Raw genomic sequence first — 119,254 nt, 5'->3', positions numbered from 1 at the left:
AAAGCAAAATGAAGTGATTTTTTATACATATATTGCATATGCATTATATACAGTACTTCATAAAAGCAGGTTAAAATACAGCTCTATTTCTTGTATTTTTATAATGCTATACTGAATCTTTTTTGATCCAGGTTAGTTTTTTAAAATATTTATCTTTGTAATTTTAGATTACCTTATAAGACAGACATAAGCTTGGGACATAAATATGGCTTGCATAAATAAATAAAGTAGAATTATGAAATAAAATTCCCCTGAAATAAACAAAAGCTGTCCTTTTAATAACGCTTTTTGAAATAAAAGCCTATTTATTTATTGAACTATATTGGCTGTTTTATACTTATATTTACATATATTTATAGTCTCATTTCAGAATTTATTTCATGGCCATATTTATTTAAATGTCATTCTGTACTTATTTGCTTATATAGACTTAATGATTTGGTCCAGTGAAAGCTTGAAATAGTCTAGTAATTTCTGGAAAGTTGTGGAAAAGCACAGAAACACAATACCTTAATACACAGACAACATTATAACATTCAGTAGATTAGAGCGTGTAAGTAAGTAACTATATAGCTAAATATAATAAGTATATATGTGTAAATATAAGTCCTAATATGTTTATGTTCCGTGTTGAATTCCTTATTCGATAAAAAGCCCTCAGTATCTCTCTGTTCTGCTGCGGTCACAGTATTTCAGTTTTTGTATTGATTCTTCGACATATTGAACTGAGGCGAGTTTGATAAGCTGAAACAAACAGCACCAGGGAAGATTTTTAACAACGCTCAAAATGTTATATTTTAAAAATAATTTAACTTTTTTTTTTCCAGCAGAAGAAGAAGAAAAAACTTGCGGCCTTGACGGGCCCTCGCACGTGTGGTTCTGCAACCCAACAAAACAGTCACATGTCATATATTCATCAAATGTTCAAAGGCGATGTGCATGTTGCAAATGCCATGACTGCTTGATGGATGAGAGATAGACAGACAAAGACTGTGTGTGTGTGTGTTTCTGTGGTGTGAAAATGTACATTTATATACTGTATGTACAAAACTATACTTGTGTTTCTTCCTTATCTCTATCTTGCGCTGTAATCTTAAGTCATCTTAGCTTTCCTGTGTCTGCAGTGTGTGTGTGTACATGCAGAGTTTTCATATGTCTGCAACAAAATGCACAATGATGGCAGGTCACTACTATTGTGTGTGTGTGTGTGTCTGTTGCTAGGACAACTATCATGATTCATGTCATTTTTGTACTGATCTAAGGGTTCTGAGTAAGATTTTAGCCATAAGTTAGATATATAGTTATATGTTTTTGCATATAGATCACTGTATGCAAAAACAACCAGACACAAGAACGGTTTCTTCCCTCAGGCTGTCTCTGTGATGAACAGCTAAAAGGCAAGGCAAGGCAAGTTTATTTATATAGCACATTTCATACACAATGGCAGTTCAATGTGCTTTACAGAAGTAAAAACAAAAACAGTAAACAATAGAGAAATAAAATTACATAAAATAATTTTATTTTTATTCTAAAACAATTAATTAAAAGAATTAAAAGAAATAATAAGAATTAAACAATAGTAGAAATAAAATAATAAAATGAAGTAGAAGTTCAAATAGGAGGAGAAAAAAAAAGAAACCAGCAGAATAGAATAAAGAATAAAATAGAATAAAGTTAAAATTAAAGTAAATTTAAAACATGCAGAGAAAGTAAAGATTATAAAAAATGTAAAGAAGACAATATTAATTATTTAACAGAAAGCATCTGAAAACAGCTTGGTCTTTAACCTAGATTTGAAGCTGCCAACAGCAGGAGCATTTTTAATGTCCTCTGGCAGTTGGTTCCATAGCTGTACTGCATAGTAGCTAAAAGCTGCTTCACCATACTTTGTTTTAACAACTGGTTTTAATAGTAAATTTTTCTGTTTTGATCTGGTAGATCTGATTGGGTTAGGCCGCTGCAACATATCAGAGAGGTAATTGGGCCCTGTACCATTTAGAGATTTGTATACCAGCAGCAATACTTTAAAGTCAATTCTGTAGCTTACTGGAAGCCAGTAACAGTACTGGAACAGCTAAAATCCAGATTCATATATCAGTATTATCACTTGTAAAATATCTGCACACTCATACTGTCATTCTGTGCTCACTGTTACTTATATTATCTCATCTCATTATCTGTAGCCGCTTTATCCTGTTCACAGGGTCGCAGGCAAGCTGGAGCCTATCCCAGCTGACTACAGGCGAAAGGCGGGGTACACCCTGGACAAGTCGCCAGGTCATCACAGGGCTGACACACAGACACAGACAACCATTCACACTCACATTCACACCTACGGTCAATTTAGAGTCACCAGTTAACCTAACCTCCATGTCTTTGGACTGTGGGGGAAACCGGAGCACCCGGAGGAAACCCATGCGGACACGGGGAGAACATGCAAACTCCACACAGAAAGGCCCTCACTGGCCACGGGGCTCGAACCCAGAACCTTCTTGCTGTGTGATGCATTAAGATGTTTATTTAAACATACTCTATTGTCTTTCATATGCAGTAAACCTGCCAAACATTTCATGGAACAGCTAAGCAGCTGAATAACCTAACTAATTTTGTTATGTATTTGATTCAAGTTTTCTATTATGCAACCTCAACTCTCACGATTCACGAACTTAGCTGGTTAGTTATGACTGATTAGCACATAGCCTGCCCTACAACCTTAATCTTACCTCTCTCACCCTCCTCCTCATCTGTCACTGTTTCCCTGCCCCTGTCTCTGCTTCGTGAGAAGAATTGTCTGATATCCATCTGGAAAAGTAATTTAATATCGTTTAATTCGATGTAGTTTAATGGGTTTGTTAGAATATGGTTTGCTTAGTTTTGTTGCAAAAACTTCGCACTACCTTAACTCATCCAGAGCCCGTTCTCTGACTCATCCAAAGAGTAGACTCATCTCTCCAGTAGGCGAAATGGACTCATGGCACGCCGCACGCACGCTGTGTTGACAGTGAGAATCTCCCAGATCAATCAGAAAATTAGTTAGAAAGAAGAGGCGATAGAAGTTTGAAACACACTGTCCTACAACCAGAGCATTTTTTAACATAGTTATTAGTCGCCAGATTTGGTATCCTAGTCAATGCCAAACCAGCTGGGAGACCAAATTTTAAACCAAGTTATGTATTATCATAGGGCGGCACGGTGGTGTAGTGGTTAGCGCTGTCGCCTCACAGCAAGAAGGTCCTGGGTTCGAGCCCCGGGGCCGGCGAGGGCCTTTCTGTGCGGAGTTTGCATGTTCTCCCCGTGTCCGCGTGGGTTTCCTCCGGGTGCTCCGGTTTCCCCCACAGTCCAAAGACATGCAGGTTAGGTTAACTGGTGACTCTAAATTGACCGTAGGTGTGAATGTGAGTGTGAATGGTTGTCTGTGTCTATGTGTCAGCCCTGTGATGACCTGGCGACTTGTCCAGGGTGTACCCCGCCTTTCGCCCATAGTCAGCTGGGATAGGCTCCAGCTTGCCTGCGACCCTGTAGAAGGATAAAGCGGCTAGAGATAATGAGATGAGATGAGATGTATTATCATTTGGTTCAATCAGTTGCAATTAATGAACCAAGTACCATGTAAGTATACATTTAACAAGGAAAACTTGGCACTGCATTAACTATGTTGATGATATGCTGGCTGAAACGAGGATTCGTAATGCGGCAATTTGCATCACAGAATATGCCGCAGCGGTCCAGCCGCATGGACTCTGGGGCCTGTGATTGTATTGCCCAGACCAGTTGGTCTCCTAGTGCAGGGCTTTTCAAAGTGTGGGGTGCGTCTCCCCTAGGGGGTGCCAGAGTTCTTCCGGGGGGGGCAACGTGAGGAAAAATAAACCAGAATAAGTTACTATTGCGGACATTTAGCGAACTTCAGCTAGCCTTTGCCAGAGACAAAATGGATCGATTTTTAGTACCTAAAGCTACAGTGAGTTAGGAGACAGTCTGGGTCAAGCAAAAAAAGAAGGAAGTATGACCACGATTATTTAAAGTTTGGATTTTCATGGACTGGATCTGAAGATGCTCCACTGCCACAGTGTGTTGTCTGCCAAGAGGTGCTAGCTAACGATGCTGTGAGATGTTTAAAATGTGTAAAACAAGATGTTTAAAAAAAAAAGCACAGATGTTTAAAATGTGTTTAAAAAAAAAGATGTTTTAAAAAAGCACAGATGTTTAAAATGTGTAAAACAAGATCTTTTAAAAAAGCACAGATGTTTAAAATGTGTAAAACAAGATTTTTTTAAAAAGCACAGATGTTTAAAATGTGTAAAACAAGATGTTTTTTAAAAAAGCACAGATGTTTAAAATGTGTAAAACAAATGGATGTTTTTAAAAAAGCACAGATGTTTAAAATGTGTAAAACAAGATGTTTTAAAAAAGCACAGATGTTTAAAATGTGTAAAAGAAAAAAAATTAAAAAATTGTTTCGTATTTTTTTAAATACGAATGGAACATTAAGTATAGCAACAACAAAAATTGTAAGGGGGGGCGCTGTTGTTTATTTGCTCTCTGAGGGGGGGGCTGACTCTCCCACACTTGGAAAACCCCTGTCCTAGTGGAAAATTCTTAAAAAATGCTCTGCCTACAACTTACAGTAGGTAAATGATCTGCCAAAGAAACTAATTTGTTACGAAAATCTTTCAACATTTTCTTACTGGGGCACAGCTGATTTTTACTGGGGCCCGTGCCCCAGTAGTTCTGATTCTGAAGTTCTGAAGAGTTTTGTATCAATTAGGGGGCGCTATGAAGTCCCTGGGCCATGCCCGGGGCCAAACGTCTGTGGCTGACAAGCGGTTACAATGACTGATGTGTGTATCAAATTTCATGAGTGTTCGTGCATGGGAAAAGCCTCAAAACAGCCCAAACGCGGCAGAATAATAAGAAGAAGGATAAGCGAAGAAGAATCCTTCGAAAAAAAAACCGTCTTCGCACCGAACGGTGCTCGAGCTCTAAAAAGCATTCCGAATGCCCAATCAGCGCGCTTCTACCGAATCAGTGGGCGGAGTCATGACGTTTGGTGAGTGTGCTGACGTGCTGTGTCAATAGTAACCGTCCCTGTGGGGTTGTAGCGGCCATTATCATCCAGTGTGTACAAGCGTACGCTTTTATACCGCTGAGAAAGAAAGAGGCGTGAGAAGAGGATATACGTTTTCGAGGTTTTTATCGTTGAGTTTGCGCTGTGGTGTGTTTAACTGCTCTGAAGAGTCGGCTATATTTTAGCTCTTCAGCGTTCGTCTCGTCTCGTGCACTCCAGCCCCTGGGAGGAGGAGGAGGAGGAGAAGCAGGTTTCATCAGCCACCTTTAACCGTCTGTCTGTCTGCTTAAACTAAGAGGCGTTGTTTAAATTTAGAGTCTTGTTCCCATTTAGATGGCAAGCTTTCCAGATTTTGTCAACGAAAGTGAAATTGGTGAGTATACAAAAGTGATTATTTGCTGTAAAAAAATACTGTTTTGTTTTGATTTTAGCTGTGGTCAGTGATCCAGAGGGGGAAGGGACCGGATACTAACTCCTCACCAGGGAGGGAACGTTATTAACCTGTTTATTTTTGTACATTTTATGTTTTTATATACATACACATGTTCTATTATGTCATTCTTTATTTTTTTTAACAGCGACATGTTCATTTATTTTCAGTATAGTTGAGTTTCTGGTGCTGATTCGACTGAATGTAAAGCTAAATTCGTTTTAAGCTTTTTTTTTTTTTTTACCATATTTTAAAATTGAACAGTTTTTGAAGTCCTGTCCTGTGTGGGGTGTTGGAGCAGGATGACTCACACCAGAAACCGCGTGATAATGATTAACCAACACATCTCATAGGTTTATTATGTCATATCTGATGAACTATCACTTTTACATCAGTTTACTTTTTTTTTTTCCCCTGAAACATAATTAACCAGTCTTCCCATATCCAGCTTTGAATGCTTACAACCCAGAAACTTCATTACATTTACTGGTTGTAAAGGGAAGCACAGTTTAGTTTTTATGTACATAGTTCATGTGGAGGAAGGAAAGGGTGCCCTGTTTTTGTTTAAAACCCTCCTCCTTTCTTGTATTGTCTTCATGCTTTAATCAGAATAATAAAGGAAGGGAGGGTGGTGTAGTGGTTAGCGCTGTCGCCTTGCAGCAAGAAGGTCTGGGTTCGAGCCCCGTGGCCGGCGAGGGCCTTTCTGTGTGGAGTTTGCATGTTCTCCGTGTCCGCATGGGTTTCATCCGGGTGCTCCGGTTTCCCCCACAGTCCAAAGACATGCAGGTTAGGTTAACTGGTGACTCTAAATTGACCGTAGGTGTGAATGTGAGTGTGAATGGTTGTCTGTGTCTGTCAGCCCTGTGATGACCTGGCGACTTGTCCAGGGTGTACCCCGCCTTTCGCCCGTAGTCAGCTGGGATAGGCTCCAGCTTGCCTGCGACCCTGTAGAACAGGATAAAGCGGCTAGAGATAATGAGATGAGAATAAAGGAAGGGGGAAAAATCTAATTCAAAATGCTCAGTTGTACTCTGGGAGATGTGATTAAACAATGCAGGATTTTCACGTTGATGTTGCTATGTCTGTCTTTCTAGCTAAAGCCAAGTTCATCGGAGAGCTTTTAGCTCCTGTTGCTCCTTTTGACCAGAAGTCTGGACGGGAGACGTGGACTGTGGCTTTTGCTCCTGATGGTTCTTATTTTGCTTGGTCTCAAGGACACCGCATTGTACGGCTCATACCATGGTCAAAATGCATGAGCAGCTTGTGAGTATATTCGTGCTATTTTTTTTCTCTTTTCCCCTCCTGTATGTTGAGGAATGATCAATGTTTTTGTCCTACCATTATACTGGGGGGGTACACACACACACACTCTTTAAGGTCCAAAAAAAAAACAAGAGTTCAGTTCTATTGTAAAAATTGTTCTAATAAATGTGAAGACATAAATATGACTCCATTAACTGTTTGTTCAGGTCCAAATGCTCTGTAATAGGGGCTGTGGGGAGGGGTCCTGCAGGTGACCATCCTCATCCAGCAACCTCCCACCCCCCCAGGAAACACTGGCGCATGGACTTGAAAGCAGCCATACACAAAGAAAGACAGGGTGGTGTTTGTGTCTGTAGTGTTTCTTGCTCTGTCACACTTTGGCACTTGCATCAAAGCAATAGTTGTTTTAGACTACCTCAGATTTACCTATCATAAGGTACCCATTATTATGGCCTGTGTCTCTGGGTATTCTCAGAGCAAACAGTGTAAAACCTATGCCTTCCTGAATCTTCTCCTAAATCTTCCTTCATTTGAGAATGAGGAGCACTAGATATTGTATCTGTCAGCTGTTTTTATCTTTGTTTTGGCTCCATAAACTGCATGTCCTATCTTGAATAGAATGTGGTTATTGTTTGGAGTTCACGGAGATGTTTCACATCTCAATCGAGCCAATGGCATGCTTATTCAGTAAGCGAGTGAAAAAGTCGTGCCATTTCGCAACATAACTCCTAACAGTTATTCAGCCTCCTGAGGATTATTCTGGTGTGCTGAGTTTTACTAAGAGCAGTGTTAACAACTGATTAATTTTAGTACATTTTATCAAGCAGTAAAATGGAGTAACTTATGTACAAAGTGAAATAATCTGTTTGTGCCATAAGTTATCTTTAATATGTTAATGTACTACAAGGGGGTTATGTCCAGTGTATAATCATACTCTAAGTTGGTCATTAGACTACATTCTTATGCCGCTTTTCCACTACAAACGCGGCTGAGCCGTGCCGAGTCGAGCTGAGTCGGGCTGAGCGGGGCTGTTGGAGTTGCATTTCGACTACAACCGCGCTGAACCGTGCTGGCTGGAAGTGGGTGGACACATTGGGTGGAGTTAGCGAAAGTGGGTGGACGTCACGTGATGTCGTTAAGCAGCGCAAACAGTGACATCAGTGACAGTGGCGGAACAAGTCAGAGCCGGGCCGGGGGCGGGGCAAATGACCGGGCCCTTTATTAAAGCTTATCATAACATCATTTTAGGCTACAAAATGTCCGCAACTGCGGTGTTTACCAATTTCAACACTACCGGGTGCAACTATGTTATTTAGTACATCAAATCCTTCAAACGAACATGTAACTCAGAAACAAAAAACATTAGGATACTGTACATGGCTCATAATAAAACATCAATAGCCTATACTGCGCGCATTATTTGAAGGGCATACGAATGAGCGCTCAGAGGTTGCAACGCTGACAGGAAGAGTCAGAAATAAAAGGAAGGCGGTGCAAACCTCACTGAATGCACTGTGTTTACCAATTTCAACACTACCGGGTGCAACTATGTTATTTTGTACATTAAGTCCTTCAAACGAACATGTAACTCAGAAACAAAAAAACAGGTGACATACTGTACACGGCTCATAATAAAACATCAATAGCCTACTGCGCGCATTATTTGAAGGGCATACGACGAGCCTTGCGCTCCGCGAACTCGTCCACGATGCTCTGTATGTCACTGATTCAGTGAGCTTTTAAGCGGTAGTCTCACGACCCGAATAGTAAACAATAAACATGGAGGACATGGAGTCGTTAGTGTTGCTGGTCTTGGTGCTGTGGCTTGTTGTCACCGACAACGCCAACAGATACTGGCAAGAGCGTATAGATGAGGCGAGGCGCATAAGGCTTCAGAAATTCTCGTAATTCGTAATTCTTCTCCTTCCGGGTTTGCGGTGTTTACAGATCCCAGCGCGCTCGCGGGGCGTGTGTGGGTATGTGAGGACACTCCTCCTCACCAATCAGTGCACGGGGGAGTGTCTGCTCACGCCCCCAACCTCACTCGGCACGGCTTGGCTCGCTTCAGCCCCACTCCAAAACGGTGCGAGTTTTAGGGGCTAAGCAGGGCTGAAACGAGCTGAGTCGTGCTGGTTTTTGGTAGTCGAAACGCGAGCCGTGTCGGGCTGAAGTGAGCTGAAAAAGGGTAGTGGAAAAGGGCCATTAGTCTTCTAAGGTGGATCTGTACTGTTCCCTGTGTAATGACTTGTCCAGGGAGTAGCCTTGGGTTTTGACGTTTTGTGGTATCTGGAAAGGTCTCCAGACCTCATTTAAGATAATTTTAATGAATCTCCAGACTTATTTGTTACTGTTACACTTATCTGGCCTGAACTTGCATATTTTCAGTGAAGAGGGAAAGAAGCTGTTGTTTTGCAACTGGCTGCCAGACACATAGTATATTATCACTGTTTTTTTCTGTACTCCCTGCCCTTTCTCAGCACAATAGTGCCTTGTGGTATCTGTGAATTCTGGGCTGTTTGTGAACTAATCAGAGGAGGAGAAAGAGTTTCTTGTTCAGTCTGTGATATTTGAAAGTTTATTAGCGCATTTAAAAAAAAAAAAGCTCACTCATGATGAATCTGCATGTCTGATGCAACTCCTGATCAGTTTCTTTATTCTAAAGCTAAAGAATGCAAGCAAAATACCCAGCCAGCAAAAATACATTGAATGCAGGAAGTTTAGGACAACTCTCCAATCAGTCAGTCACTTTCTATAAGAAAAATACTATAATTGGGTCTCTTATTAAACTTGATGAATTATTTTTGCTGTGTTTTTAAATACACTAATGCATATTCATCAACTATTGAGTTTACCTAAAAAGAATCTTATCTGGCATTTGTTACCTTTAACCTCCTCCCACCCCCCACCCACACACTTGGTGGAGTATTAGGTCACATGATGATCACATTTGATCAACTGAAGCATATGACGACATCCTTATCATACAAATCAGTAAATTTTTTTTTTTCTTATTCCTTGTTTTATTCTCTTAGCTCTGTGAGGAAGGAGGAGTGGATAAATGGCGCAGGACCCAGACGTTTGTCTCGGCAGAGTAGCGACAGTGCCCTAGTGCCTGGTGAGCCTCGAGAGCACACCATCGACTGTGGTGACATCGTGTGGGGGCTGGCGTTTGGTTCCTCCGTTCCTGAAAAACAGAGCCGCTGTGTGAACATTGAGTGGCACCGATTTAAATTCGGACAAGACCAGTTGCTGCTGGCTACTGGTCTCAACAATGGCCGCATCAAGATCTGGGAAGTGTATACAGGTGAGAATTTTCCACTCATAAACTGAGTAATTGTAGGTGGAACTCAGAAGTAAGAGCCTGTCTTTAAAAGGCCATTTCCTCCCATAGCACATGCTATACTAAAATAATTCTGCTCTAACTCCAGACCTGTTTAGTAGATGTGAAGTAAGGTCATTATAATTTCTGACTGCTCCACAGTTACTGCATGTATCTTTCCTGTTTTCCAGTGGAAAACAAATGGACCGCAATGCAATCAGCAGGAGCTTAGTTTTTTTACCTCCGCCAAGGAGGTTATGTTTTCGGTATTGTTGGTTTGTCTGCTAGCAACATTACGGAAAAAGTAATGAACAGATTGCTCTGAAATTATTTCCAGAGGTGTGACTGGGCACAAGTAACAATCCATTAAATTTTGGCGGTGATCCGGATCACTTTCTGGATCCTGGATTTTTTTTTTTTTTTTTAAAGGATTCTTGGCGGAGGTCTGCGCTCTCCGAGTGCTTTTCTAGTTAATTCTGTAACCACTTGGTGACAACTAGTTGAATTTTTGCACAAATGCAAATAAAATGCTGAATAAGCGCACAAAATCGTCAAGCTTAAAAATTGCACATTAATTAGTCTGAAATTGGAAATATGTCTTTTCTATATATTTCTTATGCTTTGTAGACACCATATACAAGGATTTTGTGTGATATATAAAATATGTAATCTTCTACATGCAAATGTAGTATTAATCATTCTGTCTGAATTCCTGTGGATGATTATATACAGTGGAAACTTGATATAATGAGAATCAGATATAACGAAATTACTTAATAAACCCCCCCCTCCCTTTTTTTTTTTTTGCATTGTTTATCAACTACTGATCTAACAAACAACATTTTCTGGTCCCCATACATGAAAATCCCTCACCTTTTGGCAAAATTCACCGTTTTGAAACCAAAATGGGTGACCTACGTGAATCGTGTAGATCCGATGAGAAAAAAAATGGGGGGGTGTTGATATTGACCCAAAGGGCAAGGAGGTCGCTTTGCATCCATAGACAGTTCGTGACGGTTTGCGCCTCCTCCTTCTGCTCTGATATTGACGCGATAGCAACGAGTACATCTCGCTGCGAAGGGCAAGCAGCATCATTTTGTGCCTCTTCTCCTGCTGGCCAGAGCGTGCACACATCAGTCAGAGTGCAGACCAGACCACCAGAAGCTGGAAGCTGGATTGAGTCATCGGACTGAATTTCCTACTTTTTTTCAAACTTTCCTGATTGCTATCAAAACGAACAAAACTTCCGGCTTGATTACGTCAGCATTCGAAAGAGGGCGCACGCGTCTTTTGTCAATCCCTGTGTCCGAAATTGCTCGCTACTCACTATATAGGGCACTGTATAGTGGAGACTCCATTTTGTAGTGCTGTCCATGCTGAAAGAAATCAAATTAAAAGTCTCAAATTTAATTTAATAAAAGACAGCAGCAAAGAAGAAAGTATTCAGCCTTGATTTAAAAAGAACTGAAAGCTGCAGGTACTTCCATATCTTGGCAGGCTGAGTGGTATGCTGGGGCACCTTTTGCCAGCAGACCAGGATATCCAGAGGGAACTTGTGCGGTTCAGTGTTGACCTGACCCAGCTTCAAGGAGGGAGAGAGCATCGTGGAGTGGTGGGGTCATGTCTTTGACAAACAAGACAAGTGCCCCTCCTTGGGTGCACTGGTTAAGTGTTGCCTCTCCATCTTTCATGGACCTAGAGTTGAGTCCTCATTTAGTCTGATGAATGATGTAATTGATCAAAGGAGTGGCAACATGAATGTGGAAACATTTAATGCAATACAGCCGGTCAAGTACACGCTGATGTCCAGGGGGAAGACAGCTATGCAGCTCTTTAGAAGGGAGGATGTGAAGTTTGGGGAAGTGGACAGAACATTGTGCAAGAACATTAACTCTGCAGCAGCCACATACAAACACCAGCAGAGGGTGAACAAGGAGGAAAAGCAGCAGAGCAAGTATGGCTCTCAAGCAACTTGCAGTGCTCAGCAGGCCAAGAAACAGACTGCTGAAGGAGAGAAGCGGGCAAGGCTGAAACATGTGGCAACTCGGTGAAAGCAGGCCATGGAGACACTGGTGGTCCAGGCAAATAAAAGGAAAAAATGATCACTATTCCTTGTGTGTTCTCCACTTTCTACGTTCTATTATTTGCATTTTTTCCAGGGCATAATTTCACTATAACTACATGTATTTGTACTGTATGTCAATACAGTATACTTAGTAAGGAGGCTATAATATTTATTCTGGGGGAGGACCCCCCAAACAAAATAAAACAACACCAGAGGCCACGTCACCACTCGCGCACCGTTCTCACCTTTTTCACCCCGACCCGTTTTCATGCCTGGGTCCCAATGACCTCGTTATAAAGTGTTTCCACTGTATTTATTGATCATAATGGTCATGTTTCACTTAAGCACAAGTTGTGGTATTTGCTGCCATTGTTGGAAAATACCTTCCAGAGACGCTCTTCATCATGACACACATTTATTTCAGAACAATGTGTGATTTCTTCAAGATAATACAGTATGTAATACATACAGAAGCTTAAACAAGATCCTGCTGGACTACCTATGGGAATGAGGGTTTGTTTGGTCCCCCCCCCCCCCCCCCCCCCCCCCATTGAAATGTTATCATGGTTGCAAATACAAGAAATAGAACTTTGGGACTGAGAAAACAAGGATAATATTGTGGTTGAAAATGGGAAAACATCAAATTACACTTGCTTTTGTGACATACATGTTTGAAAGCTGTTTGGGTTTTTGATTATAAAAAGTAGATAATCAGATTAAAGTATGAAAAGTCTCATCTCGTTATCTGTAGCCGCTTTATCCTTCTACAGGGTCGCAGGCAAGCTGGAGCCTATCCCAGCTGACTACGGGCGAAAGGCGGGGTACACCCTGGACAAGTCGCCAGGTCATCACAGGGCTGACACATAGACACAGACAACCATTCACACTCACATTCACACCTACGGTCAATTTAGAGTCACCAGTTAACCTAACCTGCATGTCTTTGGACTGTGGGGGAAACCGGAGCACCCGGAGGAAACCCACGCGGACACGGGGAGAACATGCAAACTCCACACAGAAAGGCCCTCGCCGGCCCCGGGGCTCGAACCCGGACCTTCTTGCTGTGAGGCGACAGCGCTAACCACTACACCACCGTGCTGCCCAGTATGAAAAATGCTATGAATAAAAAAAAAAAAAACACTGGTATCTTATTTTTCTTTCTAATGAGTCAGGTGCACAGTCTTTATCTATAGTATGTCATCTTCAAAATAAAATGAGCAAACGCATGGTTATGCAAACAAGACGCATGTTGGCATGCCCTGTACTAAAAGCTGTTTAGTTTACATTTCTTCTGTGAACATCAGTGGATTCTTAAAGACCTAAATCTCATCTTCAATATCTGACTCTTCTCCAGACATGTCTATCATATTCTGCAGAAGCTGCATTTCTGCAATCAGTGCTCTGTCCAGCTTCTGCATCTCGTCTTGTACACGCACCACTATTCCAGTCTTTCTTCCAAGTTTCTCCACAGTGCGGCACATTCTTTGAATTTTTTTGAAACTCTTTTCACTAAAAGGAAGAACTTTACCATGTGAATTTGTCATGTGCATGTAACAAAATGCAGAAAATTTTCCTTCAGGAACACCTGATGACACAGACGACGTTGTTGTGCTGTGCTGGGGGCAGGGTGAACCATAAGGAGACACATGATTGGCTCTAGAAAGCAGCACAGTAGGGAATCACGATTAAAATATGTTTTGATTTGGATATTTCTCATGGAATTAATTTTCATCCACTTTTTTTTCAATTCTTTGTACAAGTTTCACGTGATTACAAAATATACTTTTATACAGTATATTAATTTTTTTTTTTTCAGTTGCCAAACAGTGGTCACAAAAAAAAAAGCACAATTTTCAGGTTCAGTGCATAGTCTAAAGAACATTATAATATGTTCTGGCAAGTCCTTACTATACATTTCAGAATATCCCCCCCGAGCTTCTATTATACATGGCGTTCTTATGCATTTGCTCAGCAGGATCCACTATGCTCTGATAGTGACTTTCTTTTCCCTCAACTTCACGCGAAGCTGCAGTCCTCCATTGACTGTGGTGCCACGTGTATGTGTACGTGCACAAGCAAATGGAGGGGATGGCTCCCAGAAATGGAATGTTTTCCAAGGTAGTTATTAATTGCCTGCCAGTTGAACAGTGTTTTCACTGGTAGATGAAAAGTGTCTGTTGAGGAGGTGGGCCCCACACCTATGCTGCTATTGGTTGGTTTGGCTGTATCTGAGTGGCTGCCAGTTATTGCTGTTACAGACTCCACCTCCTCCGTTCTTGTGCCAGAGAGGCACTACCCTAAAGATCCACTGCTTATACTCTCTTATCCCAGGCTCTCCTTCTCTTTGAATATACCATGTTTTCATTGTACATTGACTTATTGTAACACGTTTCAGAAACCCGATCCTGTTTAACCTCATTTGGTGCCAATACGTTTTGTGGTTGACAAAAAGTGAATAGCTTTTATTACTGGAATTAATGTGGATTATTTTGACATGATTGATGTACTGTTTAAATATCCCTTGAAAAAGAGACTTGGGTGTGTTGAGCAGCATTCTCCAGCTAATGAGTTGTACAGTCTGTTGAGAGGAGGGTTTATGCCAATAATCTCCAGTACTGATACTTTTTCCCTTTTTGTTGGTCTTGAAGCAGGTTTCTGTGACATTCCTCAAATTCTTTGCTGAAAGTGTTTATTTAAAGGCTTTCTCTGTAAGAATTCAATTGATGTGGACTTTTATACTGTAAGCAATGCTTGACTAAGTGTCAAGTTGTTACTCATGTCTTTTCACCTTATTTTCTTTCTAATGGCCACATTCCTCCCCCCCCCCTCTGTGCAGGAAAACTTTTGTTGAATCTGATGGATCACACAGACATTGTGCGGGACCTAACCTTTGCTCCAGATGGCAGTCTTGTGCTGGTGTCTGCTTCCAGAGACAAGACATTGCGTGTCTGGGACCTCAAGGATGATGGTGAGAAAACATCATATTAATCTAAAACTGTGGGATCCAGGCAATATTCTTGGAACACTGCCCATTTTCAACATTTGGACAGGCAGTTAACCGTCTCCAAAGCAGCATCCCCCACCCCCCAATATTTTGATTTCATCTCATCTCATTATCTCTAGCCACTTTATCCTGTTCTACAGGGTCGCGGGCAAGCTGGAGCCTATCCCAGCTGACTATGGGCGAAAGGCGGGGTACACCCTGGACAAGTCGCCAGGTCATTACAGGGCTGACACATAGACACAGCCAACCATTCACATTCACACCTACGGTCAATTTAGAGTCACCAGTTAACCTAACCTGCATGTCTTTGGACTGTGGGGGAAACCGGAGCACCCGGAGGAAACCCACGCGGACACGGGGAGAACATGCAAACTCCACACAGAAAGGCCCTCGCCGGCCACGGGGCTCGAACCCAGACCTTCTTGCTGTGAGGCGACAGCGCTAACCACTACACCACCGTGCCGCCCATATTTTGATTTAAACAGTGAATCATCAGTTATATATTGACTAAGCGCACAACAATTGCCTCTCGTGGATTTTTTTTTTCTTTTTTTAAATGTTAACAGGCTCCTTTTCTTGCAGAAACTCATCCACACACACATAATGTGCACCATATTTCATAAGCTATTTTCCATCTCCTTTGGAAGAACATGGAACAACGTTAAACTTGCCAAACGGCTCTAACTCAAGGCAGTAGGGCATTCACTGTTCCTATAAACATTTTAATTGGCATATTAAACTTATCCTGAGAATCCACTTGCTATGTAAATAGAGGGAGGCCATAAATGCACAGACTACGCTGACAGTTTTCAAGTACAGTATATGCCTAATGCAGTGCCATGTTGGGTCACAGCTCCTGATGTATTTTTGTGCTTTGCCTCGTAGGTAACATGATGAAAGTGCTTCGTGGGCATCAAAACTGGGTGTACTGCAGTGCCTTCTCCCCAGACTCCTCAGTGCTGTGCTCTGTGGGTGTCGGCAAAGCGGTATGTACTTCAGAATCCATTCTACCTTTCTGACTGGATGTACTGTGTGTTTTGACGATTACTGCTTGTAACTAATTGAATGACAAATCAATGAGATTTTAAATTGAACCTGCACAAAATGCTCGGTGTCATGATATGCTCTTATAGCCATGCCTGTAGTTTGACATTTGATGCTGTTTTTTCTTTTTGTTGTGTGGCTGATATTGTGCATATTGAACATGCTGAATGCAGAAATGCCATGGCATCGTAATGGCTTAAGTTTCTATCTTTCTAGAAACCATCCCTACAGATATCAGGGTGGGATTTTTTTTTCCTCTTTTTTTTTTTTTTTTTTTTAAAGAAATACTTTTGTCTATGGAAGGATTATTCTCCTTTCCTATAAAGCTAAATAGTATGCTAGTCAATTGCTTTCTCTTCATCCAGTAATTTACTACTTTTTGACTGCACTAATGGGCCTAGCCTCCTGAGCCTTTATGGCATTGATTATCCTTAAATAGGTGCCAACTGAACACCTCAAAGGCTTGTGACCTTTGAGCGAAAGGCTAGCTCACCTCCCTTGAGCAGACTGCAGTCGTTGTACCATGCAGTTGTGTGTGTCTATAAGTGTCTTGCTTTCCCTGTCCCAGGTGGAGGCAGAGCTCTGTGTGTGAATGGTATTGAGGGGAAGTATGCGGGGCACGGCTGCCATCGCGCCCCCTGCTGGACGCTCATGTGCCCGTGCCCACGCCCCAGGGGCCTCCGTGCTCCTGGCTGCAGGGGCTTCCTGTACGTAGGTCTTGCTCCATGTCTGTCTACATCTGCTGTTGCAGTTAATGCTCCCTTTATTGTATTCTTCAGTATATCCAGTAAGGGTTGGTCTATATGGTAGAAACCCCCTTCCCTCAAACGCTATATCTTCTGCCACGTTTTACTTTTTATTCATTCATAGTATCCCCGTTACCTTCACGTGTCCCTTCTCTTTTAATTCCTTCTCTGTCAGCCTGAGCAGATGCTCATGTCCCTTGCTAAATGTGTAGGATTCTGGACAGTAGAAATTAAATCATCATTAACAGCCACACATTAGTGCTGTATCTCCTGCACTTGCAGATTTGTGGGCCACTGCAGTCTTCTGCTGGTGCACTTTGGGAAATTCAGATCCTTTTAATATTAGTTAGTTTTGCAGGGTACAATGTATTGTCTGCATCTGTGAAGAATGAAAGGGCTCTTGGTGCCTTGATAGGCTGTCTGCTGTTTGGTGATCTCTGCCCTTGTGGGATTTATTTAACATTAAACCTAAATATGGACGATCAACTCAATGAAAAATAATTTCAGTTGCCTCTAAATGGTCCAGTGGTGGCTGTTCAGGGCCACAACAATGCTTGTTGTTTTTAGTAATGCTTTGAAAACTGCTTGCAAATCTGTCATTAAGATTAAAAACATTCAAAGCTTCAACAGCCTGGAGTCTTTTATATTAATTTCTTTGTCTTGATGCCACCCTCAGCATACTCAAGCCATGCAGGCAGCAAATGTAAAAGTGCTGGAGGCTTTTTGGAGAACTGTACTACTTTATAACATGCTTGGTGCCAGAAACTCCTTTGCTGCCTGATGGGCCCTGCTACTAAAACTTAACAGTTCTGGCTCTTCCAGCTGCAAATGTCAGGCTCTGCCTAAAGTTAAAAAGCAGGCTGGGATCTTGGACACTGGAGCCCTTTCATCTCATGGTTCTATGTTAGAGGGGGTGGAAAACTTGGGGAGTGAAAATGTATGTACTGTTCGAGTAACCCATACTAACTCAGTATTTTCTCAGTTATAGTCTGGACACTGGCTATTGTAATGCAAATGTATGTGTTTGCTCAAGAACAATGTCTTCAAAACTAAATCTTAATGCCGGTAATATTGTCTCTTCACCAAAAATCTCACTTCTAATATGAACTGGAACATTGTTCTGGAGCAAAGCTATCTGTAGAGAAGCACATGGCAAATTTTGATGTAACGAGATTGAAATGATGATGATGTATGCTGCTGTATGTTGTTTGCCAAAAGCGTCAACCTTTTGGCCATCAAATGTTCTCTTCTCTTGCAGTATCTGTCTCTCCTCGTAGGCCTCCGCCGGCGCGGTGCAAGCCTATTGTAAACTCAAGTGAACTAAAACTCTGAAAGGGGATACCAGTGGAGTAACATTATGTTACCTTAAGTTACTACTTGTTTGTATATTTTTTTCACCACTTTCTTTAGTCATTTGACTTTTGTTTTTTGTTTTTTAATTTTTTTTTTTTGTATTGTAATTCAACTGAAAAATATTGTGTAACTATTAGTGTTACTCTTCAAGATGAAAGTAGATATGCATTTTAATTTGAATTTAGAAATTTTGGTAATATAAATTTTACATGAGTTAAGTCATATTATACACAACTTCTAACAGTTATAATTGTAGAGAGTTATCACTGTCCAGTGAGTTTTAACAATGCCTTGCTGTTTGAATGGCATGTGCTAACTACTTTTTGTTTACTGTACTGTGTAATGTTAAATGACACTGAGCATACTTGTCTTAATTTGACCTTAATTGTGTTATTGTTTGAAACCTGGGTTGTGAAAATGCTGTGTTTGGCAATGCAGGGACACTGGGCTATAACCAAATTCTGTCTTACCTTACAGGTGTTCCTGTGGGATATGGATAAGTACACTCTTATTCGTAAGCTGGAGGGCCACCATAATGATGTGGTGTCCTGCGAGTTCTCTCCCGATGGAGCCTTACTGGCCACAGCCTCCTATGACACCCGTGTCATAGTGTGGGATCCTCACACAGCCACTGTATTGCTTGAGTTGGGGTAAGGCTTATTATTAAATACTGATCTTTTTCTCCTGTCTTCACTTTATTCTCCTCCTCTGCCTATAATGGCTTCATATTTCTCCTTGTTTTCTATTGCAGGCACCTCTTCCCTCCTCCTTCTCCCATATTCGCAGGGGGAGCGAATGACCGCTGGGTTCGCTCTGTGGCCTTTTGTCATGATGGCCGCCATATTGCCAGTATCACTGATGACAGGTAAATATATCGTAAAGTTTGTGTTTGTTATACACAGATTTATTACCCAACCTTAAATTTGAAATCACCAAAAGCCGTGAACTAAAATGTTAGCTGTAAGAGTAGGGTGTGGGTTGGTGTATTGGATCTCTCCTTGCAGCGATCATATGCTCCTCACATGACTGCTATTAATCGTTGCGAGGTGTCCAGTTTCCACTCGGCTTATTGGCTGGCTGCAGGGGAGGGGTTGCTGAGGTGGTGGATGTGGTTCCGTTCTGACTGTGATGATTGGAGTGTTCGTTACAAAATGTTTCTGTAAAATGCTCTTTACAGCATGGCTCTCTGGACAGAAATCTGCAGTATACAGAGCAATGCTGTTACAGTGATACTGATAGAATTTTTATATTCCTTTTTTTGTGACAAATGTGCATGCAGATGAAGAAAAATAAGCAGAAGTAAATAGGATCACACCATAGTAAGGCATAAAGCTTGTCCTAAAATGGGGGTGGGCATCTTTTCTTTGTGAAAGCAAGTTTAGTTTTCTCCCTCAGTACTATAATTTCTGCTCAGGGATAAGTCACTGATACTGGAGTGAACGGAGTGCTTAAATATGTAGATGTTATTCAAACTCTCACCATGGCCTGCTGTATTCTTTGGTCAGGTTGGTGCGGTTTTGGAGCATCGATGAGAAATCTCCCCAGGCCATCACCTCACTCACTAATGGCCTCTGCTGTGCCTTCTCCACAGATGGAAGTGTTTTAGCTGCTGGGTGAGTTTTTACACTGCAAAATATTGTGGAATGGGTGCTTATTGCCTTTTTTTTTTTAATGGGAATTATTTTATATTGTTTTTGCCTTGATGTTAGCTAATATCGAAACTTGATATGCAAGTGTTATTCACACATTGGGTGTGTGTGTGTGTCCCCTGTTCGAGCATGCCAACTGCATATAAATCTTGAAGTTCTTAAGTAAATCAATAAATGGGGCTGGTGGACTGGTTTTGTGGCCTACATTTGGATGGAGTTTCTTTACACAAGCTGGGTAGGCTTCATCTGCAGGCTCATTCCAGAAGCAGTAGTGTGTGAAATCTTCTGCCTGAGTTTTTCTATTCAATGTCTAGTCTGTTGAAATACAGAATAATTTTTTTTTTGTAATGTTAAACAATGAAACCTATAGTATTGGTATCGGTGAGTAGTGGACCCAATTGGTCTAAAACAAGGGCTGTTAACTGTAACTAAAATATTTACATAAAGGCAGATTTCCTAAATATGTACACAGTCAATGATCAAACTGTCCATCTTTGTCTGTCTTAGTTCACGTGACGGCAGTGTTCATTTCTGGGCATGTCCACACAGCATTCCCAGTCTGCAGCACTTGTGTCGCATGGCACTGCGACGAGTACTGTCCACGCAGCAAGTCTACACGCTGTCCATCCCTCAGTGCATTCAAGAATACCTGGCCTACAGGAGCTTCTAGCCTGGGAAGCACAGCACAGCACATGGTCAAGTCAATAAGACAGCCTTTATAAGAAAATGGAGGGGGTTGCAAAAAAAACAACAACACATACACAGATGTAGTGAGCATCTTCTGTTAATGGGCCTGAGGCTGTACTTAATGACTTCAGTGTTTCAAAGTAATTTTTGTAAGTGGTATAAAGCTCCTTGCACATTGTCAGTACTTTCTTTTGGTGAGGGGGTTTTTAAATCTATAAGCCTTCTCATTTGCTCTCTCACCCATATCAGCTAGTGGCCTTTAGACAGCCTTATCAACATCACTTTCCTCCCTTTTTTTTTTTTTTTCTTTCTCCTGGCACAACTTGTTCAAAAAGCTATGGTGCAACTTTCAAGAATGAGCCAGCTGTAATGTCCTCTTTCTGTTAGATATGAATGAATGTTGGCTGACTTGAACTGGTGTTTTCTCAAAAGTATCAGCATTAAGTTGGGGAAGGAGATAGAGAAGTGTGTTAGAATGAAACAACGACATACTTTTTCTACATGTACAGTGGTGTGTTTGTGCGAGATGTATATTCAAGACGAGTTTAACAGATCAGGGATCTAGGCAGTGCCTCGATAGCATCAGAAATTCCTAGGGCTGTATGTCCATACCCAGATGCTGCCTCAGTACCATAGCATCCGAAATTCCTAGGGCTGTATGTCCATACCCAGATGCTGCCTCAGTAACATCAGCCTTTTTATCAACCTCCATGTCCCTGACAATGTAGTGGAATTAATTTCCTTTTTTTTTTTTTTAATTTTTATTTTTAATATGTACAGACATTTTGTAAAGAAACATTTTTGTGTGCATGTGTAAATGTATGTGTATATAAAGGGGTTTTTTTCCCCCCCTCCTCTGCTGAATCGAAGAATGTAAGATGCTTCTGTTGCATTATGTGCATGTATAATATTATACATTTCATGCTCCTACTGTGAAACGCCAGAGACAGGCTTGATTCTGAGCTGGTTGTAAAACAGAAGAAGTTTTTTGGATCTTCATCAACAAAAACAATAATATTCCCTCTCCTCCAGATAGATGCTTATTTAAAGGTTGGTAGGCAATCTCTCTCTCTCGAATATAAAAATGTGGTGCTTGTTTGCTATCAAACAGCACACTTAAAATGTCATCCTATGTTTAAGCCTCTGCTATCAGAGATCTACCTCCTAGATTAGCTTGAATCTGGTGAAGGCTCAGTATTTACATGCAGTTTAACAGCTCTTGGTGTAACTTTATTGGTAGTAATGTTTAATTCTGTCTGTTCTAGCTGATTTGAGGAGAAGCAATGAGGGGCTATGTGCTCAGCATATGGTTGTGTTTTCTATCAATGTGCCGGCAAAGAATCTTAGCAATAAACTATTCATTGTAACCGTTTGAGCCAATGCCAAAGATCTTTTATTGTATTTTTGGCACTCAGTATTTTTTTTCCTCTCTCATCTATTTATGGCAAAAACTTGAAAAATCCTGTAAACAGTTGCCTTTTTTTTTTAAATTTATTTTATTTGTGCTTAAGCCTTCTGTTGAGTGAGTTTCTTGTCAAATGCATATGGGAGAACTGCTTCAGAACACTGACATCTGCAGTGTCAACTGTGACTGCATGAGCTAGCACACTTTTTTTTTTTTTTTAATAATATAACGTTTTCTGTTCTGCATTGCAAGCGTTTCCAACATATTGTATACAACAAAAGCAACTGGAGTAGTCTATAGAATAAGTTTTTGGTTTTGTATATTTGTGTGTGGTTTTTGTAGTTGAAATAAAGGCTTGTTTCACATAAAACCGTAAACTTGTATACATGCTGTGGTTCTCAAAGTGTGACTTTTGTTTGTGATGGGTGTGGAGATCATTAACTATTGAATTTAAATTTCTTATTTATTATAGAAGCTGAAATAATTGGTCAGTTGATTTGGGTTTAATGCCTGTCACTAGTCTAAAGCTCAATAACTTGTAAAATTGAATCTACAAGGAAAAGTGATGCGTATTAAGTAAGTAAAACAAAATGTTTTGGTAAGATTCCGTGGGTTGCAAATTCTGAGATTTGTTCAGAGAACTTAATGAAGATATGAAGTTTGTCTTCAAGTGGTGAATGTATATAAAGCAAACCAGTGAAATATTTTTCAACAGGAGAAGATATCTTCATTCTACCATGGGATGTTCTTTATATTATCTGGACATGTACACAAATTATATGCAAGTTAATCAAAGGAATTTTAATTTTTAACTGGTTTACCATTTTGACACTACACGTGGGAAAACACTGGGAGTGATGTTATCGGACTGAGATATCAAGAAATATGTCCCTCAGATCCAGGATGTATTTTTATGAAAAATGTGAGTTCAACATGAGAAGATAAACTTCACATCTTCAAGCCAACATGTGATTTTGTGGATGTCTATATAATTAAAGTACCCAAATTTATCAAAACAATTCATTGATTTCCTCATGAGTGACGTATAGAGATTTGTCACAGTTTTGGTTCTACAGGTCCCAGATGTAGCACGTATGAAAAATACGAGTGGCATTTTTCCCAGTAAAACACTTGTGTATATAATTTAATGCTATTACAGTACTGTGTAAAAGTCTTGGACATATGAAAAGAAATGCTGTAGAACAAATATGCTATCAAAAATAATGAAGTGCTACAGTCATATATTAAAATGAACAGTAAAAAAAAAGCAAGATTTGGTGTGATGACTGCTTTAAAAATGGTATACAATTAGTGCAGTTTTATAAGGAAATGAGCTGGCAAGTTTTACTGTACTTTGCAGAACTAGTCCCAGTTCATCTGTGGACTGACTTGCATTTATTTCTTATTTTTGCAGCATTTATTTATTTATGACTGAAAAGTGGTCTCTTACAGTGGTGCTTGAAAGTTTGAGAACCCTTTAGAATTTTCTATATTTCTGCATAAATATGACCTAAAATATCATCAGATTTTCACACAAGTCCTAAAAGTAAAGATAATCCAGTTTAAAAATTAGACAAAAATGCTTGGTCATTTATTTAAAAATGATCCAATATTACATATCTGTGAGTGGCAAAAATATGTGAACCTCTAGGATTAGCAGTTAATTTGAAGGTGAAATTAGAGTCAGGTGTTTTCAATCAATGGGATGACAATCAGGTGTGAGTGGGCACCCTGTTTTATTTCAAGAACAGGGCTCTATCAGTCTGATCTTCAGAACACATGGTTGTGGAAGTGTATCATGGCACAAACAAAGGAGATTTCTAAGGACTTCAGAAAAAGCATTGTTGATGCTCATCAGGCTGGAAAAGGTTACAAAACCATCTCTAAAGAGTTTGGACTCCACCAATCCACAGTCAGACAGATTGTGTACAAATGGAGGAAATTCAAGACCATTGTTACCCTCCCCAGGAGTGGGCGACCAACAAAGATCACTCCAAGAGCAAGGCGTGTAATAGTAGGCAACTTCTAAGCAACTGAAGGCCTCTCTCACATTAGCTAATGTTCATAAGTCCACCATCAGGAGAACACTGAACAACAATGGTGTGCATGGCAGGGTTGCAAGTAGAAAGCCACTGCTCTCCAAAAAGAACATTGCTGCTCGTCTGCAGTTTGCTAAAGATCACATGGATAAGCCAGAAGGCTATTGGGAAAATGTTTTGTGGACAGATGAGACCAAAATAGAACTTTTTGGTTTAAATGAGAAGCATTATGTTTGGAGAAAGGAAAACGCTGCATTCCAGCATAAGAACCTTATCCCATCTGTGAAACATGGTGGTGGTAGTATCATGATTTGGGCCTGTTTTGCTGCATCTGGGCCAGGATGGCTTGCCATCATTGATGGAACAATTAATTCTGAATTATACCAGCGAATTCTAAAGGAAAACATCAGGACATCTGTCCATGAACTGAATCTCAAGAAAAGATGGGTCATGCAACAAGACAACGACCCTAAGTACACAAGTTGTTCTATTAAAGAATGGTTAAAGAAGAATAAAGTTAATGTTTTGGAATGGCCAAGTCAACGTCCTGACCTTAATCCAACTGAAATGTTGTGGAAGGACCTGAAGCGAGCAGTTCATGTGAGGAACCCCACCAACATCCCAGAGCTGAAGCTGTTCTGTACAGAGGAATGGGCTAAAACTCCTCCAAGCCGGTGTGCAGGACTGATCAACAGTTACCGGAAACGTTTAGTTGCAGTTATTGCTGCACAAGGGGGTCACACCAGATACTGAAAGCAAAGGCTTACATACTTTTGCCACTCACAGATATGTAATATCGGCTCATTTTCCTCAATAAATAAATGACCAAGTATAATATTTTTGTCTCATTTGTTTAACTGAGTTCTCTTTATCTACTTTTAGGATTTGTGTGAAAATCTGATGATGTTTTAGGTCATATTTATGCAGAAATATAGAAAATTCTAAAGGGTTCACAAACTTTCAAGCACCACTGTATGTAATATGCTCTTTACTGACAAACATTTTTCTGTAACATTTAGTTTTGTGCTGAAAAAACTAATGTTTGGAAATCTAAAATGTTTTTGTACTGAATTGATAATGTAGACATTACAAAATAAAAATCTATAACAAAGTTTGTTCTCAAGAAAATAGGGTGCCTAAGACTTTTGCACAGTGTGTTTCTAATGGTTGGATTCTATTTATAAAATGAGTCATAAGGGGCTTTTCTTTTACATCTAAATGTCACTGTGGAAGTTTGAGCACTGCTGATTTGCACTGGGGAACAAATTCCACTGACGCAGTATTTTGGCAGCTCTTCCCATGCACTGGGACTCTAATCCAATTTTACATGTGTGTGCATGAGAAGCACTGAGCGATTCCACAGCTGAGCTGCTTTCCAGAGAGGCCCAGATGAGGATCTCAGATACACAAACCTCAACAGGAGGGTCTACTCTTTTGTAAAGCTACAGAGTTCAAGTTTTCTTTATGTCCAAATTTCATTCCAGCAGTGAAAATTTACTGAGTTTCCTGTCATGTGATACCATCTGGTTCATTATTGACCTGCCTCTAATGCTGTTAGGTTAAAGATTAAAAAAAAAATCCTGCAGTGGACATTGCTCATGTTCTGGAAAGAGTGACATAAATCCAGTACAGTATCACAACAGGGTGGAAACTTTAGTGTGATGTTGTTAAACCTGTTTTCTTCCTTTTGTCACACAACATTTCAACTTTCTTCATGATATTTCTAATGTAGGCCTCCTGCAATATTGTTTTTGACATGTTAATAAAGAACATTGTTACATACCTACATAACTCACCTACAGTACCTGACTATTTTGGTGAGCTTTAATGGGGCCTTTGCGTTCTTAGTCACATTCAGGTATTTAATTGTGTTCAGGCACCAGAGATCATATACCAAACAAGTACAGATTATCATCAGTAATACAGTCATATCTTCACACTTATATACCTGGGTTTTCATGTCAGTAAAGATCTGCTTTTCCTTTTCATTTGCTTTTAGTTTCTTTAAACATTGTGTAATTTCTTCATCGAAAACACTGAAACCTCCAACACCAAAAAAAAAAAATCATCAAATAACACATCATTATTATCATTGTGTCAGAAGTAGTTAGAAAGTGATCAGCTAATATATAGTTGTATTACATAACTATATAAGCTATAAGTTGTACTTTGAATCGCTTCTTATCAGCTGGGAGATTGTAATAGCCCACAAGGGTAGATGATCTAAGATCAGGTGACACTGAAGAAGAATGTTCCAGAACGTTTGACTGAGAAAGTTACAACACAGTGACAGGTTATGAAAGATTAATAACCAATCTGCTTGCTGTCATATAAGTTTAAAGCATGAGATAAACTCTGACAGTTTTGAATGTGTTCATGCAGTGAGAACCTAAAGTAAAGTCCTTTGGCACAGTTTTCTCCAAAATTATATTTATATGATACATTCTGTCATGCAGATATGGAAAACAAAAATCACCAATTCTTGGTTTTCCTTGGATTTCCTGCAATTGTTCACAATTCCTGTTTTCTAGCTGTTGATACTGTGGACTCCAGAGACTCCATTTCCTGTACTGGCAATCCACTCTCCCACCTCTCTTTTCAAATATATTTTTATATTAATATTATTTCAAGTATATTTTCTAAATTGTATACATTTTTACACAAATAGACACTATTATTGTATTTTTTTTTAAAATATCCACAAGCTCATAAAATATATAATGAAGAACATGATCATAATAATTTTGTGCAGTCTTCCTTGCTGGTGTCATTACAAATAGGGATGTCAATCAAAATATACCCAATCCTCATCTCATTATCTCTAGCCGCTTTATCCTTCTACAGGGTCACAGGCAAGCTGGAGCCTATCCCAGCTGACTATGGGCGAAAGGCGGGGTACACCCTGAACAAGTCGCCAGGTCATCACAGGGCTGACACATAGACACAGACAACCATTCACACCTACGGTCAATTTAGAGTCACCAGTTAACCTAACCTGCATGTCTTTGGACTGTGGGGGAAACCGGAGCACCCGGAGGAAACCCACGCAGACACGGGGAGAACATGCAAACTCCACACAGAAAGGCCCTCGCCGGCCCCGGGGCTTGAACCCAGGACCTTCTTGCTGTGAGGCGACAGCGCTAACCACTACACCACCGTGCCGCCCTATACCCAAGCCTCTTTCCCTAAATTATAATTTTTTTTTTAATTAATAAAGAAAAAACATTGAGTTAGAAGGTGTGTCCAAATTTTTGACTGGTACTGTGTATATTTTGCTATTATACAATGTAATTTTAAAGTAGGACATGCATTTAATTCTACAATTTAGTTTTTAATTTCCCAAAATTTCATTCGTTTTGTATCTTTGAATCAATATAAATATTTTGTTATTCGGTATGACACTCCAAAATCTTTTGAGATTAAAAGACACTTATTTGTGCAAAATCTGAAAAATGCTGGGAGAGAAAAAAAAAAAGTGTCCATGACATGACAAGCCATAGCTTCCAACTTGGAATAGAAGTAACTAATGCAACGTTTGAAGGGTTTAATTTTAATCCTCACAATAGTTTTGAGCCCTTAAATGTTCTCTTTGTACCACTGTTTCTACTGTACAGACTGCCACATACTTATATATCCAATGTACACTGAACAAAAATATAAACGCAGCGGTCCATATTTTATGAATTACAAATGTTCAGATAGAAATTCATTTTCATTTTTATTTTCTATGTGGAGGCGGCACGGTGGTGTAGTGGTTAGCGCTGTCGCCTCACAGCAAGAAGGTCCTGGGTTCGAGCCCCGGGGCCGGCGAGGGCCTTTCTGTGTGGAGTTTGCATGTTGTCCGCGTGGGTTTCCTCCGGGTGCTCCGGTTTCCCCCACAGTCCAAAGACATGCAGGTTAGGTTAACTGGTGACCGTAGGTGTGAACTGGTGAATGTGAGTGTGAATGGTTGTCTGTGTCTATGTGTCAGCCCTGTGATGACCTGGCGACTTGTCCAGGGTGTACCCCGCCTCTCGCCCGTAGTCAGCTGGGATAGGCTCCAGCTTGCCTGCGACCCTGTAGAAGGATAAAGCGGCTACAGATAATGAGATGAGATTTTCTATGTGCCCGAGCCCAGTCCAGACGAGAACGTCGTCGCCCAGCAGTCAGGTCCAATCCTCGATGAGGTCTACGTGCATGGAGGCCAGCTTCTCTGAGTCGGTTTCTCACAGTTTGACTGCTGACCCTGCGATTGTGTCTCCCCATGGTCTCATCTGCGGTCCGTGTTGCAGTCCGGCACCGATCACGCAGGTGGGTCAGACGGATATGCCGGTCTTGTGCTGGAGTGGTGACACGTGGCCTGCGTGCATGTGGCATGTTGTCTGTGGTGCCATGCTGCTGAAATCGTCGTCGGAGGCGGACTATCGTGGAATGCACCCCCAATTGACGCCCTACAGCTCTGATGGACATTCCAGCCTGCAGCATGCCAATGGCTCGTTCCCGGTTGATTCTGGTCATCTGTGGCATCTTGACATTTGAACATTTTTGTCATTTTAGGGTGGCCTTTTATTGGCCCCACATAAAGGATGGTCATGACATGCATTACTCAGTGAAATTTTTGTCTGCAAGGCAGCTGGGCCATAGAAGGTTCACGCTGCACACTGCATGCTGCACGCTTCACGCTACACGCGTGTAAAGAAAAGTGGACAAACGTAGCATGACTTGCTCTGGGCCATAGAACGGCGTTCACGTTGCACGCTGCACACTTCACGCGTGAAGCGTGAAATGAACATGCACACTTTTTTCTAGGCGTGAAGATGGAAATTCCAGTCAATGCATGCGGTCACCGCCGCGCCAGCCAATCAGAATGGGTCTAGGGAGATAACTCTATGCTTTCAGGGGAAAACTTCAGAAAAAATATAATTGAATGGTATAATTGAAAAATAGTTCTTCATCGGGATTGTCAAGCAGATTATAGAATGTTCGGTGAAATTCACCACGGGTTTCTCTCAGAAGGAAGTGTTCTCGGCTCCAAATTCTGTTCCTTTTTCTCTTCTTCTGTCTCAGTAAAAGCAGAATGAGGCAATCGTCGTCATCCGAAGAGTCCATATTGTTGGTTACTCGGTCAAAGTAGAACAGACGCAACACGTGAACATCCAAGCATGAAGTTTAATGGCCCAGGGTCCGGTTCTTCACGTGAACGTGTAGCGTGTAGCGTGCAGCATGCAGCGTGCAGCGTGAACCTTCTATGGCCCAGCTGCCCAATGGTCACACCCGACTGGATCATGGATTATCTCAAGTCTGGGCACTGCTCAGAACTTGAGTAGAGGGACATTTTTTTTTTTTTTTCAAAAAATGTTTACTAGTATGCTATACTATCATTTGATGTGGGCAGAAAAAAAATCAGTATCGGATGTACAAAATAAATAAAATCTTTAGGTGCTGCGTTTATATTTTTGTTCAGTGTACATTTCATGTGTGTGTGTATATATATGTGTGTGTGTGTGTGTGTGTGTGTGTACTCTGATGTCCAGCAGGTGGCGCCACTTTCACACTTAATAAACAACCAGCTGTCAGCTATTTGCTCTCAAAGTGCAAAGTTTGTGTAGTATTTATTTATTCATTCATTATTGACATTACAATAGATTATTCAAGAAAAACTATCATTGAGACATTGACATTGACATTGACAATTTTCTCCATAGCATTTCTATATTTTCTTTTGAGCAAATAGGAATGATACAAAAGTTGCTCTGATATAAACACTTCCCTGAGATAAGAGATATAATTCGAGATAAAATCCACATGTTGCCACCTATTGCAAGAATTATCATTAAAGATCCCTGACCCAACTTGGAGTGCTGCAGATAAAACACAAACGATTTAAACATATCATTGTTTTAATGTCTCATTGTCTCTGTGTTGAAACTGAAGGAACAGTCCAATCCGAAATACATTAAAGATGTTTCTGTAGAAATATTTGTGATGTTCTTAGTGAGTCTGGTGTTAACTTGGTGGTTGGTATTGCATTATTTGCACAATTCCTGTGAGAGGTTAGCAGTTGTGTGCTGTGCTGACACCACAAGAGCTTCTGTTCTTGTTCACCATTTTTCAGTGATGTTTAATGTTATAATAGCCAGAAATACAACATAGAAGAAGTGGAGAGAGCAAATGCTGGACTCCAGATTGTAGAATACAATTCAGGTACAGTACAGCAGTGCTTGAAAGTTTGTGAACCCTTTAGAATTTTCTATATTTCTGCATAAATATGACCTAAAACATCATCAGATTTTCACACAAGTCCTAAAAGTAGATAAAGAGAACCCAGTTAAACAAATAAGACAAACATATTATACTTGGTCATTTATTTATTGAGGAAAATGATCCAATATTACATATCTGTGAGTGGCAAAAGTATGTGAACCTTTGCTTTCAGTATCTGGTGTGACCCCCTTGTGCAGCAATAACTGCAACTAAACATTTCCGGTAACTGTTGATCAGTCCTGCACACCGGCTTGGAGGAATTTTAGCCCATTCCTCCGTACAGAACAGCTTCAACTCTGGGATGTTGGTGGGTTTCCTCACATGAACTGCTCACTTCAGGTCCTTCCACAACATTTCCATTGGATTAAGGTCAGGACTTTGACTTGGCCATTCCAAAACATTATCTTTATTCTTCTTGAACTATTCTTTGATAGAACGACTTGTGTGCTTCGGGTCTTGCTGCATGACCCACCTTCTCTTGAGATTTAGTTCATGGACAGATGTCCTGACATTTTCCTTTAAAATTCGCTGGTATAATTCAGAATTCATTGTTCCATCAATGATGGCAAGCCGTCCTGGCCCAGATGCAGTAAAACAGGCCCAAACCATGATACTATTCTAAATTCTAAAGGGTTCACAAACTTTCAAGCACCACTGTATATGGATTAATTTATATTGAGTCACGGCAGAGACCTGGTTCAGTCTGTTTGTGATCTACAAGATAACAAGTATGACAGTGTTAATGGTGATATTAGCATGAAACCTGAAGCTCTGGAACCTGATCTGATCTGAACAGAGTGTACAGATAAGGAGGTGAGACAGCTGGACAGACTAAAGGACTAAAGTGTTGCTGCATCAGTCACTTGCCACAATCAGCCAGAGGTCAAATGGAATTGTGGGTAATAAGGGAAAGTGCAAACAGACTTGCTGATGACAGTTAAAAAGTGAACACAAAATTTAATTCAAGAAAACCGTTTTTGAACAATCGAAGAATATAAAAATTGATATGAAAGATATTCAGGGTGGATTTTTCCTTTAAGATGGGATTGGACATGGTTTTACGTCTCTCATTAACCTTGGCATCTGATGTGCCACAGGGCACCGTCATGGTCCTGTCAGGCTGGCTTGGGTGTGTGTAAGTATTTTGCTTAAGGCAGTCAAGCTGAGAATCACTGCCATTGTGCCACACATTTCTTTTTTACACTGCAATCGTGACAGCTGTAGGAATGACTGTAGTTTATTTTGGTTCGATCAAATCACATGCCGGGGAAAAAAACCCTCTGCTTATTTTTACTGTCTCTATAGCAGCCTGTATATAAACCTGTCCTTTGCTCTGCTCTTGGCAAGCTGCTTAAGCAAGGATGATGCTCCTGTGGGAAAGCTGGTAAGCCTGCTACAGCAAGCCTCACTCTCATGCAAGAGCTCGACTATGTCATCATGCTCCTCTCTACCCCAACATATTTCTGCAAACTGTTCATTATAACCTACTATCATGTAATACTCTCCCACCAACTTGGATTTTATTCTGGCTCATATAATAAAATAAATGCTGAAATCATGGGGTCATTTCAACAAAATACAGTACTTATCATGAACAGCCAGCACATCAGGGGTATGGAACATATGAAACACTTGCTCTTCTGTCTAGGACTGAGCAAAAAGCAACACTTGTAAACATATATTCTCTCTCTCTCTCTCTCTCTCTCTCTCTCTCTCTCTCTCTCACACACACACACACACACACACACACACACACACACACACACACACACACACAGACAGTAATGAGTATACTTGCCCCCTTGATGCTTGTATAGCAGTGCTGATGACATCATAGGAAAAGTATGCGTCAACAAGGAAGAGCGAGAGAGAGAGAGAGAGATTCAAAACTGCCAGTAAGATATGAAAGATATTCTAGAATTGACACCAAACTGACACAACGGATGTTCATAAACCACAATCGCAGAAATGCAAGATGTTTTATTTGTCAGGTTTCGGAGTTTAAAATCAGTCCTCACATTATGGTTCTTCAGGGATTTCAGAAATCTTGACATTTACTTAAAATTGTACATATGAAGCTCAATATTTCCAATAATTTTGAATTTAAAATGAAAACAGGTCATATAGTTTGCTTTCTTTCCTTACTCATGATTAATATCTTCTGCACGCTTAGAAACAAGAGTTCCTTAATACTTCTTTGGAGAACATCCTAAAGGGGTTCTACTGGGAACCCTCTCTGGTAGATTAATACTATGTTCTAGGGTTCTGGGGTTCTTCCAGGGAGGCACCTTTAGGGATAACAACGGATTAACAACCCCTTTAGAGTTCTAGACTGAACCTTTCTAGGCTACACTAGGGGTGCATTAGGGATTACTTTAAAAATACTGTGCTTTGTAGAATCTTTCAAACAATACAGTTTCATATTGCATGCTTTAAACATTTTATTTTTATTTGCACTGCACTCTACCTCACTTCAGCAACCCACACCAAAACAGCATCCGCAGGGGCAATTGGCAGTTGTAAAACCCAAAATGTTTGCTTTGAACTCCTAAATTGATGTTGTTGTTGTGTGTGTGTGCGTGTGTGTGTATGTGTGGTGAGCTTGCTTGTTGCATCAACCATTTAAATTGTACACACTCTTTAATGGCTCTGCCTTTTTGGCAGCCTTTTGGTTTTCTTGGTATTACTTTGCTCTTTAGTATGGATGTTTTAGCTGAAAACATATAATATTTAAAAACACTTTTAAAAATGTAAGAACCACTGATGCACTTTGGAACCACATGCACCTTCTTAGGTAAAATACTTGAATTTATTTAAAAATGAATTAGTTTACGTGCAGCACTATGATGCAGTGGTTCACACTGTCATCTCACAGCAAAAAGGCTCTGGGTCTGAACCTGCCAGCCGACAGGGGCCTTTCTGTGTGGAGTCTGCATGTTTTCCTCGTGCCTGAGTGAGTTTCCTCCAGGTGCTCTGGTTTCTTCACACAGTCCAAAGACCTGCAGATTCGGTCAACTGGCTAAAATTGCCCATAAGTGTGACTGTGAGTGTGAATAGCTGTCTGTCTCTTTGTGTTAGCTTTGTGGTAGATTGGTGACCTGTCCAGGGTGTACCCCGCATCTTGCAGAATGTCAGCTGGGATTGGCTCCAGCTCAACTGTGACCCACAATGGATAAGCAGCATAGATAATGAATGAATGAATGAATGAATGAATGAATGAATGTCCATGCTCCTCCCCCACTCATAATCAAAACATTCAAGGGACATTCCACTGAATGGGTGCCATTTGCTTGTTGTACCACTCCCAAATTAAACTTAATTTGTTATATCTTTTCAACACTGATTATAATAACACACATATTTAACTATTCAAAATGTGTATTGGTCAACCTCAGGCTACGTTATTTATTTTTTTTAACAAGGTTTGGAAGTCAAAGATGGCTGCATACTCTTTATATGAGTAACAGGACTGAAAGTAACAGGACTGAGTTTTTAGCCTAGGATTAGCTAATACATGGAATTAAGCCACATGGCGTCATCGCTAATAGCATGACCACACTTAGCACATTCTAGTGATTTACCAAAAATCTGTATTTTTAAAATAAACAAATACCATCTAAGAAATAATTTAAGTAACAGGACAGTATGTTGACATTGACCTTATCAGTCAAAGTTAAAAAATCATCAAATATACAGAAAAGTAAATGAGAGAACTAACTTTTGGTCTTCCCATGGCCTTCAGAAGACACAACTGATGTAACTTCCTGTTGAGCATGTGATTTATGGAATGTTCCAAATTTATCAGATGGGGTAATATGTTTGGGTAACAGGACTGAGTGAAAACCCAGGGACACGACTAAAATGTGTATTTTAACTAAGATATTGTGGATTTCTTATGAAAAAAAAATATTTAAACCATGGATAGGATATGGAGTCACACAACAGTGCAAAAGAAATACTGTTTCTGAAGGATTTGAATCATAATATTTCATAGTTAAATATAAAGTTAGAGTGCGGGGACAGGTAACACATGCTATTTTTCAGTGTTTTAGGTAGTTTTTATTAATCCTTACAATTATATATCTTAAATTTGAAATCAGATCAATGTGCAGGACATTCTGCATAATAGGGACATGTATTTTAAAGTACATTTTTATGTGCATTTATACATATAATTTTCTAGGGACGGAAATGGCACCGATTCGGTGGAATGGCTCTCATAAAGCAAGCAAGGGCAGTGTGATTCCTGCCTCCAGTGGACCGCTTTAACTGCTTGCAGTTCCTAGTTTTGACCACTAGGTGCAATAATAAGTCTCATCTCATCTCATTATCTCTAGCCGCTTTATCCTTCTACAGGGTCGCAGGCAAGCTGGAGCCTATCCCAGCTGACTACGGGCGAAAGGCGGGGTACACCCTGGACAAGTCGCCAGGTCATCACAGGGCTGACACATAGACACAGACAACCATTCACACTCACACCTACGGTCAATTTAGAGTCACCAGTTAACCTAACCTGCATGCCTTTGGACTGTGGGGGAAACCGGAGCACCCGGAGGAAACCCACGCGGACACGGGGAGAACATGCAAACTCCACACAGAAAGGCCCTCGCCGGCCCCGGGGCTCAAACCCAGGACGTTCTTGCTGTGAGGCGACAGCGCTAACCACTACACCACCGTGCCGCCCGCAATAATAAGTCTATGGAAAAAATAAAGAAAAACTATTGAATTAGAAGGTCCAAATTTTTGACTGGTAGCATACTGGTACTGTACTATGTGTATTTAAAACCACAGTGCCAAACATGTAAAATCTGTAAAAGGTTGTTAACTCCAGTTTTAAGCTCATTTTGTAAAACATTTATAAACATTTTATTAAACTACAGTAACAACGTTCCAAGCAAGTGATCATTTAAGCAATATCACACCTGAGGTCGTGCTGCTGTACTTGAATATCAGCACAGCTGTGACTCGGTGGTGGATAACTGACTGTAGCTAATCACAGCTGTGCTGATGTTAGGTACAACAACACAACCCTAAGTGTGACATAGCTTTTAGACAACAGTTTTATAAACAAGAAATTAATATCAAGTAAGTGTCATTTTGGACACAATATGGCCAAATTTTCCATTTATATCTGCTCTGCAAGCGGACACAGATCTCGAAGAAGTCACACTCATTTTATAGCACATCAGCTAGCTGGCTAGCTAGCTTACATTGATTTGTACTACATTCCCGGTAAAGGTTCTTCTGGCAAAACTGCTGTCCTTTCTTCCTTTTCATCTTCATCTGAAGAGCTTTCATAGTTTAAGTCAAAAGTTATATTCATGAAAAGTATCATTTGCCACATCCACTAATGATTTCGTGTACATGACTATAGTAATTGGTTAGAACTAGGAAGTGGAGTTTTATGTGACAAGCGGAGTGATAAACACAGTGAAACATCTCAGTGCTGTTATCACTGCTCGAGCAAGCAAATTAGTGGAACAGAAAGAATTGTTGTGTAATAAATATTAACTTTCAATGGCAACAATTTTCTTAAGGGCCTACTGCTTTTTTTTACATAATACAGTAAAGACTTTTGCGATTAATTTTACAAAAAACCCAATGAATGTGTTTTTGTGAGCAGACAGTCAGTATTTGAAACAGTATAAACATTTTTAAGGCAGAATGCTTGCCCGTTCATCAATACACCTCTTTGAGGATTAAATGCTGCCATTGTATAAAAGACTAAGCCAGTTCTCAGGGTAGTACAACAGATTTTGGACCGCAACTAAATACATGTGAAACATCTGTGACTCCTTCAAAACCCGGGTCTCCTTGGAGATAACAGCCAACGCGAAGGAAAGTGATGGAAAAAAAATAAATTACACAATGTAGTTGATGATTACATGAATAAGCAAAAATTTAATCATGCTTTTCCACCCCATGACGCATATGAAATGCCCTCTCTAGCTGAGCAGATTTGTCAAATGAAACTTTATCACTCTTTTCCACTGCTGTGCTAAAACTAAAGGGTAGGATGGCCACATTATGCTGATAAATATGACTAGCATTAGCTACATGTAGTAATATAGCATGTTCTATCAACTGCATTAGCAGGTATAGCCGAAACTCTGTATACAAGTCCACTGTTGGTCATATCACAATTAAGAATATGCCTAAATTCATTGCTTTAGTAAAGTTTATTTGTAAATGAAATAATACTCATCTTGTAATGTCTAAATTGTATTATATTTGTTCAACCTAAACGTTCTCTAACACACAGTCTTAATTGTCTGAATTTGTCCAGGCATGTTATGTGGGAAGAAGAGAGAACTTGAAATCTTGAACTCAAGCTGGAGAAAAATTATCAAGCCAATTTCATTACATTCCTACAACTTGAATTTTGTTTTAAACCAATTAACTGAGTTTAAATGACACACAATATTATGGTGATATAAGTAGTATTATTATTATGTCAGCACAATTCATCAAAATAATGCTTCCAACTTAAAAAGTTTATGTAAATCAGTAAGATAGAATTTTTATGTTGCAACGATGTCTTTAATTATGTAGTGATACTAGGTCCCCTGAATGACTGTTTAGAGTGCTCCAGCATGAAGCCACTTTCCTACCAGCTCAGGGTTCAGCCCAGCTACTCTTGCTGCTGAAGGAGCTTCTGGTTTCTTAATACTGAGGTCGGAATTCTGTATCAAAAAATCTTGAAACCAGTCATACTCAGCAGTGCCTTTTGCTTCAGACAAACCCTTGATATTATTGGCCTTTACATAATTAAATGCAATTCCCTGGACATCTCTTTTGGTGGTGGTGGTGGTGGTGGGGACCTCTTCTGGAGAGGAGCTTGATAAAGCTGACCAGTTATTTCTCAGATTTCTGGGGTAGGTATTGCTTCCTCACAAATGCATAACCTGAACGAGCAACTTTGCCAGTAATACGCCTTTGCAATGTGATCCTCTTAATGTTCCAAGCCTTTACTAAAAAGTGAACATTTGGTGTTTGCCCTCTCTGAAATTTCTCTTGGGACTCATCAATTGCACCCCTCATTCTGTCCTTTCTCCAATGGCTGTACTGACATCTTCCTTCCTGTCTTTTTCCCTTCTCTGCCTGTCCTCCTGCCATACTGTCTGCAACACATCATTAAAACAAAACAGATTGTTAAGATTTTCCATGGATAGATATCTAGCCCTATGAATCTGTTTTGCAACCTTAATTTCTGCACAGCTTCTGTGTGTGTGTGTGTGTGTGTGTGTGTGTGTGTGTCCCATTATAACTAGCTGGTTAAGCTAAAATGGGCCAGTACCTAAAATGATTTTTGTTTTTTTTTTCATAAAAATCAAAGTTTATTTTTAAATTCAAACTTTTTTTTTATTTGAAAGAGCATATCAAAACATTGCACATGAACATTTTAGCTTTGTTAGTAAGCTTACTTATAATTGCTTTACCAACCTTATGAGTGATGAGTAAAATGTACTATTTACTATACTAATTTATTTTTTTCTTTCTTCTTTTCCCCATATCTTATTATTTTTTATATTTGTATATGTAAATACTTAATTTAATTTATCTATAAGTTTTCTCTATTTTCTATTCTCTGTTTATCCTGTAATGATGCTGCTGGAATTTTAATTTCCCTGAGGGAACCCTCCCAAAGGGATCAATAAAGTTCTAATCTAATCTAATCTAATCTAATCTAATCTAATCTAATCTAATCTAATCTAATCTATATCTGCTCACTTACGACACGATTTCTCTGACATACGTCATCTAACACACTGCCCCGCCCACCCTAGCAACCTCAGACCAATCACAACTATTGTTACATGGCAACTAGTGTTGTAGCAACAGTGTAAGAGTAGTTATTGTAATTGGCTGGAAGAATTTAAAGGGCCACGACACTCCAACCTTCTCTGGCCCATTTTACCCGACCATTAATAAATTCTACTGGGTTTTACTACAAAATTAAGAAGCAAGTGTGAGAGTCAGAGTGTCCAGAAGATCTGTAGCTGGTTCTGTAAGATACTCAGTCAAACCTACAGCTCATCTCCTTATAAAACTCCACTAACTGTACCTGAGACTACTATACTGTTAAAAAAAAGTTAAACCAAATATTGACTTTGTTTCATTTATTACAGCTTTGTGCTCCTTATAGTATTTTTTACATCTAAAAACGTGTAATTTCATTATTTTAAGGCATCTTTGCTCTACAGTATTTCTTTGCATGTGCCTCAGACCTTTGCGCTGTTACTCAGAAGTGGACAAAGTACCCAACTTCATTACTTAAGTCAAAGTACAGATCCCACTGGTCAGATGTTACTTCGATACAAGTGAAAGTTGTCCAGTCAAATTTTTACTTAAGTTAAAGTACTGAAGTACTTGCTTTTAAAAATACTTAAGTATTAAAAGTACATTTTCTGTCAACGCATTGTTGTATAATTGCCACAATGCTTACAAAACCTAATGCCATTACCAAAGACAGAAATGTGAATTCACAAAATGAATGCATGCTGTGCATCATGGTGGTTTAACATTAAGGTAGCTAGTCAGTGAAACTCCACCTGACATGCTAACAAACTCTTTTCAAACTCGAAATCATATCGGGTAGCTAACGCTACTAGAAAAGAAAGATTTCTACATTGTTTATTTGGCAAGATTATGCTAAGACATATTTCTGAAAGGACTTCAGATGTTATTCATGTTAGCATAACTCTGTTTTTACATGCTAACTAACAGTGTCCAAGTTAACTAGCTATGTGTCAATGTTAGCCGTGGACAAGGCGATGGCAACTTGGCAGGCAAATCCATAGAAAGTCATTTGACTAACCAGACTGCATAGCTATTGCAATGTTATCGCTAGCTCTAAAAGCACAGACAACTTCACTGCAAGCTTTCTCTTGGAATAAAACGTTTATATCCCTCAATATGCTTCTGCAGGTTGGACGGCGAGTTTTTGTAGGCCGTGACGTGGTTTGTTTTTGGCAAACATTTAAAATGAAACGAATCATTAATCCTTTCAGAAAAAAGAAACATGGGTTCTAGGTAAAGTCATGGGCGTGCGTGCATTCTCCAGAAAAACCACTTCCTTCCATTCTGCCATCAACTGATCGTGTTCATATAATGCTGATGAGAAACTGAACTTGATTTTATCCAGTCTATGGACGTGACGTGACCCTAGTGATTACTGATCCACTGTCTCAGTGTCACCTGTGAAAAAAAACAATCACATTTTAGAAAAAAAATAAAAGAATAAAAACCCATCCACTTTCAAAGCTGCTTCATAGTAGGTGCTCTGGTTTCCCCCACAGTCCAAAGACATGCGGTTAGGTTAACTGGTGACTCTAAATTGACCGTAGGTGTGAATGTGAGAGTGAGGTGTGAGTGTGAGGTGTGAGTGTTGGGCTGAGGTGGCCTTGAGCGAGGCACCTAGCTTCCAACTGCTCCCCGGGCACTGTTAGCATGGCTGCCCACTGCTCTGGGTATGTATGTGTGCTCATTGCTCACGTGTGTGTTCACTGCTTCAGATGGGTTAAATGCAGAGAGGAAAACTTTATTCATCACAAGTGTGTGATGAATAAAGTTGCACTTTTTTCTTTCTTTTCTCTTTAGTAATGAGTAACGAGGACCTTGACAGAAATGTAGTGGAGTAAAAAGTACGATATTTGCCTTTCAAATGTAGTGAAGTTAAAGTCATAAGTTCCCAAAAAAATCCTCAAGTAAAGTACAGATACTCAAAAAGTGTGCTTAAGTACAGTACTCAAGTGAATGTACTTTGTTACTGTCCACCTCTGCTGTTACTGTCCTGAAAGTGTCTTTCTTACATGGCTAGAGAGAAATATTTTTGTTTTAACTACTAAAATTATTCATCAGATGCATTGTACGGGTGAAAATTTTCGTGAAATCTGCTAGACACGGTTTGTGTAACATGCACCCTGATCTTAGCTAATGTAATTTGAAGAACTTCATTTCCCATAATGCACCGCGCCTTACGGATACTACCACTGTCTGACAGGAGAGGAAAAAAAAAACCTCAGTGAGCGTCTCGGCAGAGTCGGAGAGGGCTCTTCATGCGTGAACAGACTGACAGTCCGACTTGTTAAAACAGCGGAGTTTATGTGAGTCTCATGGCCGTTTGCTGACCCCGCACGCCGGCTGTTTAATCCTGTGGGACGCTTCGCTCCAGGTTGTTTAGTTTCCTGCCCCGTGGTACCACTGAAGGTGTTTACAGCATGTGCTTACGGTAACATCAGGGTCGGCGGGACAGAAAAGGCTGCAGCCTTCCAGTCAGAGTGCCAATGCTGAGGAATGGATGGTGAAGAAGGGAACATGGTGGTGGGCACCAGGGATGAACAGGTGGAGAGGAACAGCACAGACTCATCATCATCATCATCATCATCAGCCCTTCAGCAGTGCCAACTTCTCCAGAACATCATCGACATCACCATCTCCAACTTACAGGGACTCCGGACCAAGTGCGCTGCGTCTAACGACCTGACCCAACACGAGATCCGCACCCTGGAGGTAACCACACACACACACACACACACACACACACACACGAACAGCAACTCACACATCATTGTGACATGTTCCACAGCTCTGATGTTCACACACTGAGGTTAAGCGATGTGACAAAAAATATCACATCGCGATACTATTTATAAACTAGATTTGCACTTCTTGAAGGAACTACTGATACTGGTGGTGAAAGAGAGAGGGGTGATACATAGTTTACACGCAAAGAAATTAAGAAAGAGTAGGGGAAGTTGATGAAGACAGACAGACATACATACATACAGACAGATAGACAGACATACAGATAGACATACAGACAGACATACAGATAGATAGATAGACAGGCATACATACAGACAGACAGACGACAGACATACAGATAGACATACAGACAGACATACAGATAGATAGATAGATAGACAGACAGACAACAGACATACAGATAGATAGACAGACAGATAGATAGATAGATAGATAGACAGACATACATACAGACAGACGACAGACATACAGATAGACAGACATACAGATAGACAGACATACAGATAGACAGACATACAGACAGACATACAGATAGATAGATAGATAGACAGACATACATACAGACAGATAGACAGACATGCAGATAGACATACAGACAGACATACAGATAGGTAGACAGACGACAGACATACAGATAGACAGATAGACAGACGTACATACAGACAGACATACAGATAGATAGACAGACAGACGACAGACATACATATAGACAGACAGACGACAGACATACATATAGACAGACATACAGATAGATAGACAGACATGCATACAGACAGACAGACAGACAGACAGAAAGTGACAGTTGACTGTTGACAGTTATAGAATATTAAAGTCACAAAGAGTCATCATTCATTTCAATGGGAAATTGTTAGTAGGTTTTCTTTAACATCTTAAAAAAGTATAAAGTAGTGAAAAATGAAAATGATGAAGCTTAAGTATCATTTACAAGACCTATGGATAAAGTTTCTACATTAAACAGTTCTTGGGGAATTATTCACAGAAATCGGTTAGAAGAATAAAGGTAATAATAATAATAATAATAATAATAGGAAAAACAACATAGTGCTTTGCTTTGGAAAAATATGCTTCAACAAGTCCTGTAAAGAGGGACAATGCAAGCTAAACAATACAAGCGTGGTGTCCATGTAGCATTCAGTTCAGCGGTTTTGTTTTGAGGTGGATAGTTTTTCCATTGATCCATAGTCAATTATTTCATTTTCCCTGAGAGTGACACTGATCCCATTCTTTGATTCCTAATTCCACAGTTGTCTTGGTGATCATGATACTAGATATAGAATAAGGATATAATATAATGTTCACCATTCATAATATTCACAATACTCAACAGACAACATTTAAAATGCCTCCTAATATACAACATTAGCTTTGTCTTTATCCTTAGATTGCAGCATGCCCTTGGCCATGTAATGCATAATTAATCAATATTAGTTGCTTAGAATTATCATTTTTATCATAATCTTCATTGCAGAAGTTTAACATTTTGATTATTTCACAAAACATGCCCAGGCAGGAAAATATATCAGTTTATTTGTCAAGCCAGTCAAATTCCAAATCCATACACAGGCTACATTATTTCATGAACAAATATTCTGTTTCACTTCTGTTTCAGTCAGAAATACATCATTATGATTTCCATTTTACACTGTCTTTAACATCACAAACATCCATCCATCCATTATCTGTAGCTGCTTATCCTGTCCTACAGGGTCGCAGGCAAGCTGGAGCCTATTCCAGCTGACTGTGAGTGAAAGGCGGGGTACACCCTGGACAAGTCGCAGGGCTGACACATAGACACAGGCAACCATTCACACTCACACCTACGGTCAATTTAGAGCCACCAATTAGCCTAACCTGCATGTCTTTGGACTGTGGGGGAAACCGGAGCACCCAGAGGAAACCCACACGGACACGGGGAGAACATGCAAACTCCACACAGAAAGGCCCTTGCCAGCCGTTGGGCTCGAACCCAGGACCTTCTTGCTGTGAGGCGAAAGCGCTAACCACTACACCACCGTGCTGCCCACAAACAAACATTTATTATAAAATTATGAAAAATTAGTGCAACTTAAACAATTTGGTACCAAAATATGTGTAGCAATGGAGTTTCACCTTTGATAGTGACACAGTCGTGCACAGGGTTTCCAACAGAGTGACATTTCTGTTTAACGAATGCATGAAGATGCAATTCATCACTATTACGATGTCTTCATTGTCACTCAACCCTAATTGATCTGAAAGCAGTTTTCATGCTTACGTCAGTCTGTTAGGCTCCACAGGTACTCGGCACACACACACACACACACACACACACACACACACACACACACATATATACAGTTGTGTTCAAAATAATAGCAGTGTGTTTAAAAACGTGAGTAAAGCTCAAAATCCTTATAATAGTTTTTATTTCCATGCATTGGGAACACTGCACATTATATTCTACATCAAAACATAAAGAAAAATGTATCTATATTTTAATTACTTTACAGAAAATGAAGAAAAATGAACATTGGGCTGTTCAAAAAAATAGCAGTGTCTGCATTTTTCATTACAAACTCCAAATATTTACTGTATAAACTGAAAAAATCTTAAGGATTTAGTATTCCTGTGAATCACTAAACTTGTATAACCACGGTTTCTGAGAACTTCTGGCACCTGTGAACAGGTATTCCAGCCCAGGATGATTTGACAACATTCCACAATTCCTCTGCATTTCTTGGTTTTGCCTCAGAAACAGCATTTTTGATGTCACCCCACAAGTTTTCTATCGGATTAAGGTCCGGGGATTGGGCTGGCCACTCCATAACTTTCATTTTGTTGGTCTTGAACCCTGATGCTGCTCGCTTACTGGTGTGTTTGGGGTCGTTGTCTTGTTGAAACACCCATTTCAAGGGCATTTCCTCTTCAGCATAAGGCAACATGACCTCTTCAAGTATTTTGATATATGCAAACTGATCCATGATCCCTGGTATGCGATAAATGGGCCCAACACCATAGTAAGAGAAACATTCCCATATCATGATGCTTGCACCACCATGCTTCACTGTCTTCAGAGTGTACTGTGGCTTGAATTCAGTGTTTGGGGGTCGTCTGAAAAACTGTCTGCGGCTCTTGGACCCAAAAAGAGCAATTTTACTTTCATCAGTCCACAAAATGTTTTTCCATTTCTCTTTAGGCCAGTCGATGTGTTCTTTGGCAAATTGTATCCTCTTCAGCACGTCTTTTTTTTAACAGTGGAACTTTGCGGGAGCTTCTTGCCGATAGATTAACTTCACACAGGCATCTTCTAATTGTCACAGTACTCACAGGTAATTTCAGACCGTCTCTGATCACCCTGGAGCTGATCATTGGCTGAGTCTTTGCCATTCTGGCTATTCTTCGATCCATTCGAATGGTAGTCTTCTGTTTTCTTCCACGTCTCTCTGGTTTTGCTGTCCATTTTAAAGCACTGGAGATCATTTTAGTCAAGCAGCCCATCATTTTCTGCACTTCTTTACAGTATGCGTTTTCCCCTCTCCAACCAACGTTTTAATCAAAGCACGCTGTTCTTCTGAACAATGTCTGGAACGACTCATGTTTCTCATGTTTTCAGAGAGAAATGGATGTACAATATGTGCTGGCTTCATCCTTAAATTAGGGCCACCTGATTGACATCTGTTTTTTCACAGAATGAATGACCTCACTAATTGAACTCCACACTGCTATTATTTTGAACACGTCCCTTTCACTTAATTATTCGATTACACAAACTCAGGAGCATGCATATCATGAATGTTGGGTCTGTTGGTTTTCTATGACTCTACTACACCTACTGGTAAATTATTTGCCATGTAGTAATATAATTTCCACCAAAAACAGTGATTGATCTGGTTAGTCGTGTTGGATTGCTATTATTTTGAACACAAGTGTGTGTGTGTCTATATATATATAATATATATATATATATATATAAAATTATATTTGTTAAAGTTGCATAAACCTGCCTTGGTCTTGGTTTGGTTTTATCATTCTGGCTTGACTCTTTATATTAACTTCCCTGCATTGATTTCATGAGAAAAAAGTATTTTTTCCTGACTGGACTCCTTCCTGTTTTCTGTTCTCAGATGTTTTATCTACCAATCCACTGTTTTTAAATGTGTATTTATGTACCTGCTTCAAAGCATACAGCCAAACGAGAGCCAAAAACTTGTAAAACTGGAGGATCCTGTAATGTAATCAGACTATCTGCAAATTTAGAGATGCATTTCATGAAACTGCCACGTTAAAGTTTGTTCATGTAAATGATTCTACTAATATGCAAAACTTTTTCTTGTTATTTATAACCACTGGTTGTAATTCAGAACTTCGATGTACTATATGGTGCAGCACAGGACCTGTACTTAATTACCTTTTTAAACAAGAGAGGCCGGTGTTAGTTGAGACTGTGTACTGTTTATAATGAGACACAGGTAGATGGTGACACTGCGTGAACGCTACCTGAACATGAAAGCAGTGCCAAAAGCTGCAGGTTCTCAGCACTGCATGTTCAAAAACAGCACTTACATAGTTATAGTCACACTTTTAGTTTACATATCTGCTTTCTATAATGAGAAAAAAGGACAGTCGATCTGCCTAACATATTTTAAGGTCTTATGAAAGGGAACAGGATCACCTTCATGTGCTTGGGGGATATTTTTTAGGAGAGAAAGATTATAAATGTTCCTCTTGTGATTTGTATATGTTGACTTTTTACTCTCACTGGAGCTCCTTTCAGATTCTTTCAAGGCTGGTTACAAAACTGCTAATTCCAGCTGCACTATCCCAGCAGAGTACCTGTGGGGTGCATCATATATTTATGTTTTCGAAAGTGGAACAGTCCATAGTGAGGGTGTGAGGGGTCACTGATGATGTTTCTGGCTCGGGACATGCAGCGCCTAGGTGCGATTATTATTATTATTATTATTATTATTATTATTGGTTGATTTATTCCTTTTGGGGCGGCACGGTGGTGTAGTGATTAGCATTGTCGCCTCACAGCAAGAAGGTCCTAGGTTCGAGCCCAGTGGCCGGCGAGGGCCTTTCTATGTGGAGTTTGCATGTTCTCCCCGTGTCCGCGTGGGTTTCCTCCGGGTGCTCCGGTTTCCCCCACAGTCCAAAGACATGCAGGTTAGGTTAACTGGTGACTCTAAATTGACCGTAGGTGTGAATGGTTGTTTGTCTCTGTGTCAGCCCTGTGATGACCTGGCTACTTGTCCAAGGTGTACCCCGCCTTTCGCCCATAGTCAGCTGGGATAGACTCCAGCTTTCCTGCGACCCTGTACAGGATAAATGGCTAGAGATAATGGATGGATGGATGGATGGATGGATTATTCCTTTTGGCAGTACAAACTGAATTACAAGGAATGTCAACAAGTAAGACATAAAGCAATTCCATGAAATATAATAATATAAAAATGACCAAAAAACAATCTTTAAATATTACAAATACAAGAAACATTGTACGGAGAATATCAAATCAGATAATGATAGTCTACAATATATCTTAGTATTAACTATGACCTAAAGCAAACACTTTTGGTAACGGATGGTTAAGTAATCATTAAAATGCTTAGTTCTAGCCACCACATTAACTACCCTAAAGTGCCCTGACCCAAGATTATAGGGTTGGTAAAATTCAAAAGGGGAAATAAGGCACTTTATGAAAGGGACTCCACTGCACTTCTTCATAAACTTAATACATAGTTCCTCACATCTATCACTAAGCCTAGATAATTTAGACAGCTGTAACCCTGGTGCAAATCCTGGCCAGGATCCTACTAGTATCCTAGCAGGATCTTACCAGGATCCTAACCAGGATCTTGTACAGGATCTGAAATATAATCCTAAAGGATCTTGTCCAAGATCCTACAGGATCCTGTACAAGATCCTGTAGGATCCTATAGGATCCTACAGGATCTTGGACAAGATCCTTTAGGATCCTAACCAGGATCTTGTACAAGATCCTGGTTAGGATCCTGGTAAGATCCTACAGGATTTTGTGAAGGATCCTACAATATCCTACAGGATCTTGTACAGGATCCTGTAGGATCTTGAACAGGATCCTACAGGATATTGTACAGGATCCTGTAGGATCTTGGACAAGATCCTTTAGGATTATATTTCAGATCCTGTACAAGATCCTGGTTAGGATCCAGGTAAGATCCTGGTAGGATCCTGGCCAGGATTTGCACCAGGGTTTGTCCCCCAAGAGATCCCATAATACACGAGTTTTGGGCATCTGGTATTCTGGGTCAAGACTTTATCAGTGTATGCTTCACCAGAAGGCTGAAACTCATCAAATGTTCTGCTATAGAAGCCAAACTTGTATGTGTGTACCAGGATGATGTTGATGGTATTGATGGCTATGTTTCTTCCACCTTGAAGAGTTATCAACATGATAAATTAACCATATTGTAAGACCTGACTTCTTTTTTGGTAGAAAAGGTTAAACAAGTAAAGCCTATTCAAATGGTGTTCTGAATAGCCATTATTGTTTTAATCAACATTTAAGAGGGTGCTTGCATTCATTTTCATAAAGAATCAGCTGTGACCCAGGTATATGCATACTTTTAGATGAATCACATTATTATGAAGGTTATTTTTCAACCAAACATGCTGTTGATTGTACTAGGTTTCATAGTTGAATAAATATGGAACACTGCTCTTTATAACTTTATTCAAGCAAACTAATGAAAACTGTAACTCTGAAATATTATCATGGAATAGTTAAAATTGTCTTCCATATTCACATTATTATGGTTTGTTGAAATAAAGGTCATCATATTTAGCTATATTTAAACCCTAAATCACATATAGTATGTGTGAGCCCTCTTCTGCTCTTGTACAGAAGGATATTTATTTAAGTTTAAAAAAAACTTGCAAAAAAACTTTAAATGCACTATCTATTCAAGAATTTAGGGCTAGCAAGCCTTGTTTCCATGCTACCCTGAATTTGCTGAATCAGAGTATTGGGAATTCGTTCGGCAAGAACCTACTCAGGATCCTGTTGGTATCCAGTTAGGATCTTATTCAGGATCCTACTTAGGATCTTGTTAAGATCCTACAAGAACATACCCAGGATCCTGTTCAAGATCTTGTTTAAGATCCTACAAGATCCTACACAGGATCCTGCTGCAGTTGAGTTAGGATCTTATTCAGGATTCTGTTCACGATCTTGTTTAAGATCCTACAAGATCCTACTCAGGATCCTGTTGGTATCCAGTTAGGATCTTATTCAGGATCCTGTTCAAGATCTTGTTTAAGATCCTACTCAGGATCCTGAAGCATTCGAGTTAGGATCTCATTCGGGATCCTACTCAAGATCTTGTTTAAGATCCTACAAGATCATACTCAGGATCCTGAAGGATTGAAGATCTTGTTTAAGATCCTACAAGATCCTACTTAGGATCCTGAAGCATATGAGCTAGGATCTTATTCAGGATCCTACTTAGGATCTTTTACTGAGGATCCTGATACTTCTTCAAGATCTTATACAGGATCCTGTTCAAGATCCTATCATTGCCAAGATTTTGGCTCCTTCTAGGATCCTATTTAGGATCCTGCACAGGATCTTATATAGGATCCTATTTCTACTTAGGATCTTAAATAGGAATGTAATCCTGTGCAGGATCCTATTTCTACATAGGATCCTATTCAGGACCTTAAACAGGATCCTGTTCCTATGTAGGATCCTATTCAGGATCCCATTCCTAAATAAGATCCTACCAGGATCCTACAGGATCTTACAGGATCCTACAGGATCCTGTGTAGGATTTGCACCAGGGAAGGCTTCTCTATAGCTTGAACCTGGGTAAATAACATATAATACTTTCTTTTGAACTGACTCAGTAAGGCCAGAAAGATAATCAGGTAGGTTAGCTCAAACCAGAGAGGCATATTCAAGAATGGACCTAATGATTGAACAATAAACCTTAACAAGATCCAAGAAAGGAAGGCTACTCCTCTTAAGCAATCTAATAGCAAATAATCTTTTGTTGGCTTTGTTAACAATATAATTACAATGAACGTTCTACAACAGATCATTAGAATATGATTATAAATCGGTTCTTTAAGCGATCTCAAGTTCTGAGTACTGGAGCCTATGTTATGATTTTGACCAGGCTCACAACTTGCTGTTTTCAAAGTATATGTTTATCATGGCGGATGAAAATGATAACTTTAATGTGTTTCCATTAGGCTTGGCATACCAAATGTCACTGTTCATATAATATTTAATATTTAATAGTGAAATGTTCACTATATTATAAGTATCCAAAGGCAAAATACATCATAATCACATATTCTGAAAGCATTTTAATTTGGAAGATGCTATGATATTTAATGTATTTCTAAGAAAATATATATTTATTAATACATGCATTTCCTTGGCTTGTCACTTGATGTAAATAAATAAAGGCATTGAATGGATGTATGTCGTTTTGTGCATACTATACATGAGAAAATAGTTCTAAAGTCAGGTTCTGTCACACATCTTTCCTAAATGTAATAATAAGCTACGTGTCAATTACAGTTTCCTAACTGGAATCTCAAATGGTGTTAATAATGTAGTACACTATAAAAATGTTAGTGTTCATGCTGCATGAAAAGCATGAGAATCATGACAGGTGATATGTTTATCAGAAAGGTCTTTTTGGGGAATGTTATTTTTACATATTTTTTATCCACAATAGTGTTTTTGTTGTTGATATTTAGTTAGACTGCAATGGACGGGCATCTCATCTGGGGTCAGTTCTCGCCCCAGATCTGGTTTAGGATCCACCATGACTCTGACCTGTATTCACGTTTAAATTGTTTGTGGAGACCAGGAGTCATACTAACACCCATGATATTCAACTTGTCTTCATACAGCAGTAAGTCACACATGCCAAACCCAAATTCATTAGATATACCCACTGCACAGCACACTAAATGCTAGAACAATCAAGAACACATATTCTAAACCCTATCAAGTCCTCTTGAATGAGTTCAGTAGGTAGGCCAGAGCTCTGTTAAGGGTTTAAGGAACAAAGCCATAGAACCCTGTTACACTTACTCCATCAGTTACGCTGACTGACTTTGATAAAGAGCTGCGTTCTGATTGCATTTTCTTGGATATTGCAGTCGGTTATTCCTGGAGGTTTACCACCCTGCAGAGTTCAATTAGAGCTCTAATCTAACACACATAATCCAGTTATCCAGGCCTTCAGCAGCATCTGAACTTTACATCTAGGTGTGTTGGAAATAAAATACCTAGAAATTTCAATCATCTATATAATCTGTAAAGAAACAAAGGATGTGGGCATTGCCTGCAAGATCCAGGGTGTATCCGTGAGGCATGTGAATTAATTGTAACAAGTCATAGTCATGGGAAAAATGTTAAGGAATGTTGTTTAGAAGGTGTGCATAGATTTTGCATTCACAGAAAGTAAGTTGTCAAGGCCTGTTCACTTGCTAACAAATAAGCTAATAGGCTTGTTCGTATCTAAGACGATAGCACTTTATACAACCCTAATTCCAAAAAAGTTGGGATGCTGTGTAAAACGTAAATAAAAACAGAATGCAATGATTTGCAAATCATGGAAACCCTATGTTTCATTGAAAATAGTACAAAGACAACACATCAAATGTTGAAGCTGAGAAATTTTATTGCTTCATAATGTGCCAAATGTTTTCAATGAGTGACAGGTCTGGACTGCAGGCAAGCCAGTTTAACACCTAGACTCTTTTACTAAAAGAGTCATGCAGTTGTAATATATGCAGAATGCATTTTGGCATTGTCTTGCTAAAATAAGCAATGCCTTCTGTTGAAAAAGACGTTGTCTAGATGGCAGCATGTTGCTCCAAAACCTGTGCATTTCATTCAGCATTAATGGTGCCTTCCCAGATGTGCAAGCTACCCGTACCATGTGCACGAATGCACCCTCATACCATCACGGTTGTTGGGTTTTGACCTATGTACTGATAGCAAGCTGGATGGTCCCTCTCCACTTTAGCCCGGAGGATGCGGTGTCCATGATTTCCAAAAACAATTTCAATTAATCAGACCTCGGGACAGTTTTCCACTTTGCCTCAGTCCATTGTAAAAGAGTTCAGGCCCAGAGAAGGTGGCGGTGTTTCTGGATATTGTTTATATATGGTTTTAACTTGCATTTGTGGATGCAGTAATGAACTGTTTTCAGAGACGATGGTTTTCTGAAGTGTTTCTGATTTCCATGACAAAATAATTTCTGTTTGTAATGCAGTGTCGCCTGAGGGCCTGAAGATCACAGGCATTCAGTGCCAATTTTCAGCCTTGTCCATTGCATACAAAGATTTCTCCAGATTCTCTGAATCTTTTAATGATATTATGTACCATAGATGATGTGATCCCCAAATTTTATATTGAGGAACTTTATTCTTAAATTGTTGCATTATTTTCCTCACACAGTCTTTCACAAAGCAATGAACCCCTCCCCATCTTTACTTCTGAGAGAATCAGTCTCTCTGGGATGCTCTTTTTACACCCAATCATGTTACTGACCTGTTGCCAATTAACCCATTTATTTATTTATTGAGATAAACATTACACAACTTTTCCAGAATTTTGTTGCCCCTGTGTCAGCATTTTTAAAATATGTTGCTGGCATTAAATTCAGAATGAGCTGATATTTTTCAAAATAACAGTATAATTTCTCAGATTCAACATTTGATATTTTGTCTTTGTACTATTTTCAATGAAATATAGAGTTTCCCTGATTTGCAAATCATTACATTTTGCTTTTATTTACATTTTACACAGCACCCCAACATTTTTGGAATTGGAGTTGTATAATATCCTGAGAGATATTACAGAGATGCTAAACAAATATGACCTCTAGCCATACATTACAGATAATCAGGCTTTTAGGCAGGATTTTTTTTTAGGGAGTCTAACTTTTTTGCAGGTGTCACTGTATGTGGCGAGGTGTAGCGGCGCGTTGAGCGCCGCTGGCACGAGTGTTTTAGGGGGTTCCGGGGGTACAACAGATTGGTAATACAATATCAACTTTGGGAACACCAAAACAAAATACACTGCAAACTGCGTATATTTTTAATGAATATTATTATTAAAATGGGTATATTTCTGGGATTTTTTGAGCTGGAGTTGCATATTAAGCATGACAAATTAGCTATAAAGCTTTCTGATCGCAGAATACTACATAAATAAAGCTTGTTGTAGCTGTGTTTGTCTCAGTCAGTAGTGCACCTATTGCAATTGCATTACATGTGACAACCAACCCCGGCTGACCAGTTTTGCTTTCAAAGCCGCTAGCGTCCAAAGATTTAGTATAACCTACTATTTAGTATAGCCTACTAGAAATACTACCCGCCGGCTCGACTACCACACTCTCCACTACGTAGCCTGTAATGTTGGGAAAATCTGCATGAAAATGTGTTATTTACTGTTAAAAGGATTTATTCGGGATAAATAACATGTCAGGTAAGGCCGGTTTTCTATAGACTACATTCCACATTTAGCTGCGGCAATATAGTCTACGGCTATATTGTCTGGATATTTATGCCAGTGTCTCCTAGGCATACATCTTTTCCCCCTCTGCTCTGGGAACGCACATTACAAGTGCTTTGTACACCAAATTTATTTAATAACCCATTTATTTATAACGAGGGCTCTCACAACTTTGAAATTAGTGCAGCCATAGAAACGCGTGTTTCTGTAGCTCTGCGGCGGGTGCCTATATTTTGTACTCTGGGCTCGTGCTGTTGCTATGGTAACCCTGGGCGTCTTCGGGAAAGACAGCTGTCAAAGCGAGACTTCTGAAATTTCCAAAATGGCGGTGTCAACAAAGCTTGTAGATCCTCGGAAAGCTCAGACTCGGCGATTTTTTAACATATTCAGCTAAGTTACCGGACATAACACGGGCGGAAATATTAGGGCGTCTTTAGGGCGTCGTACTAAAAAGTAGGGCGTCCAATTTCTTGTTTTTTTCAGTACAGGGCGTCGAAAAGACGCCCAGACGCCCCTCTATCTAAAAGCCTGCAGATAATATAGCTAATGGACAGAGTGGTGTTGTGGTTAACATTGGTATATCACAGTTGTGTGGAGTTTTGAATATTCTCCCTGCGTGTGTGTGTTTTTCTTCTGGATGCTTCAGTTTCCTCCAAACAACCAAAATGCCAGTAGATGGATCAGATGTGCAAAATTGTCCATAGGCATGAATGAGTGTGTGAATGGTGTGTGTGCATGAATCCCTGTAATGGACTGGCATACCATCTGGAGTGCTTTCCTGTCCCGTGCCTGAGTTACTGGGATAGAATCCGGATTCACTGTGACCCTAACCAGGATAAAGTGGTTACTGAAGATGAGTGAATGAATGAATGGAGCAAATTTTCCTGTTTAGTTTCTTCCTTACTGCAGACCGTCCCTGATGTCTTGAGTTTTGTTAAAAAATAAATCTGGTTGCCAAAAGGTCCATATCATGATATCTCAGGTTTATCGCACTCTGCTCATGCATTTGTACTGCTGCATCAAATGACGTCATTGTACGTCTCTATTCCTGTTACTGTTGTAACGAGGGGTTGTTTGACGTGTCCGATGGTACAGAAAATGTGATTTTATCTTCATGCCAGCCTTAATGTAGGTCAGACTTAAGTGTGACAAAGTTCAGCTTTATCTTGTGTTTATACTTTTAGTTTAAAAACCTTGTAACAGTTTATATATGATTGCGTTATCTTGTGGTTTTGCTGTGTGGGTTTAGTTTTCCTCAGTATCTCTATACCATATTTCTGTTTTGTTCATGACATGTTAATATCTTGTTAACGTGTTCAGGTACTTGGTCCTTGTGTTCATGTACTTCTACATACTGGCTTCCGATAGTCCTGACATCAAAATAACATAAGAATATCACATTTGTTATTTGTTATTGTCAACTCAGCCTTATCCATAAATGTTTAACGGTATGAAATATCTTGGTACATGGTGCAGCATGCAAGATCAGTAGAGGACTTTTGAATGAGTTCTTGCAGCTCCATGCAATTAAAAGTGCTTTAAACAGCAGCACGGTGGTGCATTTGAGTTGAACTGCAGCGAGATCAAGTTTCTAAATCTGCCATTATCTTCAGACAAATCAACTATGTAATTATTGAGCATACGTATGTCCATAAGGTTTTCTCTGAACTGTTCTTCAGAGCAGGACTACAGTTTCTGAAATAATTAAATGATCACAAAATGCATGACTTCTACTCATTTAAGCATGTAAGGATTCACATGTTGATGCAGATCAGTTCAAGCAGAGAGCTGAATTAGACTACAGATGAATTTGTGCATTTCCTTTAATAAAGGTATTCTTTTAATCATTGAAACTGGGAAGAGTTTATGTTTTCTTCATGCTCTTTCTCCAACCCTGGAGCAGAATTTGCAAATTGGGGGGTACCCCCACCCCCCACCCCCAATTTGGGGGGTGTTAAAATGAGGCTTTGTGACTTGAAGAGGAAATGTGTTTCGTCGTCCTCAGTTGATAACCCTGTAAATCCTGTTTACCTGTAATTGTGTCTATTAGTCTTGGGCAAATCCCTTTTGATGTGTAGGTGTAAAACTACTTTAAGGCCAAGTTTCAAGAAGAGACTCATATTCTAGAGAAATGTGGCAGCCATGATTTCCCTCAGAAAAACCAACTGCACTAATAAACCCTTGAAAACCCTTTATTGTGGATCCTATACACTTTGACTGCAACTATTTCCAGCGAGAGAGTGATGGTGGTATTTAAACTGTAGAGTGAATAATCATGTTGATGTGAAGTTTGCGCATACATAAATATGTCTAGAGTGATTTATTTGAATACAAACTGCCACTCAAGGTACATTTCCAATGTAGCTTTGGTAGAAAAGTTAAAAAGTCTCTGAAGGCCAATCAGGTGCAGGAGCTCAAAGTCTCTAGATCAACTGTTAGTTTCAGGAAATCCCCATGTGGTTTTTATTCAGCTCTTTCTCTGTCTTTTTCCCCCCTTTCTCGTTTCTTTCGTTGCCTTTGTCACTCATCTTGACTTTTTGTCTGCCCATTTCCACAGATAATTTTCCGTAGTGGAGACGTGACTGGTGGTCAAGTAGAACTGACAGTAGGTTTGGCAGAAATGTGTTCTGTCATGCAACTACATTAGGAAATGGTGAAATGGTGGTGAACAATTTCTTGAAGATAGGAAGTTCACTTGAACCTTCCATATCTCAAACTAAACTTCAAGCCTTTTTTCTCCACACATAACATGCAATAGCGTCACACATTAATTAAGGCTAATTAAATGGTACAGTCCATAACCACTGCTGTATACAGGATTTTCCATGATGTTATCCAGGTGCTGTTATAAACAATGGGAGTGGGTTGTTGTGCAGCTCTCCTAGTCTGACACGTAGTAACATGAGCCACTGCTGTCTACAATTACTCTCATCACCTATTACAACTGTGACGTTTCTCCCAGGCATTTAAATCATTCTGTGAATCAGCGACTTATCATGACATGGTCATGCTCTCCTTGCCTTTGTTGTTTTATTTCCCAGCAACACATAGGCTTTTAACTGAATTAAGAGTTGAAGTTACACAGCACAACCCAATATCACTTTAATGCCCCCGTGCTGTATACCTTACTTCTTTCCCAATTAGCTCACAAGCTGAATTAACAAACATTAACTGAATGCCAACACTTGCTATGCTCTATTTGCACACGTAGACTTTGTGTGAGTCGTATCTCTCGAGCTCCTCCGTGATTAAGTGGCCGACTCTTATTGTGCTCTTGTGTAAGGCTGCAGCTCCAGCAGAGCATGCTCGGCTGCATTCTGTTGGCTCAGTGAAGTTCAGACAGTCTATTGTCAATCAGGCTCTTAAGTTAAGCAGGTGCCTATGAATACCCCCCTTCTGCTCTCTGCCCCTTGAGAGGTGTAACAGAGAAGGCAGATGAGGAGGAAGATTGTCATTGAATACAGCAGCAGCCCCGCACATTGTGCCAGGCTGTGTCTGGTGCAAACTAACACCCCGCTGTGTGTGAGGTTCGTCCGTGGCCGAGCAGTTCATTAAATCAACCCAGGGCATCCTCGCAAGCAGCCAGCGCACCTCCTCCTACTGCTCCTCACCTACTGAAACTTTAATGCTATTCATTGCTCATCTGCACTCGGTACAGTCAACAGTAGAACTGTCAGGACAGACTACACTGTTTGAATACTTGGAAAATAATTCTGAATTGAAAGGCAGAATTTTTTTGAACGTTTAAGTCACCTAACTTAAGTCTAGTGTTTCCTGAACCTTTTAGCCAAATGATTCTTGTGTTGTTTGATGCAGGAAAAGAGGTCTGAATAAATAAACACATAGCATAGGGGGAAGCTGTGGTGGCCTAATGGTTAGAGAAGCAGCTTTGGGACCAAAAGGTTGCTGATTCAGTTCCCTGGACTAGAAAGAATGGCTGAAGTGCCCTTGAGCAAGGCACCGAACACCCAACTGCTCCCCAAGCTGCTCTGGGTGTGTTGTACAATTTCTAATTAAGTATAATCCATTTCTAATTAAGTATATTTAAAGTAATATAACTCATGAGTATATCAGTCATAAGTAGTTAAGAGTTTTCTTGTTGCTGATTCTGTGGCTGAATCTCAGGTTGTCTTCTATGGGCATATAGTGTACCAAGTCGGTTATACACCATAAGGTTTTACTTTATGTACTGAGCATATACAGTGAAGAGATCACAGTGTGTTTTGGATGCGTCTTAAATACAAATGTTCTCCCTAAAGCGAAGTACAAAGCAGATTTTTATGTGTAGCCTAGCTTTACATTAGAGAGAAGGAAACAAGAGCATGAAAACCTTTAACACTGATTTCTCATTATTTTCTTTGCTTCACAGTGTGACACAGTTTTCACTTTCTGTGGTTTATGATACAAACACACAGTGTTCCACTACTGCTGATAGATGTTGTGTCTGTAGCAGTGTAAAATCATAATGTGATCATAATTTGAATGCTAAATATTATTAATAATAATAATTAAAAAATTAGATTTTAAAGGAATTTGACAGCCCTAGTACACATTCCTCGGATAGCTATTTGAAGCTATTATTTTTAATGGGTGTGGTCAGAATAAAAGTAAGAATAATTTTATTCGAAGAGGTTTAGATCGTGTAGAGAGGAGATGAGACTTAAATGTGTAAAATCATGAGTCCCCAACGACCCACAGGTTTCGCCAGCAGAAAGCATTACTGTTCAAACCGACTCTGCAGTACCCAGAGCTAGCATGATTGCTGATAGGGGCTTTAAAGGTGCTTGATACGGTACTATCGTATGTCTTTTTGTGTGTGAGATTATGCTTTCCTGCCTGTGGTTCATCTGGCAGCTGTGTGCAGAGATGGCTGTCTCTGTCTTCCTGCCCTGCTTGTTTGTCATGGGTGCAGAAAAGACAGGTCAGACTTGCTTACTATAATAACTTCTCTCGCTATTTATAGACAGCCATACATACGGTTTGGAGGGCTTCTTAATCAGGAGGAAACCAGGTGAAGCCACAACGGATCCTGCCTACTGGGTGGGTGACAGGTTGGGAGGCAGGTTTTTTTTTGTTCCACTAACCTTCTCCACAATTAGTTACGCTCAACTCGGCCATTGTTTGGTGGGTGTGGACTAATGAATGCCAAATGATGGCTGATTTTAACTACTTATGGTACTAGGCGTGGGAAAGATACCAAAAATATCATGTGAAAATATTTGGAGACATTTTTACAGTACATGGTTTGCATCAGTGGAGAGGTTTTGTTAATTGGCAGCAAAACAATAGTGTTGCACTGAAAACCTGCGGAAAACTGTGAGTTCAATTATACTTTTAATTACTGTTTACCAAAAATAAATTGCTTTTTATATGGGCAGCACGGTGGTGAGCGCTGTCGCCTCACAGCAAGAAGGTCCGGGTTCGAGCCCCGTGGCCGGCGAGGGCCTTTCTGTGTGGAGTTTGCATGTTCTCCTCGTGTCCGTGTGGGTTTCCTCCGGGTGCTCCGGTTTCCCCCACAGTCCAAAGACATGCAGGTTAGGTTAACTGCTGGCTCTAAATTGACCGTAGGTGTGAATGTGAGTGTGAATGGTTGTCTGTGTCTATGTGTCAGCCCTGTGATGACCTGGTGACTTGTCCAGGGTGTACCCCGCCTTTCGCCAGTAGTCAGCTGGGATAGGCTCCAGCTTGCCTGCGACCCTGTAGAACAGGATAAAGCGGCTAGAGATAATGAGATGAAATTGCTTTTTATTTATCAAAAAATAGGATTTTAACTTCAAATCAGGTTTTTTAATCTGAGTTTGTAATTGTTGTAAAAATGTTATAAAAAGATATATCAATAGCAGTAATAGTTTAGAAAAGTGCACTGTGATATAATTTATGATTATTGTAATGGCACTCTGTTAGCTCTTCCTTGGTTACTGTACCATTTCTAGAGTCAGTCGAAAAAACACTCTTTTTCCACATGAGCGACAAGACATGACAACTTCCCTTGTCTTTCTAAAATGTTTACTTAAAAACAACAAGGTAAATCACAAAGTCTGGCGCACGGTCAAAAGACTGTGTTGCTTCCACCATGTTCTGACTCGAAACTAAGGTATACACAGTCAGTGATGTCACATCATAAGATTTAGAACATGGAACGCTTTTCTATGTTCTTTTTCTATGTTCTAAACTCTTTTCTATGTTCTTAAATTATCATCATTCATTTTTAACTGTTTTTAACTTAAATTATTATTGCTTTACTGGCCCTTACAATTATATTAATGTTATGTAATATCAGTAATCATCATATTTCTCAGCCACGTATGCAAAAGTACCAACTGTGCTTGGTAACTTTGATAAAGTCATGAACTATGCACTCTAACCAATTTATTCATGAACGTGAAACATCTTTTGGGTAATCGTCTTTTTCCTTTAAGCAACCTAATAAACTTGCTTCAACTCATTTTCACACTTGCAGCTAACCGCATGTATAGCTTTTTGCTCTCTCTTCTCTCTGTCACACACATGCACACACGAAGACAGCAAGAGCAGCAGCAGTTTCACCCACCTTATCACACTGACGTCATTTATGGGGATTTCCTCAGCTCTGGGTCTCATCATTCTAAGTGTTTTTCATGTTCGATTGTACATAGAAATGGTTCACACAAAGATTGCAGCTGTGCTTTCTCACAGTTTCAGAGTTTTTTTTTAACGTGTCCTTTTGACTTTTGACTTGAGCATTCTATGATGAGACATACTTGTACCACCCACCCATATTCTGCATTTTTCTTCTTATTTAGTTTATTTTTAGTCCATTTTCTTCCAATTTAATCATTGCCGATTCTCTCTCATAGGCGAGTAGGAGGAAGGATAACGTGCTTACTCTGAAACACGTGAGGCCACCACACATTTTCAAACTCACTGCCATCCCTTCACCCAAACAGCAGGCCTAATTATGCTCTTGTGGACATGCGCTCTTGACCCCACATGTCTATGGTATCGTCCGATCTTGCAATCCTGACGTTATGACATTGTTCCACTTGGGATTCAGGTTACTGCTGGCTGTTTGATGTTCCAAAATTTAGTCTATACACTTTTGTCATGGCTCCATGATCACATGATGTCCAATAATAATCACAGTTGATCATCAAGGCTGCAATGTAGGAACAGGGGTCTGAATAAACGAATGGTATTTATGTACTGCTTTATTTTCACATTTAAATTGTAATATAATTTAAACATGTGAGAATAAAGCAGGACATAAATTATTCCAAAATGACTTCAAAATAAGTATATTATATATATTACAGATATACATATACAAAATGTGTGTGTGTGTATATATATATATATATATATATATATATATATATATATATATATATATATAAACTAGACCCAAGTGTTTTGCTGGGAAATACACCACTCGTATTTTTCATACAAACTACTTCCGGGACATTGTGTAACATATTTTTCAATATGTCACTCGTAAGGAAATCAGTGATTTTGTTTTGATAAATTTAGGTACTTTTTGTTTGTGACTGTGTCCATATAATAAAAAGAAAATCACACATTGGCTTGAAGATATGAAGTTTATCTTCTCATGTTGAAAAACTTACATTTTTCATACAAAATGCATCGCAGATCTGAGTGATGTATTCAAATAATATTGGTTGGCTTTTTTATGTGGTATATCAGATATATTCCATTCAGCTAGCATGATAGTGAATGAGTCAAAGGCGAGTTCATTATCATGCTTGTTGAATGGAATATATCTGACAGACCATGAAAAAAGCTAGCCAATATTATTGTTATTATATATACACACTCTCTTCATATCAGCATTCTCGAAGGTCAACACGAACTTACCCATGACTCTGTGCTGTTAGCGTGGTAGTCCAGTTACCTTCTGGCCATTGCAGTGTTCAGCAGTAGCGTTAGCGAAGGCCAACACGAGCTTACCTGTTACTTGGTGCTGTTAGCGCCGCAGTCCAGTTACCTCTAGCCGGTGTAGCGTTAGCGAAGACCAATGCTAGCGCAGGCCCGTGCTAGCGCAGTCAAGCCAAATATTATTATTATTTTCCCTGTGTAATTTACTTAGTTACTTTTAAAATCAACATCGACAACTACACACAATGGAGTGACCTGGCAGCTAAAATTCTCTCAAAATCTTCTGCTTTTAACGAAGCAAACTTCACAGCCATGTTTGTTTACAAACTGTCACAGTCACTCGCTAGCATAGAAGTTTTACATCTCCAATGTCTCTTTTCCAGTTTTTCGATGTTCATTGGTCTGTTTATCTCTTGTAAATATGTGTGAAGAATATATAATTAAGTTTTGGTAGCCTTTCAGGTGTTCAGTGTGTCTTTAGTTTCAGTTTTCACTTTATATATTTAGTGTTTAAACCTAGCACTGGATTAGCCTTGTCTTTTCTCTGTCCCGGCCGACAAAGAAATGATTCTGGGCATGTGCAGCAGAAAAGTTTTGCCACTGGCTCTTTGTATGAGCTCTGACATGTGACGTCGTGTTGTCTTGACAACGTGCAATATTATAACAATGTTGCATGCTCATTCTCCATTGGGGAGAGTGGCGTAATACATGGAGGATAAGCGATATGATCACAATATTGCATGCCATCAATAAACCCACTAGAAGGGAATAGAATACATGTTTTTATTCCATGGAAAAAGTGGCCTGTATGTATAATAATTGCTGATATTTCACTCTGATGACATCACTCCTAGTGTTTTCCTGCTGACTGGACACGCACTGTCAAAATGGGGGAGTTTTTCCTTGCCACCGTCGCCACGGGCTTGCTCATTGGGGATAGATTAGGGATAAAATTGGCTCATGTCTTGGGTCATTTAGATTCTGTAAAGCTGCTTTGGGACAGTGTCTGTTGTTAAAAGCGCTATACAAACAAACTTGACTTGACTTGAAAATGGCTAAACAGTTCAAAATTAACCCCTCCTAGAACTGCCACCTTATTGTGGTGGAGGGGTTTGTGTGCTTGAATGATCCTAGGAGCTATGTTGTCGGGGGCATTATGCCCCTGTCAGGGTTTCCCAAGGCAGACAGGTCCTAGGTGACAGGCCAGACCAAGAGCAGTTCACCAAAACCCCTAATGGAGCAACAACCAAGGACCGAGACGTCGCCCGGTATGGTGCAGCCGGGGCCCCGCCCTGGAGCCAAGCCCGGGGTTGGGGCTCGCATGCGAGTGCTTGGTGGCTGGGCCTTTGCCCATGGGGCCCGGCCGGGCTCAGCCCGAAGAGGTGACATGGGCCCGACCTCCTGTGGGTTCACCACCCACAGAGGTAGCAGTAGGGGGCTGGTGCAGTATGGATTGGGTGGCAGTCGAAGGCAGGGGCCTCGACGACCTGATACCCGGACACAGCGGCTAGCTGTTGGGACATGGAATGTCACTTCGCTGGGGGGGAAAGAGCCTGAGCTTGTGCGGGAGGTTGAGAGGTACCGGCTAGAGATAGTCGGGCTCACCTCCACGCACAGCTTGGGCTCTGGAACCCAGCTCCTCGAGAGGGGCTGGACTCTTCACTTCTTTGGAGTCGCCCATGGTGAGCGGCGGCGGGCTGGTGTGGGCTTGCTTATAGCTCCCCAGCTCAGCCGCCATGTGTTGGAGTTTACCCCAGTGAACGAGAGGGTCGCCTCTCTGTGCCTTTGGATTGGGGAGAGGGCTCTTGCTGTTGTTTGTGCCTACGGGCCGAATAGCAGTGTAGAGTATCCGGCCTTCTTGGAGTCCCTGGGAGAGGTACTGAGGGGTGCTCAGACTGGGGACTCCATTGTGCTATTGGGGGACTTCAATGCTCACGTGGGCGACGACAGTGACACCTGGAGGGGCGTGGTTGGGAGGAACGGCCTCCCCGATCTGAACCCGAGTGGTGTTTTGTTATTGGACTTCTGTGCTAGTCACGGTTTGTCCATAACAAACACCATGTTCGAGCATAGGGGTGTCCATAAGTGCACGTGGCACCAGGACACCTTAGGTCGGAGGTCGATGATAGACTTTGTCGTCGTTTCATCTGATCTCCGGCCCTATGTCTTGGACACTCGGGTGAAGAGAGGGGCTGAGCTGTCAACTGATCACCACCTGGTGGTGAGTTGGATCCGCTGGCGGAGGAGGAAGCTGGACAGACCTGGCAGGCCCAAACGTATGGTGAGGGTCTGCTGGGAACGTCTGGCCGAGCACTCTGTTGGAGAGGTCTTTAACTCCCACCTCCGGGAGAGCTTTTCCCAGCTTCTGGGGGAGATGGGGGACATTGAGTCTGAGTGGACCATGTTCTCTACCTCCATTGTGGACGCGGCTGTTCGGAGCTGTGGCCGCAAGGTCTCCGGTGCCTGTCGTGGCGGCAATCCCCGAACCGGGTGGTGGACACCAGAAGTAAAGGATGCTGTCAAGCTGAAGAAGGAGTCCTATCGGGCCATGTTGACCTCCAGGACTCCTGAGGCAGCTGACGGGTATCGGCAGGCCAGGCATGCTGCAGCTCAGGCAGTTGCGGAGGCAAAAACTCGGAACTGGGAGGAGTTCGGGGAGGCCATGGAGAAGGACTATTGGTCAGCCTCGAAGAAATTCTGGCAAACCGTCCGGCGCCTCAGGAGGGGGAAACAGTACTCTGCCAACACTGTTTACAGTGCGGGTGGGGAGCTGTTGACCTCGACTGGGGACATTGTCGGGCGGTGGAAGGAATACTTTGAGGATCTCCTCAATCCCACCGTCATGTCTTCCATTGAGGAGACTGAGGCTGATGACTCAGAGGTGGACTCGTCCATTACCCAAGCCGAAGTCACTGAGGTGGTTTGCAAGCTCCTCGGTGGCAAGGCACCGGGGGTGGATGAGATCCGCCCTGAGTATCTCAAGTCTCTGGATGTTGTGGGGTTGTCTTGGTTGACACGCCTCTGCAACATCGCGTGGCGGTCGGGGACAGTGCCTCTGGAGTGGCAGACTGGGGTGGTGGTCCCCCTTTTTAAGAAAGGGGACCGGAGAGTGTGCTCCAATTATAGGGGAATCACACTTCTCAGCCTCCCAGGGAAGGTTTACTCCAGGGTACTGGAGAGGAGAATTCGACCGATAGTCGAACCTCGGATCCAGGAGGAACAATGCGGTTTTCGTCCTGGTCACGGAACACTGGACCAGCTCTATACCCTTCATAGGGTGCTCGAGGGTTCATGGGAGTTTGCCCAACCAGCCCACATGTGCTTTGTGGATCTGGAGAAGGCATTCGACTGTGTCCCCCGTGGTATTCTGTGGGGGGTGCTTTGGGAGTATGGGGTTCGGGGCCCTTTGCTAAGGGCTGTCCGGTCCCTGTACGAACGGAGCAGGAGTCTGGTTCGCATTGCCGGCAGTAAGTCAGACCTGTTCCCAGTGCATGTTGGACTCCGACAGGGCTGCCCTTTGTCACCGGTTCTGTTCATAATTTTTATGGACAGAATTTCTAGGCGCAGCCAGGGGCCAGAAGGAATCCTGTTTGGGAACCACAGGATTTCATCTCTGCTTTTTGCGGATGATGTTGTCCTGTTGGCTTCTTCAAACCAGGACCTTCAGCATGCACTGGGGCGGTTTGCAGTCGAGTGTGAAGCGGCTGGGATGAGAATCAGCACCTCCAAGTCCAAGGCCATGGTTCTCGACCGGAAAAGGGTGGCCTGCCCTCTTCAGGTTGATGGAGAAGTCCTGCCTCAAGTGGAGGAGTTTAAGTATCTCGGGATCTTGTTCACGAGTGAGGGAAGGGTGGAGCGTGAGATCAACAGGCGGATTGGTGCAGCCTCCGCAGTGATGCGGTCGCTTTACCGGTCCGTCGCGGTGAAGAAGGAGCTGAGCCAAAAGGCGAAGCTCTCAATTTACCGGTCGATCTACATTCCGACTCTCACCTATGGTCATGAGCTTTGGGTAATGACCGACAGAACAAGATCGCGGATACAAGCGGCCGAAATGAGTTTCCTTCACAGGGTGGCTGGGTGCTCCCTTAGAGAGAGGGTGAGAAGCACAGTCACTCGGGAGGAGCTCGGAGTAGAGCCGCTGCTCCTCCACATCGAGAGGAATCAGCTGAGGTGGCTCGGGCATCTTTTTCGGATGCCTCCTGGACGCCTCCCTGGGGAGGTGTTCCAGGCATGTCCCCCCGGGAGGAGGCCCCGGGGAAGACCCAGGACACACTGGAGGGACTATGTCTCTCGGCTGGCCTGGGAACGCCTCGGTGTTCTTCCCGAGGAGCTGGCCGAGGTATCTGGGGAAAGGGAAGTTTGGGCTTCCATGCTTAGACTGTTGCCTCCGCGACCCGGTCCCGGATAAAGCGGAAGAAAACGAGACGAGACGAGTTCAAAATTAACATTCTTTTGATTAACTTGCTTTGCTTCACTCACTCATGAAATATACATTCACCACTCGAAGATAAACTTCATATCTCTGTGCAACCATGTAATATCCTCTCTCTCTCTCTCTCTCTCTCTCTCTCTCTCTCTCTCTCTCTCTCTCTTCTGTGTATATATATATGTGTGTGTGTGTGTGTGTATATGAACTCTGAATATAACTGGACATGTGGTCAACTACTTCAGTGTAATTTCTCTCTCAGTGCACACACACAAATATACATACATACATACATACATACATACATACATACATACATACATACATACATACATACATACATATAATGTGTGTGTGTGCTGAGAGAGAAATTACACTGAAGTAGTTAAGTTTCAATATGACTTACTGGAGTCAATTTTGCACCATGACCACATGTCCAGTCATATTCAAAGTTCATGTTCATGCCTCTCTGTTCTTGTCTGGAGGCCCATATTGTGACATTTATATTTTATGGCATTCGGCAGACGCCCTTATCCAGAGTAACCCTTATCCAGGAGGTGTATATCTCCTTTTATACACCTGAGCAGTTGAGGGTTAAGGGCTTTGCTCAGGGTCCTGCAAATGGCAGCTAGGAGTTCTTGGGAGTTGAACTCACAACCAGTGCTTTAACCACTGAGCTACCAGTGCTCTACAAACTAGCAGTATAGTAAAATCTGACCACGATGTTGCTTAACATGAGACTTTTTGGGTGGTGTGGTTCTGGGTAAGTTTCCATCTTGCCACATATAGGGAGTGGACTACTTCCAGTGATGCTATAGTGAATGAACTGACAAGGAAAATAACTATATGCATGAACAGAGACAGAAAAATGTTCAGTTTTGGTTCCTTTGTAAGGTCTTTATACTTTCGTGTGTGTGTGCGTGCACGTGTGTGTGTGCCCCCTGTAGGTGAAGCTGTTGAAGTACATCAGTAAGCAGCTGCAGTTTAAGCAGAAGGTTCCAGTGTGTGAGAGATCGCCGGCCCTCAACACCTTCCCACACCTAATGGATTGGCTTCATACCATTAATCTCAGACCTGAACTCTTAGAGGTATGGTGTGTGTGTGTTTTAATGAATTAATGCACTTTCTTCATATTACTTATCTTTCCATTGGTTGAGTCTTTGGCTTCTTCCCAGCAGTGATTTCCTATGGTTGCAATGCACATGACCTGAGCAAATATGTGTTATTTCTTGAATAATATGAATTTACTTGTTTGCAATAAGCATGTTAAATACTGGCTCTGGGTTAATTGGTATTAAGTAGTGTCAGATACAGGATTTCCCCTAGAAACATTTTTATTAAGTAGGTGTCGATGGTTATTTTCGGAATCAGGGGATAAACGTACTCTAACCATGACAACGGACTACTCAGTTCTGCTTTTGGATTTTACATTAGAAACGGTAACTGCTGATGCAGTGCATGCAAATTTCTTCTACGTGGTTCAATATAGCCTTTTATCATTGGTCACGTACAGCAAGCAGGGTTGCTACAGTTGCGTGTCCTCTGTACTCCTTTTACATTTTGAGCCTGTTTTAGTTATAACAATTGCAACAATTGTGCAGTCTAAGCCTATAATTAAAACAGCACTACGCTATTTCTCGATTCCTGCTAGAACTGTACTTGCCCTCACAGATGGTTTAATAACTATGTGACCATTCACTAAAACATAATGCAGGAAGCTATATTATCTGATGGAAAATCAATTTTTTTCCTTTCCACTACCCAGGGGGTAAATGAGTTTAGTAAGGGAAATCCTTGGATACAGCAGAGGAGCAGTTTGTAATTTTTTAGAGCCCTCTGCTTATTGTGAGATTATTTGCAATTGCACTGAAAACACTGATACCCCCAAATGATTACGTATTAGCTATGGGAATTTTGGATCTTTTTATTGACTCTTTGAATCTTGTTCAGTAACATGAACATATTTTTTTTTTCAAATAATTTGGTCAGTAAAGTGGCGGTAGGTGGATGTAATCGCAGAAGAGTGTTTATTTAAAAATATGTAGGCAAACAATCCAATAACCAATAATCCAACGTGAGGCAGAATCTAAAAATGGAAGACAGGCAAAGGTCAAGCGAGACACAAACAGACTGGAAGAGGCAAAGATGGACGCAGAATCCAAAATAACAATATAAACATAAGCCTTGGTAAGGGTCACAGAGAACACAATACTTCGCAATGTCTGCAAGAGTTCAGCATCCTTATATGCACGTATTGATTGTGCTCTAATCTGGAACAGGTGTATGTAATCAGTCTCTGAGGTGTGCGCTGCGCAGAGGCGCGCGAGTGAGAGTTCGAAGTGCGCCAGGCATGAACGCATGCAGATGCACTTGGATGTGACACGTTTGTTCAGTTTGATCATTGGAACTAATGTGATGCTTGTTCTCAGAAATTAAGCGCAACATGGTTTACTAAACGTGGTAAAGTATAATACACAAGTTCACTTTTATTATGCTCTTAAGCAACCTTTTGGACCATAGACCTATTGAGTTATTCAATTGAAATGACTGATTACTTAGACTTCAATTGTTCTTATGTGAGCGCTGCACCTATCAGTAAAAAACCTCATTCTGTTCACTGTATGATAGTTATTCACTTTAGCCTACCTGGTCATTGAAGACCCATAGTGTATCAACCCATTCCTATGGAAAGGCAAATTAAACATCCATTCAGCTACATTATACACAGCTAGCTAGCTACAGGAATGTTCTGGCTGACCAGCTAACTTTAGCACACTTTCCTCCCATCCAGTAATAGCATTGGTCATGTGACTGCTGTAATCACATGAATAATGAACGAGAGACTCAGATACGAAAGACCCGTAATTATGATTTGTGAACTTATCACTCACTATAATTATTACTACATGTTGTTATCCTCTCCTGAATCAGCTAAAAGTCTACACTTTGCTCATTTATTGAAATGGAACTGTATATAGCAAAGTATAACACTAAATACCCTGATATTAATTTAGGATATTTATAATCAGGATGGAGGCGGCACGGTGGTGTAGTGGTTAGCGCTGTCGCCTCACAGCAAGAAGGTCTGAGTTCGAGCCCCGTGGCCGGCGAGGGCCTTTCTGTGTGGAGTTTGCATGTTCTCCCCGTGTCCGCGTGGGTTTCCTCCGGGTGCTCCGGTTTCCCCCACAGTCCAAAGACATGCAGGTTAGGTTAACTGGTGACTCTAAATTGAGCGTAGGTGTGAATGTGAGTGTGAATGGTTGTCTGTGTCTATGTGTCAGCCCTGTGATGACCTGGCGACTTGTCCAGGGTGTACCCCGCCTTTCGCCCGTAGTCAGCTGGGATAGGCTCCAGCTTGCCTGCGACCCTGTAGAACAGGATAAAGCGGCTACAGATAATGAGATGAGACAAATAAAATCCATGCTGTTCAGCCAGACACGAAAACCTGTAGTAGCTATCATTCGTGAATGAATCAGTCATCCCTGCACTGAGAATATGAAGTGGTCATGTGGCGCGCACATGTGGCCCAGGGAAAAGTAAACCAATCACTCACTGAGACGATTTGTTACTCCTGAGTCATACAAAAGATTAGTTCAAAATGAGCAAATCTTTCATGAACATCACTATTACGTATGCCTCATGGTATGCATTTGAAAGAAAAAGAAGAAACTGCTCAAAGCATTGATCCAGCTCTTTGAACTGGGAAAGCAGAATTTCCCAGTCAGAAATTTTAACTACAGTGCCCTCTGAAGTCAGATTTCTGACTCAGAAAATTGGAAGAACTTCACCAACCCCAACCTCAAAATCCAGGATGGCTGCTCTGCGCTTCAACAGAGTGAAAGCTGTAGTAATGTACTGTTTATTAACACTTCTGTCTTATTTTTGTCTCATTAAATCAGTCATACACACAGTACTATACAAACATCTATCTGTGGACAGATATTCTAACTTGCTATGGTGTTTGTATGCACAAAATGCTGCATAATGCATTATCAAGTGGTATTGCTAACTGGGATAACTTGGCTAAGACCGGTATTGCATTTCATGGCAGTATTATGAATGAATTTTTCTGAAGCTGTTTTTGCACCTTTAACTAGAAAGAGAGATAAGTATTTGAATTATGGGACTTTAATATCCATAAAAGAAAGTAAAAAGGAAAATGTGTGTCAAAAATTCACGTTTTGTAATTTATTGCAACCGAAAGGGGAGTTAAATTGAAGTTGATCCATGAGACATGAATGAACTCTTATTCTTTTCTAAACTGAAGATGTATGTATCTTTTGCCTGGCATGGTGATGTGGCACGGTGCATGGCACCCTTTTGGGCTGCACAGTGGTGCAGTGGTTAGCACTGTTTTCTCACAGCAAGAAGGTTCTGGGTTCGAATCTTATGGCAGACGGGGGTCTTTCTGTGTGGAGTTTGCATGTTCTCCCCGTGTCTACGTGGGTTTCTTCTGGGTGCTCCGGTTTCCTCCTACAGTTCAAAGATTTGCGGATTAGGTAAAGTACCCAGGCACTGGGGTTGTAAAAGCCAATGCATACTTAGTGCTGGTCCCAAGCCCGGATTGATATGTGAGGGTTGCATCAAGAAGGACATCTGGTGTTTTCAAAGAAAAAAAAAAACTATGCCAAATCAAACATATGGATCCGGATGATCCGCTGTGGTGACCCCTAACGAAAGAAGATGTACCTTTTGCTCCCTTGCAAACAATACTTGATAAAATTGCGAATGAAAATGACGACAGTGAGAAACATAGAGAGATAGACATTACAGGATTATTGGTGTGTATAAACAGTCATGCGACATGGTCTCACTGACATTCCAGTCCCCTGTGGGCTCCCACACTCGATCTGACTCCTAATCCTAGAATGTGCCGAGTCAGCTTCTCTGTCTTACATGCTCCGCTCACTCTATTTTTACACCCCACTGACCCCCGACCTGTGTGTACACACATAACACACACTCAACTGGCCAGAACAGGATTCCACTGGCTTCTATGCCTTGTCTACTTTCATTAAATAGAAACAAACTGAATACGCACAAGAAGAGATACCACTGAATAAGTGTTAGAGGTAGACTACAGAATTAGAGGTACAACTCAGAACACTGGCCTTACTTTTGCCCCCAAAGAAGGCAGATTCGTAATGCCAAGTATGTCATCATCTGTGTCTGTGCTGCATTTCGGACGCTGAAACAGAACAAGTTGTACAGGTTGCACATCTTTGTTTTTGTGTGTATATCTTTCTACAGGTGTGTTGTCCATGCCTAAACAGTTGTTGACATATGCTCATTCTCTTGGCACTATTTCAGTGCTGTATGTATATGGTGACATATATAAAAAGCCTTTTTTTAGTTGAACAAAGGTTATTATCCTTCTCTGAGCTGTGTGATTCACAGGGCAGGAATGCATCTATGCGATTGATGACCCACATAGCACCATTCTTTCTCTGTTAGGCTGTTCGGGAGTTGATGAGCACTGAAGGTCACATTCATAGCAACTATGCTGTTACAAGCATCCAAAAGGTTGTGATGATATTCTCAGGAAATACACAGGAATGCCCTTTGGGGAAGACAAGATCAGACTGGCTCTTTAAAGAGAATTTGCATAATTGTGCAGTTTATGGGAATGTGTTCTGTGTGTGTGTCGTCTCTTTAAATACACACATTAGGCTTTCCAACATATCACAACTACCAGGAATCATATCTGTACAGCTATATGACTGTCATGCGTGATTACATAGGTTTGTTTTTCGGTAATTTTTTTAATCAATAGTTTATATCAGTAATAAATATTTGTCATTTGAATGTTCCAAGAATAACAGATGCCAAGGTGGTTTGAACACATACAGTTTGTTCTTGCAACATTCTGCAGTTTGGTTAGCTGCAGTAGTAACAGGTATGCACTACTTGCTGTATTCCAGGAAATGAAGGAAAGCAGTTACAACAGTAATGCCATTTGAAACCTCTTTTTCTTGGTTGTTATGACTCATGCATAGAGGCTACTGGAAATAATTTGATTTGGGTTCCTGAAGTTGAACATTATTTATTTAAGTCATTTAATTCACTTCGATTGTGCGTTCCAATACCTTTGACAACCCAAAGTTTGGGTGGTCTGCCACGAAATGTGTCATGTTCAAAGTTGTTTAATACATCTAGATGTAAATATCAGGAAGTGAAAGCTGAAATTCTGATCGATCGTCTCATGTTCATCTTTTGATCTCAAAACCAAATGCCTTCAGTGTACAGAAAAAAAATAGAAAAGAAAACATAAGAATCAGCCTTGCCGTTTCAATACTTTCAGCATGGACTGTATATATACTGTAACCCCAAATGCAAATAAAAAGAGGAAAATGAGAAAGAAAGAAAGAAAGAAAGAAAGAAAGAAAGAAAGAAAGAAAGAAAGAAGTGATTTCCAAATTTACTTTGACTTGTTCATTGCAGACAGTATGAACATAAGATATTTCATGTTTTGTCTGGTCAACTTCATTTCATTTGTGAATATACATCCATTCCTGCATTTCAGGTCTGTAACACATTCCAAAACAAGTTGGGACGGGGCAGTTTAGGGCTAGTAATGAGGTAAAACAATTAAATAATGTGATGTGGAACAGGTGATGTCAACAGGTGATTGTAATCATGATTTGGGACAAAATCAGTATCCAGGAAAGGCCTAGTCTCTGAAGAGCAAAGATGGGCCGAGGATCTCAACAAATGTGTGAGAAAATTATTGAAATGTTTAAAAACAATGTTTCTCAAAGAAAAATAGGAAGGGATTTGGGTATTTGACCTTCTATGGTGCATAATATCATTAAACAATTCAAGATATCTGGAAGACTTTTGATGTGTAAAGGGCAAGGGCGCAAGCCTAAGCTGAACACCCTTGATCTCTGATCCCTCAAACGGCACTGCATCAAGAACCGTCATTCATCTACAGCTGATATAACCACACGGGCTCAGGATTACTTTGGCAAACCTTTGTCAAGCACGACAATATGGAGTTACATCCACAAATACCAGTTACAACTTTACTGTGCAAAAAGGAAGCCTTCTTTTAACTGTGTCCAGAATCACCATTGACTTCTCTGGGCTTAGAGACATCTGGGATGGACCATCGCACAATAGAAATATGTATTGTGGTTAGACAACTCAGTATTCCAGGTCTTTTTTGAACGCTGTGTGCTCTGAACCAAAGACGTAAAGGACCATCCGTACTGTTACATTCAACAAGTCCAAAAGCCGGGGTTATGGTACTGTTGCACATCTTAAGACCTGTTTGCAGGAAGAATGGGACAAAATAACACCTGAAATGTTTAATTACTGGGTGCCTAAACATCCTAAACATCAGTCCCTAAACATCTTTTAAGTGTTGTAAGGAGGAATGGCAACATTACAAAGTCTTAAATGCTTTACTGTCGCAACTTTTTAAAAATGTGTTGCAAGAATCAAAATTGAAATGTGTTTATTGTGTAAAAAAACGTCAAATTCATGAGGTAAAACGTCAAATAATGTGCTGCTGTGTTGTTTTGAATGCAGTACAGGTCAAAGGTTATTTACAAATCCTTGTTTTCAGTTTTAATATAAATTTCATCATCCTATATATGTTCCATATGTTATTTCATAGTTTTGAGGTCTTCAGCATTGTTCTACAATGTAGAGAATAGTCAAAATACAGCAAAACCTATGAGTGAGTAGGTGTGTCCAAACTTTTGACTGGCCCTGTGTATATTTTCATATTTTATTATTTTATGTGACTTGCAATTTTTTCCCCTATATTAAGTAATGCACGAATCATTTAATTGGAAAGTATATGTAAATTTTAATTTTTTTTATTTTTATTAGACTTACATTAAAGGTCATTGGCAACGGTTTTCAATTTATGCACATTTGAAATTTTATATGTTAAAAAAAACCCTCTGTAATTTTCTTCTGGTCCCAAGAAGTATTGTTAATAAGTAATAATTAAAATAAGTTAGCGCGGATCGTGGCGAATTTCTGTTCGACGATTTTCATGACCACTCGGCGCATGACGTCATTCAAGACAAACAAACCGCTTGAGTTGAGTCCACTTCTGTGTATTTTCATTGCCGTTTGGCTTGATTGCAGACGTGCGTTTGAGAATTTCCAAAGAAAAAACGCATTTGTTGTGCAGTGAACTGTAACAACAGGACCGGTTCAGGAAGAAGTTTTTACCTTTTTCCGAAAAAGGAGAAGAGGCGGAGAGAGTGGATTGGCTTTTTCCAGAAGAGGAGAAGAGGCAGAGCGAGAGGGTTGGCTTTTTCCGAAAAAGGAGAAGAGGTGGAGCGAGTGGGTTGGCTTTTTCCAAAAGAGGAGAAGAGGCGGAGCGAGTGGATTGTGCACGTGAAGCCAGAGGGTTGTTTTTTTCTGGAAGAGGAGATGAGGCGGAGAGAGTGGATTGTGCGCGTGAAGCCAGATGGTTGGCTTTTTCCAAAAGAGGAGAAGAGGTGGAGAGAGGGGATTGTGCACGTGAAGCCAGAGGGTTGTTTTTTTCTGGAAGAGGAGACGAGGCGGAAAGAGTGGATTGTGCGCGTGAAGCCAGATGGTTGGCTTTTTCCGAAAGAGGAGAAGAGGTGGAGAGAGTGGATTGTGCACGTGAAGCCAGATGTCAGGGGCGCAGATAGGATTTTTGAACTGGGGGGGGACTGAGCTGTCAGCAAATGATTCCATTTTGTGTGTGTATATATATATATATATATATATATATATATATATATATATACACACACACACACACACACACTACCATTCAAAAGTTTGGGGTCACTTTGAAATGTCCTTATTTTTGAAAGAAAAGCACTGTTCTTTTCAATGAAGATCACTTTAAACTAATCAGAAATCCACTCTATACATTGCTAATGTGGTAAATGACTATTCTAGCTGCAAATGTCTGGTTTTTGGTGCAATATCTCCATAGGTGTATAGAGGCCCATTTCCAGCAACTCTCACTCCAGTGTTCTAATGGTACAATGTGTTTGCTCATTGCCTCAGAAGGCTAATGGATGATTAGAAAACCCTTGTACAATCATGTTAGCACAGCTGAAAACAGTTTAGCTCTTTAGAGAAGCTATAAAACTGACCTTCCTTTGAGCAGATTGAGTTTCTGGAGCATCACATTTGTGGGGTCGATTAAATGCTCAAAATGGCCAGAAAAATGTCTTGACTATATTTTCTATTCATTTTACAACTTATGGTGGTAAATAAAAGTGTGACTTTTCATGGAAAACACAAAATTGTCTGGGTGACCCCAAACTTTTGAACGGTAGTGTCTCATCTCATCTCATTATCTGTAGCCGCTTTATCCTTCTACAGGGTCGCAGGCAAGTTGGAGCCTATCCCAGCTGACTACGGGTGAAAGGCGGGGTACACCCTGGACAAGTCACCAGGTCATCACAGGGCTGACACATAGACACAGACAACCATTCACACTCACATTCACACCTACGGTCAATTTAGAGTCACCAGTTAACCTAACCTGCATGTCTTTGGACTGTGGGTGAAACCGGAGCACCCAGAGGAAACCCACGCGGACACGGGGAGAACATGCAAACTCCACACAGAAAGGCCCTCGCCGGCCATGGGGCTCGAACCCAGACCTTCTTGCTGTGAGGCGACAGCGCTAACCACTACACCATGAACGGTAGTGTGTATACATGTTATTTCACCTCCCTCACTGCCATCACCAGGAACTAACTGCAGGCCAGGACAATGATAACATTTTAACATAGCCTATGGAAATCCAAAGTTTACACATTATCATCACGCACAGAAATTGCAAAACTGCAAAACTAGTTTTAAAACCGCTAAGTTCCAACTGTTAAACATAGCGAGAGGCTGGGCTACGTGTGTGTGTAAAGTGTAAACCAGTGCATCCTGACTTTCTAACTATGCCTGTGTGTTGCGTGAGCGGCAGTCAGTCAACAACTCTTCGCAAAGTTTCCTTATGAAACAATATGCTCACTGAAATTATGGCAGGGAACGCCAGATTAAACATTAAAACTGCCTTCTGAGCACTGTATCTACAGGCTGCCACCGAAAGAAGGAGGCTACCAGAAAGGGATCTCTACTCCGTACGATTTTACTTTCACTACGACATTACTTTGAACAGACTATCAAAAAATTGCAAGGTGATATGATAAAGTAAGGCACAGTTTACTTACAGTTGTTGTTTTTTGAAAAAACGATGCAATCGTTTTCTGCCTTTTGGCACCCTTCATCATGCCGTGTTGGGGTCCTGAACTAGGAGGAGCTGTCCCCGATATACCTGTCAAATTTGTTGTGGGTAACCAAAGCAACCAAGCTCGAGCTCGCAACCTGTGCAGTCTGCGCAGTTGCAACTATGTATGTACTGCTGTGCACCTCAATAAACCGAATGGTAATTAGTCTTTTGATTTTTCCGTGAGGTTTGCCTTATGCAAAGGCAAACCTTCCTATAAGTGGGGGGGACCGAACGAGGTGAATTTAAATCTGGGTGGGATGAATCCCCCCCGTCCCCCCCTCTATCTGCGCCCGTGCCAGATGGTTGGCTTTTTCTGAAAGAGGAGAAGAGGCGGAGAGAGTCGATTGTGCGCTTGAAACAAAATCAAGCGGTCAAAGAAGAAACGGACCAGCAACACTCAAGTAGAAAGGAGAAGATTGGAGGTAAACTTTTACTTTTGCTTGCAATTGACAAGTCAAGAATCCTGAGGGATCCTGTACAATCATTGTGGAAATGAGACAAAGGGATATTTCCTCACTTAGAGTAGGCTATAAATAGTATAATGCCGCGGATGGCAGGCTAATGAGGCCTACCGGCGCACTGTCAAGTAATCGTTACCTATATCCACTAGGGAGGGCGGTTTAACTATTCTTCAAAAGGGCTCTTATTTAGTATTATGACGAAAGTAGGAATTTATCATAACTACCAGGATAAATTGTTTGGGCGTGAGTCTTGTTGAGGTCCGGGGTCACTGCGATCAGAGTCGGCCGAGTCGCTGTCCGATTCCGAGTTCGCACGGTCAAACCAGTGAGCCACATTCACCGATTGCTTCGCAACGGCAATAGGTTCATACATGTATGGTTTCACCTCTCAGTATTCCATTTGGAGAGTTCCTACTTCAAAATCGCTATTGCTTTCAGACATATTACACAACCTCTCACGACCAAAGTCCATACACATGTGCTCGGTTTGCAAGTAAACACAGAGCTGCTCCCGGTCTGTTTGCCTTAAATGACGTCACGACGACGGTCCCCTGGCGGTGAAAGTGCGCATAAGTGAGATGTAAACAAACCTTTGGAAATTGGGCAAAACAGTATATTTTAACTGTTTAATTCAATTTTAAGGTGCAAATTAGACACCAGGAAGATTGAATTCGCTTTTTGGGTTGTTCTTCTAGACAATAAAGTTGATATTCTATGTTTCACCTCCGACCATTGCCTATGACCTTTAAGTGAATAATTTGAATGAAGCTTATTTACTAGTAGTTGCCTGTTAATTGATTAGCTACTTATTTAGTTAACTCTGAATTCATAAATACAGCAGATCTATTCAGTGTTCACATCCTGTAGATTCACAGGAAAAAGGGCTTCTCTTAAGGAAGGGAGGAACATGTGGTGAAAGAGGGGCTCTGACCCTGAGCTTTACTTCCTGTCTTTTAGCCTTCTCTCCTTTTCCTTTTTCAGTGACCTTACATGGGATCCTGTCATTTTCAGTACAAAGCGATCAACCATGCTCAAATGCCTTCTAACAGGAAGCTGAACCCCTTTCTCTCTCACACACTCCACCTTAACCGAGTCACTGAATTAAAGCAATTACATTTGTCAGTGCTTGTGTCATAATCGCAAATTGATGCCAGCGATCCAGTTTGAGCATGAATTTTGTGGTCAGCGATTCCTTGGATTGGTTCCAATTGCGTGGAAGTGTGCTGGAGCAACACCGATGGGATGAGGGATGACCACATCTAACAGGAAATACATGCAGTGCACACTCACCGTGTGGTTTAGGTGTATAGGCTAGGGGATGTACCATATGGTGATAGGCTGATCAGATAGCTGGAATACATGAATATTAGGGGAAAAGGAGTGTAAAGCGAAATAAATAACTGATTTAACTGAAAGAATAATGGGGTATACAGAGTAAAGCGCGATTGTCAACTGTGATAAGTACAAAGTCAGAGAGGGAGGGAGAGGGAGAGAGTGTGTTTAGGGGAGGGCAAAGCAAAGAAGGAGGGAAAGGAGGGAAAGATAGTTTGGAGAAGGCGGTGGGGTGAGTAACACTGTGCTGCTCTCACACTCCAACTGGCTTCTGAAGGGACACAGATCTTGTTAATGTCTCTGGGAGATGATATATGAGAGAGGATCATTTCAGACCTGACTTTTTGATGATAGGTTAGTTCTTTTATTGCTTTTCTCTTCACATCCTTTCTAAGCAGCACATATGGACTCCTGTAGTTATTTTCTACTCTGATGTTGTGGTTTCCTGTCTATGTGTCTCTGGGCTCATATAGGTTGTGTGCAATAATAGCTCCTTCAGTAAGCTATTAACTGTTTGTTTCTACACACATATAGTTCAGGGTCTTATCATCCAACCTCATCTGGACTTTCTGATCCAACAAGATTTTGTCAGAGGTCCTACAGATCAGTTTGTATATACCAGTATGGTATCACTGGGTTCAGTTCAGTAGCAGTTTCAGGTGAAACTCAGTCAGGTGGAGGACAGGGAGGAGCCCTTTATCAGTTGTATTTGTAGCCCTGACTGTTTAATGATTTGTGAATGGTGCTTTCCTTAGTGCTCATGATTTTAGTGTATGTATTCGTGTATGTGGGTCAGTAGCATGCTGTTAATGGATCATACTTGTTTCCTGGTCTTGTTATTGGTGTGATCTTAGCATTTCCAATCTTACGTAAACACAGATCACAGGCAGGAAAAACATGTCCAGACACCATCTTGGGGTAGGTATGTGTCAAACCCTTGTATACTCAGCATGTTTTCTGTCCTGGCTTGTCCTTCGCAAATGCAACCTTACACAGAAATCTTCAGTGCATGGAAAAATACAAGTCAGTAAGTCTAAGGTTGATGTGGGATATCTTTTTGAATATTGGTCTCAAAACAGTGGTCAATATGTATTCTACACTCAACTACTTTATTAGCAACACCTATACACCTGCTCATTCATGCAGTTATCTTGTCAGCCAATCATATGGCATAAATGCATACAATCATGCAGATATAGGTCAAAAACATCAAACATCAGAATGAGGAAGAATGTGATCTTGGTGCCTTTGATTGTGGCCTGGTTGTTAATTACCAAATGGGCTGGTTTGAGTATTTAAGAAACTACTGATCTCCTGGGATTTTCAACCACAACAGCCTGAGAATGATGTGAAAAACAAAAAAATCCAGTGTGTGTTAGTTCAGTGGGCAGAAATACGTCATTGACAAGAGGTCAGAGGAGAATGGCGAGATGAGTTAAAGCTGACAGGAAGTGTATGGTAACTCAATTAACCACTCCTTACAACCATGATCAACAGAAAGGCATTCATCAGAAAATGCACAATACATTGAACTTTGAGGAGGATGGCCTACAACACTAGAAGACCACATGAGGTTACACTCCTGTCAGCCAAGAACAGGACTCTGAGGCTACAATGGGCACAGGCTCACAGAAATTGGATAGTTGTTGATTGGAAATAGACCATGTCTTGTTTTTCCAATCTTCAGCTTTAAAGTTGCAGTAAAGCCTCGGTCACAACCGGCCGTACGTGCTCCTACGGCCGGTCTACGTGCAAAAAACGCAAGAAACGCACGGAGGGCGCGCGTGTGACGTGCTGATTTTCGAGCCGTAGACTGGCCGCAGACCGGCCGCAGAGGTTCTTTGTCATGTCAAACAAACTCTATGGGCGCTTACGTTTTTTTCAGGTTGCAAGACAAACTTACGGCCAACGTGCGTCTTTCTCCACGAACAAAAAAAATGCAGCGATTTGGGAAACGCCAAAAATCGCACGGCCAAAAAATCGTACGTCCGGTTGTGACCTAGGCTTAAGACTGTGTCCAGTGTAGCCTCAGATTCCTGTTCTTGGTTGGCAGGAGTGGAACCAAATCTGCCACAATAGTATGTGTTCTGAGATGCTTTTCTGTTCACCATAGCTGTAAAGAGTGGTTATCTGAGTTACAGTAGACTCTCTGTTATCTCACTGGATTACTTTTTTTTTTTAATTCTGTGTAAACTCTAGAGACAGTTGTATGTGAAAATCCCAGGAGATCAGCAGTTTCCGAACCAGCCCATCTGGCACCAACAACCATGCCATGGTCAAAATCACAGCAATCACAATTTTTCCTCATTCTAATGTTTGATGTGAACATTAATTAAAGTTCTTCCCCTGTATGTGCATGATTTTATGTATTGCATTGCTGTCACATATTTGGCTGATTGGATAGTTGCTTGTATATACAGGTGTACTTTCTTAAATGTGTACATGTATGTTCATGAAATTGCATGAAAATCTGCTGTTATCTGTTAAATTGATTAAAGATGCTAGTTGTTTGTCTATATCATTGACTGTAGAAAACTGCCATGTTGTCAAATTTTGAAGCCAGATTCTGCACAGTAGTGACTTTCTGCTGCTAGACTCGGTGCAGTAGAGACGAGAGACGATGTCAGGTATGCCTACTCTTTTAGTAGGCCCACCCATTTCTCCCAGTGGTACAAATGATCAGATGAATAAGGGCACATTCTCAAATTCTCTTTATTACATCTATCCAGAGGGCGACACAGTGGTGTAGTGGTTAGCGCTATCGCCTCACAGCAAGAAGGTCCGGGTTCGAGCCCCGTGGCCGGCGAGGGCCTTTCTGTGTGGAGTTTGCATGTTCTCCCCGTGTCCGCGTGGGTTTCCTCCGGGTGCTCCGGTTTCCCCCACAGTCCAAAGACATGCAGGTTAGGTTAACTGGTGACTCTAAATTGACCGTAGGTGTGAATGTGAGTGTGAATGGTTGTCTGTGTGTATGTGTCAGCCCTGTGATGACCTGGCGACTTGTCCAGGGTGTACCCCGCCTTTCGCCCGTAGTCAGCTGGGATAGGCTTCAGCTTGCCTGCGACCCTGTAGAACAGGATAAAGCGGCTAGAGATAATGAGATGAGATGAGACATCTATCCAGAGAGCTTAAATAGTTTCAGATGGAGATATTTCATTAATACCAAAGTGTCTAGGAAGAACATTTATCACATGAACTGGAAATTCGCTGGCATTGATATGACTAACATTACCCATTTATCATACTGTTGCGATAATAACTCATTATTTGGGACACATGGCTATTCTGAGCATGCTGTAAACTAACTAGCCTGCTTATAAAATCCATCCTAATGTTACTGGTAGTGTACTGTATGTGTTCACTGATGAATAAATCGCTTTGTGCAGATTTCAGTAGTTGGGTGGCTGGATGTTATTTAATACTGAAAAAATATGGCTAGGGGCGGCACGGTGGTGTAGTGGTTAGCGCTGTCACCTTACAGCAAGAAGGTCCGGGTTCGAGCCCCGTGGCCGGCGAGGGCCTTTCTGTGCGGAGTTTGCATGTTCTCCCTGTGTCTGCATGGGTTTCCTCCGGGTGCTCTGGTTTCCCCCACAGTCCAAAGACATGCAGGTTAGGTTAACTGGTGACTCTAAATTGAGCGTAGGTGTGAATGTGAGTGTGAATGGTTGTCTGTGTCTATGTGTCAGCCCTGTGATAACCTGGCGACTTGTCCAGGGTGTACCCCGCCTTTCGCCCGTAGTCAGCTGGGATAGGCTCCAGCTTGCCTGCAACCCTGTAGAACAGGATAAAACGGCTAGAGATAATGAGATGAGATGAGATGAAAATATGGCTATCAAGATGGCTAAATGGGTAGGTAGCTCGAGCGAATAAACTAGCCTTTTCCTCAGAAACCTTTTGATGTTTCAAATGTTTTAATAGAAATGGCTAACAGTTTCTGTTAGTACATGTGTCCAGAAAAGTTCAAATAAGAAGATATTGCATATGGAATGAACAGACAGAGCATAATGTGGGTGCTATAGCCAGTCTCTTCCAGCCAAGGCTGGCAAGCATAGTCACACCTTCTTATGATATAGTAAAATAATATTTTAAAGACTAATTTCTTGGGGAAAATGAAAAATGTCCAGATATCAGCATAGGGAAAACTACAGTAATTGCTTGAAATAGACATGGCTGATGGAAAAACAGGTTAGATGAGAACAGTGACATGGAAAATATGCTATTTTAAGGTTGAAACACATGGGGATGGGTGGTGTTATATTGCAGCCATCCAGCAGGGGCGCTAAACCTGTGGTGGCTTCAATCCTGGAAGATGGATAATCCTTTTTTTTTTTTTTACTGATTGCTTGAGCAAGTAGTGTTCGTGCCCCTTTGAGTCCTGAAGACTAGCACTTGCTCCAGTTCCAAATCAGGTGCAGTTGTGACTCTCACTGGCATACTTGTTTCTAGTCAGTTGTGGGAAACTAAGCTCTTGTGCTGCTTGCAATTTTCTCTGCTCCTTTAACAGCTACCTGCTCCTGTTGTATTCTACTAATCTTTTTTTTATCGCTTTTGCTTTTCATGATTTGCAAGTTTTCTCGTGATATTCAGGTGTTCTCGGCCGTTTTTGAAGGCTGCACTGAGTATGGTTTATATTAAGTGGGATACACAGACACATTTTGTATTCATTAGAACGATTGGTCATAATTGGAGAGCTAGTAAATGGAAACACTTGGATTGGCTGTGATGTGGTCCAACAGACGAGCAATAAAGATCACAAGGTTGGAGTTCCATAGCTTCTTTTCTGGGAGGAAATAGTTAGAATTTAGTGTGAGTGACCAGAGCAAATTTACTGGTGAAAACCCCATCTGACGTGTAGGTTTTCATGTATTTATTAATAATAATTACGGCTCCTAGCTAGCATTTTGTTTAAATTCTGAAAATGTCCCAGTTGTGATTGAAATATTTCTTGTTTACATTTTAATCAAATAGCACTGAGATTTTTGGAGCAGGCGCTTTGCTCCTCTGTCTGTGCTCCTCATGGTCTTTTCTGGCTTTTGTCCATAAGGGAAGTTTCCATACTGATTCCTGGAAGAGAGCTTCCTATTCCTGTGAGAAATGTGTGCGCATGCTATAATCTCTCCTTTGTCTCTAAGTAGGTGTTGCTTTTTTCCCACAGACACAACAGAAACCACATGCACAAGCAAGTATTCACTCACACACACACACACACACACACACTTGCAAATACTGGGCCAGTAAAATTGTATTCGCTAGGTGGTTCCCCAGGCCCACACAAACATGACCAGGTTTAATTTTAACAACGAAGATGAACAAAAATAACAACATGACAATTAAAAAAGTCCTCCTCCGCTCACAACATGGTGATCTTTTTTTTCCTTTCTTTCTTTTTTTTCTTTTTTTGGGGCTCCAAAATCCCCATGATATAATCTGTATGGAATCGAAAAACACTCTATCTGTACTAGATACACTTTTGTGGTTAAACGTAGTTTATTTTATTATCTTCATATGTAGGGGCGGCACGGTGGTGTAGTGGTTAGCGCTGTTGCCTCACAGCAAGAAGGTTCGGGTTCGAGCCCCGTGGCCGGCGAGGGCCTTTCTGTGTGGAGTTTGCATGTTCTCCCCGTGTCCGCGTGGGTTTCCTCTGGGTGCTCCGGTTTCCCCCACAGTCCAAAGACATGCAGGTTAGGTTAACTGGTGACTCTAAATTGACCGTAGGTGTGAATGTGAGTGTGAATGGTTGTCTGTGTCTATGTGTCAGCCCTGTGATGACCTGGCGACTTGTCCAGGGTGTACCCCGCCTTTCGCCCGTAGTCAGCTGGGATAGGCTCCAGCTTGCCTGCAACCCTGTAGAACAGGATAAAGCGGCTAGAGATAATGAGATGAGATGAGATCTTCATATGTTTATTAAATGCATTCCAGGTGACAAGCATGCCTTTCTATTTTTAAATGAGCCGATCATATTCAGGTTAAGCATGCAGGTGGAGGATTACTGAGTCGCCTGCTACTTTGAACAGTAATATTTGTTTTGAGATATGATCTGTATCTTGATTGTGATGCTTATGTTGACTGGACGCTATTCAAATGCATTTTATGTGATGCTGATAAAGCTAATGATTTTGAACAGCAGCTAAATTGTTACTGTTTTTGTCAACTTAACAGAAGAAGCAGCACTTGTTATAGTGTCTCAATTGGATGGTAGTAATTCACCACTTTCTTTCTGAATGTCAGTGCAATCATATTCGTAGTATAGACAATAAACTTTAAATGTGTAAAGAATAAAACATACCGTAATAAACAAGAATCAGGGTTATGTGATGTCACCACAAAATATATTGTTTTCTAAGAGAAGAACATCCCAGAGTGTTTTTGCCAATGCTAACAATTATTTATTTATTAAAGAACAACAAGCCATAGGCCTAGGTTTTATCCATTTGTAGTTATGTTTAGAGCGGCATGGCGGTGCAGTGAGTTCAAACCTTGCAGCCGACTGGGGCCTTTCTGTTCTCCCTGTGCCTGTCCGGGTTTCCTCTGGGTGTTCCGGTTTCCTCCCACAGTCCAAAGAAATGCAGATTACGTCAACTGGTTACTCTAAATTGCCCATAGGTGTGAATGCGAGTGTGAATTATTAGTTGTCTCTGTGTTAACCCTGCAATAGATTGGTGACCTGCCCAGGGTGTACCCCACCTCTCGCACAGATCAGCTGGGATTGGCTCCAGCTTTTCCCGCAATCCTGATGGATAAGGTGTATAGAGAGCGTGCACGTGACGTCACGAGGTCACGTGATATTTGTTTATCTGCCATCTTGGACGGCATGCCCGCGCATAGAACTTAGACGAACCCGTTCTAATTATCAAGTGTGTGGGAGTAGATCTTTCGAGAATGGTATCTTGTTCAGCATTTGGTTGTACCAATAGACAGGGCCAAAAGGAGGGCCTGTCATTTTATAGATTCCCCGCAGACGAGGAGACACGCTGTTTTTAGTCACTGCACACTTTATTGGACCATTGGGGTCTTTTCAAAATATTAGTTAGAACTTGCTGTATAATTGTAGTATACTACACCACCGATCACCAAGTTGTGATCAAAAAAATATAACTGGTTTTCACATGGACGTGTAATATTAATGTTCTTAATAAAATATGTATACAAATGCATAACTTGTTTATAAAGTTCTTCCTATCAGATTGTGTAAAGTACTGAAAAAGAATATGTATGTTATTTTAGGGCATAGAGGTGCAAGAAAATATTTTTTTAATTTGTTTGAATATAGAAGCTGGACATATCTGTGACCCCTATACATTTATATCTGATATTGAATAATAATTCTGCACATATAAAGATAGCGGTGATTTTGTGATTATTTTTTTTCAGACAAAAACATACATATTTACAACCCTGTCATTATCTGGAACTGAGTTTAGATTTCGAACATTCTTACGATAAAACGTCCTGCATAGTCTCTTTATGATAAACGTCTTAATGCCACTTACCCGTGAGGTTATCAAGTAGACATTCTTCTTCGGAACCTTCCAGAGGTATAGTTGGGATACCCATCCCGCAACAAAATATTTATAAGCGTCCAGGCTCTTGTAAGCTTTGAGGGCTTTGCCAGTGTAACACGATTCACGATTAACAAGAAAATTGTAAATGTCGTGGTAGGCCAGATCAGGCAAATCGCCGGCACCGCAGCTCCGAATTTCCCTGAACAAGGATTGCGGCAAGTTGTACAGATCTGCAATCCCCAACCTGGAACACTTTTCCACGTAACGCTGCCTCACGTCACCTTCAAGATGCTGAACAAACTTAGACAAGTTATCACGCGATGTAGATGGGGTATTTTCCGAATTTTCTTGGGGATTACTCCCTGGATCCATTACGCTCGCGCAAGGTAAACAATCCTGATGCCGTCCAATATGGCGGAGTAAACACGGACGGGTCACGTGACTGCACATCCTCTATAGAGAATGGATGGATGAATAGTTATGTTTAAAGGTTGGGTAGGTAATTTTGGAAAAACCAGCAAGAGTAAGATAGATTTTGAAAGTATCCAATCGAAAATCCCACCCCCTCCTTTCAGCCCTCCCTCCAAAGGCACGCCTTGAAAACACATGAACATAAACTGACTGATTACTGCTGGAGGACGAGTCCATGAAGGAGAGAGCACTGGGTAGAGGAGCGTAGCACATTATTATCATATCCAACTACCTCATGTCATGTCTCAGTTACACATAAGAAAACAACTAACATGATCATAATGGATGTAAACAACAAACATGGCTATTGTTAGTACTCACAGCTGTCAAGTAGCTTGCGAGCTTTAGCAATACGTCTGCAATATGTCTGCCTAGCCTTGTGGAAGACTCCAGTCACTCATAATGTGTGTACAGGCAGGCATTGCGCACAGGTCGGCAGGTAGGTAGGTAGACGGTCAGGTACGCCATCCAGTTATTTCATTCGGACCAAGTGAAATGATTGGACGGGTTTTTTACAGCTCTGTGACTGCCACAGATGACCAATTTTTTTTTTTTACTGTCAGAGTATTTGATTTATTTATTGCTATCAGGATGTAGAGAGAATTTCAAGAAATATAACAAAAATGCTTCTAAAATAAATGACCTCATTTACCTCACTTTAATGTTGTAGAATGTTTGTTCCTGTTTGGATCCTGTTATAAATTTTCCACTCTCTTAAAGTTAATAAAAAAAAAAATACAGCTTGTCACGTTACTGAGAAACAATAAATCTCTCCATTCTGAAGGCTTTCTTATGCTGGAAAACGTAAAGTTACCTCTGACTTTTAAAAGCACTAACACTGAGGAGTTGTTCCAAAATAGCTAAACAAACATTTCAGAGAGAACATCAACATATCATCAATTCCAGGTTTTTAAAAATCCCTGTAGGGAACGTCTTCCTTAAAAGTCTCTGTGTAAATTGTTGCTATAGAAAGGAAAATGAATTAGGACAAGTGCGCTAACAGAACCTGTGATTTGCCTTGCTGCCGAACTGCTGTCAGAGCTCATCTCATCTCATTATCTGTAGCCGCTTTATCCTGTTCTACAGGGTTGCAGGCAAGCTGGAGCCTATCCCAGCTGACTATGGGCGAAAGGCGGGGTACACCCTGGACAAGTCGCCAGGTCATCACAGGGCTGACACATAGACACAGACAACCATTCACACTCACATTCACACCTACGCTCAATTTAGAGTCACCAGTTAACCTAACCTGCATGTCTTTGGACTGTGGGGGAAACCGGAGCACCTGGAGGAAACCCACGTGGACACGGGGAGAACATGCAAACTCCGCACAGAAAGGCCCTCGCCAGCCACGGGGCTCGAACCTGGACCTTCTTGCTGTGAGGCGACAGCGCTAACCACTACACCACCGTGCCACCCCGCTGTCAGAGCTGTTGTTATAGAAAATTAATCAACACCTTATGACCAATTAAATTTGAGAATTTATCAGCAGGCTAATGAAGGTTTCAACTGCATAAGCTTTATCATAGAAATTTTACTGACCACAAGACTGTTACTGAGCAGAGTTTGTCTATAATCCAGTGATAGTCTATGCTATAGATTGTGTGTGTGCGCGTGTGTTGGTGCCAGCATGTGTGTGATTGATGATGAGCTGATGCTAGCAAAACGCCAGAGCACAGGAATGCAGTTTGGGCAGGGGAGCAGAGAGAGGCTCACACTGACAGACAGGGTGAGAGAAAGACAGGTTACCGGAATACTGTGAACTCTGTGTACTGTGCCAACAGCCTGCTGGTGAGTGGGGGACTGGAGGAAGGCCCTCCACTGATGGCGGACGTTACTGAATCGCTGTTTATCAGCACACAGAAAAGGCCTTTCTCTATCTCTGGTGGCCACCCAGCGGGTGAATGCTTAAAGGGAACCTTGTTGATTGTAGTTGGCCATCCTCTTTTTCTTTTCCATAAAGGATGTTGTGGGTAAAGGAGATATAGTAGCCATATCCTATCTGCATCAGTTTTCTGCTGTATACAGCCCTGAAGTTACAGAGTGACGACGGGGATGAACAGAGTGGTGCTTGATATACTGACTTGATGTTTTTTTTCGATTATTCTTTGTAAGCTGATGGTTCAACTCTCCTCCTCTTCCTGTGCTTTGATCTCTTGAACCATGAACATGTCTAACAAGTTGCTTGCTTGGCAGATATGGTTTTTAAATAAACAAACTATTAATTTTAATAAATGTTTTATTTATATATATATAAAGAATAGGGTGAATTCTCTCTGAGTAGGTATAAATAAGTTGTGTTTTACAGTGGGGCAAAACAGTATTTAGTCAGTCACCAATTGTGCAAGTTCTCCCACTTAAAAAGATGAGAGAGGCCTGTAATTTTCATCATAGGTACACTTCAACTATGAGAGACAAAATGAGAAAAAAATCCAGAAAATCACATTGTCTGATTTTTAAAGAATTTATTTGCAAATTATGGTGGAAAATAAGTATTTGGTCAATAACAAAAGTTAATCTCAATACTTTGTTATATACCCTTTGTTGGCAATGACAGAGGTCAAACGTTTTCTGTAAGTCTTCACAAGGTTTTCACACACTGTTGCTGGTATTTTGGCCCATTCCTCCATGCAGATCTCCTCTAGAGCAGTGATGTTTTGGGGCTGTCGCTGGGCAACACAGACTTTCAACTCCCTCCAAAGATTTTCTATGGGGTTGAAATCTGGAGACTGGCTAGGCCACTCCAGGACCTTGAAATGCTTCTTACGAAGCCACTCCTTCATTGCCTGGGCGGTGTGTTTGGGATCATTGTCATGCTGAAAGACCCAGCCACGTTTCATCTTCAATGCCCTTGCTGATGGAAGGAGGTTTTCACTCAAAATCTCACGATACATGGCCCCATTCATTCTTTCCTTTACACGGATCAGTCGTCCTGGTCCCTTTGCAGAAAAACAGCCCCAAAGCATGATGTTTCCACCCCCATGCTTCACAGTAGGTATGGTGTTCTTTGGATGCAACTCAGCATTTTTTCTCCTCCAAACACGACAAGTTGAGTTTTTACCAAAAAGTTCTATTTTGGTTTCATCTGACCATATGACATTCTCCCAGTCCTCTTCTGGATCATCCAAATGCTCTCTAGCAAACTTCAGACGGGCCTGGACATGTACTGGCTTAAGCAGGGGGACACGTCTGGCACTGCAGGATTTGAGTCCCTGGCGGCGTAGTGTGTTACTGATGGTAGCCTTTGTTACTTTGGTCCCAGCTCTCTGCAGGTCATTCACTAGGTCCCCCCGTGTGGTTCTGGGATTTTTGCTCACCGTTCTTGTGATCATTTTGACTCCACGGGGTGAGATCTTGTGTGGAGCCCCAGATCGAGGGAGATTATCAGTGGTTTTGTATGTCTTCCATTTTCTAATAATTGCTCCCACAGTTGATTTCTTCACACCAAGCTGCTTACCTATTGCAGATTCAGTCTTCCCAGCCTGGTGCAGGTCTACAATTTTGTTTCTGGTGTCCTTTGACAGCTCTTTGGTCTTGGCCATAGTGGAGTTTGGAGTGTGACTGTTTGAGGTTGTGGACAGGTGTCTTTTATACTGATAACGAGTTCAAACAGGTGCCATTAATACAGGTAACGAGCGGAGGACAGAGGAGCCTCTTAAAGAAGTTACAGGTCTGTGAGAGCCAGAAATCTTGCTTGTTTGTAGGTGACCAAATACTTATTTTACCGAGGAATTTACCAATTAATTCATTAAAAATCCTACAATGTGATTTCCTGGATTCTTTCCCCCCATTTTGTCTCTCATAGTTGAAGTGTACCTATGATGAAAATTACAGGCCTCTCTCATCTTTTTAAGTAGGAGAACTTGCACAATTGGTGGCTGACTAAATACTTTTTTGCCCCACTGTATATGTACTGTATAATATATACAGAAATTAGGATCGCTCTTTCTAACATTGTTCCGTTCTTTTTCTTTCTCTCCTGCAGGCAGTACCAGTGAATCTGTCTCTAGATGCATTGTTGCAGATGTCTGGTTCTCAGGTACAGGAGACCATGAGGAAACTGGGCTCCAGTGCTGAGGAGTGCTCCCGCATCACTGCTGCCCTCTCCTGTCTCAAGAGCACCACCACCACCACCACCTCCACCTCCAGCTCTGGGCCATGGACAGGTGGGTTCTACTTACTGTTTAATCTGTTGTAAATAACTGGCAGGCTACATGGCTTATCAGAATGAAGTCAAGCCAGGCGTTGAAGAGAAGAGACGAGACATTTCCCCAGCTTCCAATTCTGAAGTAAAATTTAAGAGTTGTAGTAACGTTAAGTTTTAATAGAACATAAAATATCTAGTCACATGAGTGTCCACACTAATGTCATCAAACAAACCTTGCACTCAGCATTCTCTCTTATCATTAAGATTAATTTATTGCCACGTGTATTTCCCTTGTTTGGATTTCCCTTGCCCCCATTTGTGCAGGCCATCAAGCTGACTTTGTCTCGAGCTCAATAAGAGGTAGACAGCCCCCCCCATCATAGACTCACATATTGGATTGCTTGTGCACATTACGACTAGGTTTTTGTTGCAGTGATGTATATTCTCTACCTCTGGTGCCTTTAATACAGGACGGGAGCTCAAAGACGATGGAATTCCTTGGATTGTAGAACCTCCTCGCTGTGACATTAATACTTCGTTCTCAGCTAATCAGCTCTCCTGCTCCACTCAAAGCCCTCAACCCTACAGCCCAAACCCAGCCATTCAGGTCCCTTTTACTCCTATGATGTCCAGCACCCAACGTTCTGTCTCTGTTTCTGCTGTAACCTTTCTGGACTCCCCTGTGACCCCACTGTTGAATGGACTAGCCGACCCTTTCTGCTCCTCACCTCAGCTGCTACGGCGTCCGTTGGAACAGGTATCGACTCCACCCCCTACACCGCCCACCATTAGGAACGATCTCCTGAAGTCCCCTCATACGCCGCCACCGCCATCCAAGTTGCGCCAGCTTTTCCCCACCTTGCCCCGCAGCAAGAGCCACACACAGCTTGCCAACCGCATAGATGAACCGGCACACAAGTAGGTCCAAACATGCGTGAGTGCTGGAGACTGTAATGAAACTGAGTTGAACTTAGTTGCTATAGTTTACATCAGTTATTTACTATTTCACTGAGCTTTTACTGAGAAGGAAAAAAAAAAAAAGTAAATCAAAGAACTTGATCTCACACACTGATTATAATCAGAGGTGGAAGCTTCGCTTTCTGTTTGCATAACCAACAATATTATGGTTTGTGATTCAATAATGTGATTATTTTGCCATCTGTAGCACAAACATCTGTATTCACAGGAAAGGAACCCTTCTAGAAACATGCATCATTTAAAACAGCCTGAATGCAAGAGCTTTATCATAGATGAGACATTTTATTTATGATACCTTATTGACGAACTAGTAACAGACTAGTGTCCAAAACCGGGGACAAAACCATATATAAAGTATATTATAAAGTAGCCAGGGCATTTCCCCAACGTCTTTAGCATCCATAGTGCCAGTTATTTTTATAAGTTCAACATTGTGAAAGGTGAATCTCACCACGTACAATGCTATGTTTTCTGCATTTCATTTTGAATCACAAATAGTATTTTTCTAATTCTTTAGGAAGGCTTTTAATCCTCACTTGCAGTATTGATATTGATGAGTATATCTTACAGGTTTAGACATTCTGGAAATGTGCTGCTTGGTGCCCTTGATTTTTGCAGACTTTTTGACCATGTTTAATTTATTTATTTTTCATTTTGATGCGTCCCCACTTAGGTTAAGTGATGATTACTACTCAGAGAAGTCTTCTTTAAAAACGATAGCGAGAGGAAACTCAAATTTGTCCGCCTTGAAGCAGTTCAGCTGATTTTCAGTCAGTTGATCTTTTGTTTTGTTCCATTTGTAACTTTAAAGGAACAGTCCACCGTACTTCCATAATGAAATATGCTCTTATCTGAATTGAGACGAGCTGCTCCGTACCTCTTCGAGCTTTGCGCGACCTCCCAGTCAGTCAGACGCAGTCAGACGCGCTGTCACTCCTGTTAGCAATGTAGCTAGGCTCAGCATGGCCAATGGTATTTTTTGGGGCTGTAGTTAGATGCGACCAAAGTCTTCCGCGTTTTTCCTGTTTACATAGGTTTATATGACCAGTGATATGAAACAAGTTCAGTTACACAAATTGAAACGTAGCGATTTTCTATGCTATGGAAAGTCCGCACTATAATGACAGGCGTACTAACACCTTCTGCGCGCTTCGGCAGCGCATTGATATCTGAGCTCCGTATCAATGCGCTGCCGAAGCGCGCAGAAGGTGTTAGTACGCCTGTCATTATAGTGCGGACTTTCCATAGCATAGAAAATCGCTACATTTCAATTTGTGTAACTGAACTTGTTTCATATCACTGGTCATATAAACCTATGTAAACAGGAAAAACGCGGAAGACTTTGGTCGCATCTAACTACAGCCCCAAAAAATACCATTGGCCATGCTGAGCCTAGCTACATTGCTAACAGGAGTGACAGCGCGTCTGACTGCGTCTGACTGACTGGGAGGTCGCGCAAAGCTCGAAGAGGTACGGAGCAGCTCGTCTCAATTCAGATAAGAGCATATTTCATTATGGAAGTACGGTGGACTGTTCCTTTAACAAATAGCTTCTACGGTGATGTTAACAAGCCACACTGATGTGGTCAGATTCCTATGCATTAGAATATTAATGAATGCTACACTAGATATTTCTACCTTTTATAAAACATGGAAGGTAAACATTTCCTAAGGAAACTAAGTCATAATGTCATGATTCAGTAACAGGCTTACCCTGAAGTTTTTGTTTGGAATTTTGTTGTTGTTATTATTTGCCAATAGAAATGTTTCTTTATTGCTGAAATTCAATTAGATTTTAAATTAAAATATCTGCCCCAATACACAGGCTGACTCCTGAAACTGCTTCCTGTACAGGGTACAGCTTTTGTAGAACCTATTTGGTGCACTATATCCCCAACACAGTGTCGTTTAAGATTCAGCCACAGTTGAAGCATGATTCCATTAAGCACATGTTGGCAAATTAACCAGTTACGTGTACAATTTGTTTATTTACCTTAATTAAAAAAAAAGAAAGTTATTTAGAACTTTTTTTCCAAGTGAAATAAGTGTCATTAGGCAAAAGGCTTGGTAAAGTTTGTTTCTTAATCTTACATTTGGCAGGTGAAATGTTGGCATGTTCATAAATACTTTTTTTTTAAAGATTTTTTTAGGCTTTTTTCACCTTTATTGGATAGGACAGTGTAGAGACAGGACAGGAAATGAGCGGGAGAGAGAGACGGGGAGGGATCGGAAATGACCTCGGGTCGGAATCGAACCCGGGTCCCCGGATTTATGGTATGGCGCCTTATCCACCTGAGCCATGACGCCTCCCCATAAATACGTTTTGAATGGTATTTAAATAATGAGATACAGTCTGACAGCTCTTGAACTTTAGTCCCTTTCACTTCTCATCTACGTGTGGTACATATAAGAAGATTCCGTTTTCAGGAAGCTCACTGTGTCACGCAGTCAAGAGTAGCTAAAGACTCATTGGGGTTAAATATTGGTCATGCATGTTCAGCACTATAGTGCATGTTCTCACATTACAGCCAGTGTGCCTGACATCATATGAGTGTGTCATAACACACTCTCAGAGGAATGCTATAATGCTCACCCTCCCATGAGCACACCCACCTTCTGCATTTCTCAGCAGTGTCATCCTGAGGCCATCAGCTCAGACTCTGTGGCGTCCAGAAGGGGGCCACTGGCTTCTCTTGCTCTGTGCCAAAGACCATCCATCGTCGAGAAAGATATTGATGCCTCAGCAGAAGTGTCTTTTACTGCCAAAAACCTGAACTCCTGCCTGAAGTTCTAAAGTCGACCGTTCAGTCTTGTATCCCGTGATGCAGTTTACTGATTTTTAAACTTTAGTTTTACATATTTGGTCAAAACAGCTTTAGTCATCAGTTTCAGCTAATGTCCTTGGAAAATTGGTCAGGGGGAAATTGTACGGCATGATTGAGTATACTGTGATTCACTGAGATTTTTCAGTGAATGCAGTATCTTCTCTTCTGTGTTCTGCAGGAATGTGAAGAAGAATAAGATGCTTCTAAATGTGCAAGTGCAAGATGTAGGAAATGGCTATGAGGATTCGCCCTCACGCTCGCCACTGCTCTCTGTCCCCTCTCCACACATTATTCCCAACACACGCATCCATGTGGAAAGTCCAACACTGAAAGGTAGAGTCACTTCTTCCCATGGAAACCTATGGAAAGAGGAGTATTTGTTAGCATATTGGTTTCTAGGTCTGTTTTCTTTTCCACTCACCATTTCAAACTTTTGTGATTCTATTTGACAAAGGAAAATCTCCACAAGCTATAAGGAGAGATTATGGTCTTACAATCACACATAGGTAAGGCAGTCTGTCAATTTTTGCTCTTCCTATGATATGGCAGCCTGTTTTTCTTTCAAATATAATTCAGAACAATTTTTTTTTAGTTCATCCTTCATCATTTATTTGTTTAGGCAAGCATAAAATTGGCAAAACAAAAATCTGGTACTTTTTTTGTTGTTGTTTTTTACCTTTAAAGGTTTTCCACCAAGTCGTGGTTCTCCCAGACGTGTGCAGTGTGTCGGAAAAACGTGCTCTTTGGTGTAAAGTGCAAACACTGCAAGTAAGTCAGCATGGGTGCCTTGGCTTTATAGCCCCATTTGCTGATATATGTAGAATCCATTAATGATTTTCTCACCTTCAGGTTAAAGTGCCACAACAAGTGTACCAAAGAAGCCCCTCAGTGCCAGATAATTCCAAGTAGGTGTTATGTAATATTCATAGCAAACCAAAATGTATTTTTTTTTTCCGTACACAATGAGCAGTATTTCAGAGATGCTTTTGTTTTTATTCTTTCTAGTTTCAAAAATCAGAAGAACGGAGTCGGTTCCCTCCGACATTAATAACCAGGTGGAGCGACTACCATCAACTACACAGTTTGGCACACTGCCAAAGACTTTAAACAAAAAGGCAAGAGTGACAAAATGCAGAAATATCATTCTTTATCAGAATATTTTATTACTGAAATCAATAAGTTATACATGTATGCATGCACATGTCCGCAAGGCTAATTATTTGGGGGGGGGGGGGGGGGGGGGTTCTATATAATGAAGACATTTGAGTTTGAGATCAAAAGATGAATATGAGATGACAGATCAGAATTTCAGCTTTCATTTCCTGATATTTTTATATAGATGTGTTAAACAAATTAGAACAGTACACCTTTTGTTTGAACCTACATGGTTTTTCTAGTGATCAAAAATATTGGCACATTTGACTGAGCAGTGTTTTTTGTTGCCCAGGTTAGACTGATAGTTTAAACAATTAATATGTCTAAATGCCTACTCTTGGTTTAAGCCCTGGGTTTCACCTGTTTATAATACATTATATTTGATACAGTACACTTTCTGTGATGAGACATTTACATTTTTGGAAGGACTTTAGAGAGATAAATTGGCTGACACTGGAAAATCTTCAGGGCAGAAGGTTTTGCAGTTACACTGGAACATGACAAGCTGCATCTTCTCGTCTGATTAACTTCATGAGATAAAAAAGAGAGTCTGGTGAAGGAATGACTGTTTATAGTTGTTACAGGGTGATAACAGGAACTAACTTGTTTTGGGGATGTTCCACAACATTAAACCTAACTATAAACAAATTAAGAGCCTGACATATCTGCTTTAATTAATACAGTTGTAATTACTGTCAAATTGTTGTGGCATCAGATGGTTAAAACACTTCTGGATAATTTAACAATTATTCGCCAAAGGAACAGTGAATATCGGTGAATAATCTCGGTTATTATTCACGGATATTCACTGAGCCTGAGGCAGATAATTGTTTGAGTATAAATACACAGGTGATTATTTTAAAAAATAAAAATAAATCATATTTTAAAAAGAATTTATTTCAAACTTCAAAAGCGGCATGCAAACGTAATAACGGCATGCGCAGACTTGTGTCACTTATCTATGCCGAGTCACATAAAATACTTTGTTTTGAAACAGATAAAATAAATCACAGTTCCACCTTACCTTTGAAGAGTTTTAGACCAAACTTCGTAGCATCTTTAGTGTTTTTAGGAACAGCATTTTCTTTCATAATTTGTCATTCTTCCTCACTTACGGTGACAAAGCGATTGGTCACCATTTTGCCGAGTCACTCAAAGTGATTATCGAGAAATAATCTGAATGCATGATTTTCTATAATCATCTGTGTATTTAGGCGGCACGGTGGTGTAGTGGTTAGTGCTGTCGCCTCACAGCAAGAAGGTCCGGGTTCGAGCCCCGTGGCCGGTGAGGGCCTTTCTGTGCGGAGTTTGCATGTTCTCCCAGTGTCCGCGTGGGTTTCCTCCGGGTGCTCCGGTTTCCCCCACAGTCCAAAGACATGCAGGTTAGGTTAACTGGTGACTCTAAATTGACCATGAGTGTGAATGGTTGTCTGTGTCTATGTGTCAGCCCTGTGATGACCTGGCGACTTGTCCAGGGTGTACCCCGCCTTTCGCCCGTAGTCAGCTGGGATAGGCTCCAGCTTGCCTGCGACCCTGTAGAACAGGATAAAGCGGCTAGAGATAATGAGATGAGGTTGTAACAGTAACTCTGCTTTGTGTCCGACCACCATGTCATTGATTAGTTTCCTTAGTTTAGCTTTTTCCCCTCTCAGGACCTTCCTCCACCTGTCAGTCAGCCTGACTCCAGCAGTAACGCCTCTTCCACCACGTCCTCCACACCTTCCTCACCTGCCTTCAGCTCAAGCAACCCACCAAGTGCCACTCCGCCCGCAAACCCCTCACCCAAAGGGGCCACTGATGACCGCTTTCACTTCCCAGGTCAGCGACTAGCACGAATGCCTTCATTTAATCTTACTTTCAAACAAGATGCACATTGTCAAGGATGATATTCGATGAAATCATTTTGCATAATCATAACCTCTTAATCTTTTTCTGTCAATGGCACAGTGAACCAAAATCAAGAGGTCTTTCTCTAACTGATCTTTCTTTCTTCATGTTTTGCTTGGGTGATTTTCTTTTCATGCTGTCCTGATCACTAGCTTCCTGCTATTATCAGCTCAGACAACAGTTTATCTTTCCTGGTGAGTTAACACTGTCCCTGTAACTCTGTGTTTCACATTTTCCCAAAGACTAACACACTACTGCAAAATGTAAAATGCTTTGTTTGGTTGCTACAGCTAATACGTGAGCAAATTTTTAATAACTATATGCTGAGTGCTTTCAATTTGCGTTATCTCTTCGGTTGTGAAGTGGTGCATGGTGGTTTCTAATGCCACCTTCTGGACACTGTGATGCATTGCTTTCATTGCTATCTTAGAGCAAGTTGTGCTGAGCGTAGAGATGGATTAATGTCTTAAAAGGTTTAGATGTACAAGACTGCGTATTAGAGTTTTAGCATGTATTAACTGATATAAAGCTATGATTTAACCATTATTCTTTGTGTTTCATACCTACAGTTAGTGTCACCTGTAAAAATAAGTGAAAGTATCAAAGTATGAAAGCAATCAGTTTATCTTTATGGTTTTTAGCTATATGCCTGTCAGATCATTTGGACAATATTTTTTGTTTAAATACCTTTAAGTACAGTTTTAAAACTAAATCTTAGCAAAGAAAATCATAGTTTACCAAGTAATAGTACTGCCAGCGATTGAGAAACTACTGTGAGATCTAAACATCTGTATGGTTGAATTTTCCTACAGATATATCAAGTCCCCAACATCAAGATGGCCATGACTCAGGGTAAGGCATATCTTTTGCTACTGTTTAGCCAGGATGGTGATAGAATCCATACACGAGTCCCTACAAAACAATCAAAACTGATACAGCTTCAGTCTGCACAATGATCATTGACACCAAAATGTAAATCATACAAAGCTTTGTATATTTTTTCAGATATTAATATGGTTGCTATTGAAGAGCACTGATATAAAGAGCTATATCTCTGTGAGAGATGGGAAACAAGCCCACAAATGCTTGAAATTTTCTCTTCTGTTTTCAGAGAGACAGAGCAAGTAGGTAATGAGCTGATGATACAGGCACTGCGGCAGAAAGAACCAGCTGTGGTGAGTATGACAAACAACCGGTTTCGGTACTTTAGTCACAGAGTATTTGAGAAGTGAAGCTTAGGATTGGAGTGGAGTAAAGAGTCAAGTCATTGTGCAAACAGAATAATGGTCACCTGATTGAATCATGTGATTCCAACTCTTTTTTTTTTTTTTTTTTGTCTGTGTTTCAACATGCACTGTGAAATGCAGTCAATTGCAGAATTATTTTAATTATTTAATTAAGTTTTTATCTGTTGTAAAGTGTCCTTGAGTGTCATGAAAGCTGCTCATAAATAAAATTTATTATTATTATTATTATTATTATTATTATTATTATTACCACCATTAAATTGACCAGGCAAAAAAGATTTCCTGTTATTTTAACCTTTTATAAATAATATTAATCTCAATAAATGTGGCAAAACAACTGGCATTCTAATTTAGAACGAATGCAACAAATTCTTATCTTTGATTATTTTAAATTGCAATGAACTACAGTATATTGTGGCTTTTCACTTTTTCCTGTATTAATGTAGTACAAATATGACATGCTAAAATCACTAACATCCATCACCAGGGGAAAAAAGGGCTTTTAGCATAGATAACAAAAAGTACACCAGTTACTTAATAGTTAAAGAAAACCCCTAAGTAGATAAAATACTCTTACAAGAAAAAGCGCCTGATACAAACCTGATGCAAAAGCAGCTCTTGTGAAAATTGGTGGCATTGTGAATTCTGCTAAGCACCAGAATATTTTATCTCCAAACCTGGTTCTGTCTTTCTCTCCGTGCTCTCACGGAAGGCGGTCGCTTTTCTCTGCTCTCCTTCCCTTATCTTCCCTGCTTTGCTCCTCTTGTCTCGTCTCGTCTGTCTACTGTCTATACTTTTGAGAGACTCTCTCCGCACTGCTCTCCAAACTAAAAAATCATGGAATTGATAAAGTGGTCTCTTAACGCAATTGACACAATTTTCTCTACGAGAAGCCTGGGTTCGGGGGAACCGGCCTGTCCTGCCAGAACGTTCACAGCTGGCCACACGATGGACGCGTGGGAGAAGTGGCGGGTCGTGTGCCTGGCGGTTCTTTCTGTGGAGGACATTGAAGACATCTACCTATTCGGAACCATGATTACAGGTCTTTTGCTGATTGGATTAGGCATTACCCTGGTTTATCGAGGAAATCAGAAAATGGTGACAGCTGTCCAAAGCCCCATAAAGCTGCCCGACATGATTGAAGCGGTGGGCAAAGCTGTCGGCACTCAGACTGTAGCTATTCAGAACTTGAACCGCAACATGGATAACATCATGGAGAAGCTCTTGGCTTTGCAAAGGAAATGGATTGATTTGGAGACCAGAATGGACAAACAGAGTAGTCGTGTAAAAGAATGTGTCTACTCGCCCCAAGACCAAACAATCCCAATCTTATCTGCTTTCAGCTCCCTCAGACAGCACTGGCCTCGGCCAAGGCCGTTGCTGGAACAACAACTCCCCCTGAAGATCACTACAGTGAGAAGCTCTTGCATTCCTTCCCCCACTTCCCGCGGTCGCCGCTTTTATCCCCAGTGTGACAAGCAGGTGCGCGACCAGCGCCGTCATGGCTGCAGGAATGGACGGCTGCTTGCTTGCGCTGGGTTACCTCTACCTCCACCCCTCCACCCTTACCCCCCTCCCCTGATCGCCCCCCTCCCCCCTCAAGTCCCGAGTTTTCATGTTGTAAAGTGTACTTGTGTTATTTTGTGCTTATGTGCTGAGGTGTTTTTTTAATGTTCCCACACTGTACTCCTCACAGGAGCATAGTGTGGGGGTTGCTTTTTTCTCCTCCCCTCTCCTCATGTTACTCTGTATTTTTTCTTTTCATCCCTGTCTTCCTGTCCTATCTACTCCCCCTCTGTCAATTGTGTGTATGTGTATATGTAAGGACGGGTTGATGGTCAATTTTGCTGGCACTTGTGACTAGTGACAATAAAGGGTTCATTCATTCATTCATTCATTCATTCAAGACATGACCTCAGGTAAATAACTTAAAACATGCATCCATATCAGTGTCAAAATCTCCGTCTACACCTAATGAAAATATGGGGTCTCAGTTGAATAGGGCAATGATCTGCGCAAAAAAAATCAAAGAACAGAACTGAGCTTTAAATGTTCTGTGTAAAGGAAACTCTAAGATCCTATACAAGTGTCTTCAACTTTACAGGAAAAGGCTTGGTGATGTTTCCTCCAGGGGAAGATTCACTAAACACTAACAAGGGGATGCCAATTATTTTGTCTTTTGCACTACATAAGAAATTTTCACGCTTGGGAAAAGTAGTGTCTAAACTATGTTAAAACTAAACAGTGCCCCCATATATTTAAGTGTAAATATCACTCATTGCATGTGTTGTGCAGTATATATGATTTTTGCTCAATTTTGTGATGGATGCAAATAATTTTGGAATTCACCATAGTTCTTTTACTGTCCCTGATCAAGAATGACGATGTGGATGGTGTAGAAGAACAACAGGAGCATGAAAGACAAGACGAGACTGCTTCTTATGGAGAATCTGATGGTGAAGAGGACGAACTAGATGACCTACCCAGCTGCAGGCGACCCTGGAAGGGCCCCATCTCACGCAAGGTCAGCCAGACAAGTGTATACCTGCAGGAGTGGAACGTTCCCTTCGAGCAGCTCGAGCTGGGGGATCTTATAGGGAAAGGCCGCTGGGGAAAGGTGTACCGCGGACGTTGGCATGGAGAGGTGGCCGTGCGCCTGCTGGAAATAGACGGAAATAATCAGGACCACTTGAAACTTTTTAAGAAGGAAGTGATGAACTATAGACAGACACGGCATGAGAATGTGGTGCTCTTTATGGGAGCTTGCATGAACCCTCCTCAGCTGGCTATCATTACAAGGTGAGTCTAGGGCCTGAGGGAGGCACGAGGGATTCTGCAGTGAAATGTCCAGTGTTCAGGTTTCAGTGCTGTTTCGTTTATTCCAATCTGGCACTAAATTTGCTTTTGTGACAGTTTCTGCAAGGGGCGGACACTGTACTCTGTCGTCAGAGATTCTAAAACCTCACTCGACATCAACAAGACCAGGCAGATTGCTCAGGAAATTGTCAAGGTACAACTCTTTTCCTCTTTTATTTATGATCGTTAACATTTCTGTTCTGCCTTCTTCTTAATTGTTAATTGTTTAATTGTTGAAGCTTAATTGTTCTTATTTTTTCATCTAATAGGGAATGGGCTACCTCCATGCAAAAGATATCGTGCATAAGGATTTAAAGTCCAAAAATGTGTTTTATGACAACAACAAAGTGGTGATCACAGATTTTGGTTTGTTCGGAGTCTCAGGAGTGGTGCAGGAGGATCGGTAAATAACCTCATATGTTCAGTTGCCATTAAGTCTCTGGAGTTTTGGCTGTAGTAATCAGTAGCTCAAGCGTGTGTGTCTCTGTGTATTTGTGTTTGAAGGCGAGAGAATGAACTGAAACTGCCGCGAGGCTGGATTTATTACCTTGCTCCTGAGATTGTACAGAGGATGTGTCCTGGAAATGATGACCTCTTACCCTTTTCTAAAGCTGCTGACATTTATGCCTTTGGGTAAAGACCACACCTAACGGTTTATACTTCCTGCTTCCTAGTATACAGTTGTAATCAAGTCAGTGGAAAAAAGACAAAACTCGTGATGATGGCTCCATCAATTGTTATTACTCATTTGTAATGCTGTAACTTCAAAATAATTAACGTGGATTACCATGAAATTAGATCATGCATTTTAAACCCATTATCACCCCAACATGTTTCAATTCAGGGAGGGTTAGGTGTTAGTTGTATGTGTATTAAAGGTTCTGTAAAATGGTAACCTATGCCAACAACCAGCCCAGTCTGACTGACTGTTTTGTGTTTTTACCCTCCTGAGAACTAGACCTAACTCCAGCTCTATGGTTTTGTGTCGGTGTGTTTACCTCTCAGCACTATCTGGTACGAGCTGCAGGTGAGAGACTGGCCAATTAAAACTCAGCCAGCGGAAGCTGCTATCTGGCTGCTGGGGAGTGGAGCAGGCATAAAGAGTGAGCTGGCCCAGATCAGCCTGGGGAAGGAAATCACGGTAAACCCACAACCGTTCTTCAGGATTTTATCAATAATATGCTCCTAAGGATACTTGATTTTGACTTGATATACCTTACAAGTTATACAAGTGGTATGTAGGGTTTCCGCCAAGAATTATGCCAGGAAGCTGCAGTCAGGACCATAAATATTTGGATATTCAAATATTTTTATTTTTACATATTTAAGTTACATATAATTCAGGTGAAGGATGTAGGAATTACAGCACTTTTCATATATGTTCTATATATGTTCTCCCCATATACACTGTGGTAGACTGCTAAAATTAACATAACTTAGTCGGTGTCCAAATATTTATGGGCCTAAACATGCCTGATGCAGGGTTGCCATCTCGGTAGCTTTTCAAAACAAGCCCAAACATTGTCCTAATGAAACCCGTTCAATTCCAGTGTCAAATCTGACTCTCCCCTACCCCTTTTCAACCAACAGGGAACCAGTTCAAGAACCAGTTTACTTAAAAGTAGATCATGAAAGAAAGAAAGAAAGAAAGAAAGAAAGAAAGAAAGAAAGAAAGAAACCTTTATTTGTCACATGCACACTTCAAGCACAGTGAGATTCATCCTCTGCATTTAACCCATCTGAAGCAGTGAACACACACACACACACCCAGAGCAGTGGGCAACCATACTACAGCGCCCACTGTAGGGGGAAATCGGAGCACCCAGAGGAAACCCACGTAGACATGGGGAGAACATGCAAACTCCACACAGAAAGGCCCCTGCTGGGCTTGAACCCAGAACCTTCTTGCTGTGAGGCAACAGTGCTAACCACGACACCACCGTGCCGCCCTTCACATGCAATTAATAGTAATGGTAATGTAGGCTGGTTCGCTAGTTGGCACCAAGGTTCAAAGAATCCTGAATGGAACCAGTACTGGAATGGGACCATGCCCCTGCTGCCACACGGCTATATTTTGGTTCCAGTTGGTTCAAAATTTGGTGCGTGAACCAGAACAGAACCTGTTCCCTGCTGGTGGAAAAGGGGTACTCTTGAATTATGGGTACTATTGATATGTATATCGTGTAATACTTCAATTTGAAGTTTTCCAGGAATTGGACCCATGAGCACACTGCCCCCCTCCACTGAGCAGGATGGTGAAAGACAGGGAAAAGAATCCAAAGATCACAGTTTAGAATTACACACATGACTCTTACAGTTGCACGGTTTCAAAATAAACTGTTAAACACCAATTGCATAACAACCAGTTGCTGCTCGAAAGACATTCATCCTGAGAGCATTTCACAAAATGCAGTGCCTGACCTTCACCAGTAGTAATTAGAACTACGTACAATTGGCATCATGTATTGTGGTCAGATGAGAATCAGAGTTTTTGGTTATGTATAGACCCCTTTCACATGACGTCACCGCGCCGCGAGATTTTGTTAGGCGCCATATTGGAAGACCAAGTACATGCACTCACAATATAAAACAAAGTACGAGCGAGAGTAAAGTGACACGATGGATGATAATTCGGGTTATGTGAGTACATTACCAGCTGCAGAAAGGGCACGGTATGTGGAGAAACTGGCTGTGATTGATAGGTTTGACCCATATGATAAGACTCGGGGCAAGGGAGAATGGAAACATAAGGAGGACCGGACACCAATTCTGCCATCTGTTTACTACCCAGACATTGTAAACTATTTGTTGTTTACACCCAGTGCCTACACTCAGTGTTCGAACTATGCCGATATTTTCGGGGGGCCCCTTTCTTTCCCTTGGGGGTGTGTGTGCTTGCGCTTGTCTCGGAGCGCGGATCTCCAAACACATGAGAAGCCTATCTTACGCACATATCACGCGGACTCCACACCTCCACACACGCATCGCGTCTGAAGTCATAACTCATCAGGGGAAATCGTGTCCGCATTGGCATGTTCAAAAAACAACCTCGCGTCAACAATGATACCACACGCAAGAAAAAAAAAAAACAGTCAGGCTACTCAACAACCAACCTGGCAGCAGCGAGCAAGCCCAAAACCATCCTAAATTATTATTATTATTAAATTGTAGAAGTCTGGGAGGCTTGCTCCTCATACAGTTATCAACTTGGGGCCACTTTAGCATGTTTTAAATCTGAATTTCTTGCGTTTGCTTACCTCAAAGTGTCCGCAGATCATGCACAGACTTATCCATTATATCCACAGTTTTTTGCCAAGTCTCACACAGGTTTCTTTCAAGTCTACTGTTGGGCCAATAAATCATAAATAAAACAGTTCAGATTTAAGTCGTTTGCCACTCCACTTTATTCTCGTGGGTTCACATACCGCTGCCGTTATTATCCCCTTATCACGAGTTTGTTGGTCTTCCAAAATGGCGCAGGGTCTGTTTACTTCTGGTTTTGGGTGACGTCAGTGAAAGGGGTCTATACCACCAGCATGTTTGGTGACACAAAATGTTTCAGTCCAAAACCTGGTTGCCTCTGCTAGGAGGTTCAGACATGGCCATCGAGTTTTCAACAAGATGATGAGATAAACATACGTCCAAATCCACACAAAAATGGTGACAAAACACAAACATTTTGCTATGATCATCTCAGTCTCCAGGTACTGTACGAACACCACTGAAAACCTGTGGAAGTCTGCATTCATATATAAAGGATGTTCCGACCTTGTTTGACATTGCTGTCCAGTGCAGGCATCACAACATATTAATTGTAAAGGGCAGATAGTTTTCAAACTAACGGTTTTGTTAAAAGAAGAAAAGAAAGAAAAAGAAAAAAGCACTACCTGAAAATCTTTTCCTTTATGTTTGCACTTGGAGCAGCATGGTGGTGGTGCAGTGGTTAGGACTGTCACCTCACAGCAAGAAGGTTCTGGGTTCTAACCTGACAGCCAACTGGGGCCTTTCTGTATGGAGTTTGCATGTTCTCCCTGTGTCTGCGTGGGTTTCTCCAGGTACTCCAGTTTCCTTCCACAGTCTAAAGACATGTGGATTAGGTCAACTGGCTACTCTAAATTGCCCATTGGTGTAAATGGCTCAATGTTAAGGCCAATTTATACTGACAACACAGTCCTCGCAGATGGTGTCGCAGATGGCGTCTGCGTAGCCCCCCCCCCCCCCCCCCCCCTTCGCAGACACTCTGCGCGCACCTCCCAAAAATTGTGACCACCGCAGAAGCCTCGCAGACAGCGTCGCAGACAAGAGGGCTCTGATTGGTCCACTCTACATCCGCTGTACACGCACTTCCGCTTCCCTACTTTCCCGGTTTGGTTTGTTTTCACTACCGCCATTTTTTAAAACACGAGCGAAGATGGAGCAGCATGAAGAGCGGTTGATCGAGGAAGTGAGGAAGTACGTACATCTATACGACTCCAGTTCTAGTCATTATAAGTAACCGGAGGATAAACACTCCACTAACCACACCCACCAACTACTCCTAGCGACTTCGCGCCCCCTTGCGTTGTGGCGGTGAATAATATCGCGCACGCCTATTACTCCCTGCTCAACGATAAATTACAACTGTCTGCGAAAAGCTATCTGCGAAAGCCTTGTCGCAAGAGCATGCAGAGGCCCTTAGCCCCACGCTAGATTGGCGACCTGTCCAGGGTGTACTCCGCCTCTTACCCAGTGTCAAATGGGATTGGCGACAGCTTCCCCTGCATAGGATAAGCGGTATATACAATGGTTGGATGTTTGCCCTCAAAGCATCACATATTCCTTGTGTTTATTCTATTTATATGTGAAATTTTGCTCATTTTTTCCAAGGGTGCCAATAATTCTGGTGGGCACTGTAATGTGATACAGAGTGATTCAGTACAGCCCAAATTAAAATGTTGCTTTTTTGTCATAGTGATTAATAAACTGAGATGAGACATGTTGGCTAATGTTTGTTGTGTCCACCCAAAAGGAGATCTTGTGTGCGTGCTGGTCCTTTGACCTTGAGGACAGACCGACATTCTGTCAGCTAGCTGACCTGCTAGAGAAGCTTCCCAAGCTCAACCGCAGACTCTCCCACCCCGGACATTTCTGGAAGTCTACCGAGTATGTATCATAGAGCCGTGAGATTGCATGCTGTCACCCTGCACTGCCTCACTGAAGAGAGCAAGCTGAAGTGAACTCTTCTCAGATGTAATCTTTAGGCGCCTAAACGTGTGGCTAAATGTAGGTAAAGTCTTATTTGTTTCCTGAGCCTTCTCCAAGTGTCTTAAATTTGTAAGACATTTTAAGGTAAATCTGATTTGCCTTCAACACATGCCTTCAATTCAGAATTCAGTGAATTCAGTGCAGCAGGTTGTTTTTGATTTTGTAATGAGCTTAAGTTTTAAATGTGAATGTTTTATTTTGACAAACAGCTATATATTCAGTCTGAGTAATGGAGAGTGATATATGATATGGGTGTGTTTTTTTAACTGATGATTCTCTACATAAAGTGCAGATTTCTGTAATTTATCAGTTTGAATTTTTTTTTCTCCTAGTTATTTTTGTACAGTAGATTCAGTCTTCATACATCACAGGCATATTTCTTATGCAGTTAATAAAGATACAACACCAGTAGCAAAACAAACAGGAAACATTATAATACCTGTTAAGGTCAAGATGATGCATAACAGGAAGCAGAAATGAAAATGGTAGTTTTGGTCAATGAAACTCTTTGGGTCATCACATACAGTAAATGTCCATTTGTATTCTCTCTAATCTTTCCTTCCCCCTGTTTCCTGTTTGTGCTGGGACCGGAACTGTCATCTGTTTCTGCTGACTTCTCCTTTTAACTTTCTGGGCCAAATCACCATTCTACCACTGTGCTGCATCTCAAAATTCAATCCAAATCCTCCATCTTTTTTTTTCTTCATCCATCTGTTTTTTTTTTTAATTTCTTCTCATGTCCTCTTTGACAATTTCTTCTTCCCACCATACTCATGATTGTCCTTTGTGGCTTCACTCTATCTCCAGCTCTTGGCATCATCACTGTCTGCGGGAACACTGTAGCCAAGGAATGCCTTCTCACTGCCCCTACATATACAAATATGATATTTAATGCACAGCTTAAGCATCTATGAGTATGACTTATCCACTAAAGGTATCCGTCATTTGTCTTTTGCTTTAGAAAATAAGCAAGTTATGTCACAGTATTTTTTTTCTGTTAATGTGATAAATGATTAGTACAATTAATTGGCCAGACTGAGTATTGTGATTAGGGGTGAATGATGTCGTGAGTTTGGTTTTATCACAGTAAAATATGTAGAATTACACTTTTATATTGTGACTATCATTAGTAATTCTACAACATTGACCAACTCCATTGTTAGTCAGGCTGACAAGGAACTAACTGAACATTTTAAAAATTTTCTGCTTTGATCCTTTTTAAATATTTATTTATTTTTTTAAATACTTTTTGCAAATCAGTGGACATATAACTTTCCATGGTGTTTCAAATAGCATGTTGTGCGTGTTCAGTGCAAACTTTATTATAACTGAATATCACAGTATATGATACATGATCTATCATGAACACATCAAGTATCATGCTATTTTTGGCATACATACTTTATTTATTCATCTTCAGTCTATGCCAGAAACACTGGGGACACACCCTGAATGGGACACAAATTGCCCATTCCAATAGTTACATAAGTCTTCTATTGTGGCAATATTTTCCAGGGGTCATGATTTGGTATCTTCGCCAGTATGGCCCACCCACGCAACATTGCTTGATTTGTATTTGTCATTCATGTCTACACAGCAAATTCCTCAGTGTTGAATTAACACTTTCAGAGTTAATTTGTGTCCAGTTGGACCTATATAAACACCAGTGGCGGCTGGTAGTCTTTCAAACGGGAGGCTGGTCAGTTATGATATTTCCAGATTTTAAAAGAAAAAAGAAAAAAACATAAATTTTGCCCATACTCTTGCCTCTGATCTGGCTGATTGTTGGCAGGGTCACAAACTGTGAAATAACAGGTTCTTTTGGCCCATTAGCCTACTGTCCAATATACATGATGGTGGTGTTGGGGAGGGGTATATTTTAACATTTTATATTTTAAAATTGTGGCATGTTGTTTAAAAATTGATCATTATTGAAAGCAGCTCTTTGTCAGGAACCTCAGCAGTAACAGCAGAGTGTTCTGGAATAGGCACAAGCACTGACCTTGGGGAGCCAAACATAGAGCTGGGTGCCACACATTTCATTCAATGACACTTTCCCTATATTTTACTTATTTTGACTGAGAAATGTTTTATTGACAATTTTGATAACCCTTCACTTTTAATCCAGGTCTGTAGTGTGAAATGTTCTCGGCTGTGTTTTTGTTTAAAAATGTTTTCCAAATTGTAGCGGTGTTTAATTCATATCCAGAAAAATATATATTCCAATATAATATACTCAGCATAAACATTTTAAATAGATCCTATATTTTTGGTCCATCCATGACATATGACTAAAGTAGCCTATTTACTGTTGTTGATGTGGGTCACTTGCTGTTAGCCAATTCACTTTCTCGTACCAGGAGAGCTGAAAGGAACGAGTATTATTCCCGACCTTTTTCACCAAGTCAATTTGAGGCGTTGGTCTACCCTGCTCTTTAATTTTAATTTTTTCCTCGAAAGGAAGACTAGCAAATGGCTTCGCCAAAATTAAATCAGCAATGCTCGGCATCCGTGCGCAGCTTTCTTGCTAGCTGACTAGCCCCCTCAAGTTCAAGTTCAGTCACTCAAATAAACGAAATTTTTGGAACTAAGATAGCAAACTTGACAACACTATATTTACACTTTATTTACAATGAAAATATATACAAACTAAAAAAGCTGGTAGAAACCGTATGTAATGAATGAAATCGAAATGTAAGCTGATCTCTTACAATACACCACAGCACTTGCGAATCCGCATGGGACTGAACTGAGATTCACCGCTGCCTGTCTATAGTTGAAACGAGCTGTCAATCAAAGAAAATATCCGGCCGCTTTCACTAATCACCAGTCTCCTCGCGGAAACTGCCATGTCCCTCCCACTGTGAGGCTCGGAGTCCGTAGGCGGGCGTTTTCGCAGTATTTGTCCAATAACCGTCTTGCATTTTGAGATTGAAAAGCGCATAGCTCCCAAATGCCATTGAAGTCCACTGAGGCTGGGAGTCCGTGAGACTCCGTGGGCGGGCGTTTTCGCAGTATTTGTCCAATAATCGTCTTGCATTTTGAGATTGAAAAGCGCATAGCTCCCAAATGCCATTGAAGTCCACTGAGTCTGGGCTGCATCGCGCTGTCATGAGGGGGGAAAACTCACGCACACATTAGGCGAACTGGGGAAAGTTATAAGGGAATGATTTCGCACTGTAGTTGGGTTGAGCACATATATTTCTATGATTCTGGATCTGAAATAGCAATGTTATAAGGTCGGCTATAACATAAGCCTAGCGCAATTCATCCTACATGATGTTCGTCATTTTTAGAGGAGGCTGAGCCTCCCTCGTTGTCTTAGAGCAATCGCTCGTGATAAACACTCTGGGTGTTAATTCAACACTGGGGATTTGCTGTGTACCATTGACTAGGTTTGTGTGATATTGATTTTTCCCTGCTTGCCATTTAAAAAATTATGTTAAACTATTTTAATCATCCCATACTGACAAAAGACAGGAAACTGAGGCTTTCCACTGTTTCAGGTTTGATGACAGTATGGGAAGGTGTAATAGTAATACCAGCTGTGCAGCTGGGAACTGCTTGCCAATAGCAACAGCAATTGGCAAAACCCAGCTGTGGATTAAAAGGTGATTCTGCAGTAATGTGCAATAAACAACTTAAACACATATTCAATATAATCCTTTTACAAATCATTCATGGCCGACATGAAAATCCCAAAACTGCATATTAAATCACTTTCTAATTAGCATCGCCATTACATTTGTAAAGTGGTAGATTTGACACTTCATTTTTTTTTTTTTAGGTCAAACTTCTTTGTCATTTTTGTCTCTTTCAGATGAAAACACAAAATGCTTTTGTTTGTCCGACTTTAGCTTCAATTTTATGCTACCTTCTATAATAACTATAGTTATCAGCTGTTAACTATTTACTTGTCTAATGTTAGCTAAGTCAAGGATCCACTGTTAGATGTTATTTCATAGTAATGAAATTAAAACGTTCTCCATTTACTTTGAAAAAAAGTGAGCGCGTCCCACAAGTTTAATTGAGAGCATGTGTTTTGGGGGAAAGGGGTGGGGCCTAATTAGGGTGTTAGTTAATATAGGAGAGTTCAAAACACCTGCGCAAATCATTCCAGATTAATGTCAAATGGCTTATTTCCCATTTTATTGGGGGAGAAAAAAAATGGTCTTTTGGTGTATTTTTCAGTGTTAACTCATACTAGTATATAGACGTTAAGTTGCAAAACGCGTAAAGTTTGACAGGACTGGTAATACAGTATAATCAGAGTAAATGTGACTGGATATCAGGGCAGTGAAAAATCATGCAGAGGCGATTATAATGTTATATTACACAATCCTATCATCATTGAGATATCTGGAGAAAAAAAAAAGTGGCACTGTTGCCTTAAATGTTTACAGATTTTTCTGGAGATGGCAGTGTTCTACTTGCAGATGGTTTCTATTTAATTGGCATCAATAACGTATATGTTTATTAACTTACTATATTCCCACTGTCTATATTGCCTCTTCCTTCTCCCATGGCCAGATCTAGCCAAGAATAAACTTTATGCTGTACTGAGATGTCTGCTGTCAGTTTGTAGCCAGGTTATAGTAGATCCTCTTGCATATGCATGCCTGTCTGATCCTGCTTGCTGTACCTGAGTAAGAGATGTAAAACTAATAATGCTGCTGATCCTTTATTCATGCCTTACTGAAGCTAGCCGTTAACATGCCTTACCTTATTTGTAAATCTCATATTACAATCCTGTACAGTACAACCTTTAATGTAAAGTTTGGATAAAACTGTCTGCACTTTAAATCGAAATTTTGTGGAATCCTATTCTCATTCTTCACTCTGTCTGTAAATAATGAACACAAGAAGTTTGATTGTATCTATTTAGGCAAAGTGAACTGAAATGAGAAGACGGAGAAAAGGAGCGCTTGTAGGAATGTGTGTTTCTAAATGATTTATGCTTTGCGTAAAGCATGTCTTTATGGTTAATTTGGAGAGTGGAATGTTCAGAGAATTGTAATGGCACAAAAATATGCTCTCATGAGGGATTATGCATGGCAGATTTTAGGAGTTGGGAGGTTGAAGAAGCAGCTTTGGGTTATAGTAAAGAAAAGCAACTCTTGGGTGATTTTTGGATTTGTAGATATTGTTTTTATTTAATATACAGCTCAGCCTCCTATTATTTGTACAAACTTTTATATGATTGTTTTCCATCACAGCATTTGGAATAGGTACTTTATTCCTGTTTTATAGAGATAAACACAAGTATGTTGTAAAACATGAAATGTACGTTTTTAACTGGTTTAATGTGTATTTTAATGGATTTAAGGTTTTAAGAATTTCTTTGTACAGCATGTTTAATGTGTTTGGATAGTTTATTTCATGTTGTCTTCAACCTGAAAAAACAATAAAGCCCAATTTGTTAGTATGTATGTGAACATCTCTGAGACTGTGATTTATTGGGAAATTCAGAAGAAAGTGCTCAGGAATGTCTTTGCATTTATTGGGACATGAGTGTGGATACAACATAAAAATCTCTTAAACAGCTGCTGAAGGATCACATTGAACACACTGAATGTTTTCATCAAAGCAGCTGACAAGGAAAATGCAAAAATGTCAGTTACAACGAGGAATCTGAGTACCACAGAAGCAACGGTAGCATTACATCTGAGATATAAAAGTGGGGAATGTCAACACAATAAAGAGGAGAAGTAAAGACATTTAAAATTACTTGCAGGTATTATATTGTGCTGTGTACATCCATTTAATAAGTGTGTTTGTATATAAGTACAAGTGTGTATGTGTGTATGGTGCCTGAGATGGACAGGCTTCCCATCCAAGGTGTATTTCAGGGGTCCTGGCTCTGACTCCACCACAACTGTAATGAAATAAAATGCAGCAAATGCACAGTTTGATTTGACACCGGTATTGTGGAACTACATGTAAACTACAGTGTCTTGCAAAAGTATTCATCCCCCTTGGTGTTGGTCCTGTTTTGTCGCATTACGAGCTGGAATTAAAATGGATTTTTGGAGGGTTAGCACCATTTGATTTACACAACATGCCTACCACTTTAAAGGTGCACATTGTTGTTTTATTGTGACACAAACAATAATTAAGATGAAAAAACAGAAATCTGGAGTGTGCATAGGTATTCACCCCCTTTCATATGAAACCCCTAAATAAGAGCTGTTCCAACCAATTCACTTCATAAGTCACATAATTAGTTAATTAAGATCCACCTGTGTGCAATCAAAGTGTCACATGATCTGTCACATGATGTCTGTATAAATCAACCTGTTCTGGAAGGACCCTGACTCTGCAACACTACTAAGCAAGTAACATGAAAACCAAGGAGCCTCCAAACAGGTCAGAGACAAAATTGTGGAGAAGTATAGAAGTCAGGGGTGGGTTATAAAAAATATTCTAAACTTTGAATATCCCACAGAGCACCATTAAATCCATTACAGCAAAATGGAAAGAATATGGCACCACTACAAACCTGACAAGAGAAGGCTGCTCACCAAAACACTCAGACCGGGCAAGGAGGGCATTAATCAGAGGTGCAACAAAAACGCCAACAATAACGCTGAGGGAGCTGCAAAGATCCACAGCGGAGATGGGAGTATCTGTCCATAGGACCACTTTAAGCCATATACTCCACAGAGTGGGGCTTTATGGAAAAGTGGCCAGAAAAAAGTAATTTCTTAAGAAAACACATATGGAGTTTGCCCAACAGCATGTGGCAGACTCCCCAAACACATGGAAGAAGATTCTCTGGTTAGATGAGACTAAAATTGAACTTTTTGGCCATCATGGGAAACGTCATGTGTGGCGCAAACCTAACACCCTGAGAGCACCATTCCTACAGTGAAGCATGGTGGTGGCAGCATCATGCTGTGGGGATGTTTTTCATCTGCAGGGGCAGGAAAGCTGGTCAGGACTGAAGGAAAGATGGATGGCACTAAATACAAGGCAATTCTGGAGGAAAACTGGTTTGAGACGGCCAGAGGTTTGAGACTGGGACGAAGGTTCACGGTCTAGCAGGACACTGACCCTAAACATACTGCTAAAGCTACACTGGAGTGGTTTAAAGGGAAACATTTAAAAGTCTTGGAATGGCCTAATCACAGCCCAGACCTCAATCCAGTTGAGAATCTGTGGCATAACTTGAAGATTGCTGTACACCAGTGCAACCCATCTAACTTGAAGGAGTTGGAGCAGTTTTGCTTTGAGGAATGGGCAAAAATCCCAGTGGCTAGATGTGCTAAGCTAATAGAGACATACTCTAAGAGACTTTCAGCTGTAATTCCAGCAAAAGGTGGCTCTACAACGTATTGACTTTGGGGGGTGAATACCTGTGCACACTCCAGATTTCTGTTTTTTCATGTTAATTATTGTTTGTGTCCCAATAAAACAACAATGTGCACCTTTTAAGTGGTAGGCATCTTGTGTAAATCAAATGGTGCTAACCCTCCAAAAATCCATTTTAATTCCAGCTCATAATGCAACCAAACAGGACAAACACCAAGGGGGATGAATACTTTTGCAAGACACTGTACATACACTATATGGCCGAATGTTTATGGACACCTGATCACCACACTTATAACTGTGATTCCCCAAACTGTTGCCACAAAGTTGGAAGCATGCAACTGTACAAGATGTCTTCACATCCTGTAGCATTGCAGTTTCCTTTCACTGGAACTAAGGCACCCAAACATGTTTTGCACAATGCATCCTCCAAGAAGACATGGTTTGCCAAGGTTGGAGCAGAAGAACTTGCATTTTCTGTACAGAGCCCTGACCTCAACCCCACTGAACACCTTTGGGACAGGGATGGGCACTATTTATGATACATATATTGTAAAATACAAACGAGGATTTTGTCATTTGTATTTGACAGGGTTGATGAAAATGGCTTCATATTTTGTATCAAAATACTTTGCTGTTTTGTATTTTTGTAGTTTAAAAATCCGGCAAAATACTTTCTGTGAGACATCTATGTGATGACATCATAAAAATGCATAATGATGCATGCAGCTTCTGAGGGGTGCCTACTCAGTAATTTGCTCAGGCTTGTTGAAATCAGTATGAAAATTGGTCCAGAACAAGGTGGGAGATGTGTAGGTTGCCAGTTTTCCATTGATTCTTAGCATAATTTACTAAAATTATTAACAATTCCTAATAAGTTTTGGTGTTAATTTTAGTAGCTGAGGCTAAAACTTTTAGAAGAAGAACAACAACAATGACAACAACAACAACAACTTTATTCATCACATGCTTGTGAAATTCCTGTCTGCATTTAACCCATCTTAAGCAGTGAACACACACATGCACACACATGTGATGAGCACACACACATACCCAAAGCAGTGGGCAGCCATGCTAACAGTGCCCAGGGAGCAGTTGGGAGTTAGGTGCCTCGCTCAAGGGCACGTCAGCCCAAGGCCGTCCCATATTAACCTAAATTCCAGAAATGTTATCGATTTATGGAATGTTCTAGCTAACTATTTGAAAGGCAGTCCACCTTTAACCAGCCTTCATGAGGTAGTCACCTGGAATGCTTTTCAATTAACAGCTGTGCCTCGTCAAAAGTTAATTAGTGCAATTTCTTGCCTTCTTAATGTGTTTGAGATCAAACAGTAAATAATAAAAATACAGTCAATAGCCCTATTCCACAACTGTAGTAATCCATATTATGTCAAGAACCGCTCAACTAAGCAAAGAGAAACGACATCCATCATTACTTTAAGACATGAAGTGTCTTTTAATTCATAAAAATAAAGAAAAACCATTGAATTAGAAGGTGTGTCTGAACTTTTTGATTGGTACAGTATGTTTTATCCATTTCCAGCTATTTAATGTTGTGGAACCTCCATGACAAGTTAGTTCATATTATCACTTACATACATAGCTATAAACACAACAGCTATAAACATTAGTTTCCTTATAGCATCTCTCTTTTTCTCTCTCTCTCAAAGTTAATAAACACACACACACAAGGCAAGGCAAGTTTATTTATATAGTGCATTTCATACACAGTGGCAGTTCAATGTGCTTTACAGAGATAAAAGCAAAACAGTAAACAATAGAAAATAAAATTACATAAAATAAAGGGGGAAGAAGAGAGAAAGTTCAGTAAAAACAGCAGAATAAAATGGAATAAAAGTTAAGTAAAGTTTAAGACATGTAAAGATGATGATATTTATCAATTAGCAGAATGCATCTGAGAACAGCTTGGTCTTTAATCTAGATTTGAAGCTGCCAACAGCAGGAGCATTTTTGATGTCCTCTGGGAGTTGGTTCCATAGCTGTACACACACACACACAAAAGGAAAAAAAAAAAAAGCAGCCTGAAGACTTTCCTGTGTCAGAAAATGTTATAGATTTACCTATAAAGTTAAAGTTTTGCCTCTGGTTATAACAAAGTGCTGACACCTTCCGAAGATGTTATCTCAGAAAACAAGTGCACATTTTAATCAATTTATGTGGAGCATAAAATTGTTGTTATAGAAATTATGATACATTAGAACCAGCTGGAATAAAAGTTATAAGAGTTTTGAAATTATGAGTTTTCATTTAGTCTTTCAGTTTCGTTTTTATTTTTAGTTTATTTTTAGTTAGCTTCACAAGTGTAAAAGTAGTTTTAGTTTTATTTTGTGGAATTGACTGGTTTTAGTTTAGTTTTTATTTAGTTTTAAATGTATTGCACAACAAGTATCTTCTTCAGAATTTTACGGCATTTACACACACATACACACACGCATACAGAGTGAGCATCTGCTTGCATCAGCAGGGGCTTCGACCGCCACCACAGTGGACCTTCCTCACGTCACCCTCATGAAGATGGGCTCGTATGACGATCCGGAAGCTTTCCTCGCTCTGTTTGAGCAAGCGGCCGAAACATGGGGGTAGCCGTTTGAGCAGCACGTGGCGCGCCTCCTCCCATTCTTGACTGGTGAGGCACAGCTTGCAGCACAGCAGCTCCCTGCTGACAGCCAGCTCATGTACGCCGACCTAAAGAAAGCCATCCTGCAGCGTGTCAGCTGCTCCCTGGAACAACATCACCAGCGCTTCCGGATGCTGACGTTGGAGGAGGTTGGCTGGCCGTTCAGCCAGCAACCCTGGGACACCTGCCAGCAGTGGCTGAGGGCGGAAGGCCGTGATGCCGATGAGATCATTGATCTGGTGGCACTGGAACAGTTCATCTCTCAACTTCCAGAAGGAACAGCAGAATAGGTCCAGTGTCATCACCTGGTGTTGTTAGAACGAGCCATTGAGTTGGCGGATGACCATCTGGCAGCGGTTCCAATGGCAGGCGGACAAGGCACCGCTCCTCAATTCTTTTCTCTCTCTCCTTTCCCCACTCTCTCTCTCTTTCCCTTCCCCACACCATTCTCCCACCACGGAGGCGGCGGCCGGCCCCTCCCCAGCCGGTGTGGTGTCCTCCTATCTTCCATGTCTGTAGCTTCTCCCCCTCAGGTGAGTGACACCCATAATGCCGGTGCAGGGGGAAAGCCTGGGCCAGTGTGCTGGCACGGCAGAGAGCCAGAGCATCTCCAGAGTCAGGGCTCCGCGATGGAGGTGGGAGCTGTGATCTGGATCCCCAACGCACCAGAGACCGCCCCCGATCGGGCCAGAACATATCACATACTGGTAAGTATTCAAGGGGATACATATCATGCGTTGGTGGATTCCGGTTGTAATCAGACCTCAATTCACCAAAGCCTGGTGCAAGGTGAGGCACGGGGGAGAGCACAAGTGCTGAAGGTGTTGTGTGTGCATGGGGATGTTCACAATTATCCTCTAGTGTCTGTCCATATTCTATTCCAGGGCCAAAAGCATACAATAAAGGTGGCGGTTAATCCTCGTCTCACCCACTCGCTGATTTTGGGAACTGATTGGCCAGGGTTTCAAACCTTAATGGAACACGTCGTAGGGAGTGGGTCCTGCAGTAAAATGTCACTGGGGGATCCCAGTGTGGCATCAACTGGAGAAGCTATCACAGAGCCATCCATGTCATCACCACATCAGGGCAATATGAGGAATGAGGAGCAGCTCGTTCCTCCTCCCGCTCTCGGGGATTCCCTTGAGGATTTCCCCTTAGAGCAGTCATGAGACGAGACTCTCGCGACATGCGTTTGACCAAATGAGAGGAATCGATGGTCAACCTCTCCAGCCAAACGCGGCACCCGCCTTCCTGTACTTCACAATTATTAAAGATAGACTGTATCGAGTGATGCAGGACACTCAAACCAGTGAACAAATAACCCAGTTGTTAATCCCTAAGAGCCATTGGGAACTCGTGTTCCTTGCAGTTCACTTTAATCCCATGGCTGGACACTTAGGGCAGGATAAAACACTGGCCCAAATAATAGCCCGGTTCTTTTGGCCAGGGATTCGCGGGGATGGTCATCAATGGTATGCGGCGTGCCGCGAATGCCAATTACTAAATCCCACGGCCACTCCAAAAGTGCATTTGCACCCTCACCCTCTAATCGAGAGAATTGGTATGGAACTCATCAGGCCATTAGATCGGTCGGCACAAGGATATCGCTTTATTTTAGTTCTGGTGGACTATGCAATGCGATATCTAGAAGTGGTGCCTCTCCACAATATCTTAGCACGCAGTATTGCAGAAGCGCTCTTCTGTATTATCTCCTGGGTCAGGATTCCGAAAGAAATCCTGACAGACCAAGGCACTTTGTTTATGTCACGCACACTGTGCAAACTGTATGTTGTTGGGAATTAATTCTATCCACACCAGCGTTTATCACCCACAAATGGATGGTTTGGTAGAGAGGTTTAATCAAACACTTAAAAATTTAATTCGAAAATTTGTAAGTGAAGACGCACATAATTGGGACAAATGGCTCAAGCTCCTGTTATTTGCAGTATGAGAGGTCCTGCAAGCCTCCATGGGATTTTCCCCATTTGAATTATTATATGGGCGAAAGCCACACGGCATCTTGGATGTGCTGCGGGAAAATTGGGAGGAGGGATCTTCACCTAGTAAGAATGAAATTCAGTATGTTCTTGACCTGCACACAAAGCTCCACACCCTCACGCACTTAACCCAGGTGAACTTGCGGCAGGCACAAGAACGTCAAGCCTGGCTGTACAACAGGGGCACGTGCCTTAGAGAGTTCACTCCAGGAGACAAAGTACTCATGTTATTGCCCGCGTCGAGTTCCAAATTAGTCGCCAAGTGGCAAGGGCCCTTCGAAGTCACACGGCGAGTTGGGGACGTTGACTATAAGGTGAGGTGAACGGATAGGGGTGGGGTTCTACAAATATACCACATCAACCTATTAAAACATTGGAATGAGGGGGTCCCTGTGGCATTGGTGTTGGTAGTTCCAGAGAAGGTGGAGCTGGGGCCGGAGGTAAAAACAACCAAAACCACAACCTGAACCGCTCCGATTCCTTGTGGAGACCACCTTTCACTGGTCCAACTCACAGGGGTAGCCAAGTTGCAGGAGGAATTTTCTGATGTGTTCTTGCCCCTTCCCGGCCGCACCCACCTCAGAGAGCACCACATTGAAATGCCCCCAGGGGTGGTGGTGCGTAGCCGCCCTTACCACTTACCCATACATAAAAAAAAGATGGTTCAGGATGAACTCAAGGCCATGCTCAGCATGGGCATAATCGAGGAGTCACACAGTGACTGGAGCAGCCCGGTGGTCCTGGTACCCAAGGCCAACAGGTTGGTTCAGTTCTGTGTGGACTATAGAAAAGTCAATGCGGTATCTAAATTCGACGCGTACCCAATGCCTCGCATTGATGAGTTGCTTGATCGGTTAAGTGCGGCTTGCTTTTATTTGATACTGGATTTGATGAAGGGATATTGGCAGATCCCCTTGACTCCTCTATCCCAAGAGAAAACGTCTTTTTCCACATCGTTTGGATTACACCAATTTGTCACACTTCCATTTGAGTTGTTTGGGGCTCCCACTACGTTCCAGTGGGTCATGGACAAGATCCTCCACCCCCAAGCCACCTATGCGGCAGCCTACTTAGATGACATCATCATATACAGCAGTTACTGGCTGTGGCACATAGAACGCCTTAGGGCCGTCCTAGAGTTGCTGAGGCGGATGGGTCTCACAGCTAACCCGAAAAAGTGTGCAATTGAGCGGGTGGAAGTACAGTATCTGGGTTTCCACTTGGGTCATGGGCAGGTGCGTCCCCAAATTAACAAGACAGCAGCGATTGTGGCCTGCCCGAGGCCGAAGACCAAAAAGGGGGTGAGACAGTTCCTGGGGCTGGCTGGCTACTATTGTAGGTTCATGCCTAATTATTCGGATGTCACCAGCCCACTGACTGATCTCACTAAAATGGGAGTACCAGATCCAGTCCAGTGGATGGAGCAGTGCCAACAGGCTTTCACCAGGGTAAAAGCTGCATTGTGGGGGGCCACTCCTACACTCCCCTGACTTCTCTCTCCCCTTTATTTTGCAGACAGACGCATCGGACAGAGGGCTGGGGGCCGTTTTGTCCCAGAAGGTGGAGGGCAAGGAACACCCCATGCTGTACATTGTTAGGGTTTTGCTGGGATTCGAACCTGGTTCGTTGGTGTGATAATCCAGCAAACCCCCACTAGGCCACCAGGGGGATGACTCAAATGCAGAGGCGTGAGGCGGAAGTAGAAAAAGAATCAAAAGGTTTATTTAAACTATATACACTATATACAGGGCAAAACAAAAGACAAAAAAAAACCAAAGAGTAAAATCCAAAAGAAAAGCAAAGTGCAAAAATACAAAAGCTAAGAAGATCAAAAAACACAGTACAAAGGAAACTGGAGATAAACATAACAGCACAAAGACTCCGTGACAAGAGGACTGAACTCAGGGGGTATAAATAGACAAACTAATTAAGGACACAGGTGAAGATAATTAGGCAATTAACACAAACACAAAACACAGGAACAGTGGCGGCCTCTAGAGGCCAAAATAAACACGACATGAAAAGGAAATAACAGCGGCCTCTAGAGGCCAAAACAGTCCTAGTCCTAACAGGACCCCCCCCTCTAGGAGCGTCTCCTGACGTTCCCAGGGCGATCCGGATGGGCCGAATGGAAGTCCCGACACAGTTCTTTATCAAGGACATCCTGAGCAGGAACCCAGCAGCGCTCCTCAGGACCATAGCCCTCCCAGTCCACCAGATATTGCAACCCGCCGCGGACCCGGCGGGAGTCAAGCAGGCGATTCACAGTGAACACAGTCTGCCCCTGGAAG

The 119,254-nt window shown here is 41.2% G+C and overlaps 2 protein-coding genes across 6 annotated transcripts; both read left to right on the top strand.

Annotated features, from left to right (window-relative positions):
- The first annotated feature begins 5,065 nt into the window (after window positions 1-5,065).
- wsb1 (WD repeat and SOCS box containing 1) lies at window positions 5,066-22,407 on the top strand. The gene is made up of 9 exons (XM_060944057.1): window positions 5,066-5,438; window positions 6,590-6,758; window positions 9,791-10,062; window positions 14,979-15,110; window positions 16,032-16,132; window positions 18,767-18,939; window positions 19,041-19,154; window positions 19,795-19,902; window positions 20,446-22,407. Exons 1-9 carry the CDS (start codon window positions 5,399-5,401, stop codon window positions 20,606-20,608), a joined length of 1,272 nt encoding a protein of 423 aa, XP_060800040.1. The 5' UTR covers window positions 5,066-5,398; the 3' UTR covers window positions 20,609-22,407.
- Window positions 22,408-40,340: 17,933 nt separating this feature from the next.
- ksr1b (kinase suppressor of ras 1b) lies at window positions 40,341-110,934 on the top strand. Of its 5 annotated transcripts, XM_060944052.1 has the most exons (20): window positions 40,341-40,824; window positions 65,630-65,770; window positions 88,665-88,845; window positions 89,151-89,186; window positions 89,297-89,744; window positions 92,807-92,961; window positions 93,083-93,134; window positions 93,313-93,396; window positions 93,478-93,533; window positions 93,634-93,743; window positions 95,436-95,601; window positions 95,823-95,864; window positions 96,483-96,522; window positions 96,782-96,845; window positions 99,295-99,716; window positions 99,831-99,927; window positions 100,043-100,176; window positions 100,278-100,406; window positions 100,779-100,914; window positions 104,782-110,934. In XM_060944052.1, exons 1-20 carry the CDS (start codon window positions 40,609-40,611, stop codon window positions 104,926-104,928), a joined length of 2,856 nt encoding a protein of 951 aa, XP_060800035.1. In that variant the 5' UTR covers window positions 40,341-40,608; the 3' UTR covers window positions 104,929-110,934. The 5 variants fall into 5 exon arrangements, with proteins under 5 accessions (XP_060800035.1, XP_060800036.1, XP_060800037.1 ...); XM_060944053.1 differs by lacking the exon at window positions 89,151-89,186; XM_060944054.1 differs by lacking the exon at window positions 95,823-95,864.
- The last annotated feature ends 8,320 nt before the right edge of the window (window positions 110,935-119,254 follow it).

This window comes from Neoarius graeffei, chromosome 17 (genome assembly GCF_027579695.1).
Source record: "Neoarius graeffei isolate fNeoGra1 chromosome 17, fNeoGra1.pri, whole genome shotgun sequence".
NCBI classification, from domain to species: domain Eukaryota; kingdom Metazoa; phylum Chordata; class Actinopteri; order Siluriformes; family Ariidae; genus Neoarius; species Neoarius graeffei.
This window is presented reverse-complemented; position numbering and strand designations above follow the sequence as displayed.

Coding starts and splice junctions, on each gene's coding strand:
- ksr1b (XM_060944052.1), top strand. CDS start 40,609: ATGGATGGTGAAGAAGGGAACATGGTGGTGGGCACCAGGGATGAACAG. Junction 93,534..93,633: donor TCAGTGCCAGATAATTCCAA/GTAGGTGTTATG, acceptor TATTCTTTCTAG/TTTCAAAAATCAGAAGAACG. Junction 96,523..96,781: donor CAAGATGGCCATGACTCAGG/GTAAGGCATATC, acceptor TTCTGTTTTCAG/AGAGACAGAGCAAGTAGGTA.
- wsb1 (XM_060944057.1), top strand. CDS start 5,399: ATGGCAAGCTTTCCAGATTTTGTCAACGAAAGTGAAATTG. Junction 5,439..6,589: donor TGTCAACGAAAGTGAAATTG/GTGAGTATACAA, acceptor CTGTCTTTCTAG/CTAAAGCCAAGTTCATCGGA. Junction 10,063..14,978: donor GATCTGGGAAGTGTATACAG/GTGAGAATTTTC, acceptor CCCTCTGTGCAG/GAAAACTTTTGTTGAATCTG.